The sequence below is a fragment of the Malus domestica genome, chromosome 15, assembly GCF_042453785.1.
Source record: "Malus domestica chromosome 15, GDT2T_hap1".
NCBI lineage: Eukaryota > Viridiplantae > Streptophyta > Magnoliopsida > Rosales > Rosaceae > Malus > Malus domestica.
The window spans coordinates 52,357,461-52,500,675 of record NC_091675.1 but is presented as its reverse complement, the minus strand read 5'-3'; the positions used below and the strand labels follow the sequence as shown (position 1 = coordinate 52,500,675).

Below are 143,215 nucleotides of genomic sequence, written 5' to 3'. Positions count from 1 at the left end.
AAAATTTCTCAAAATCCCAATTAAAATTGTATTTATCAGAAATGTATTTGTCATGAATTGTATTTATCAGTAGTGTACTTGATAATATTTTCTAGCAACTCTGAACTAAAATTGTTTCGACACTCGAATTTACACAGTTCAAATAAAACCCAAAATTTCAGTCAGAAAACCAGAATCCCAATTCGTTAAAGACACATATAATTCCAATCAGAAGGTCTAAATCCACACTAATTAATCGTATAATTTAATAAATTAGAAAGTAATTAAGTAGGTGGAAAACATACTGTCTCTTTGGACACAGCCAGTGCTGCAAGCATCATAGCAGTCAACTGCAGCAGAGTCTACGACGGCGTTCTCCATACCAGAGAAGATGACGCACAAAACCAACACTACGACGACGTTCTTCATCTTCATCATCTTCCTCCTTCTTTGCTTGCTGCGACTGAACGGTGATCTAGTTCTGGACTTCTTCTGTTCGTTTGGTTGGTTTCCAAATTTAATAGAAGACACTAACGGTTTCAAACTGCCCATGAATGGCAATGGAACTACGAAAAAGCCGTTGGACCCATATTCTTCTTCACTGCGGCGGTCGCCCATTTTTGACCGTCATGAATTGTAGCTAGGAAAACGCCACCTCTACACGTGCGCTAGAAGCCGACACACGTTACTTACGGATATGGTCCACGATTACTACAGAGGGAAAATCGTATGCAATCACTAGGATGGAAAGTCCACATCTGATTGTTTGATATGTATATATTTAACTGTTTCAACTTGGCAAAACTAGCAACACCACTAAGATGCTGGCTGAATTATTTGTTGGTTTTGGATCAATGATCGACAATGACATGATTAGGATGGGCAACGGTTATGGCGGACGGGTAACTGTGGTTATTTACCCATAACTGTTTATGTTCATATCCGCATAACTGTTTACCCGTTGGGTAATTGCATAAACGGTTATATTCATACCCATAACCGTTTATAAACGGTTAACCATATCCATAACCGTGTACCCATTTAACTATAACCGTTTACCCGTTTACCATTTTTTGAACCCGTTTATCATTTTTTTACCCATTTACCCTTTTTTTCACTTGTCTACATGTTTTTTTTTTTAACAACTTGAAAATTACAAAAGAAAAATTTGTCATAATTTTCGTTTTCTGACAATTAAACACTGTTATATGTACATTTTAGCATGCATTTCCCTATTTTAATCATTTAAGTCCTCATATAATTCCAATAATTGAAATAATAGTTTACGAACAATATTTTTCTGCTACACCCAAAGTAAAAAACAAAAATGGAGCACTGACTTTCAAGTTTAGCAGCAAATCTTTGTTGTCTGAGCCACACCCCAACTCACTAACCCCTACCATCCAGCAAGCAAGCAAATAAATTAAAGAAAAAGGTATGCTAGTAGTACCGCGGGTTGAGACTCTGAGTTTGACAGAGAAATTGAAAATTTAGGGTGTTTAATTATTTTTAATTTTACATATATTAAATTAAATGGGTAAATGGATACCCGTTATAACTGCGGGTAATACCCATAACTGATGAATACCCGTTATAACAGCGGGTAATACCCATAACCGCCCATTTAAATTTCACAGGTAAACGGTTATACCAATAACCGTTTGTTCATCTAAACGGTTACCCATAACCGTAATTGTGAACTTTAAATGAGCGGGTAACCGCGGTTACCCAAACCCATGGATATTTTGCCCATCCCTTGACATGACCTTATGACTAATTTTGTAGCTTCTATCTATACTCGTCAATTGTCACGTCTCGTCTCGAATTATTTATTTTTTACGGTGTGAAATTACTTATTTACCCTTGGACGTTTTGTGTGGTTATGTGGGTTAAGTTTTATTTGGACCAATTCAAAGATTTTCCTAAGTTTTGGAACACTTAGGATTTAAAGTGTTTGTTTTGTGTATTGGAAGACCAAGTAGGACCACCACACACCCAACCTTTTCCCCGTGCACTCTCTCTCCCCTCTCTTTCAATTTTTCTGCAACGTCCGTACAAGTGTACGGACAAATCTTGAACCCTCTCATTCAGACACGGATCGACATCAAGAAGGTGAGATTCAAACTCCTTATAAGCTTCTGAGTTCGTATATGCTATTTTTAGAACTTGAAAGCTTCAAAAACCCTAAGAACTCTAACCCTAGATTTCATGCACTGTTCATGCACTAATTAATGTGAGATTTTTAGGAGTTTTTAAGGACATTGGGAGCTTTGAATCATCCTCATGAAGCTTGGAGAAGAAAAACCAAGCGATTTGGACGTCGGGAAATTGAGTTCGACGAGTTTTAAGTTTTTGCCAGATTATCGAGCTTTCTCCGGTAAGTTTTCGTGGATTTCAAGCCTTGAAATTGGTAAGGATGTGTTCTTCTAGTTATAAGCTTTAAATTGAGACCTATTTCATGAGTTTTGGGTAAGAAATGACTGAGATACAAGGATTTTAAGATTTTCCAGTTTCCGGCAACGGCGACAGTCGTCGAAGTTCGAAGGTAGGAGATGACGGAATATTCCGTCAATTTTGACTGAATATTCCTAATGGCGACTAACGACGTTAGTTAATTTAACGGAATATTCCTAACGGCCGTTAGGCCTCAATTAAGGTTTGGCCGTGCATGGGGGCCCGTAGGGCCGTGCCTCCGCCGGCGCGTGGGACGTCGAAATTTTTTTCTAAAAATATGGGGATGTTCGTGAGGTTGTGTAGGTCAAGTTGGTATATTCAAACATCCCATTTGAGCAATGTATGAGAAGTTATTAACTAGTTTTGTTTATGTGCTTTACATTAAAGTTTTTATAGTTGTTTCGCATATAGGGAGACTTATCCTAAGGACGAGCGCAGTCAAGGGCGACTCGGGGGCTACGACCCTTCGACATACCAATGAATGGGCTTTTGGTTTTCAGTATATACTTATATACTTGATATTTTCCCATAAAAAGCGTTTAAATGAAAGTATGCTTTGAAATGCCATGCATATAAATTTATATTTAGCATAAGAATTAGTATATGATGTATAATATGAATTGGTGCTGTGGACGCTCAGGTAAGTATCAAGTGAGTTATGTTTTATTATATGAGATATTTATAATATGAGATGTGATTGAAAGCTCATAAACCTGCACCCTGGGTGATTGTGATTTAGCCAGAGATATGGTACATGCCTGTTTATAATGTCACCTCCCGCACCTTATGCTTACATTAGATCCAATTTAGGTACATAGTCTTGTCGTACAGACCATCATAGGTGGTTCCGACTCGTAGGTGACTAGCGATTTATCGCATAGCTATCATGAGTGCGTAGCATTGAGCATAACTATATTAGACCCAGTCTTGTCATATAGACCCTTACAGTGTTTTTGACTCGTGTGCAGCGTAGTGCCGTATAGGTCACTTGTAGTGACTCCGGCTAGATTGATTAATAAGCTATGAATTTAACCGTATAGACTTCTGCAAGGGGTTCCGGCTAATATGTTATTTTCTATGAATTTATTTTCACCAAAGTTACTTATTCTGTTTTATATTATTTTCTATGAATTTATTTTCACCAAAGTTACTTATTCTGTTTTATATTTTGGCATGGCATACTTATGATTTTGGATATGTGAAGCATGATTTGATATATATATATATATATATATTTATATTCCATTTATGGGAAAATTATACATGTTTTACGGTGAGGAGTTAGAGCATTTGATAAATGAAATGATTTTTGAAAAGCTTTGTTTTTGCCCACTCACACTTTCTGTTTTGCGCCCCTCCAGGTTTTAGGTAGACTTACTGTTGGTGACATTTATGGATCTCGGCGGTTCTGACAAAGTATATTATTCGTAGGACTTCTTCTGGTACTGTATAACTAGTACTTGTCCTACTGGATTGCACCTAGACTTCTATGCTCTGATTAGGTGTATTTACACTTGTATCTCATTCCTAGCACTTTCTACTTATTAGTGCACATTAATTGGCTTTCGGTTCTTATTTATTTGTATATTTCATATCCTTATTGCTTCTGCACTGTGCACATGGCTACGTCACCCTCACGTGACGGCCAGCATGCCTTGATTTTAGGTCGGGGTGTGTCATCAATGGTATGAAATGTGAAAAATACGTCCAAGTATGTAGCTGTTGGAATAGAAATTTTATTTGAAATGTCATATGAACTTATACCGATTGTTAAATTTATCATGTGAACTTAGCAATTTACCATATGGCCCATATCAAGTTTCAAAATATATTAATTTGTCATCTAACTCTAATTCCGTTTGAGTTTTTCATCCAAAATAAGCTGTGTGCAAGGCAAATGACTTGTTTTCAAGGTTGCTTGGGATATTTCAACTCCCTACTATGATCCCTTCAAGATTATTTTGCACATTTCAAGGTTATTTTGGACATTTTAACTCCCATTTCTGAAATGAATATGATTGACCACATTGAACTTGTAATTAGTTAAACTCCATGTTAGTGAGTGTAACGTACTTTTTAGCATTTCACCATAAGCTTATAAAACGAACATGAGATGTTTTTTCGTACCAAAAGATAAGTAGAAAACTTGTAAAATGAAAGTCAAAAGTTGAAAATCATCTCCCATTCCTAGTGTATGTACGTCTTTGTAGAAAATAATAAATAAATAAATAAATAAACTTGTGAAAAATGAGGTCAAAAGTTTAAAACTTAACGAAGTTAGAGTGAGATGATAAATTAATGATTTTAGAAAATTTGTATGACAGGTTGCTTACAATTTTAGTTCATATGACAAATTAAAAATATATATAAGTTCATATAACATTTCAAAATTTTTCCCTGATGATTATAACCGAAGTAAGCAATCCGATGACTAGGAAAATAATCCAAGTAAAAGCGTCTTTAATGGTGCATATAATTATGTAGCTAGGCACAAACTCATTTTGATGAGCCCTATGGGAAAAAAATTAGCTTCAAACGGAGGCCAAGTGTGAGATTTAAACATAGGCCCTTATAAGGTCTAAATTTTGGTTGTTATATATATTTGATTTTTTTATTATGTATAAATTAATATTAAGCAAAAAAAAAAAAAAATAATAAAAGAATGGTGTGGCAGCTGAGTACCTATCTGCATCTTTATGTTTTGAGTTGGAAACTCCTTTCTTTTAAATACAAGAATATTAAAATAAAACGTAAAAGGATATGTCATAAGAGGTATTCGAACTTTTTGTTAATTAAAAGTGGGTGAAAATACTAAATTAACATTATAAACAAAACTAAAGAAAAATAACCAAAATAAAAGTTATGGGCAATATAATAAATTAAATACAAAATAATTTTACTTTTTTTTTTCAAAACCTCATAGCCAGATGCCATATCAGTTGCCCCAATTTTCTCTTCCATGCATTTCTCAAAAAAAAAAAAAAAACCTCTTTAGCGACGAAAAATTGTTTGAAGGTCATCACCAAAAAAATTTAGTCACCATTTTATATTATCTCTCTTTGTAAATTTTGTTTTTTTTCAAAATTTTAATATGCACACGCATAGCATGTGTATGATTGCTAGTTACGAATAAATAACATGTTCCTTTGGCATAAATAAGAATAAATAACATGTTCCCAAAATAAGATATCTTAGTCTTTTTAATAGTAAGTGATACGAACCTTATATTTCTAAGTTTTTTTAGGTATTGTGTAGGTGAAATATTTTTAAATTTCAAGGAGTTTAGACAAAGTGATAAAAAAATGAATCACAAAAAGTTAGATAGGAGGGATTAAAAATGTATTACAAAGGCATGTGAGACAAATTTGCAAATAACTACTTGGAAGGTGTCATTACAAATTCCGTTTGCATACCATTGTAATGTTCACCTGTGGTGCATTTCTAATTCATTCGATTTAACTTTTTGTGATTTATTTCTTCATCACTTGTGGACATGTGGCTTGATAGAAATCTTGGTCAATTACTTAGGATTTATTTCTTCATCACTTGTGGACATGTGGCTTGATAGAAATCTTGGTCAATTACTTAGGATTTATTATCTTTGTTTTTCTCTCCATCATAAACTAAATTGATGGCTTTATTTATTAGAAGGGAAACAATTTGTCTTGTAACAAAAGGACCTCACGTAGAAATAAATTTTGTGAGCCAATTTGTGAGAAACTCATGTTCTCTTTTTACGTTTGTTACCTCAATTAGTTAATAAATTGTGATATTTTTTTTTTCAAAATTTATTTGTTCTATTTGGTGCTCTAGCACAACAATTGGTACCAGAGCCACAAGGCACGTTCATATCAAAGTTTTTATTTGAAACTTGTTTGACGAAGAGATGATCAATCAGAATAAAAAGGCGCACATCCTTTGCTGGAGTCACACGATTCGCGTTTGGCAAAAATGACAACTCAAAATGCAAAGTTTGAAGTTGAAAAGTTCGATGGAACAAATAGCTATGGTTTGTGGCAATGTAAGGTCAAAGATGTGTTGGCTCAACGAGATATGGACATAATGCTAGAAGACAAGCCGAAGGCTATGGAAGGAGCTGAATGGAATAAGTTGAATCGGATGGTCTGCTCTACCATTCATTTATGTCTTGCAAAGCCTCGAAAGTACTTTGTCATGTGAGAAACGTTAACTAAGTTGTTATGCACAAATTGGAGAACAAGTACATGACGAATAGCACCAAGAATCACCTTTATTTGAAAAAAAAAAAACAATTGTACTGATTCTAGTACAAAGAAGGTACGAAAATGATTAAAAACCTCGTTTCATTTCATACCTTCTTTGTACCGGAACCGATACAACTTCTTTTTTTTTTTTTTTTTTTTTTCATATGGAGGCGATTTTCGATGCTCTTCGTCATGTACTTGTTCTCCAATTTCTGCATAATGACTTAGCTGACGTTTCTCACATGACAAAATACTTGAGGTTTTGCAAGGCATAAACAAATGGTAGAGTAGGTTATCCAATTAAACTTATTCCATTCAGCTTCTTCCATAGCCTTCGACTTGTCTTGTAATGTCATGTCTAAATCTTGTTTAGCCAAGACATCTTTGACCTTACACTGTCACTTACCATAGTTATTCGTTCCATCGAACTTTTCGACTCCAAACTTTGCATTTTGAACTGTTGTTTTTACTAAATGCAAAGTGTGACTCCAGCAAAAGATGTGCACCTTCTGATTTCGATTGATGACCCATCTTCGTCAAACATGTTTCAAATAAAAACTTTGATACGAATGAGCATTGTGGCTCTGATAGCAATTGTTGTGCTAAGCACCAAATGGAACAGATAAATAAAGAAAATTCACAATTTATTAATTGATTGAAGTAACAAACGTACAAAGAGAAAATGAGTTTCTCACAACTTGGCTTACAAAAATTTATTTCTATGTGAGCTCATTTTATTACAAAACAAATGATTTCCCTTCTAATACGTAGAGCCATCAATTTAAATTATGATGGAGAGAAAAAAAAGGATAGGCAATACAAAGTAATTGACCGAGGTAATTTCTATCGAGCCACATGTCAACATCACTATGCAAAAGCCCAAAAATGGAGATTTTTCAGTGTGATCGTTACATAGGGTGGTACACCACGTGTTGCTATATAAATGGTAGGATATGTGTGTTAAAAAGTTAATAACTTAAAAAATAAAATTTCTCACCACTTACATAAAAACACGTGGTTACCACTCGTGTTCCAATCACAACTAAAAATTTCTCCAAAAAATGGGTATTTTTGTGACAAACTTTGAAATTCCAAGGATTTAGGATAGTGATGAAGAAATCGATTACAAAAAGTTAGATAAAAGAAATTAGAAATGCACCACTTAAGCATTACACAAAAGCATGTGAGAGGATACGGGCAAATTGTCCACTTGTAAAGAGTTATTCTAAATCTTTCTTTAGATGGACTTGGCTTCTCTGCCCTCCCACTTCCCATACATTTTCATCCCCTCCTATTTTGTGCGGTCACGGTTAAACCACGTTAACATTTTATATTAATATTGTTTTTTATCTTATTATCTCTATAAAAAAATCAATATAAAATATTGACGTAACTTAACCGTGACTGCAGAAAATAGGAGGGGATAAGAGTGTATGGGAAGTGGGAGGGCAGAGAACCGGGGTCCTCTTTAGATACCTTTGTAATATTCATGTGGTCCATTTTCTATTTCCTCTCATTTAACATTTTGTGATCCATTTCTTCTCCATTTTGCCAAAATGCTTTGAAATTTGAAAGTCCTCCAAACATACTTGGGAAAGACTTATTTGCTGGGTAAAAAATTTGTACGAGTTCTCGTTACCATCCTTAGACTGATGGTTAAACCGAGGTATTCAATAGGGGTTTGGAAACTTATTTGAGGTTTTTTTGCATTCATCAACCAAAACGTTGGGTTCAATGGTTAGCCATGGCTTGGACTATATTACATCAATTTACACTTTCTAAGCTCAATCATTTTGAGGTTGTCTTTGGTCAATCACCTCTTGTCTCTTCTTATGAATCTGGAACTGCAAAGTTAGATTTGGTTGGCAGAAGTTTTCCGGCCAGGGCTCGAGTTTTATCTCAACGTAGATCAAATTTGGAGGCTGCTCAGGTGCGAATGCAGTTTTGATTAGTTCAGTACGTTGCATATAAGAAAGCATTTGGGTTCTGGTATCTCTCCTTCCTCTCCTCTTCCAGTAATCATGGATGATGGACTGATACATGACACTCCCATTGCAATTCTGCGACCCCAGTTGATTTAACATGGTCATACGTACTTCTGTTACTGAATTCTTAGTTCAATGGAAACATCACCCTAATGAGGATGCAAGCTGGGAGAGTGATGTAGAATTCAAGCTAAGCTTTCAAAATTCCAACCTTGTATATGGACAAGGTTTTTTTTCATGGGCGGAGTACTGATAGCATACTACTATGGTTCTTCTAATTGATTGTATAATTGGCTCGAGTGGTTAATAAGCTCTACCAAATGTCACCAATGGAAGCTGCATGTGAGAAGATCAAATTGTTTTCTTTCGGTTAACTGGAAATTAAGAGTGTTTTACACATTGGTTGAGAATGGATCATGATAGTTATTTTAATTATCACATAACATCATATAATAGGAATATATACATATAACATCATGATAAGGAAATCACAAATCAGAAAGAAAATAATATAAAAAGGAATCATCACGTGTATTATCAAAAGTTTTGTTTTTAGTTTTGGGAAAGAGTACATGATATGTAATAAAAATAGCTGTGGCCTTCCTCGAACGTTCGTCCACTGCAATTTCGGTTTATAGTCTATATCCTGCATAAGAATAACTGCACATAGTTTAATAAAACGCTAAGGAAGAAAGAACAGTATATCAAGATTCAAGAGCGATGTTTTTCTTGTAGTCAATGAGAGGGTAAAACAGATAAAACATACCTTAGGTTTAGTTTCCAAATTTACCAAACAGAATACATGAATCCATAAGTAGTTGAGGAGTGTTGAAGTAGGTACTTTTAACCTCTGCTGCTATTACTTGTGATGTTGTTGTCATTACTCCCGGTGGTAATGGCCGGAGCAGATGTTGATGTTGTAACGATTTCAATAGACTGAAATTCTGAAGGTCGGGGGGTTTCGAGTGGTTCTACCCGATTCATCCTCTTTATTTCGATGCTCTTACCCCACAAATATAGGTATAACCCACCTATGATGAACACTGCTCCTAGTAAGCTGTCATTCATTTCCACGACAAAACCCATAAATTTAATTTAACAAATTTATGTAAGGATATAAAGTGCACTGGTGACCATTGGGTCTAGTAGTTTACTTTTCATTTGTTGGATGAGTCTGAATTCAAATTTCATGTACGACAATAATTGAATTACCTAAATACAAAAAGAACAGGAATTACGTGAATATATATATACACGTACGTACCTTCCCAGGTACAAGTTCTCTTCCAGCAACAATGAGGCAAGTATGGCAACCAGTACAAGTAGGACAGGAAAGAAACTCGCTGCATACAATGGCCCTCGCATGTTTATACACCATGCCATCAAGGTCACCGCAATTCCTGAAATCACTATTCCCTACACCGCACAAACACACACAACCAGTACCAATCATCTGCTAATATAATTAAAATAATGATTCAGTAAACGTAATCTTAACTACTTGAGATACAGGCCCCTTACCGAATAAACAACTCCAAGTAGTCTAATATTCCAGCCCAAATGCCATTGCTTCCAATCCCTCTCCGCGCAAAGGGCATAAATCACAGATTGAATTGTTGCCATTAGCGATGTCAAAGCTGTGGCCGACATGGGGCACGGGAATGTTCTAGTCATTTTTCCCTGCATTTTATTTTCATGAACACACACACATGTCAAAACAGGAAAAGAAAATGAAGAAAAGCAACGGAATCATCAACACTCAAATTAACCTGAATTATGAGCCATAGTGAACTGCACGTACAGCCCAGGAAAGCTAACACTGCACCCAAGGCATAATTGGTGGGGTGGTGCGACGACGATGAAGTGGTTTTGTTCTTCGTGTCTATGAGGTTACCATGAACTGACCAAATTTTTATAGTGATGCCTTTGTAGAATACGAAGACCATTGCCCCTCCCAACCCAACCGCTGTTCCGGCAAGTTTTGCCATTCCTGGAATACTTGTTAACGAAAGCTTCTCCTGCCGAAAGCATACCGCCAGTAGGAACGTTATTGCCGGAATCAGATTAGTTATCGCCACACAATATGTTGCTGACGCAAACGCAATGCTCTCCATGAACAAATTTTGAGCTAGTGATAGGCTGCCATATTTGTAATCATAAAACGACAATCAAACTAGAAAAACTTCAACTTATATATGAATTAGGAATGAAGAGAGAATCTGAAAACAATGTGTATAAAAATTAAGGAGGGTGTAGTCAAACTCGGATTTGAGATGATTTTAAAAGATTTTAAAATTCTAGTGTAGTCAATTAAAAGATTTTAAAGGATTTTAGAATCCATTCGAATCTAGGTATAGTCAATTAAAAGATTTTAGAGGATTTCAATAAGTTGTGGATTTTATAGGATTTGAGAGCAAAAATTAAATATAACTAAGACTAAAAAGAATCCAACCTCACCCCTTAGGATTTCAAATCCTTTCAGCACAATCCATTCAAATTCTTTAAAATCCATATGAATTTTGTAGGAGTATTTATCCTTTTAAACCTTTTAAAATCTATCACTTTTAAAATCCTTTAAAATCTTAAATTGATTACACCCAAAATGCAATTGGAGGTTCACTTTTTGTTTATCGTATCAATCTAAATTAGGTATTAAAAAAATCATATTTGTCAACCAAAAAAAGTGAAAAGACAATTTTATTTTCTGTCACAAAATAAAATTATGCATTTGCACAAAAGAAATTTTTTTTAAGCCTCACCCACATGTCATTATCTTTCTAATTTAAAAATAAAAAACTCACATTCTCTCTCTTACATTTCTCTCTTGCACATATTATTTTCTTTTTAAAATTTTTATATTTACACCCACGTATTGACATAGTGTGTGAGCTTCATAGTAACATTTCATATACAAAAACTAGATTAACATCCTTCCACAAGATTTAATTTTCAAAAAAACCGAGTGTAAGATCTAATATTTAATTTTGATCCCTTGACTTTATATTCAACTCAGCAACAACTTTCCATATAGGAGTTGAAGAGTCAATTAATTAAATGAATTATTTTTGTTTGTTCCTAAATCGCCCTTTTCCTATGATTTAGCTAATAAATATTGACTATTAGGCCTTTGAGCTTTCTATGTTTATTTTGAAATCAATAAAAACAATATTTTTGCTAAATGTCTATACGAGCTGCACAATCAGGTCTCATTTATGAAGAGCAACATGTCCAACTCACATACACTTCTCCTTTATATTATCTCTTATCTCTCTCAATTGTATATTCTCATGATTCATATATTTCTTGCATTACGGAACATCTAAGGTTTGCAAATCTATTTTTTACTTATGAATTGCGTTTATTCGTGTATACCTATGGATTGTGTTTATTCGTGTATGATAATTTTTTGTCTATGGAGATTGACAAGTACGTATTTTTTGAATCTATGATTTGTGTACTTATATGAAGATACATGGACTAAAGTTTGCATACCGAAATTACGTACCTCTGTTTATGCCCTTATACTTCCGTACCTATGCCTATGCATTTATACTTCCGTACCTATGCTTATGCCCTTATACTTCCGTACCTATGCCTATGCACTTATACTTCCGTACCTACGGTTATGCACTTATACTTCCGTACCCATGTATATCACTTTGTTAATGTACTTATAATTTTTATGAGTGTTCCTCTTTTTTCTTATGGAGATGGGAATTGTGTTAGTGATGATATTTCTTTCACGTTTATATTCACAATTAATCAATATAAAAAATTTCATTTATTTTCTTGTACCTATTATTAGTACTTTCCAAAAATTTTAAAATTTTAGAATTTTGATTTAAGTGTATTAATGGGTGATTTGAGTGTGAAAGTCAATTTCCAATTTTTAGTATTAATTATGAATTGAAAAGGAAAATGTGGATGGCAAGTTTGTAAATAGTATATGTGATAGAGGCAATTAAATATGACATGGTGTTAAGATTTTAAAATAGGGACTTAAATTGGATAGAGAAACCCATGCAGGTTAATCTAAAAGTAATCTTATTTAGGTCCTAAAATCTAAAAGCCCGTTTAATGTATTACCCAAACAATCCGCAGAGAAAAGCTTGCCCTAGTATGGTCCATGTTATTTTTGATCTTCCGTTCCTGCGCTTATATAGACAATTAAAATCAACAAAAAATATTGTAGTAGCAGTAGAAGATTAATAAGACTTTTTATTAGTACCCCTGCATTAGGAATGAAAAACGAATTCACTCATTGACATTTAACCATGCATCTTGGAGAAATGGAAAGATTAAAAAGGTATATATGGTAGAGGCAACACTTAACCTTTCAAGTACAAGAGCAAGAGGTATCATAAAGACAGAGGCAAAAAGGACACGATAGGCAGTGAAGACCTTTAAACTCATCCCATCGTTTGCTACCAGTTTGAAAATTATATTCAGTGCTGCACTTAAAATTTGAACCAACACCATTACCAACATTGGTTTCAACCCATGTAACATATTACAAATGCGCATGCACCCCATCCTTCTTGTGTATGATTCAAAGGTATAATATCGTTGTTGGTGGTGGTGGTGAGAGAGAGAGAGAGAGAGAGAGAGAGAGAGAGAGAGAGAGAGAGAGAGAGAGAGAGAGAGAGAGAGAGAGGACTTCGAACACTACAAATCTGTATGAAATTTTCTGAGGCATGCATCCAACTCGGCTGCAATATATCATAAATCTTACTGTGAAATCAGGTGTGATGGATCGTCCTAAATCTGAATGGGATTTTATTCTTAATTTGAGCCTATTCAGATTTTTCCCTATGTTTATTTTTTGAAGAAAATCTCTCGTTTTATCATTATGAATAACATGTTCCAAAAAAAAAGAGAGATCATAGTCTCCCTATGTTCATAGGTGTATCCATGAAAGATTATAAGCAATCTGAAGGGTTTTAATCATTCAGATTGTTTATAATCTGGACATCATTATAGAAGATGTTTTTAAGGGAACTTCGACGATATGAGGGATATTTTTATCGAATTGAAAAGAAAAGGTCATATTTGGGTAAGGATATAAATCTTATAAGGGAAGTACTCTCCTCCTTTCCGTCTATATCACTCCTACACCAGCCATGACGTCACCATCTCCTCCAGATATCAAGCCTCCAATCATCTCTATCAGGCTACCAGCTAGGCAAATCAATCGTTCGCTTGTGCATCTTAATCTCTAATTGTTGTCTATACATAGTTGCTGCTAATTACACATTTCAATTAATTACTTCCCACATGTAAAGTCACTCCTAGACTAGTATATTATGTATTATTCTTGGTAAAATCAATCAATGAAAACTATTATTTGTCTCAAAATATTATATGGTATTCGAGCCCTAAGCTCTAACGAGCATTTTTCAATTTTTTTCCTGTGCGCTCACAATGTCAGACGAGCAATCAACCAACTCTGGTTCTGTTGTCCACTCATCCAACACTTTGCTTTCCGCTGACAACTCCGAATCATTGATTACGATCAGTGCTGATGTCTAATTGCCTGTCAAAGTCACACCCAATAATTATCCCTCTTGGCGTGCTCAATTTATTGCCCTTCTTATAGAGTATGATCTCATGAGGTATGTCGATGGAACATATCCCTGCCCAAACAAATTGGACACCCCAACGTCCACACTGTTCTATAATCTTTGGCTACGCCAAGATTAACTGCTGCTCCATGCCATACTTGCGCCCGTTTCAGAACAAGTTGTGTCTCTTATTGTTTATGCCCCAACCGCCAAGGTTGCATGATACAAACTCAAACAACTCTATGCTAATCGTGCCTGTTCTCGTATCATGGATCTCAAAGAGCGCCATACTCTTATGCGTCGTGACTCCAAGCCTGTTTCTGAATATCTTCAAACCGTCAAAGCTATTGCAGGTGAACTCGCTCTTATTGATACTCTCATCAATGATGATTACCTACAAACTCAAACAACTCTATGCTAATCGCGCTCGTTCTCGTATCATGGATCTCAAAGAGCGCCATACTCTTATGTATCGTGACTCCAAGCCTGTTGAATATCTTCAAACTGTCAAAGCTATTGCAGGTGAACTCGCTCTTATTGATACTCTCATCAATGATGATTACCTCATCTTACACATCTTAAACAGCGTTGGTGTTGGAAACCTAGGTTGAACCCTCACAAATGATCACGTAAGTATGTGTTTGTTTCGGTACTCAAATGCTGGGAGAATATGCCTTATTCAATTAAAGAGCAAGCATGGCCTTAAATAGCCTTACAAAGAAAGATGAATCCTGAAAATAAGCAGCCCACGTTTTACAACCCTAGAACGTGGTATTGGACTAAGTCAAGCAAACAACAGAAACAAATAACTTATCCCTAAAGACTAGGGCTTATTAACCATAACTGAAATAAACCCTACAAACTAGGAACTAGGAGACCTAACCCTAACGGCTAGGAAACCCTAACAGCTTCAACATCCTCCCTTAAACTGAATGCGGTCAGCAATCAGTTTATATCCATGAATGATTGAACACCCAATAGCCCTCGCAGTTTTTGAAACACGTCCAGCTTCAGAGGCTTGGTCATGATATATGCAACCTGCTCCTGTGAAGAACAATGAACCAATCCTACAACTTCATCCTTGGTGAGCTCTCGAAGGAAATGGAATCGAATATCTATGTGTTTACTCCGCCCATGCATTACTGGATTTTTCGATAGCTTAATAGTAGAACTATTATCACACAAAATTGTTATGGACTTGCACGGTTCATGATCGAGATACTATAAGATCCTTCTTAACCAAACTGCTTGACATGCACTTGAAGCTGCAGCTACGAATTCAGCTTCAGTGGTAGATAACGTAACCACAGGTTGTTTCTTTGAGGACCATGAGATTGCCCTTAAACTCAACATAAAAACGTATCCAGAAGTTCTTTTTCTATCATCCAAATCTCCGGCATAATCACTGTCATTGTACTCGAGAAGTTCTTCTCTTCCTCCCTTCTTGTAGAATAGTCCAAAATTCACCGTGCCCTTTAAGTACCTCAATACTCTTTTTGTTGCTTTAAGATGTAGTTCAGTAGGTCGTTCCATGAACCTACTAATTAAGCTGATGACATACATCATATTGGGTCGCGTTGCAGTTAATTACATAAGACTGTCTACAACTCGTTTATACAGAGTGCTATCAACTTCTATTCCTTCTTCATCCTTCATTATTTTGAACCCAGGGACAATTGGGTTATGAACTGCATTGCATTGATCCATGTTAAACCTTTCTAACACTTCTTGAGCATATTTCCGCTGACTAACATAAATACCTTCTGACTTTTGGAGCACTTCTAAGCCAAGAAAGTAGCTCATTTTCCCAAGGTCGGTCATGTCAAACTCAGTCATCATTGAATGCTTGAAATCTCTAAACATGGACTCATCGTTCCCAGTGAATATAAGATCATCAACATAAAGGCAAACAATTAGCATTTTACCTTTAATCAGCCTTTTGACAAACAAGGTGTGTTCATGTGAACACTTCTCGAAGCCTTCATTCATGAAGTAGGACTCAATGCGGCTGTACCAGGCTCTAGGAGCCTGTTTCAGACCGTATAGAGCCTTTTTGAGCTTATAAACCTTGTGCTCCTGCCCCTTTTGTTCATAACCTGGAGGTTGTGCAATGAATACCTCTTCATTAATTTCACCATGGAGGAACGCTGACTTCACATCCAACTGATACACATTCCAGTCATTTTGAGCTGCGAGTGAGAGAATAACACGAATTGTATCCAAACGAGCTACTGGCGCAAACACTTCTGCATAATCAATCCCATATTGCTGGCTATACCCCTTTGCAACCAGACAAGCCTTGTACTTGTCCACTTCTCTTTTCTCATTGAGCTTCGTTTTGTAGATCCATTTGACCTCAACTACTCTCCCTTCTGCTGGCATGTCGACTAGCTCCCATGTATTATTTCTTTCTATTGCTTCAATTTCTGACTCCATCGCTTTTCTCCATTTGTCACTTTTCATAGCTTCCTCATAAGTGATCGGGTCTGATTCGGCAAATAAAGCTAGATGAGCCATGTCTTCCTCCTCGGAGAGACCTTCTCCATTTACATAATCTCTCATCCACACTGGTTGTCTTCTATCTCATCCCGCTCGGCCGGCTATGTCTGTATGATCATTGTGATCAGAATCCTCGCTGTCTGGTGCTGTTTCTTCTATCGTCGATTCTGCTGCATTGTTTTCATTTATTGGGTTGCCTCATTCATTTGATTCCCATTCAAGATCAGCTATGGTTGTCTCCTGATAAGTGTCATCCCAGTCCTAAGCTTTGTCTTCTTCAAAGACCACATCTCGACTTATCACGATCTTCTTAGTGATTGGATCATATAGCCGATAAGCTTTGGATTCCTTGCTGACTCCAAGTAGAATGCATTTCTTACTCTTATCATCAAGCTTGATTCTCTTACTGTCAGGAACATGCACGTGTGCTACACATCCGAATACCCTAAAGTGCTTCACTGATGGTTTGGAGCCACTCCAGGCTTCTTCTGGCGTCATATTTCTCACTGCTAGGGTTGGACTTCTATTGAGCACGTGAATGGCCCAATTCACTGCTTCTGGCCATAAAGTTCGTGGCATTTTCTTCTATGTAATCATACTTCGAACCATGTTCATAATAGTTCGATTCTTCCTTTCCGCGACACTATTCTGTTGAGGAGTGTAGGCAGCTGTTAATTGCCTTTGAATCCCATGCATGTTGCAAAACTCAATAAACTCATGTGAAATGAACTCGCCTCCACGATCTGTACGCAGAGTTCTTATGCTTAAACTGCTTTCCTTTTCAACCCTAGCCTTAAAAGTTTTAAACACACTGAGGGCTTCTGACTTTTCAACCAAATGATACACCCAAGTTTTCCTACTGTAATCATCAGTGAAAGTAATGAGATACCTCTTTTGACTGTTGGAGATTGGATTAATAGGCCCACATATGTCTGCATGCACGAGTTGAAGGCTCTGAGTTGCTCTCCACGTACTTTGTTTTGGGAAGGAATCTTGTTGTTGCTTTCCCACCAAACACTCTTCACAGACTTCCTTGTGTGCTTTGAACTTTGGTAAACCTTTCACCATATTCTTTTGCTGGAGAACCCTTAGACTGCTCCAACCCAAATGTCCATATCTGCGATGCCATAGTTGAGGTTGATTATCCATCATAGTGTTCAAACATTGATGTCCTTGGGGTTGTATGTGGGCTAGTAAGATGAACATGCAGTTTTCTGCCATCATGGTCTCCCAAATTAATCCTCTCTCTGGATGATAAATCCTGCATCTTCCACTTTTGATAAAAATGGCGAGACTCTTCTCTTGCAGTTGTCCAATACTTAGCAAATTGTGTTTTAACCCTGGCACATAAAATACTTCAGTGATAACTTGCATAATTCCGTTGACTTCCATACAGACATTTCCTTTTCCTAGCACATCCAAGCTTGAATTATTCCCCAACTTTACAGACTTTCTGAATGTATTATCCAAGGCTGTAAAAAACTCATTCTTACCACACATATGATTGTTGCATCCCGAGTCCAGGAACCACAATTCTTCTCTGTTGGCCTCCTTGATATCCACGTAGGCCATCAATAGCATTTCTTCACTAGTTTCTGCATAGAAGCCTTTTGAGTCCTTCCCCTTCTTAGGACACTCCCACTGAAAGTGCCCAAGTTCATGACAGTTGTAGCACTCAAGGGTAGTTCTATCTAGATTGTTTCTACCCCTTCCTCGTCCTCTTCTTCTAGAACTGCTACGACCACCTCTCCCACCTTGTTTGAGATCATAAGTCACCTGTAAGACTTGCTCATCCATTGAGTGTCGCCCCATTCTTTGCTCATGCATAAGCAAACTGCTTTGTAGCTCATCTATGGACAAGATATCTAGATCATTCGATTCTTCAATAGAGCATACAACATAATCATATTTGGCAGTCATTGATCTCAGGATCTTTTCGATGACTACCACGTCTTCCATCTTTTCCCCATGAATCCTCATCTTGTTGGCTATAGTGAGAGTACGTGCAAAATACTCGTTCACTGATTCCCCTTCCTTTATGTGCATAATTTCAAACTCTTTGTGAAGAGCTTGTAACTGTGCCCATTTAACTCTTGATGTGCCTTGGTATTTCTGCTTCAAGGAGTCCCAGATGTCCTTCGGGGTCTCCTTCTTCAATATCGTCTCCAAGATTGATCGGTCAATGGCCTGGAACATGTAATTCTTGGTCTTCAAGTCTTTGAGTCTCAAATCTTCAATGGTCTTCTTCTGTCCATCTGTGAGATCATCTGCTGCTGCAGGGATTCCGGTCTCCACCAAGCTCCAATACTCCTTGGAGCGTAGGAAATTCTCCATAAGCATGCTCCAATGATCATAATGTCTGTCAAACCTCGGAATTGCAGGCTATACAAAGCTGCTTTCAGTCGTCATGGCGTCGTTGTTGAGCGATGAAACTAGCTTCAATCAGGCCCTGTGGTGGGACTCTGATACCAGATGTTGGAAACCTAGGTTGAACCCTCACAAATGATCACGTAAGTATGTGTTTGTTTCAGTACTCAAATGCTGGGAGAATATGCCTTATTCAATTAAAGTGTAAGCATGGCCTTAAATAGCCTTACAAAGAAAGATGAATCCTGAAAATAAGCAGCCCACGTTTTACAACCCTAGAACGTGGTATTGGACTAAGTCAAGCAAACAGCAGAAACAAATAACTTATCCCTAAAGACTAGGGCTTATTAACCATAACTGAAATAAACCCTACAAACTAGGAACTAGGAGACCTAACCCTAACGGCTAGGAAACCCTAACAGCTTCAACAGTTTGACTTGAGTTCAAAGAACTTGCACCTGTTATTTGTGCCCGTGACAACCCTATTTCCTATGAGGACCTACATGATAAACTTATTGAGTGTGAAATTGCCCTTAAACGCGAAGACCATACTAGCTCATCCAGTCCCCTCACCGCAAACACTGCTCAATACTCTGCCACTCCTCGTTCTTCCTATCGTGGCTTTTGCTATGGCAACAACTATCAACCCAGTTCGTCCTCAGTTCCACGCAAGAACTTCTTCCAAGAATTTTCTGGTCCTAGCTACTCAAGTCGAGGATCTTCAAGCTGTAATAAATCTCACCGCCCCAATCCTCCTGCTACAGGGTATTATGGAGCTTGTTAATGGTGTGGCTAGCAAGGTCATAGCGCCAAATTCTGCCTTTAATTGAATCCACAACAAAAACTGGTTGTCAACTATACTCGTTACCTTAATTAGATTCTTGACTCAGAGGGCTCACTGTTTGGGTTAATATTTGAACTTTGGGCCGAAGGAACAGAAGCCCAACAAGAACCAAGAAGGCATGACTTTGCCCGAAGGCCCAACATCAAACCCATTCGCCCAGCCCAAGGCAAAATGATGATTCCACATTTAATACAAATGCTAGTGGCTTGAAAGAAGTGACGCTTGATGGAAATCAACATACTCTCAGCCCAAAAGCACTTTCTGGATGGTAGAGTACGTAAATTACTAATGAGTCACTACCCCTCAGTTGCTTTCGGGTAGGAACCAAGCTGTAAGCAGTTAGGTTATTGCACCTATAAAATGAGGAAGAGGGCCCATAAACAAGGAGTAGTCAGCCCCTAACCTCAATCCTTTTCAGGATCAGCTCTCACAAAAGGTATATTTTGTCTAGTTTAATAGCTCTGCTGCTCAATAAGTAGTATTGATTTCTCTTTAACCTTATTTGTCATCCATTCTCCCTTGAAACCCTCAGACCCCTGTAGTGGCAAAGAAAAGAAACTGCGAAAGGTCCAGCCTTGCTCGACAAGGTTCAATCTTGCCCGATCCCCTTTATTTTGTTTTCTACTTAATAGATCTAGTGTTGTAATGAATTCCCTAGTATGTATTCAAATCAATTTAGGTCTTTTAATGATACAAAGTTCAGCTTACTCTAGGATCTGGTTTTAATTAAAGGGTTTCACTATCTTAAGAGGCGATCCAATTAATGCTGTGATTAGGCTTAGACCTCTGCCCTTTTACTATACAAGGTATACAAAAGTGCTTGATCTCAAGGCATAGAAAAGAATTTAATGTGGACTTAACCTATCCACGACAATCCTTTGAGAATGAGAAGTTAGAGTAACTTGGGGCACAAGTAACCAACTTAAATCCACTCATTTCACATCTACCATATTGAGATGGTAGTGGCACGCCTCAACACTTAAAGTTAGTTTTGATTGCGAGCCTCATGACCTATACTTAAGGCCCGACAAATGCACCTTTAATAATTAACCTTGTCCTCTTCTTGCAGCCTGACAAACAAAGTAAGAACCCGACAGTCAACCAAAGTGCCAACTCTGCGGGGAGCTGTGTGCTCGAGCCAGGAACGCCCACAGAAGATATTCCTGCCCGAACACTCACATCATGTTACTTCAGACGTTGATAACCTCTCTTCTCATTCACGCTAAGATGACCTTGTTGAAAATATAATTGGTAATGGTATAGGTTTACATATTACCTTATGTTACTCGCAATTCCAATGAAGCTGAGAACCACACCATTACTTGCACGCCACTGAACTTGCATGGATTCAATCCTTACTCCGCGAGCTTGAAACACATCGATATTGATTTTCAGTTTGTTCGTGATCGTGCAATTCTTGGCCGCCTTCAAGTATCCCACATTTCTACCACTGATCAACTTGCAGACGCCTTGACCAAGTCGTTTTCTCGTCCTTGATTTCAACTTCTTCGGTCCAAGATCCGTGTAGTCAACGGATCCATCGTCTTGCCGCGGGGGGGGGGGGGGGTGGGGGGGGGGGGGTAAGGGAAGTCTCATCCTCTCCTTCTATCAATTCCTACACCAACCATAACTCCACCATCTCCTCAAGTTATCAAGCCTCTAATCATCCCCACCATCTAGGTAAATCATCGTTGACTTGTGCATCATAATCTCTCATTGCTGCTTTATATCTATAACTGCTGCTAATTACACGTTTCATTAATTACTTCTCATTTAAAGTCACTCCTAGACTAGTATATATTATTGTATTATTCTTTGTAAGGTTAATCAATGAAAGCTATTCTTCCAGTCTCAAAATATTATAAATCTTAGCCACTCAATACTAAGGTTTAGTGATATTTCTCTTCACTTGTAAATGAGAGGTCTTAGATTCAATTTTCACCAAAGATGAATGTGAATCATATTATTGCTAGCCCATTGTGAGGCTTTGCCAACTCTCCTATCTTATTATTGTAGATAATATCGTTTGTTAAAAAAAAATATATAAATCTTACCCTCATAAAGCAGGAAAAAGAAACTACAAGAAAAAAAGTGAGGATTTATTTTTTAAAAAATACTCTAAGAAGTAACTGACTTTATTTGTGATCGGTATGTTTAAGGGTTCGTAACATAATTATGTGATTTAATATCTTTGTAAATATTGTAGTTAAAAATATTTTCGTAAATGGAGTGTTGTGCTATCCATGCGTCCCAGATTTCTGGAAGAATGGACCTGGATAATGACCTAGTCGAAACATTCGAAAGGTAGGACGTCGATATTAGGGTCGAGATCGTCGCGAGTCCGATGAGGGAGAATGTCACATCCCGCCTATTTGAGACTTAATTCCTCAAGTACGAAAGACCCATGTCAACAAAGCCCACTCATTGATGGCCGGACATGGAGCTTTTAGAGAGTTCACTTTTAGTTAAAAATATATATATATATTCTTCCATTGTGATGGCCATATTAAATGTGCATATCTTAGATGCGTTGTGTGTTTTAGGTTCTTCCTTTGTAATATGCTGGACCGTTAGATTGCTCCGACTTAGCCATCCATCTAGGGAGGGATGGAGATAGAAGTTGTATATAAGGAGGGAGGCCACATTTGTGCCAAACCAACTTAGAGTGGTGTAATTCTCTAATGAGCAATATAATATTCTTTCTCCCAGTCTCTCTTGTGTGTTCTTCATGTTCTTATCGTATTCTTGCATAGTTCTTATGTTTTTTGACCTTTGATCCATTTGTTAGGTGTGAAAGCTTACTTAGCTTGTTCGTGGGAGCATCTGAGTTTAAGGCTGCACAATCGAGTCTAAGGCCACACAGAGTGTTTGAACCTTAGAATCTCATCCCGTGACACTAGTAATACTTCTTTTATCAATATTAAATGTTCCATTTCAAATTCTCTCTTTAAAGATGATAAGATGCAAGTGAACTTCAAGCCCATTCACCATGGCAATATTAAACAGTTTGATAACGTTCCTCTTCACTTGTAATAATAATAAAAAAAAAATATTAGATTTGACTCTTATAGATGATGAATTTGAAACTAGTTTAACCCTCCCTCCTTGTGCAAATACATATCATTTTATTAAAAAAGACATATTTGTATGTTTGCCCTCTAAACTTGTATAGAGCTGTCAATTTTCCCCTGAGCCGATTACCCCCCTAAACTTTTATAATTAGCTAAGTTCCCCCTTGAACTTTAATTTTAACTGGTTACCCCCTGAACTTCTATAAATAACCAATTTCTCCTCTAACAATATATTTTTAAAAATTTCATCCAATTTTTTATCTATTTTGATCATGCGGACAATGCATGACAATTGTATGAGGGCAAAAAGAATGGAAAATTGGATGAAAAATTTAAAGTCTAACGCTGGGCGGGAGAGGGGGTGGGAATTGGCTATTTATAAAATTTTAGGGGGTAATCAGCTAAAGTTAAAGTTCAGGGAGGAAATTGGCTAATTATAAAAGTTCAAGGAGGTAATCAGTTAAAATTAAAATTCAGAAGGAAAATTGGCACCTCTGTACAAATTCAGGGGGCAAACCGATATTGGTAGTTTAGGAATCTATATATCATCTTAAGACTGGTAGCTCATATCTTAATATTGGTTTAAAAAGTGAAATTTGACTAAGCCTTCAAGTCCTCCTTTCTGATAACAATCAAGGAATCTGGGGTTTTGTAAATCAAAGGAACTGCAAGAAATGAAGAAGCAGTAGAAAGAAGAAGCAGCATGAACGAAGTAGAAGAAAGTTTCTAATTCTCATTAGCTATTTATAGTGGCTACATCACCATCCTTATCTCGTAACTACCCTGCTTATCTTGTAAGTAACCTTTACACTAATGACATTTGGCAGCTTGTCAATTTGACACTTGGCAATTCTGCTAGCCTCTGTTTCTACTTTCTACTATGTTCTATTTCCTTGTCTGAAATCACATCTTCCCCATTACAAGCATTGGCATCATTGAAGATGGTCATGTCCACAATGGTCACTCTAGTTGTAACAGCTTCGGTGGATACAGGGTTGGATTCACACTTGAAACTTTTTGAGGATGCTAACTGAGTCTTCTGTTCCTTGTTTTTGCCCCACAGTACTGCGTATATTCCAATTACAATCAGCAATCCTCCTAGTATGCTGCAGACATTTGCACATGCATGTATAAATAGTTAGTTCAACTTTGGCCATATTTTGGCTTCCAACCAACCATTTCTGTTGTTGGAAGTTCAAATAAAAACATGATTTCAATGTTTGTGTGCTGCCAGCTGTTTTTTCTCTCATGCATCCTGCAGCTACCAAAATTAAGTGCCTCTTCTGTGCTGGCCGAAATTGTGATTGCAACCAGTGGAATATGCAGAGTGTGTGTGTGCGCAAAAGTCTAAATCTACATGTGTTTTAAAGGATGTTAAGACTTTGAACAACTTCATTTATTTTGCATGTGTTAGTCTTTGTTTGATTTTAACCAATAGTTGTTGAATATGACTTTTACATGGGACTATCTTCTTCTCGTACTTACATTGCCAAAAGAATATTTGCATCACGAAACTCTGATTTTGAACTATATATGCATGCAATGGTTGACTGAGATAAGAGGTAAAGTTTTAGGTGATTACACTATCGTGACCACATGAGATGAGATGATAGGAAGCTGATGAGTTCAATTTTAAAATTTCGTCTCTTTTTTACCCCTTCATCCTTTTTGCCTCTTTGGTCACCATTACTAAGCGCTTGATCTTTGACCAAAAAAAGTTTTGGTATGCTCGATCAATCCATAGAAACACAACGCAAGACAAATGTCTTCAATCAAAAAGCAAAAGTAATATTGGATAAGTGGATCTAATTACCTTCCGACGTGCAACTATCACAAGCAAGAGAGGCTGAAAAACTGCGACAAACAATGGTCCTCCCCTTCCTTCTTTACACACCATGAAATCAGGGTCACTGTAGGTCCTGAGATGAGAACTCCCTAAAACACAAATTCAAGTTAAAATACAATCACACACATATATTAGCTTGCAATTATTGGAAAAAAAAAGAAGAAAGATTCGAACTGAAATTCATTCTCTTTTTGAAAAAATAGTGGCAAACCAATTGGTATCCAATATGTAATAAGTTATTCTTTCAAATATTTAGTGTGCTAGTATGTTTGGATGGTTCAAAGAAAATGTGAAATCGATCACTATTCAATATAAAGGATGTTCAAAATTAGGGTCTAGTGGTAAATACATGTGATCAATGTCAAAATGTGTTACAAGTCTACTCCAACCATCCAAGTAATTTTTGCTCTGCACACCCAGTAAATTGAAAATAACGATATATTATTACAATCTATACAATAAGATCAGCAATGAACTCTATTATTATTGAAGTATTGATATATTATAACTCTTACTCAACCTAAAAGTTATGTCCTGATTTAAAGGGAATTCGAAATCATTTCTTACATTAGTACTCAACCTAAAACTACCCCCTGTAGTAAGGAAACATAAATAAATAAAAATAAAAAAAGGCCCTGAAGCTACTATATTGCTTTTGAAGAAACAATCTTGGATTAAACGAAAAGAATTTCACATTTTAAAGCCGAAAACGAATTAAAACATTAAAACAATGCAGAAATGACATATGAAAGCAGAAACAGCATTATTTGCCTTTCAAATATGAAAGCGAGAGGAAGCATAAAAGCAACAGCAAACATCATACGGTAGGCAATCAGAATGGTCAAATTCATGCCATCTTCAGCCCCTAGTTTGTACAATATAGTCATCCCTGCATATAAAATCTGAACAACCACCATTCCCATCACTGGCTTCACCCCTTCTGCCACTTTAAGATTACTTTTGGAATAAAACCTTGTCTATGATTAAAAACTAATTCTACTCCTTGGCATTTAATTGTAATTTTTTAATATTAAATAGGTTGTAATAATTATTGAGTTTTTTTTTTTTTTGGGAGCATTTTTGCTCACCACCATAAACTATGGTGTATGCTCACCATACACTTAATCAATTGACACATGTCATTTCACTTGACTCTAGTTAACTTTCACATTAAATGTTAGTTTTTCAATTTTGAAAAAATTAACCAAGATTAAGTGAAATGACACGTGTCAATTGATTAGGTGTATGGTGAGCATACACCATAGTTTATGGTGGTGAGCAAATATTGGATTAAGTTCCCATAAATAATAAATATTATTTATTAAGTTCCCATAATAAGAAAAGTCATATATTTTTCATTGTGCGTGAATTTCTCTATATATATGTATATGCGTGTTACATACATATGTATGTTTAGATACTATAGTTACGTATTGATACATTTGTACCGATATATTCGTACCGAAAGTTATGTACCGATATATGCGTACCGAAACTTACGAACCGATACTTCTGTGCCTATAAGTAACATAAGGTACCTAAAATTATGTACACATACATTTGTATCGATACTTCCGTCCCTACGGATAAAATAATGTACCGAAAGTTATGTATAAATTGTTTTTGTTTTGTTGTTGAATTTTTTTAAGAATAAGAATTTGAATTTTGAATAAATCTTTATCTATAAATATGATTGGAGACCAAAAAAACATTAACTATGGATGGGTAAATAATTTCAAATGGTAAGTTTATAAAGAATAAATGTGCTATAATTACTTAAATATGGTAAATTTTAAAAATAGGGACTTATATTAGAATCAATCAAGTTAAAATCTAAAAACAATCTTGTTGAAGTCTTAAAATCTAAAAGCCCCTTTAAAGAAATTTTTCTTTTTTAATACTACCATATATTTGAATTATTATGAGGAGGAGAATTTGGGCTTAGAACATCTTCAAATGAAGAGTAAAAAACTCTAGATTAATAATAATAGTAAAAAAGACATTATTAGTAAAAAAGACTTTATTAGTGTTTTCAATCAAAATGTCAATTCATATGTGACAGAATGTGTATTGACATCAACGATGGTTGCAGTCAGATTTAACAACAATTTCAAATCTATTTTTAGAGAATAAAGAAAGACTAAATACGTAGCTATTTACTTATCTTTCTTTTTCATAAACTAATTGAGATTCGCGCATCACAAGAATGCGATTTTAAGCCATTCAATATTTGCTCTTTTTTAGGACATAATTAACTCTCTAAATGTGTGAACACTCATATGTATTCGGCAAGATTCTCACCTACAGGCTACACCAATTAAACAAATCATTACAGGAAGCCCTTAAATGCTCATAAGGTTCATTATCTACACTTGCTTCGCATTTGGTAAGTTCTCTAAAAAGAGTTTCTTCTTTAATGCAGAGGCAGACATATATAAGCTACACATTTGGAAACACCTTTCTTCTTTTCCAATCCCTTCATTTCTTTCCTTTTATTTTATTTTATCTTTTTGAAAACATTCTAATACTTATTAATTAAGGAAAACTAATGAAAAGAGCTTGAAAACTTTGAGTTTTAACGATAAGAACAAAATAAAGGGTAAAATGAATGGTACCATAATTGATTTTTTAGCGTAAAAATGTGGTTTTTCATTAAAGTGAATAATACCGGAAGTTTTTCGTCAGAGTTCCCTATTAATTATTTCTTTGTGTATACATAGCAGCATGTGAGATTGAAAGCTCACTAGGATTAGCTAGCATCTCTATTGTTTTGACGGCTGGATTTGACTGGAGATGTTGAAACAACGGTGATGGATTGGCTAGTACGGAATGGATCTTGGAACCCTCTTGATGGTGATTGTGGCAATTGGGTGATCATCTTCTTCATCTCCTTACTTTTACCCCACAACACCATGTATAATCCGGTTACAATTAGGATTCCATCTAAGATACTGTGGTGCATAAGCAAACACATAAATAAGTTAAGTAGAACCTTTCATTCGTGCATTTTTCTTATAAGATAACCACAAAAGACATGCAAATCATAATTCCGGAAAATATAATTATACATGCAAGTAAAATCGATGTTTAGTTACTAGATAGTCAGTTGGTGACGTAAGGATTCTATATTACCATGCAGATTATTGATATGGGCCATTGATAAAATTGACTCTTAGCTCGTTTTGTTTTGCATATTGGAAGTCTATTCATATAAGCATCTTGTGTCGTAAATTTTTTTACCCTACACTAATACACAAAATATAAACGTAGAAACAAGAGAGATATAATCAAGATATGATACACTCATTAACAATTATACTCTTCATCATCCAATAGTACTGTTTGGGTTAATATTTGAACATTGGGCTGCAAGTATGAGAAAGCCCAGAGGTGCCAATTAAGAGAAGACTTGCCCGAAGCCCAACATCAACCCCAAAGACAAATTGGCGCATTCCTATTAATGCATAGGCCATGTGCCTATGATTTAAATGTCAAGTGATGGGGACTAACTCACAATCAGGCAAAAAGCCATTTTCAGTGGCAATACAAGTAAAAAGCTGATGACTCACTACCCTTCAAGTGCTTTCGGGCAAGAGTAAAGTCATTGCAATCGGGCTAACTTGTCTATAAAAGGAGGAAGAGGCACCAAAGATAATGACACTCAACCAATCAAACAAACAAACAAACATACAAACTCTGCTCTCAAGCCAGATTTGCATCTAAAAGTTGTAATCAGCCTAGATCTCAATCCTTTTCAGGATATCTCCCTCACAAAAGCTATCTTTTATCTTGTTTAAAAGCTATGTTATCACCCCTAGTGGTGTAGTATCAATTTCCTTGTGTAAACTGGTTTACCATCCATTCATTTCTAGCATACAAACCCCTATAATCACAAAGAGAAGTGACTGCAAGAGGTTTAACCTTGACAGACAAGGTCAAATCTTGCCCGAAGCTCTTTGTTTGTTCTCTAAACTTGTAGATTTATTACGTAATGCATTCTTCAGTATGTATTCAAGTCATATTAACCTGTTTTTCTACTTTAAGAGTCTAATTTGTGTTTGGATCTGGTCAGTTTAATGGATATGCTTTCCTTTAAAACCAATCAAGAACTAAACAAATGACTTAAGGGATATAGACTCCCTTCATTCGAATATACAAGACTATGAACTGAAAGTCCTTGTTCGCAAGGCAAGAAAAAGAACTTAATGTGGACTTAACCCATTCACGACAATCCTTTGATAACAAGAAGTCCGAGTAACTTGGGGCGCAAGTAATTGACTAAACACAATCTTGTTCTACATCTGCTATACTGAGATAGCAGTTGCACACCTAGCACTTGGTTAGTTTTGATTGTGGGCCTCAAGGCCTACACCTAAGGCCCGACAAAGGCACCTTTCAAAACTAACTATGTCCTCTTCTTGTAGCATATTAGTAGGTAAGAGCCCAACTACACATCCAAAGTGCCAATCCCTTGAGAAGCTGTGCTGAGAGCCGATGAGCCCTATCTGGAGAAATATTCGCCCGAACAAAGTTTTGGCACGCCCAGTGAGACATCATTAGTCATGTATGCCAAGAAGAAGAAGGAAGGAAAAAACTTTCAGGTGAAACACAGAGTACAGGCTACCCTAGTGTTTACCAAGATCAAACATGACAGATCGCCTAGAGAATGTTCCCTCTTTATAAGGACCAGCTAAGCCCGACCTCATCTGAGAAGTCGGAGGGAATGGTAACCAATGAAGACTTGCAAGTCACCATGGTGCAAGTGTTAAGAAGTATGGAGAAGATTTCCCTGGAAACCAGGGGAGAAGTAAGTAGACTCTGTTCTTTAATAGGGAGTTTGCAAAGAAGACTAGATCTGGAGTACTATACTTCAAAGAATGGTTATGTGAGGGGAGCAAACCCTGAGAAAGAAACAGTTATTCCATTCCTTCCTTTGCTCAAGGAAAAAATGGTAAAGATAAAAATAAGGAGGTTCTGTAATTGATCAGCCAGTGTTGGAGGAAATCCTAGAAGCAAAGTTGCCCGACCCCCTATATTTTCACTTAATAGTAGGGGGCAGAACAAGCAAGCAAGAACGAAATATGGGATGCCCTAGTTGATCGGGGAATCTAGTGGAAAAGGCGAGCGTACCAAGGCAGACAAGGCTTCTCCTTATAAGCCACCACCATTGGCTAGTAAGGGAGGAGATGTCAGATGGAGACAGCACGACCCAAAGAAGGAAACCTTCTCGGGCAATAGCTCAAAGAAGGAAACCACATACTCCACATAACAATGCAGCTAACCAATAGCTCAGAGATGAGTTAGCCGAGTTGAGGAGGATTGTGGTATATAATGTTCAGCCACAAGCTCACCCGCTGTTTAGGATCACCTATCAGAAGCCCTATCCTGAGTATGTTGATGAGCAGAACCCTTTTCCAGTCAACTTCAAGATGCATGCGTTCCCAACATTCAGTGGAGATGACGACAATGTGTCTTCCAGAGATCACATTTTCAAGTTCTCTAATCACTGTATGGCATTTGAAGACAATCCTATATACAAGTTGAGATTGTTTGGAAACTCCTTGGTGGGCTTAGCATCTCAGTGGTACTCTTTGTTGCCCCCCAATTCTATTGCTAACTGGGGGAAAATGGAGATGGCCTTCCATGAGCAGTTTTACAGGGTCGAGCCCGAGATGAATATTAATAATCTTGTGGAAGTCAAGCAATATGAGCATGAGTCAACTAAAAACTTCATGATGAGGTTCAGGAGGACAATGATGAGGTGCCAATTGCCTATAAATCATGCACAGCTCATATCCATCGCCTATAAGGAGTTAAGATTTCCTTTGAGGAAAAAGTTCTATGACGTGCAATTTAATGAGTTGCAAGAGTATGAGAAACTCTTGCTTGAAGAACAACAAGTGAAGCACTCATCTAAGACTCCTTATTTCTACAAAATTAAAGCGGCCATTCACTAAGTAAATTTTGAAGAGGCAGAACCAGAAGAGAGTAATGGCCATAGAGGAGAGATAATAGACATGTGCGCAGCGGAGATGACTACCCCCTTTAAGCCTTTAATAGTAAAGGGGTTAGTTCAGCCAGTGAACTATCAGAAGGTGATAATGAATGATGGTGGTTTTGTCTTTATGAAACCCCCTAAAAACCAGAGTTACTTTTTCGATTTGACCAAGGCCGATGAGATTTATGAGGAGTTGGTTCGGGCGAAAGTGATTATGCCCGACAACTCTAAGAAACTACCCAAGCCCGAGGAATTGAGAGGAAAAAAGTATTGCAAGCTGCATTATACTTTCAATCACTCCATAACCAATTATGTCCAGTTCAGGGATTGGATACAAGACCTTATAGTAAAGGGAAAGTTGTTGGAGAAACCGCAGGCCAATATGATGATTGACACAGATCATTCTCGAAAGCCCTAATAAACATGATCAACCTGACTTGGGCTGAGAAAGGGAAAATGAAGGCCATTTGGGAAGTCAAGGCAGAAATGAGGCAAGTTGATAGGCCGATTGAAGGAGCTATCAAGTTGCCTAATAAGCCCAAAACAGCCATAATCAAAGGAGTCATGTTGTGTAGTAAATGCCAATGTGAGTGTGAGTTGGAAGTCCCAGCATTAGGAGCCCTTATCGACCAGGAGCTGATCAGAAGAAGAGAGAAAGAAAACCAAGAAGCTTGTAGAAATGTCTTGTGAACAGCTGAGAGAGAAACCTCAAGAAATGTTTTCCAAAGGTTGGGATGAGATTCTAAACCAAATGGCTTGTCAGAAGTATTCAGAAATTATGAAGCCTTTGAAAAAGTGGAAGACAGAAAAGCTAAAACACCAAGATGGGTGGATGTGAGGCCACCCCAACCAAACTATGTCGATGTAGTTGTCAGAAAAAGGGAAAATATAGTGAACCCAGTCATGAAGAAGAATTATGCCTGACTCGGGCATAAATGGTATGTAGTTGGAAATGATGGGAAACCCGTCAAAGAAATGGAAGCTTTTATGATTAGGAGAGTTCAGAGGCAGTATAAAGCCCACATGAACTCATTAAAAGTCCTCACTGCCTCAAAAACCTCTAAGAATGTGAAGTTTGAGAAAGTACCTTATGGGGGAAGAAATCAACTTCAATGGAAAAGCAAGAGGTAGAGAAAGCTAATAGCAAGATTGAAGGGGAAGGAGATCATGTGCCGTAAAGCCCTCTTCCTGGAAGGTACAAAATCTTGAAGAGATCTAGAGAGAATATGCTGATGATGCCAACACCAAGATGGAGCCCGGAGCCAATTTGTTTTGGAACTATCTCACATGAAAGGGGGATACCCTCACCTTTGTTAATCGATACTCTTTGTGAAGTTCTAGGACCAGTACCAAACTTTGGCATAACTTAAAAGGAAACGCTGCCCGAGCTGATGTTGCCCAAAGAAGCACATGCCTGGTTAGATGAGTTAATGGGTCACATTAGGAGCAAGAATGAGGACTTACCTGGACCTAGCAACTTCCACATAAACATGACCTATGTTTTATCTTCCATGTTTTGTCCCAAGCATGATTAACCTGCCACAATGGAGGGTGATTACTTGGCAACAGAACCTATGATGGCACATGTTAGTGTTGAAGAGGTAGGAAAAGAAGAGTTGGACATAATAGGTTTGCCCGAACTCATGAAGAAAGAACCCGAGAGGGTGTACACAGATAAAATGGTCTTCAGCCGCCCGAACTTGACTCTGGCTAACCATCTCAAGCCTATATATGTAACTGCTCATTTGGAAGGAATACCTTTAAAGAGGGTTTTGATTGATGGAAGAGCTGCGATCAATGTGATGCCGTATAAGCAAATGAAGAGGATGTGTAGAAGGGATGAAGATCTCATCCCGACAAATCTAACAGTTTCCAGGATTTCCGGGGCCATCACTAGAACTCATGGGATATTGCCCTTAGAGGTTGACTTGGGTTCCAAGCAAATCATGCTAGCTTTCTTCGTGGTAGATAATACTTCTACTTATGGAGCTTTACTTGGTCAAGATTGGATTCATTAGAGTCTATCTGTGCCTTTCACCCTACATCAACAAGTAGCAGTTTACTATGAGGAATGAGTCATGAGACCAGGATTTTGGAAGATGGTGGAGGCTGAATCACGGCCATTTCTCCCCACTGCTAATGTTGCAGAAGCCAAATTTTAGAATCCTAGTATTGGGATTCTCTAATGCTTAGGAGCTGATGAGAACGACCACTCGACTAAAGTGACGGCCCAAAAGCTTTTGAAGCAAGGATTGTTAATCACCAAGGAAGAATGGGATAAACCCCATATTATCCCAACTCCCTAACACTAGTAATGTCAGAACAAAGAAGGAAGGACCAAGTAATTAAAGTCAGATCCTTAATCGAAAGACTGTTTGTGTATGGAAGAGAGAAAAAGCCAGAAAAAGAGTTAACATGGAAAGTAATTCTGCCTTTGGGAGCTCAAGTTGGAGGCTTTAAGAAAGAGTCCTACTTTATGAGAACTTTTTATCATTCATCAAGCACTAGATAAGGGAGAATATCATTTGACTGATTTGGAGGAAAACTTGCAAACACATCTAGTTAATACTAAGTTTTTAAAGTGATATCATCCAATTCTCGGGGATGCTAGAAATTGTTGTATTAAAGAGAGTTAGTGATTTAAAAAAGAAGTGAAGTTAGATGGTGCAGTGAGAGGTTCAATATAATGCAAGAAGTAAAGACAAGGAAAAATTTTATTTCATAAAAAGAAAGTTACAGTGGCCCTAGCTTAACAAATGTACATCTTCACCCAAAGTAATTATTCTGGAATAGTAAGTCTGCATAAGCGTGAAAATTCTGGTAGGCTCGGCCAATACAGTACTACTATTGATAAGTTGAGACTCAACATCCTCCAACTCCCTATTTGCCTTCTTCACTTCTTTAATTTGCTGCTGGAGTTTGCCAAGAAGAGTTTCTTGCTAAACCTTCAGCATAGCAAGCTGCTCCTCTAACTTCTGGATATCAGATGTCACCACCTTGATCATCTCCTTGGTTGCTAATCCTTCATCTATCAGCTGTTGAATATGAGTAGAAGTACTAGATTGTTTCTCCTTGAAGCACATCACTCTATTGACTTGCCTCTCAGCCCTCAGATGCTGATCCCTAAAAGCCCTCAAATTCTCAAAATATGAGAGGAATGACTTATGCTGGACTCTTGATAATTGATCGGCCTTGAACAAATCTATAATGGCCTTCTCTACGTCATGAAGGGCCTTGAGACTAAAGGAAGCTGAAATATCCCTCTTCACCTATTCTTGAAAGACTTGGCGTTGTTCTTGAAAACTAGAAGATTTAAAGGAATGCTTAGAGGATTTCAGCTTATTTTGAGTTACCCGAACTCTTTAAAAAGATCAGGCAAAAATGTTGTTGTAGAGGTAGGTACATAAGAAGACAATAGTGTTCCAACTCCTTCAGAGGGCACAACAATAGAGGAAGTCTCGACAGAAGAAGGTTCCCAAGAAATAGGGGCAGTTGAGGGTCTTAATCTTCTTCTTAGGCCTAGGGATGGGAGTCATTATGACCCCAGAAGCTAGAGGGCCGAGGAAGTTATGTTTTGCGCACCAGGTGTGGATGAGACTTGCCTGAACCTTCCTCAGAACCCTGTTGCGACCAAGGGAGATGAGTTAAGAAAAGAGTTTATAATTCAGAGTAGAGGAATGAGAGACAAGAGATGTTAATATACCTGAGTTGAGCTCGAAACCTTGGAAGGAGATGGATGAGGAATTGTTTCTTTTAGTTGCTGAGAATGATCATCCTTGCTTGCTGAAGGAAAATAGATGGTGCCTGAGCTTTTACTAGAGGTCTGTGAAATTGAAAAAGGTAATTATCAGTAGACTAACTGGTGCAGAAAAAGGAAAACCTCTATACCTTAGTAAAACCTTGAGAATGAGCAGGTGAGCTAACCCGATCTGCAGCTTAAGATGTCTGTGGGTTAGTGATCTCTGAAACCACAGGGATCTCAGGGACTATAGGCTCCCCAAATGCAGATGTTACTGATTGATAAAAGGTTGATGCAAGGGAATACTGAAAAGAGTAAAAAGAAAATAAGTATAAAAGGAGGAAGGAGGCTACAAGCATAAAAGTGCTAAAATAACAAAGACCCATCAAGTTAGTATCCTCATCTACAAAATGCAGTATTTCCTTTTTCATTGGATTAAATTGGGAGGTTGAAGTCACTGCCAACACAGGTTACCCAACCTTAACCTAAAAATATAAAAGACAAGTGCTAAAGCTCTATGATTGGTAAAGATACAAGTCAAAAGAAGGAAAACAAGATGTACTTTTGGAGACTTAGCTTGTGGAGGGGAAGTTTGTACCATTTGGGCTGAAGGAGAAAGGCCTCGGGCGGGGATATCCTTTAATCATGACCTGTTTCAGAAATCAGGCAGAAATTCAAGAAGAAAATAGAAAATGAGAAAAGGGAAGAACTGAAAGGAATGAAACTTAAAATGCAAGTTATACCTCCAATTCTTCCAGGGTAGAATCTTGTAGATTTTTGGCCTATTGATACATCTTAGCCCCCAGTGGGTTCTTCCTTGAAGCAATAGTAGGCTTCATGGTTACAAGGGGCCTTAGAGTCGAAGAAAATAGGGGTTGTCAAATCTCATTACAAAATTGCTATCTAAGAATGAAAAGAATAAAAATAAGGTTTACTCACTGGAGGCTTTCTTTTTCTTCCTACCTACGCCTACCATAGCTACTGAAGTAGAAGACTTAGAGGCTTTGGAGGTCTATGCCCTCATCATTTTCTTTATTGGAACCAGCCGCTCTTCGGGCTCAGACTCTAAAGTCTCTACCACAGTTGCCCGAGTCCGGCGTGTAGCCTGAGACTCAACTACAGGTTCTGCCTCGCCTTCAGAATCTCTAAGTAACTCGGAGACATCTCTGCCTTTTCCAACACATTACCCTTTTGCTTCAGCTGTAGTTTCTTAGAGGATAAAGGCGTTTGCAACATCTTCATCTTGCCCAATGACCACCTTTGCGGGGTTGCCTTGTGCTGCAAGTACAAAGAAACCAAGGAAAGGGTTAGAAGGCAGATTCATGAAAATTTCAAGTTAAATGAGTAAGAAATACCTATCAAAATGAGTTAATTCTTTTGATGAATCATTTCCTTCTAATTTTCAAGCTTAATTGGCTTTAGATAGGACTTGATGGATACTTGCTTGAAGATGCAATCATGAGCTTTGTGCAGGTTTCCTCCATATTTCTTAGTCCATTTTGCTTCCCACAAAGATGAGAAGCTTGAAGTGCATTCGAAGTTCAGAGCCATGGGCTTTTGGGTGATCTTGCTCATGACCTCAAGACTATATCGGACAGCTTGAAAAGTGACTTCGAGTGGAGAACGACGATGGTAAGAGGTGTCACATTGAACAGAGTCAAAGAAGGGGATTGGAATGGCTTGTCTGAAGCCCAATTGTCTAGCACAGAAGTTTGGGTGGTAAACCTCCAGCCCGCGCTCATAGCGGTCACTCCTTACTTCCCAAGCTAGGTCACTTGGTTGAATACAACTGATAAATTTCTCTTTACAGAAAGGACTAACATCTTCTCCAAAAGCGTCTTGGAAGGCTTGGTCAGAGAACCAAGGGTATCTCCTTAGAACTGAAGCACCCAATTCCAGATTTGCCCAAGTCCTGCAGATTTTGAAGAAATAAAGACAAGCAAAGGTAGAGTGATTAGTTGGAGATGCTTCAGCGATGATTTGGGTAGGGGCTACTCCTTCTGGGAATTCTAGTTTAGGAGCCCGAAACTCAGGTAAATACCATTGAAGCCAAAGCTGGATTATCCAAGTTAGACCATTAAGGTTGGTTTCAAATGGTTCACCATTTGTAATTCCGTACAGGAGATGATAGAGATGAGCAAGGAGAAAGAGGCCCGTGGCTACATCATCAAAGTTGTGAAGAGCTTCCACCAGAGGAATTCATTCGACTTTCACTCATTTGGATTTATTGAGGAAGACATGTTTGTTGAGCCAGTAAAGGAGGAAATATATGTGCTCCTGTTCTCTGTTGGCTTTGGAAGAAGAAGGGCCAAATTCATTCTTTGCAAATGGGATAAAACCTGTGAATAAGGTCTCATAGCTTTTAAAGGTTGATGAGTTATATTCCATTTTGAGAAAGGGGGCAGAGCTACCCGAGCTTTCAGCAGTTGGGCAAAAGGTAGGAGTCCAATCATGGGTAACATCTATAATCCTGCTTGAATACCTCAGCCCGAAGACTTGCACCATATCCAGGATGGTCGGGGACATGAGGCCCATCTTAAAGTCAAAGGTATTAGTGCCCAAGTTCCAGAAGAGAAGAGCCGTTGTGAGAAGTTCGGGCTTAGCAATAACCGTAGTCTTGGAGAGCATTATTAGCTCATAAATTCCGTTATTCATCCACTTCTGCTTAAAGATGAGCTCAAGCTCATTAATCCATTGTGTCCATGCCTCATCCTTTAACAGAGGAAACCCACGGTGGTGGTTCGACTATTTGGAAGATGAAATGCCTGATTTGGCCTGGAATGGGTTTGGGGTAAACCATTTCTCCTTAGGCATGTTATTTTCAATAGCAATTGGCACATGAGAAGCCCATGTAGGTCCCAAAGAGTGCACTTCTCCCTCATCAAAGAAGAGTTCAGTGTGCAGGCCTGCTCGAGGGCGATGAAGACTGTTGAAAATACAGCGCATGGTGGAAATCCCTTCACCAGTCTCACATGAAGATTGAATTCGCGCAACTTTCGGTGCCGTTGGATGATCTTGAGGAGAAGATAGGAAGAAAATCGGAGCTAAGAGGCAAGAGTTGAAGAACAAGAAGAGTTTCTGAAAGTGTGAATTCTGGAAATTCTGGGGAGTTTTGAAAATTCAAAGGCTCGAAATGGTTAAAGGTGCTTTGCTGAAGAGGATTATTTAATAAGTGGTGATTTAATGGTGGAATTTGTGGGTTAGTGCAAAGGTCTTAGTTAACAAATGGTTGCTTTAAATGGTGCAAGTCCCGAGAGAAGGCGTGCGATGACTTTTTAATCATTATTAGTGCTTGGGATTGCAGCCTCAACAATGATTAAAGGGGACACTGTTTGGGTTAATATTTGAACATTGGCTGCAAGTATGAGAAAGCCAGAGGTGCCAATTAAGAGAAGACTTACCTAAAGCCCAGAGATAAATTGGCGCTTTTCTTTAGTGATTTGGTTGGATTATGAAATAGTGATTTGGTTAGATGATGAGATTTCAAGAAAGTGTCATTCTTTCTTGATGGTTAAGAAAGTATCATTCTTTCTTTGATTCCATAGAATTTGCCAAGAGTATCATTCTCTTGTTGCCTTAGAATTTGTCAAGAGTCTCATTCTCTTGTTGCCTTAGTATTTGTGTCAAAAGTGTCATTCTCTTGCTGCCTAGAAGAATTCATTTGTTTTGATTTCTGGATTGTATTTGTGTTTTTCATCATGGCTTCACCAATGGCTAAATTGTCTTGTGTGATGATAATGGAGTGAGCAGAGGTTTTGGTTTGTGTCTCAACTCTTCAAGAAGCTGCAAAAGCTCTCAATAATCTTTTGGTCAGCATTTACAAAGGTATCATAGGGTACACTTGTTTGATTCAGGGTTTTGGGAAAGCTAGAAGATTTGGTGATAGGTTTTGTGGGTGCTTTCTTGTTTGCAGCATCAACATCCATGTCTTTTCCACCAGGATCAATGATAATTGTCAGCAGCGCCTTTAGTTAGTTCAAGATATTTTTGCTTAAACTCCTATGTAGATGACAAAGACTTCAACAGATTAGGATTAGAAACTATATTGTGCAGAGCATATTCAACAACAACATAAATTTCAGCAAGCCTCACGGGTTGATCAATTGAGCTCTTAGAAATTCATGGTGAAGAGTTAGTACGTGACATAACACTTGCTTGCACTTTTTGTAATGGTGGCATCTTATATGATGCATCTGAACCTGAACCATCACTAAAATTTTGGCGGCCATCAAACATTTCAACCATATTCCCAGCAGAAAGGGAAACTCTCCTCCGATTAGCCTCGCGTAATAGTAGAGAAGCACCTCAGATGAAGCATCTGGTGGAATTGAGGGCCAAACTGCAGGCTTCGGCCAGGGAAGCTTGCTGAGTGAAGCACTATTTCCTGCTCATTAATGTCAACAACTCCAGACTATTATACACTACTCCAAGCTACAAGAGACAGGGGTTTGGGGTTTTCTGCAGTGTTCAGCTTCATAACAGTAACTGCAAATGTATATACAAAAGGATTGCACAGTCCAATGTTCTTGAAGCATTGCAGACATCTTAGTCTCGTAGTTCCATATCAGTCTCAAATACTTGGCTAATTCAAACTTCACTTGGATACTCCAAGTTTAGTCTGAGAGGGAGTAATAACTGATATAATAGAAATATAGTTAGAAGGGTACTATTGTAATTGGGTTATATGGTTTTTTTTTTTTTTTTTTTGGGAGGGGGTGTTGGTTGTGGTGGGGCGCTTTGGTTTGATTTCTTTTAAGCTTCGTATTATATTTAGGATGTGAATTTGTAATGTAGCTCATGTTTAGGTGTTGAGCAATTCACGTGGTGGTGGTGTTGTTTGTCGACCCACTAGTACGCTTGGGACAAAAACCATGTATGTAAACTTCCTCTCTTAAATAACACGTGTAGGACCATGGATGGTCATAACTATAGTTCCATTTGTCCCAGTCCCATTATTCTTCCCCATTCGTTATATTAAGAGTCCAAAAAATAAAAATAAAAAGCATCAAGTGTGGGCCTCAATAAAATTGGGCACTCATTAAGCCATTATAAGGCCCAAGCTATAATGGGGGCTTGGTGCGAAAATGCGGATGCCAAGTAAGAAAGAAAATCGGATAATAAACCATGATTAAAAGGTGATTTATCTATTTATTTTTACTTGGTGAGATTCGAACTTTGGACCTTGCCTAAGATTGTGATTGTTGAAATTCAATGGTAAAGGATACAACAACTGGTTAATTGTCTTGATAAATGGAGCCTTCCTCTTTAATTCATTGTGTCTCCTCCCTTTTACAGCTTATAGTAGAAACGACTTTTGCCTTTTAATTTGAAGAGGAGCAATTGTTGACTATTCTGTTGTTTGTGTTAACGCAATAAACAGTAGGGTTAACAAAAGTGGTATTTTAAGGGTGGTATATTTTTGGGTAAGGAAATGAAATAGTTTTAGGGTTTTCCCCTAGTTTCATAAGTGCCTAGGGTCTAGGGTTTCGTAGCTCCTACACCTGAAGACAAGGATAAAATAAAGTTCAATGGGTACCAGTGTGATATCCACATAGACACTCCGATGTCTTTTTTTACTTGGTATTTACGTTTCTTGTGTCTTCCCGTCTCCTTTATATAGGCCTCGGTATGATCGTTCTGAAATATCTTTCCGTTTCCTAGTCTTTGTTCTGTCAAAGTGTCTAAGGCCTTGGGTCCCATTCTCGACTCTCCTCCATATGGATGATTGACGAGTGGCACCTAAGATTGGACAGCTGGGGCCCAATGTGCTATGGTATAAAAGAATTCTAAGAATCCGTGAATCGTGTTCGTTCATAATACATCGTGCAGTCAGTTTTCGTCAGGTTCTGTTTGTGTTCAATTTTAAATGATTTATGACTGCATGATGTATGATGAAATGATATGATTCACGGATTCCTAGAATTCTCACACAGAGAATCTAGATTCATGGGATAAGGGTCGTTGGGTCTTGGAGAAACGCTCTAACCAAGTGCTCAAATGAAGTGCTATGTCCTGCCTTTGAAGGAGAGATTTTTTAGTGTGTCGGTAACACGACCCTACACCAAGTGTATTAGTACAACTAATTAGAACTTGAAAGAAAAAATTTCAATCAATTATAGTATGACACTTGATATATCGAGTCGTGTTTTCGAGACTGACTGCTTTTTCCTTAAGTCACAAGCCTATGTTGGGCTGGGTCTTGCTTTCTCTCTTGGGCCTTGCTAGGTCATCCTTTTCTGGGACTAATGGTTCTTAATGAGGCCCTTATTGATTTATAATGGACTTAAAAAGGATCCAGTATTAACATTTGGATAAGGAATTGTCAAGTTTCCAGATAATGAGATTAAGAGTTGCAAGTGGCCCTTTACCATAATTGTGGAAAGATGTTGAGCTTTTGTATGATGTCGTGGGTTTGAATCCCGTCCGTGATTAATCTAATATCTAATCTAACAAAATCTATCGTTTGACAAAAAAAAAAAAAAAGACTAAGAGTTTGTTTGGAACTGTTTTTAAAATAACTGAAAGTGTTTTTAGAGAAAATATTTTTTGAGTTCCAAAAACACTTGAAGTGCTTCTTCTAGGAAGCAGTTCAAGTGTTTTTCTAGGATTCACTTCCGTTTTATTAAGAATTGGTTTCAAAAATATTTTCACCAAAAACACTTTCAAAATACTTCCAAACAAGTCTGAAGTTAAGAAGTGACCTACAATAAGTTAGATAAGGGCTATTATGAATACCCTCCATGACCATTACAAAAGCATGTAAGAGAAATTCGCAAATCCCTAGAAGGTGTCATCTGCAAATCTCTCACATGTGCCTTTTTAATGGTCATTGCGAGCATTCCTAATCCCCCTAACATTATATAGTCCAATCCTTAATAATTGTGTCTCAATCTTAGAACTTGGAAACCTCTTATCCAAACCTAGTGTTTAGGCTTGTTTAACGTAAAGGGAAGTTACTTAGTACTACAGTCTAGTGATATTCTTCTTCTCCTGCGAGTGACAGGTCTTGGGTTCGATTTTCGTTAAAGGCAAATTTGAAACAAATTATTATGACTAACTCATTATGAGGTTTAACCCACCGCCGTTCCCTTAGTGTAAATAATATCGTATGTATTAAAAAAACATAAAGAGAACCCAACACAAATTATTTATGCTTAATTTAAATTTTAAATGGCTAAAATATTTACTTGAAGGTGGCAGAATCAATAATGTAGGATATCTATATGTTCAAAAATAATCTAATAATTACTAATACTCGATCACTCGTTTTGGCTAGGTCGATTTAAAAATCTTTTAAATTCCTCTCTTTGAATTAGTGCCGACTGCAGAACTAGTAGCTTTTGGAGCATTGTTATTTGTTAGGCTCTCAATGTTGTTGCTGTTGCCTTTATTGTTATCTGGAGGCATTGTCACAATATCAATTGAGCCAGAATCCTGATGATGAAAGGTTGTTGATGGTACAGAATTACTCATCTTCTCTATTTCTTTGCCCTTACCCCACAGCACCCCATATAAACCGCACACTATCAATACTGCTCCCAAAACGCTGTTGTAATTTTCCAAGTAAACAAACAACACGAAAATAATTAAATTTATATACACATTTTAGAGTAAATAATTATCATGATAAAGTAAAACCATATCAATTAACGAAACCGTTATTATTCAAAAACAAAAATTCAAGATGACTGTTTTAGAGTGCGAAAATCAAATTTTCAGCTGAAAGTACTACATACATACCTTCCTAGATGCAGCTTTTCTTCCAATACCAAAGACGCAAGGATGGCAACGAGTACCAACATGAGAGGGTTGAAAACAGATACAAACAAAGGGCCTCTCATGCGAATGCACAAAGCAATAATTGTCACACTTAGCCCAGTGGCCATAATTCCCTACAGCATAAAGTCACCAACTTATCCATAGCCAGATTCAATTATTAATAATTGACTATCAAATTCAAAGTGAATATAGATAAGGGTGATGAAAATCTAAAACAAGCACTAGCAGAAGGGTGAAACGTACCGAGTATGCCACTGTTAGAAGCCTGATATTCCAACCCAACTTCCATTGGCTCCACTCCCTCTCCTTGCAGAGGGCATAACCAACGGCCTGGATTGACCCCATTGCTGACATTAGAGCCGTGCTTGAATAATAGCAAGGGTATGTCACACCCATTTTAGTCTATGAATTGCACAAGACAAATAATTAACAAAATATATACCCAAAATATATATGTACCATTATGTGAAAAGATGAAGTGGAAAATCTACAGGAATCTGCGGCAATTTATTCTGGAATCAGCTGGCCTTGAAGTCATTTATTTATAAATATAATTTTCTCCTTCATTAATTTATTCTATTTCCACATTAATTATTCTTTCTCAAAAAAAAAAAATTCCACATTAATTATTTTCAACCTTAACAAAATGTACGGAGATTATGGTTATTTTTGTTTTCACAAGCGATACTAAAAAAGGAAAAATTCAAACAAAAGCCTTAAGTTAATGACGAATACTTTTAACCACCTGAAATGCAAGTTTCTATTATGAGCATTAGTTTTGACTTTATCAATTTTCCTCGTTATTGATATCGAGAGCCAATAATGGTTTTATTAAATCTGAGACTGATATCTCATATTTATTTTCTACTCTACTATGTGGCGTTCAGAGTGGCCGACAAGCTCCGTAGTGGGTTGCTAAAAGCGGATCACGCTTTTGGATTGGACCCCTTCCAATTTCCTCAAATTGGTATGTGAGATCTGTCTCGTCGGGAGAAACCTACTTGTTCATCAAGAAAGCAAAATCTAGTTGGATCCCAATTAGGATGTCTCGTATATCTAAGTATATCTAAGAAAATCCCTATATCACGAGAAATTTTTCAATGTGACCAGTACACGGGATGGTACACTACGTGTCATTAAGGCTGGAAAAAAAATACCAAAAATTCCCAACCGAACCAAAACAATCCTGAAATTGAACCGAAAAAATCCCAAACCGAAAATCCCGAAAATTTCGGTACAGGAATCGGTCTCAACTTTTCGGGATTTCGGTAATCCCGAACCGAACAGAAAAAAAAATATATATATATTATTTAATTTTTAAATATATATTTAGAATTTTAATAGCCGTCGGATTCGGTTGAGATTTAATCTCAACCATTGAATACAAATCAAAGTTAAAACCCTCAGACTTCGACTCGACCTCACTCTCTCACTTCGTCTCTCGACTTTGAGTGGACCTCGCCTCGGAGTCTTCGACAACCTCACCACCACCCTCCTTGACCTCACTTTAGATAACCTCACCAGTCACCTCAGAATCCTGTTGAATTATGGCCAATACTTTCGGCTATTAAAAAAAGCAAAAGAAAGAAAAAAACAAATGATTATGTTTGTTAAAAAGAAAAAGTGAGGAGACATTATAATTATGTTTCTTGTTGTTTTGTGGAATTTAAAATGGCTAGCTTCGGATGGAGCATTGTTTTTGGTGAAAAGATATAGTTGTTGGTTCTTGTGTGGATGGAAGTTTGGTTTTGAAAAGAGAGTGAAAACCCCATTCTTAGTGCAGAGAGAAGAAAAAAGAGAGCAAAGAGCAGCAGAGCAACTGAGAAAGGGTGCTGTAGCTCCTCAGAGAAAAGAAAGTGCTCATCTCTTTGGTTAGTAATCATCCACTAAAGTAGTTGTTGTAATAGCTTTGAGCTATATGTATAGAGAAGAAATTATTCATTATATTTCTTTCTCTATTTGTTTATGTGGTGTGTGAGAGCTATTGGGTGTATTGGGTTATTTGGGTTGTGAGATTGCCAACACTTTGTAAACTCCCATTTGGTTGATAGTGGATTATTGGGTGAGCTCCTACTGCTCCGAGGACGTACTCCAGTTACACTGACTGTTGAGGAACCTCGTTAAAATCTTGGTGTCTTTAATATTTTGTTCTTGCATTTCATTTGATATATTTCCTGTGGGTTATCAAGAGTTGGTTCCATAAGGTTTGGTGCTATCCTAGCACAACAATTGGTATCAGAGCACTAGTTGCTCTTGGGTACTGTCTAGTTGCCAAAGATCTCAGACGGGCAAGATGAGAATCCTTTTGGAAGCACCTCCGGGTTTGCAAGAACGACGGTGCAAAATGCAAAGTTCGAAGTGGAAAAGTTTGATGGCACAAACAACTTCGGGATGTGGCAATGTGAGGTCAAAGATGTGTTGGCTCAACAAGATCTACTTGTCGCTTTGGGAGAGAAGCCGGAAGCTATGTCGAAGCCGGAATGGGAGAAATTAAATTTGTGGGCTTGCTCTTCAATTCGGTTATGCCTTGCAAAAACTCAGAAGTATTTTGTGATGCGGGAGACGGTAGCAAGTGTGTTGTGGCAAAAATTGGAAGACAAGTATATGACGAAGAGTGCAGAGAACCGGCTACACTTGAAGAAAAAGCTCTACCGCTTTCAATACAAAGAAGGTACAAAAATGATTAGACACCTTGATGCTTTTAATAAGTTGATTGCCGACTTGTTAAATTTAGATGAGGATATTAAGGATGAAGATAAGGCCTTAATATTGTTGAATTCCTTGCCGGACTCTTATGAGCATTTTGTTACCACTATTATGCATGGTAAAGAAACTGTGAAATTTGAAGATGTGTCAAATGCCTTGATGAATTATGAAATGAGGCATAGAGATAAAAATCATGATAGTACCTCTGAAGCTTTATTTGTTAGAGGTAGATCATCGGAGATGAGGTCATCTTCTAGCAGGAAAAAATCACAGTCTCGACCTAGAGGAAACTCTAAAGGTAGAAAACCTTTGGAAAGGGATGAATGTGCCTTTTGTCGTAATAAGGGCCATTGGAAGAAAGATTGTCCCAAATTGAAGACCAAAGGAAAAGAAAGTTCTGAAGCTAATGTTGCTGAGGTTGAAATAGATTTTTCTGATTTTGCTTTAACCACTTCCTCATCATTTGATTGTGCTACTAAGTGGGTGTTGGATACGGGTTGTACTCATCATATGACTCCTCACAAGGATTGGTTTTCAAGCTTGAAAGAGTTTGATGGTGGTGTTGTGTTCATGGGAGATGACAATCCTTGCACAACAAAAGGGATTGGTACAGTTCGTTTGAAGTTGCATGATGGCATGGTTAAAGAGTTGACAGGTGTTCGGTATGTACCGAATTTGAAGAAAAATCTTATTTCTTTGGGTACTTTGGAATCCAAGGGTTTCAGGTTTCATTCAGATGGACAGACATTGAAAGTTACTTATGGTGCACTTGTTGTGATGAAAGCTCCTAGATGTGGCCATTTGTATTTATTGCAGGGAAGCACTGTGATAGGTGAAGCATCTGTAGTCTCTGAAAATATGGGCACATCTGATTCAGATACTACTAGATTGTGGCATATGAGATTAGGCCATGCTGGTGAGAAAGCTCTACAAGGGCTTGTGAAACAAGGTCTTCTAAAAGGTGCCACGACTTGTAAGCTTGATTTCTATGAGCATTGTGTCTTGGGGAAGCAAACTAGAGTGAAGTTTGGTACTGCTGTACATCAGACGAAGGGCATTCTTGATTATGTGCATTCGGATGTTTGGGGTCCTACAAAGACTCCCTCTTTGAGTGGTAGACATTGGTTCGTGACCTTTGTTGATGATTATTCAAGAAGGTCTTGGGTCTACACTATGAAGCACAAGAGTGAGGTGTTAAGCATTTTCTTGGGTTGGAAGAAAATGGTTGAGAACCAGACTGGGAGAAAGATTAAGATTTTGAGATCGGATAATGGTGGTGAATACACATCCGATCATTTCTTTAAAGTTTGCAAAGAAGAAGGAATTGTGAGACATTTCAGTGTTCGGGGAACTCCACAACAAAATGGAGTTGCAGAAAGATTGAATCGAACCTTGCTTGAGAAGGTTAGATGTATGTTGTCTCAGTCGCGTTTGAGCAAATCGTTTTGGGCAGAGGCAGTTACTTATGCATGTCACATCATCAACCGGTTACCCTTAGCTGCTATTCAGGGTAAGACACCAATGAAGGTATGGACTGGAAAACCTTCTTCTGATTATGACTATATCCGTATTTTTGGTTCACCTGCTTATTTTCATGTGACTGAAAATAAACTTGATCCTAGAGCCAAAAAGGCTATCTTTCTTGGTTTTAGTAGTGGTGTCAAAGGTTACAGGTTGTGGTGCCCAGAGATGAAGAAACTTGTAATCAGTAGAGATGTGACATTTGATGAAGAAAGTATGTACAAAGTCTCTGAGAAGAATGTGAAAGATGTCCAACAGGTGGAGCTTGAGAAAGTTGCCTCTGGTACTTCAAATCCTATTTCCGCTGATGTCGATGCCACTACAAGTGAAGAAGTTGGAGACCATGAGGATGTTGAAGAAGTTGAACTTGAAGATTCTATTCAAGTTGAAGAGCAAGTTTCACCTTAAGAGTCTATTGCCAAGAATAGAGGAAAGAGACAAATTACCAAGCCAGCTCGGTATAGTGACTATGTTTCTTTTGCTCTTCCTATTATCACTGATGAGATTCCATCTAATTTCGAGGAAGCCATTGAGAGTGAGGAGAAGAAGAGGTGGTGCAATGCCATGGGTGATGAGATGAATTCTCTCTTGAAGAACAAGACTTGGGAGTTAGCTAAATTGCCTAAGGGCAAGAAAGCTATCGGTTGCAAATGGGTGTATGCCAAGAAGGAAGATGCTGATGAGAAAAGCAATGTGAGATTTAAAGCAAGATTAGTTGCTAAAGGGTATGCACAAAAGGAGGGCATTGACTACAATGAAATATTTTCTCCGGTTGTGAAGCACTCCTCAATTCGTATTATGTTAGCTCTTGTTGCACAATATGATCTTGAGCTTGTGCAACTCGATGTGAAGACGGCTTTCCTACATGGTGATTTGAATGAAGAGATCTATATGTGTCAACCGGATGGGTATATAGTGAAAGGGAAGGAAAATTTGTTTTGCAAATTGAAGAAATCACTTTATGGCTTGAAGCAATCTCCAAGGCAATGGTATTTGAGGTTTGATAAATTTATGAGAGGCCAAAATTATTCTAGAAGTCAATATGATCATTGTGTGTACTTCAAGAAGTTGCAAGATGGGTCTTTCATTTATTTGTTGATATATGTTGATGATATGTTGATTGTCTCAAAGAATGTTGAAGAGATTGAAAAATTGAAGAAGCAAATGAAGAATGAGTTTGAGATGAAGGATCTTGGTGAAGCGAAGAAGATCCTTGGCATGGAGATCACTAGAGATAGAGAGAAGGGTTTGGTCAGTTTGAATCAAAGACAATACCTTGAGAAATTGATTCGGAAGTTTGGAGTTCATGATTCAACCAAACCGGTTAGTACCCCTTTGGCTCCTCATTTTAAATTGAGTTCTCTACAATGTCCTAAAAATGATAAAGAGAAGCTGCAAATGAAAAATGTACCATATGCAAATTTGGTTGGTAGTTTGATGTATGCAATGGTATGCTCTAGATCGGATATTGCTCATGCAGTTGGCATGGTGAGTCGATATATGCATAATCCAGGTAAAGAGCATTGGCAAGCAGCTAAGTGGATATTGAGATATCTCCATGGTACTCGAGATGTTGGTTTATGCTTTGAGATGGATGACTCTGGTATTGGTCATTTTGCAGTTGGTTATGTTGATTCAGATTATGCAGGTGATCTGGATGGAAGGAAATCTACTACAGGCTATGTGTTTACTATGGCTAAAGGACCAGTTTGTTGGAGGTCCATTTTGCAGTCGTCTGTTGCCTTGTCTACTACAGAGGCTGAATATATGGCAGTTGCTGAAGCTATAAAGGAGGTCATTTGGATACATGGGCTGATTAGAGATTTGGGGGTTGATCAGAAGCAGGTGGAGGTACATTGTGATAGTCAGAGTGCCATTTATTTGGCTAAGTATCAGGTTCATCATGCGAGGACCAAGCACATAGATGTGCGCTATCACTTTGTTCGTGAAGTCGTTGGTGAAGGAGAAATCATTCTCCAGAAGATTCCAACTAAAGACAACCCCGCTGATATGTTGACTAAGGTTGTTGGTGTAGCCAAGTTTGTTCATTGCTTGAACTTGGCTCACATTATGCCTATATAAAGAAGGCATTGAGCAGTAGGAGTTTTGGAGCATTTGGCTCGGCATGAGTTGTTCTCTTGCTAGTGTTTGGGAATGATTTTTTGTGTTGATTGTGTTGGTGGCTTATCATGGTGTTTTCGAAATTTGGCCAAGGTGGAGATTGTTGAATTATGGCCAATACTTTTGGCTATTAAAAAAAGCAAAAGAAAGAAAAAGACAAATGATTATGTTTGTTAAAAAGAAAAAGTGAGGAGACATTATAATTATGTTTCTTGTTGTTTTGTGGAATTTAAAATGGCTAGCTTCGGATGGAGCATTGTTTTTGGTGAAAAGATATAGTTGTTGGTTCTTATGTGGATGGAAGTTTGGTTTTGAAAAGAGAGTGAAAACCCCATTCTTAGTGCAGAGAGAAGAAAAAAGAGAGCAGAGAGCAGCAGAGCAACTGAGAAAGGGTGCTATAGCTCCTCAGAGAAAAGAAAGTGCTCATCTCTTTGTTAGTAATCATCCACCAAAGTAGTTGTTGTAATAGCTTTGAGCTATATGTATAGAGAAGAAATTATTCATTATATTTCTTTCTCTATTTGTTTATGTGGTGTGTGAGAGCTATTGGGTGTATTGGGTTATTTGGGTTGTGAGATTGCCAATACTTTGTAAACTCCCATTTGGTTGATAGTGGATTATTGGGTGAGCTCCTACTGCTCCGAGGACGTACTCCAGTTACACTGACTGTTGAGGAACCTCGTTAAAATCTTGGTGTCTTTAATATTTTGTTCTTGCATTTCATTTGATATATTTCCTGTGGGTTATCAAGAGTTGGTTCCATAAGGTTTGGTGCTATCCTAGCACAACAAATCCGGCCACACCCTTAGACCTTTTGATCTCTCTCTCAACTTATCATCCCTCAGAGCTTCATTATGGATGACCCTTCCTTCACGACACAGAGGTAGAGCTATATAAACTAGCGCTGCTCACCTTTTTTTTATCTCTCTCTCGACTTTTTCATCCAGATTCTAGTACTGTGCACCGATTCTCCCCCAAATCAGGTAATTTGGAATTAATTTAGGGTTTGTGAAATTTAGATTAGGGTTTGTGAAATCTAGATTAGGATTTGTGAAATTTAGCACTTAAAGCATTTTGTTTGAATATTGAGATTCTTGAGACGAAATTATTGGGAAGAGTAGGAATGAGATTCTAGGGTCTCGTTAGCATAAATTCAAGTTCGCAATTTCGATTGACTTTAATTTTTGATGGCCACCACTTTGATCAAGAACATAAAGACCAGGTTTTTTCACGTATGTCTTTCAAAAACCTCTTTTTTAGTTTGATTTTTTGCTTAATTTTGTGATTCTGAATTAATGAAAGACTGGTTGTATTAGGTTGAGGACATCCAAAATAAAGTTTAAGGAGCTAATAAAGTGCCATAAAGACAGGGTTTCCATTCGGTAGTTTGCATCAGCTGTGTCTTCACTTTACATTATAGCAATCACTTCCCGTTTGTGACTTGGTCTGCACTAGCAGTTTAGAGTACATATTTCCAGATTATCCTTTCATTTGCTATATACCTGCTTGATTCTTTAGTTAACCTCTGGGAATCCCAGCTCGTATTCCTAGGAAGTCCCTGGTTTGCTTGTGACTTGGGTTCAATTACTTGCTAATTACTTAATTGGGTATATGAAGAAACAGTTGTTAATTACTTACTTGGTAATTTTAATTCTTAAAGATGGTCTTGGGGCATCAATTTGTTCAGTTTGGATTGCTGCTCAAGGGAATTACTGTTTTTGTACTCTGTTTTTAGGGTATTTTGTATAAGAAATGGTAGTTGTGATGAAGCCAATTGAACTACAACTTTCTTGTGATGAACATATTTTAGTGGATGTTTTTTTCAGAGAAACTGATGTGAAATTACGTGGTTTGTGGCTTAATTTCATTTACATGGATGTTAGGATGGTCTATATTTTTATTCTCAAAGAAGTTAGCATCTTCGTTGGTTGCAATGTTTTATGATGATTTGTTGTGTGATGGTTGCAAGTTTCATGCTTTAGTTTCTTTTGAGATGATTGAATTCTGGAGATGCAATTAGTTTTTGCATATTGAATTGGATTGGGAATTTGTGTGTCTTAAGTTCTGCAGATGCGTATCAGATACAATTGTAGTAGTCTACCTGTAATTTTGTGTGAATTTTATTTCGGGATTCCTGATTTGTCCCAAAATCCCGAAACTATTTCGAGATTCTCGAAAATTTAGTTTGAGATCAGTCTTGAAATTGGGATTCTCGAAAACTTTTGTTTGGGAATTGGGACAAGGGTTTCGGTTTGGTATCCCATACCTAACCAGCCCTACGTATCACTATACAAATGGTGGGATACGTGTGTTAAAAAGTTAATAACTTAAAAAATAAAATTTCTCACCACATATATAAAAACACGTGGTATACCCTCTTCCGTGTTCCGGTCACAATGAAAAATTTCTCCTATATCAACGGGAATAGTGTGCGTCGCAAGCATAGCATGCATATCTAACAAACCTTTTTAATAACATTGTGTCTTACTCATTACACCCAAATTCAATTTCCTTATATCTTTAGGTATTATTTAAAAGTGTTTTTAAATAACTAAAAGCGCTTTTGATGAGAGTACTTTTGGAATCAATCCATATTAAAATGCAAATAATCATGGAAAATCACTTGAAATGCTTCCTGCAAGAAGCACGTAACTGGTGCATCTTGCAGAAAACACGTAACTGGTGCTTCTTGCAGAAAGCACTTCAAGTGTTTTTGGGAACTAAAACATTTTCTCTAAAAGCATTTCCAGTCATTTAAAAACACTTCCAAAAGAGTCCTTATACTTTCTACTAGAAATAATTCTACCCCTTGAAACTTAATTTTGTTAGCCTAAAACTTGCATAAAATAGCAATTTAGTACTATAGTCTAGTGATATTTCTCTTCATTTGTAAGTGAGAGAGACAGTAGTGGTATTCCTCTTCACTTGTAAGTGAGAAGTCTTAGGTTCGATTCTCACCAAAGGCCCACAGTATTGCTAGCATATTGTAAGGTTTAGCCCACTCCCTCACTTCTTAATATAGATAATACTGTTTGTTGGAAAAAAAAAAACTCGCATAATATATTTGCCTAACAAAACACTAATGACTAGGCTCCAACTAAGCAAATGCATTAATTAAGTTTGACTTCTTCGAGTTTGTATATTCAAATGAGGATCCTCTTCTGACCCTCTTTGTGAGGATCCAGAGGCTTCTTCAATCACGTCCGTTCATCGTATATCATGCGATAAGAAATCATTGTAAATTTTTTATTTATTTAGAATTGAATATAAACAGTACTTGACGAAAATTGACTGCACAATATATGATGAAAAGACGTGATTGGAGGATCTCTGGGATCCTCACAAAGAGGATCCGCGGAGGATCTTCATTCTGTATATTCGGTGCCTACGCCCATTGGGTTTGTAACTTATTATATTTATTTTACAGCTTATTTCAGACAATCAAATGTATATTATATAGGTTATGCATATTGAGAAAATATATATATTCAATGTCATGATTTATTTTTTGGGTTCGGACCCTTTTAACTTAATGCCTATTATTGAGCAGGTACAGAAGGGAAGGAGGAAGAAACATAGAAGGGTGAATCCGTTTGGTGGTGGTAATTCTAAAGTAAGCACCGTGCATGCCAAGGTCCATAATGGGAGTGGTGCCATGTTACCTGAGCTTGGTAAAAGAATGGTGTGAGAGGAGGACGATACGGAGTCAAGGCTAGGGGGTCGTAGGAAAGTGTTTGCTAGTTCCGAATTATTTAGTTCATTGGCTGAGGTTGATGGAGTTCAACCCTGCCGTCAACAATGAGTTGTTCAGCAATGAGTTGTTTAAGTTGGAACTGCCAGGGGCTTGGGAACCTTCGAGCAGTTCATGCGCTTCAACGCTTAATTTCTAGTCAAGATCCCACTATAGTGTTCTTGTGTGAGACCAAAAGTAATTCTCGTCACATGGACCATTTATGATTCAAGTTGAATTTTGATTATTGTTTTTCAGTTGACAGTAGAGGTAGTTCATGGGGTCTTTGAGTCTTTTGGAATGATGAAATAAAGTTCTGTTTACGTTCTTACTCTCACAACCATATTGATTTTGATGTGGGCAATTCGGGAGATGCATGCCATTGGAGACTTATAGCTATTTATAGCTTTCCATCCATTTCCGATAAACATAAGTCTTGGAGGCCGTTGGAGACTCTTGCCGGCAATGAGTCTAAGCCTTGGTTATGCATTGGTGATTTTAATGAAACTGTCCAAGCCCATGAGCAAGAAGGGGGAAATGTGAGATATGAGAGACAAATGGAGGGATTCAGGGATGCAGTGGCGCAGTGTCGGTTACTCGATTTGGGTTTCTCAAGGAATAAATTTATGTGGTTCACGATGAAAGGGGGAGGAATCAAGGTTCGGTTGGATAGAGCTTTCGGCAATCTGGAATGGATGGAGTTATTCCCTTGTGCTAAAGTGTACCATTTAAACAAGACATCATCAAATCATGTGCCGATTTTACTTAATTGGATGGGACGCAATCCAATTTGAGGTAAGAAGCAATTTAGATATGAGGAAAGTTGGCATATGCAGCAAGGTTGTGTTGAAGCATTACAAGAGGGGTGGAACCACTATGTGGAAGGCTCACCAATGTTCCAGGTTACCAAGAAAATTAAGATGACTCGAATGAAGCTCAACAACTGGGTCCGTAATAATGCAAGGTCAGGTCCACCCGAAATTAGGGAGGTGGAGGATAAGCTTACGTGTTTGTTGGGTCAACCTTTTACCGATGAGTCTATTAAGTAGAAAAAAAAAAGCTTATTGGGAAGTTGAACGGACTGCTTGAATAGGAGGAACAGTTTTGGAGACAACGATCGAAGGAAAATTGGGTTAAACTTGGTGATCGAAATACCAAATATTTTCATCATAAGGCGAATAGAATATGGGTTGATGGATGAGAATGGGCACTGGCACGAGGACCGGAAGGGGATGAAGGACACTCTAGTGTCGTACTTCACGAAACTTTTTAGTTCGACTGGTGTGGATAATTTTGATGCTATTTTGTGCCATATCATGCCCAAGGTGACTGAGGAGATGAATAATGTTCTAGAGTGCCCGTTCACGGACGAGAAGATAAAGTGTGCGGTATTTCAAATGCATCATATGAAAGCTTCAGGACTTGATAGTATGTCTTCAGGTTTCTATCAAAAGTATTGGGATGTGGTAGGTGCCTATGTTTGTGAGGGGGTTTGGTCTATGCTTATTTCTGGTCAAATTCTCCGAAAAAATCAACTATACCCATGTTACGTTAATTCCAAAAGTTAAGGATGTTACGTTGATGACACAACTTCGGCTTATTAGTATGTGCAATGTGTTGTACAAAATAGTGGCGAAAGTATTGACGAACAGGTTGAAGTTTATTCTTCCACAGGTTATTTCTCCTACACAAAGTGCTTTTGTTCCAGAAAGTTTGATTTCTGATAATTATTTGGTAGCTGCTGAAGTTGCTCACTATATGCACAAACGGGATTCGGGGTCGAACGGTTTAATGGCGGTGAAATTGGATATTAGTAAAGTGTATGATCATGTGGAGTGGAAGTTTCTTGAGGCTGTGATGCACCACCTATGGTTTTCTGATCGGTGGATTAGTATGGTCATGTTGTGTGTTACAACAATATCTTACTCCTTTAAGTTGAATGGTGATCCTATGGGTTATGTTCATCCGAAAAGAGGAATACGGCAAGGTGATCCTTTATCCCCATATTTATTTGTTATGTGTGCAGAAAGACTTTCAGCATTATTGAGAAGGGCTGAGCTATGGAGATTTACAGAGGATTAAGGTATGTTGTGCTGAGCCTAGTTTTCATCATCTGTTTTTCATTGATGATAGTTTTTCTATTCGCCCGAGGCATAATTAGTGAGTGCTAGAATATCAAGCAGGTGTTGAGTATGTATGAATTGGTGTCTGGACAAGCAGTAAATTTTGATAAGAGTTGTGTCTCTTTCAGTTCCAATCTCATTGATTATGATAAACAGTTATTAGCAGATTGTCTTGGTACGCAGAGAGTGGATTTTCATGATAAATACTTGAGGCTTTTGATGTTAATTCGAAAGTCGAAGAATGAAAAGTTTGCGTATGTGAAAGATATGGTGTGGAAAAAGCTGCAGAGTTGGCGATGAGGCTTTTGAGTAATGTGGGCCATGAGTTACTAGTGAAGACAGTAGCTCAGGTGTTACTGATGTATTCCATGAAATGCTTTCTGCTTTCTAAAACGTTTTGTGAGGAATTGAATATGATGATAGCTAAGTTTTGGTGGAGTGGAGATCTGGGCAATAGGAAAATACACTGGCTCAATTGGAGGACTTTGTGTAAACATAAACATGAGGGAGGCCTTGGTTTTCGAGATCTTTATGCGTTTAACCAGGCTCTACTGGCTAAACAAGCTTGGCGTTTCCTTCAAGATCCTGAGATTCTTGTGTATTGGGTATTCAAGGCCCGTTATTTCCCTACGACAAATTTTCTGGATGCTCGGGTGACTTCGAATAGTTCACATGTTTAGAGAAGTATTGCAGCTTCACTTCCGGTACTACAAAAAGGCATTCGCTGGCAGGTGGGTAACAGGAGGAAAGTCAGAATATGGAAGGATAATTGGCTGCTGATGGACTATTGTCTCAGGATTTTGACTCCGACACCGGTCCATTAGGATGAGGAGGCCAAGGTAGAAAACTTATTTTGGTTGGAATCGAAATAGTGGAACGTTCAATTGATGAATGAGTTATTTTCCCAGGAGGAGGTGGATCTAATTTGGCATTCCTCTAAGTTTACGGGATAATGAGAACCGTAGGGTTTGGCACTACGAACGAAATGGGAAATTCACTGTCTGGAATGCATATCATGTTGCACGAGGGATGAGTGTAGCAAATGGCGAAGGGGCAATTAGCTCATCATCTTCTTCTAGTATTGTTGGCGAGCAGTTTTGGAAGAAGTTGTGGTGTGCTTGTGTTTTGGGGAGGGTCAAGATTTGTGTATGACGTGCATATGTTGACGCTTTGCCCACGCGATTGAATCTTTGTAAACAACGAGTGATGACATAGGAGGTGCGTGTAGTTTGCGGAGGTCTGGTGGAATCAACGGAGCATGTTTTCAGAGATTGTCATGTGGCTAGAGTGGTGTGGTTTCGAGGCCTGGGCGTACGGGTGGATGGTGTGCAGGGATAGTGTTTCATGAATTGGTTAGCTAATTTACAGCTTAATAGGCCTGCTTCGGGGTTTGATTTAGGTTTAATGTTGAGTTTTGGGTTTGTGGAAGCATATAAATGAGATTCTTTGGACTGGCAATGTACTATAGTTGCTTGACATTGTACTTCAGACGGAGGGTTGGATGAAGGAATTCCATAAGTGGCATTAGCCAGCAGCATAGAAGAAAAATTGAGAGGTTTAGAGATGGGGAAGACCTGCGGAGGGGTGGATTAAGAGCAACTTTGATAGACCTTGGAATAAGAGAAGTAACCGGGGAGGCTTTGGGGTGGTGATTCGAAATCATTTGGGGGAGTGTCTTGCTGCTGCTGCTGGCCATGTTGAAGGGGTTTCTTATGCGGTGCATGCTGAGCTCCTTGTAGCTCAGAGAGTTGTAATATTGGTTGGCTTTATTGGTACGGTGGAGAGGAAGATTCAGTTTGAAGGTGACTCGGTAGTGGTGTTGGCTGCCATGCGGGGGAGTGGGGACGACCACTCTACCCTTGGTCTTATAATTAATGATCTCCAGTATCTTTGCATGGAGTGAGTGGAGTCAGAAGTTAGTCATATTTAGCGGGAAGGGAACTCGGCAACCCATCGACTTGCTCAGATGGGAATTAATAGTGTTCAGGAGGTAGTGTGGTTTGAGGAACCCCCCGATTTGATCCAAGATATACTTCTACAAGAGAGGGTGTAATTCTTTTCAATTGTTCATTTGAGGATAGTTCTCTTTTGTGCGGGACGCTCTTTTCCTTCGACCGGGTTGAAATCCCCTTTTATCGAGGCCCATTATGCACACTATCCTCAGTTTGTACGAATTCGGTCTTACTTAATGAATATCGTACTTTTGATAAAAATAATGTCATGATTTATTTTACAAACTTTTTTCAATTTCTTAGTTGTTTTTCTAATTTGCATAAAATTTGGCATTTTTATACACTTTTTTCCTTTTCAATATGCCAACCGTATTTACATATAAATATAGGTAAATTATTGCACATATATTTAGAGCAAAATGTGCTTAAAATATGTAATCACACATGCTAAATAATTTACTTACAAAATTGTGGTAAATTAGTTTGTCAGAAAACTTTGTATATAGGTATATTATTTTAGCATAAATTTTTTTGTATGTGGGTAAGTTACACATATATTTATAATAAGATGTGATCAAAATAAATGACCTACAAAATAAAGAAATGTTATTTGATTCAAACATAATTTATTTTGTTTTACATATAAGTATAGATAGTTTATTAATTTATACATATATTTATAATAAAATGTACACAAAATAATTTACCTACAAAATAAAGGAATGTTATTTGATTGAAACATAATTTACCTACACTGTACAGATAAATATAGGTAAATTATCTGCACCATATATTTATAACAAAATGTATTCAATGTGATTACTGTACAGATTAATATAGATAAATTATATGCACCATATATTTATAATAAACTGTATTCAATATATGTAATCATACGCAAGTGGCCCTCTATCAACCGGCCATCTATCACATTTATAACAAAATGTATTTAATTATTTTATATAAAAATATTTATATATAGGTAAATTAAATTACATATATATAAATTAGTATATAGAAACAACTTCGATATAGATAAATTAGTATAATGTTTTATATTAGTAAGTTATGAACTTATTGTTAATAATCTTTAGGCCTTTGAGCTGCAAACTGAATGTATGATTTTGGCGAGGAAATATATGTTAGACATGCATAAAACAAAATCGTGAGGAAAACCATGAGTGAATACTCTAGTAATATTATGCCAGTTATTTTAACAATTAAGGTGGGTAATACATTTATTTGACATAACTAGGGGATTTTATGGCATAATTTGTGAATATTTTGTAATAACAGGTCACTTATTTGTTTACATGGCATTTCATTTGAATTTTGGGTTTATTAGGATGTTTTAAAAATGAAAATAAGTGGGGTTTATGTCAAAGAAATAAGAGTGACAAAGGTCTATCTTATTTACTGCATCATTTACTTTTCATAATTGTGTTAAGTATTTTTAGAATTTTTTTTATTATCAATAAAAATAGATCAATCTATATCATGCCACATCTTATGTAATATTTTAGTTAGAAAACACTAATGCTGTCTTTTTATTTTTCTGTTATTGTTGAGGTAGACTTTTTTATGCTCTAAAGAATCCTAATTTCTAAAACTAGAGAACATGATTGAAAAAAAAAAAAAAACTTTATATCTCCCAGTCTTCATTAGTTAAATTAGGTTACCTAAAACTAAAGCTAACATAAAATGGTGGGTTTATAAGTACTTTGGTAATTAAGAGAATCACCTGGATAATGAGCCATATAGCGTAGCACAAACAGCTTGCGAAGGCCAGTAGACAACCCAATATTTGATTACCAGTGTCTGTATGCGGTGTTGATGCCAAGTGGCTGTGTTGTTGCCGATTAGCATGTATAAGGTCAACATGCGTGGACCATATGTTGATTTCCATACCTTTATAAAAGGTCATAAGCATTGCTCCACCTATTCCCATTAATGTTCCCATCACCTTTGCCTTCCCTGCTAGGTTTTTCAAATTCAACTTCTCCAGCCTAACGAAAATCATCATATTATTAATAATATTTAAATATCATTAATTTTGCCTTCAATTTCTCATTGATTGTATATTTTACTTTTCTTAGTTCAATTGTTCATTCTCCTCAATCGATTTAAGCCGAAGTATCTGTTAATCAACTCTCATGCGTGCACACGCACATATATAATGACTGATGATCATTTTCGGTAGCTCCGTTAGAACTTCATCTCTTATTGCCCTTTAATATTTTATATGAAAATTTTAACGGTGTTACTCAAATGAATCACTGCTCCACATTGAGACGAGTACAAGAACTATACCCACGTTTTTAAATTGAGGACTAATGCTTCTCCAATTACGCTCAACGCTAATGCTCTAATTTTTCTTAAATATTGTTGAAAATTTTCAAAATAATAATAAAGCTAGAAAACACGTAATTTACCTGAAGATGACGGCCAAGATGAAAGTAATGGCTGGGATGAGCTGGGCTATGGCAGAACCAAATATTGCCGATGTTAAGGCTAAGCTTTCAATGTACAAATTTTGTGCTAACGATCCACTGCAATATTTTTTTATGTTAATTAATAAATAGTCATTTAAATACTTGAATATGTATATATACACACATTAAAGACATGATTTTAGCATCTGTTTTTTATCTTTCCTTCCCCATATTTTACAAAACCAATTTACATGATATTGGTACACCGTTACGTGGCGCCCCGTGCTAATTAAAACAACAATATGTGAACAAAAATTTACGCATATCTTTATTTTATTGGCATGAGATATCACTATGATGATGTACACATGTCTTAAGTCTTTCTCTTTTTCTGTTTTTTTGAAAATGGAAAAACTGTACATGCTGCTTTGTGAAGCCTAGAAAGATATACTGGTGCAAGATGCAGAATTTGTGGACATGCATATTCATAGAGATATTACAGTTGGCTTTCCATTACTAGTGGACCACCAACGTAAGCACTAATATCTACAGCATGCACAACCAAGATAAACCATTACTATTACTTACTCCCCAAACAAATAATATTTCCAAATATAATCCATAGGAGGAGGAGACCATGATTTTGAAGAAAGACATTGCATATGGATACGCTGCTCACCCGAACAAGCCAGACAAAAATCCTTGCAAAAGTACCATCCAGGTGAGCTTTGGCCTGCTCTTCCTGCATAAAAACACCAACCAATTGTTTTAAAAACAGTAGCAGATAGGGTTTGCTTGCTAGCTCTCTTTTTCTTCTTCCTTTTGTTTTGGAGTTTGCACAGGGTTTAAGTCAATGAAACTTCTCGTGCGCATATGATTAACTCATTGAATGTTCTCATACATTACTGTAAAAACAGATCATGCAGCTACTTTTCAAAAAGAGAGAGAACGCAAATCTAGAGAGCACTAGCTAGACAATAGTATTATTTTTTTCTGTAAAAAAACTAACAATTGAATAACAGAGTGCGCATACCACAATAACGATCAACGGATTACAAAACTAGAAATATTATTGATATCAAACAGAGAATGCCGAAACAGTTACAAAATCCTAAAGGCTACATTGTGAATAGCTTGACTTCTTCTCTAATGAATAACAAAGCACCATATTTATAATAAACTAACCCTAATTTCTAACAAAACCTAATTCTAACGGGCTAAGCCCAGAAAACCAAACATTCAAATAAACCAAAATACTAATATTTTCTAACACCCCTAGTCAAACTCATGGCGGTACACGAAATGAGTTTGCCAACAAGCAGATGTGGATGCAAGCCTTCAAATTCCGATGCCGATGTCGATGCCAATGCCAATGCCGATGCTGATACCAATGCCAATTGAGAACTTCCGAACAAACTTGAACAAACTGATACGCAGCGGACAAACGGATGAACAAATTGATACCCATCTAGAACAAATTAAATTCCGAAGAATTGAACCTGCTCTGATACCAAGTTGAATATCAGAGTGCGCATACCACAATGAACGATCAAATGGATTACAAAACTAGAAATATACTTGATATCAAACAGAGAATGCCGAAACAGCTACAAAACCCTAAAGGCTACATTGTGAATAGCTTGACTTCTTCTCTAATGAATAACAAAGCACCCTATTTATAATAAACTAACCCTAATTTATAACAAAACCTAATTCTAACGGGCTAAGCCCAGAAAACCAAACATTCAAATGCACCAAAATACTAATATTTTCCAATACTAACAAAATAACAACAACAATTAGCTTTTATATGGCACAGATTTGAAGAATGCGATTAACATTGAAAACTTAGTGTAGATGGTTAAGTTGAGACAACACAGTATTAGTTGTGGACGACTGCTTGACTCAGAAATCTTAACTTCTATGGAAAAACAACAAGAAATAAGTTCTATATAAGAAGAAAAGTGAGAAGTGCAAAATTGCAAAGTATCACCTTTCGATGAAAAGAGCAATAGGAAGAAGGAAAGCGGTTCCAAAAATGAAGCGATATGCAACAAGAATCCTTAAATTCATTCCATCGTGAGCGGCCAGTTTATAGAGAATATTAACTCCTGCAAGTGCAAATTGAATCACCACCATTAACAACACTGGCTTCAACCCATGAAAAACATTACATATCTGGCCAGTGCCCATCGTCATCGATAACCAAACACACAAACTCGACGAGAGAGAGAGAGAGAGAGAGAGAGAGAGAGAGAGAGAGAGAGAGAGAGGGTTTGAGTGGTAAAAGAAAGAAATTAAGGAGTGAATTGGGTATTGACTGAATTGACAGTTTTAAAGCTCTAGGCGCGCCTCTGCCTTCTTTGGTAGTTCCTGATTGAAATTGATAGTTTAATGCTAAAGAGATTAAATTTGTAAACAAAGTTTTGAAAACCAAAGGACATGAAAGTTGATGATTGATTTATTACGTACACGTTGATAAACATGCTTATTCTTATTGGTGACATATCATTTAGTTTGCAAATTTAATCTCCAAATTCGATCTCCTTAGCATTACCCTTTAAAGCTATAGCCAGGTGCGCTTCCGACTACTTTGGTAGTTCCCCACGTCACAATACCACATGGACGCTAAAAGCTTTATACAAAATCGGTGCGGTACTGTCTCTCTTTTTTCTTTTCTTTTTTCGTTTTAATTACAACAATAAAAATAGTGCACATATTTTTGCAAATTTTATCAAGTAGTGTTAAGGTAAACAATTGTCGGTCTAAAGCCTGGATAAATAAGGAGGAGGAAAAAGATGTCTGATAGTTGATAGCCAACACTTTGCTTTCACGTCATGGTGCTGGTCGTGGGTACAATGTTTTCATGTGTACAAGATAAATTTTGTATCAATGAAGTTTAGGGCTACAATCTTTGATGCAAAATGTTAATCCTCTAATTCGATCTTCGGGGCTATAAATTGCAAAGTGTATGTGTAGGGGTGTTGATCCAAGGGTCATAGTGATTTGTTTTCAAACTAATGAAGGCCACAAGAGTTTGACTTGTGGTGATGGAGGAACCGGCACGTGTGGTGGTGCTTGATGTTCTTCACGAGTGTGGTGAAGAATGCATAGAGCTTACTAAGTCTTCTTAGTGTGTAGAGTGTTTGAGCGTCTAGGAGATGGGAAGATGTTTGAGTGTAGGATATGTCTGAGGATCTCGTCTTTGTCTTGGAGCCTCGTATTTATAGGCTCTCCAAGTCTTTGATTGAGGCTTGATTTGGTCTTGATTTTGGATTTGGTTAATTGACGAAAGAACTCAAGCTTGATTTGTGTCACATCCCAGCCCGAGTCCACCACATCTCGGGCCAGTTCCACCATTGTAGCACGATATTGTCCGCTTTGGGCTTACCATTTCCTCACGGTTTTATTTTTGGGAACTCACGAGCAACTTCCCAGTGGGTCACCCATCTTGGGAGTGCTCTGACCTCCTTCTCGCTTAACTTCGGAGTTCATCCCGGGCCCGTTCCACCACCGTAGCACGATATTGTCCGTTTTGGGCTTACCATTCCCTCACGGTTTTGTTTTTGGGAACTCACAAGCAATTTCCCAGTGGGTCATCCATCCTGGGAATGCTCTGGCCTCCTTCTCGCTTAACTTCGGAGTTTCTACGGAACCCGAAGCCAGTGAGCTCCCAAAATGCATCATGCTAGGTAGGGATGAGAATATACATTGAAGGATCACTCCCCTAGGCGATGTGAGATGTCACAATCCACCTCCCTTAGGGGTCCGATGTCCTCGTCAGCACACTTCCGGCCAGAGATTGGCTCTGATACCATTTTGTCATATCCCGGCCTGGGGCGGACCACTTCCTGGGCCCGTTCCACCACCGTAGCACGATATTGTCCGCTTTGGGCCCCGACCACACCCTCACGGTTTTATTTTTAGGAACTCACGAGCAACTTCCCAGTGGGTCACCCATCATAGGAGTGCTCTGGCCTCCTTCTTGGTTAACTTCGGAGTTCCTACGGAACCCAAAGCCAATGAGCTCCAAAAAAGCCTCGTGCTAGGTAGGGACGAGAATATACATTTAAGGATCACTCCCCTAGGCGATGTGAGATGTCACAATTTGGACTTGATTAGTAATTTGACTTCATCAAATAATCTCGATTTAATCAAATACTTTTTTATTTAATCAAATGAATTAATCACATTTCATCATTAATTTGTCCATCCTTGATTTAGCCAATCTCCCTCGATTTGGTATTTAATTTGTTTTAAACTTAATCAATTAATTTGTTTGAATTATATTAAAATTGATTAAAGGATTAATAAAGAAATTTATTAATTATTTCCACCAAATGTCGACGCGTCACTCTTGATGACTCTTCCAGTTTTGACAAGTCACGTGTCATGTGTACAATTTGTGAGACACATGACGCATGCCACGAAGCCCTCGCATGTCAAAATTTTAATGTGTTGATGAGTATTTATTTCATCGCAATTTATATGTCTACGAAAATATTGATGTACTTTTTTTGTTTGAATCAAAGTCAGACAATTAAAATGCCACCAAGGCACAAGAGAGAAACAAAGATACACTTATAAGCTGAAACCAATCGACAAAGTTTCACTTATAAGTAGAAACTAGAAACACTAATCCAAATGCATAAACAACAATTATGAGACAACCCTTAATTTTTTAGCAACAAAATAATAATATTAAGGCTTAAATCCCTCTATCCCTCTTCATTCTCTCTGCCCAAACAACAAACAAAATAATGAAATTGGAGAACTGATTATGTAATCATATATTAGCCAAATTTTGGGGCCTTGTGCTATTGCAAAAATTGCTCCCCTCAAATTCGGCACTAAGCAGATGCAAGAATCTATCCTCGTTGTATCCCAACAATGACGGGTGCAGCGCCAAAATTATTTTTCAAATTTTGGTGTGGCAGCTCATCGAGCACTTGGCTAACCTCATACAACTGTGTGTTTAACATATATCTCCGCCCTTTAGTGCTCTTTTAGTTGTCTTTAGGTCAATATTGTTTTTTTTAGTACATCAATATTTTTACACTAGGGGAAGGAGAGTTCGGTTAAGCCACACAATGGGCAACCTAATTTAGTATCGAATTCGCCCTCCACAAGATTCAAATCGAAGACCTCTCACTTCCAAGTGAAGAGGAATACCACAAGACTGTAGTACTGAGTGGCAATATGATCAGAACTAAACCCACAACGGGTTCATAAAGACAACTAAAATAACCCGTTGTGGGTCTAGTTTTGATCATAGTGCCACTCAATACTACGGTCTGGTGGTATTCCTCTTCACTTGGAAGTGAGAGGTCTTAGGTTCGAATCTCGTGGATGGCGAATTCGATACCAAATTAGGTTGCCCATTGTGTGGCTTAGCCGAACTCTCCCTTCCCCTAGTGTAAAAATGTTATAGTATAGAGTTAAATCATATATGTATAAAACAATGACCTCCACTTTACAAGATGATTGGGAGGAGAGGATTAATAGGCCTTTTAATTTACAATAAAAATTACTTATTTTAAACTCTTCTAAAAGACAGTTACGCTAAAAGATATAGATTTTCCCCTGTACTTCTTCTTGAGCTTCCATAACCAACTATGATATCCGCTTCCCAGCGTTCTTGGACAAGAATTAAGTGATAGAGTTGCATTGGATAGATGCTGGTATTGTTTAGCTTTTGTTGGACTCGCCTGTTTCACGAAGAAAGATTGAAGAAACATTTTGAAGATAGTTTTGTAAATTATTATGAAACTATGTACAATGATTTTTTTATTTTTTATTTTTTTGTATGTGGACAAATATCCTAGGAAATAGAATGTTGGCTTACCACCCATGCGTTTTTTATTCGAAACCTTTTTGTTTTTTTTTTTTTGTCAAACGATCCATTTGTTAAATTAGATGTTAGATTAGGGAACCAACGAGGCTCGGACCCACGCATGATGTAAGGGAAACACTCTTCTCTACTACTGTGGTAGAGGGCCACTTGCCTGGATCCAAACTTACCGATCAACTAAATTATTGTAACCAAGGTTCTAAATAACGCTAGGAGCTAGTTGGCCGGCAGGCTGGGGCCTAGCGCCTAGACGACTAGGCATGGGATAGGCAGATTCAATTAAATTTATTATATAACATATAATAAGTGTCTAATTACACTCTAAAAAATAAAAATAAAATACTTGTATTAAGAATTTAGAAAACTTAAAACTTAAAACTTAAGTCATATTACCATCATTACTGAAAAATGCAGTAAAAAATAAGAAAAACCAAAAACGAAAATTGAAAATTCATTAACTAAGTGGGTTATTCAAAAAAATCCTTTAACTTAATTAAAAAATTAAAAATAATGGAACCGCCTAGTCACCACCTAGTTATCGCCTAGCCCGCTTAACCTGTCTAGTCCACCTAACCCGTCTAGCCCCTACCTAATTTTTCTCCACGTTTCGGCCTAAATAGTATCGGTCCTCCACTATCTAGACCAATTTTAGAACACTGATTGTAACCCCTTCCATAATAATAAGAGATAAGAAAAAAAAAGTTTTTTTGCCTCAAAAATTGAGAGGCCCCCTACCCCCCAACCCCTTCCATAATAATACGAGACAAGAAATTTTCTTTTGCCCCAAAAATTGAGCGGCCCCCCCTTCCCCCCCCCCCCCAAAAAAAAATCTACTTCGCCACTGGTACGGTAAAAGGGGGTTGTGAGACTGGGTGGGATATTTGGTAGGATGTGATGTTTTTTTTTTTACTATTTGATTAAATTTCATCCAAGAAAATGCTAGAGAAGATTCTCTAAACACTAGGTTCGGGCTCTCAGCCACTTTATTTTTTAGGCACAATTTTTTTGTCAACATTATAAAATATTGTGTAAAAAAAATAAAGTGACGGAGAATTCATGGAGAGTTCCACTTTAAAAGAGAAAAAATTATATTCTTCATCATTTGTATTATCTCTCTAATAGAATTGAGACATACATGTGTTGGAGGACGTTATCTCTATTAGAAAGATGATATAAATGATGGTAGGAGTAGATTGTAAGTGTAGCACTACTCTTAAGAGAGTCTCCTTAGCAACTTTTTATTAGAATTGTGGGATGTGGCAGCTGTAGTTTAGAAGGTTAATTTCAAGATAAGTCATAATTCACATGGAAAAATGGCAGTGTACTCTTAAGTCAATTTCATGTAGTAATCATATTATTTTAGCGTGACTGTCATATAATTAAACCATTTATGTCAATTTTGTTGTTTACCCCTATATTAAACTTGAATTAATAACACCTCATAATAATATAATTGTCTCGAAACTCCTTCCTTCCTATAATGTTCCAATTAATAGTTACATTCACAAGCAAGATCCAATCACATCCAAAATATAAAATAGTCATTCAGTTCAACCAACAATAAGTAAAAATGTTACTTCTTAGTTCTTCACAACCACTTGATCTTCCTCGAGCAAAATCTTATCTCCACCATCAACTGGCTCAATCTCCTTTATCGGCGATGCTTTTTGAGGCCCATTAGTCGCATCAGACTTTCCAGATCCTTCTGATATCGTATCCAGCACCCTTGTACAACCATCTAGGGTTATGTTATGTGCTGCAAATTCACCATCCTGCCAATTCACAAATTATACCCCAGTTTTCAATTTCTGGAAGGTCCTAGTTTAATTTGAAATGTACAAAGCAGATAAATATATATGAACTAAGATTATGAAATGAATATATGTAATGTTTTCAAATCAGTGCTAATTAATGTACATTATATCTGTCTGAATCTGAAATAAACACATAAAATTAATACAAAAATGTCATCATTTCATCCACGTACGTCAATTCATTCGAGACATGCTTAGTGAAGATATTAAATCATGTGAATACAAAATAGCTAAATATGTTGATTTATCTGTTTGACACAAAATCCTTGTTTTTTTTTTTTTTTTTGTCAATGACACATAATCCTGGTTAAAGCCTTACTTTTGCATTAGGATGCACAAGGAATCAATAAAAATATTAATGAAAAACAGTAAACATGGTTGAAACATCTCGACATGTTTTTCCTATTAATTCTGGAAATATTGAAGCAATAACCAAAAGAAAATGAAACATCGAATTGAAGTTCAAATTGAGTAACTCATTTTTTATAAGAAGCTTTATTTAGTCGATCGATCGATGCGAAGAGGGTGAGATAGCTTTGTGTATAGTATAAAATAAGTACTAAATAATGTGTAAGGTTATATAATATACCTTCTCCTCAAGCAAACCTGTCTGAGACAGGGGCAGAGAGCCATTTTCATCCATAGCATCATGCTGATCCTTAAGGCCTCCATTTTCTTCAAAATCTCCTTTTCCCACCTCATTCCTGCTGTGTTCATCAATTTCGGGAATATCCACCGTTTTACCAGTTGATTTCTGCTTCGATGATTTTCTAGTTTTTCCCTTTGCCCATGCCGGCACAGAGCTACTCATACAACCCCCCATTTATGGTAATCCTTAAGCTTTGCTTTCAACAAGGACGAAGTCGATGACGACCAATATTCCTAGGCTTTGAGAATATGATTTTAGAGAGCCTTATATAATATGCTACGTTTAGGGTTTTATTTGAATCCAACTTTCTTCTAAGATTTTTTTGGAGAGCTACTTTGATGAAAATCAACTCGCCATTTTTGTTTATTTTATTGAATCTTGCATTGATTGGTCAAGTATCTTCTTTTCAATTATTATTAGAAGATCAGTAGTATTGATTTTGAGCAGACTTTTAGTGATTATGTAGCTACCATGCAGGATAAAACCCATGGGACAGTTTTAAGCAGACTGTCAAATCTTCTAATATGATACGAAACTTAATGTTTTATTGATTGAAATTTTCTATTAAAACACCTTTTATTTATCGAAGTACACCCTTTATTTAATTTTTAAAAATAAATAAATATTGTTATGGTTAAAAGACTATAAAGGACAAATTCTACTACAACGTCTGGCAAACTCAGTGGTAGACAACATGAGTTTGCCAACTGACACAGATGCAGATGCCGAAGCCAGATATTCCATAGAGATTTGATGCACAGACAGGTTCATATGCAGATGCATATTCTGGATGCCAAAGCCATGTAGATTTGGGATGAACTCAAACTTAGAACAAGTAGATGCAGATGCTGATGCAAGATTATATGAAAAGAAAGTACATGAATGCTCCCCGTTTGTGAAGAAATGGAGAAAAGGTCTTCAAAAAACGAACGAATAAACATGATCAAACTACCTTTTTTTTGGCAAAACAAAACCCAACTGACTGACTAGAACGAAACCCTAATCAAGATAGAAAACGAGCACGGATTGACTAGAACGAAAGTGGACCGTAGGACCCAAGGCTCCTCCTTTACCCGGCCGATGTGAGATTCATACTCTAATCACGCTCCCTAATGTGTGGCGAATTTTCAAGCTTAGCTAACACGTAGACAACACAAATCGGGTGATGTAGAGCATGTGTGGTCTTTGGGCTTCACATATGGTACAACCTATTAACATAAATGCAGAAAAACACATAAATGCAGAAAGAGCATGTATCGAAGAAGAAGAGAGAGAAAGGAATAAGAGAAAGGGAAAAAGTAATTGATTACATTGATACTGAATTTATCTTTACAACTATGAGAATACAATTTATATAGCCATCATGACTAGCTTGCAGCCTAAGCTATTTAACTAACTAATTCGATAACGGCTATAACAACACAGCCACATTCTCAACTGTCTAACTAACTATTGTTGAGCTGGAAAGATATATTCAACATCCCCCCTCAATCTCAACTGGGTTTCCCAGTTTGAGATTGAATGAGTGCTTGAGAAAAGCAGTACAACCTGGCAGCCCCGTCATGAGAGTTCCAACTCTAGAGACCAAGTCTACTTATTCATCTTTAGCTTCGATGTGGAAGAAGACAAATGTTTCCACGAGCATGCCAATGACCAATCCAAAAATGCCTCTAGCAGTGGTTTCTTTCTGTAATATCCTTCACATGTTCTGCATATGCATTCCTCTCCCAAACTTCAGCCAGCTTCTTAAGTCTAACCTTCAACTCCTTACTCTTTTTTTTTATGGCTAGTGAGGACAAACTTGCATCCGGAGAAGAGTTGGGCCAAGTGCAGTCGGGTCGAGGCATCGGATGCAATACGGTACAGTGGTTTTGGAGGAGAGATTGGAAGCAATTTGCTGGAGTTTAAGAGAGAGGTGTGGGCTTGTGGAAGCTTGAGGTGAGGAATGCGAGGATGAGTTCCGTGGTTGATACGACCAGTCCAGGTGGGTTCGTCAGATCACTGCTCATTTTCGAACTTGCTGTACAATCACAGAAATCAAGAAACACACCCCTCTTCGGCAATCGAGCTTCAATGAAGAAAGGGAACAAGAACTGCACTCCGGCAATCGGCCTATCGGCCTTTAAGGAGTAACATACAATATCTGAGACAAAACTTTTCACTCTGGCTATCGGCCTTATCGAGGAAACAAATTGCATTTAACACACTCTTGGCAATCGGCCTTTTTCGAGGGCACAAATCTCAAACAACCAAACAATACCCAACAATGAATCAAAGAATCAATCTTTCAGAAATGGCAATCGGCCTTCAAATCCTACTAAACAATCTTTCTCTTAGAAGAAATGGCAATCGACCTTTATATTCTTCTAAAACAGTAAATGGCAATCGGCCTTAATACATGAATTAACACATAATTCATCCTAAAACTGAAACTGAAAACTCCATTTGACGAAATTATCATCCTGAAGCTTCACAGTGAGCGTACCAAGCAACCCTTCAATCTTAACACTAGATTCCATCATTAGAACCAGAACACATATAATATTGATACAGAAAATGATACCACAGACAAACAAGACTTGTTCTTGAAAACCAAATATATTACCCGTCTTATCTTTTGGCTATTGACACTTGTCAATGAAACAACTTATGAAAAATCACCAAATCTTAATCAAATAATGGCTATCGGCCTTAGATGTGCTCAACAATGGCTATTGGCCTTTTCAATCATCTAACAATGGCTATTGGCCTTCAATCTTTCAGAAAAATAGCAAACATTTTTTGACTAGAACATAACTCAAATGATGGTGTGCACTGTGAAATCAAAAAGAAAGAACCTGATACGAATGGAAATCTGGACCTTTGAGCAGAAAAAAAAAACCCCAAGAAACTTCAACCACCATCAAACTTCAACCGATCGCAAGGAGTATCACATCGAAACCCAGATGAAGAAACACAAATCGAAGCTTCCCAACAAGATCACTAGTTTGTAACCTTCAGTGGAAGATGATGGTACCAAGGATTGTCTGGGCGAATGATACCATATTAACAGAAATGCAGAAAAACACATAAATGCAGAAAGAGCATGTATCAAAAAAGAAGAGAGAGAAGGGAATAAGAGAAAGGGAGAAAGTAATTGATTACATTGATACTGAATTTATCTTTACAACTACGAGAAACAGTTTATATAGCCATCATGACTAGCTTGCAGCCTAACCTATTTAACTAACTAATTCAATAACGACTATAACAACACAGCCACATTCTCAACTGTCTAACTAACTATTGTTGAGTTGGAATGATATATTCAACACAACCTACTCTAATGCTATGTAAAAATATGACTCCTTATATTGATGTGTATGAAGTTTATCAATCCTTATTTAGGTAGGAATCCTACACTAATTACTAGTGAAAATTACATTTGTGTAATACATGTAATAATTATGAAGAAGATTTTGAATTAATTAACTCAAATCTAACAAACGTTAAATGAAACCAAAAACAAACAACTTACATGAATTTAAAATTGAAGAAAACAAACAATGGAGAAGCATAAACATTGTTCTAAAAATCAGCTTAGGCGCTGGGACCAATACGATTTAGGCCGTGGAGGAAAATCGGGTAGGGGCTAGGCAGGACAAGTGGTGGTAGGCAGTAGCTAGGTGGTGGTAGGCAGTAGCTATAGGCAATTTCGTTGTTTTTCATTTTTTTTTGAATTAAATTAAAAGGTTTTTTTGGTTACCTACCCAAAAAGAACCCAAATTATTTTTCTCCTCTTTGTCTCTTCGCATAGATGCATTCTCTCTCTCTCTTTTGCCTCCTCTCGTGCCAACTTTGACTGTGCCAATGGCGCTGACTCGTGGATGTGCAATTGAATGATGTTGAATTTTAGATGCACAATCACATTTACATATATTTATTCATTGCATCATTAATAATTGATTAATCTATGATGAAAGATAATGCCAATTTCTTATTGAATTTTCAAATTTGGTTTTGGGTTTTGAGTTTTTCTTATTTTTACTGTGTTAATGTGATGATCCAATGCCATGATGGCTTAAGTTAATTTTAAGTTTTTTCTTAGTTATATGTTATTTAATAAATTTAATTAAATCCACCTAGCCCGCTTAGTCTCAGCCTACCGCCCGACTAGCGTCTTACGTCTTTTAAAACCTCGAGCAGAAGAGACAAAGAACAATGGACAAACTAATCAATTCAAGCCCTTAAAGATTAAACCTGCTCTGATGCCCAGTTAAAAATTAGAGTGTAATAAACAAAAGAATAAGAAACTTAAAGAAATTGAATTTGTACAATTCGTAGCATTCCTTTGTTTTTAGTAAAATTCATAGTTTTGTATTATGTTTCTTCAACTGTTCTATGTACGTACTCTAATTTTCAGCCCTATTAATTAAATTCATAATGCACCTTGCATACCGTTTGGACCCAATTTTGCACCCTTCGTCGGCCGATTGTACGCCGTTAGATGTATGGAAAATGAGGTGGAATGTGACAATTATCTTAACGATTTTATAACTTGGGGACTTTTTGGATATTAGTGGATATATACACTTTACAACCAAGATCAGATTGAGTTTTGTGAACAAAATTAACAACGCATGGATTGCATATGCATGGAAAAACCAAGGGGAGTTGCAACGGATAAAGCTTGGGAAGATATTATTGCCACGTGGTTTATCTGGTCTTGGGAGGCTTTTCGTTGATTAGTTTCTGAAGTGAAGATAATTTTCAAACATGTCAGGATTAGGATTATCTCTTCTTCTCTTTCCATCCCTTTTTATCCCATCCTCTTACATTCTCTATTTTATTTTTCTCTTTCTATAAAAAATTAATATAAAATGTTGACGTGGCTTAACTGTGACCGTTCAAATAGGAGGGAAGGAAAAGAAAGGGAAAAAAAAAAGAGAGAGAATCCTACTCCGTTAAGATGATATTTCACGATTTAGGATTGCTGGACTCTACAAAATGATCACGCCATCAAGTAACATGGTGCTCTAATAAGGAAAGGGATCCGGAGACCCTTCCTCCTAATCCACCAAATCAGGGAATCTGCGCCGTTAAAATTTGATCCAACGACTACAAACAGGGGCCCACTTTAAAAGTTATAATAATTTTAGTCGTTTGATCAAATTTTAACAGCACGGATTCCTCTGATTTGATGGATTAGGAGGAAATCCCTTTCCCTCTAATAATTCAAGATATTGTGCAACGAGAAAAGGGTATCAAACCAACCAATCAATCAAATCACTCTCACACTCTATGTGTATGTCAATCATTTGCCCCATAATAACAGTTTAGATCACAGATATCTAATTCCAAAATCAAGTCGACACATCTTCTGTCTTTCTGAGAGTCTTTCTCTCTTCTAAGAGCATTTCTCACCTCTCTGTGTGAGTTTTTCATTGTCAGTTTTTCTCCCTAGCCACTAGCCCGAGCTCTTGCAAGGGTCGATGGCAGTCCTCTATTTCCTTCCTTGTTCTTCTTCCTTCTTCCTCCCTTCTTCCACTTCTCTCTTCCCTCCCTTCAGATTTCCTTCCACTTCCATGTTTCTCATCTCTCCCCCTTCCTCTATTTTCCCAATTACTTCCAGTCTCATTTCGGGTTGGATTCTTCCTTCCTTGTTGCTTCCTCTTTCCCGATCTGTAACCTTTTCTCTTCACAGCACTCGGCTGTGTTTTCTTTGGAAGGTGTGTAGAGTTTTTACTCGGGTGTACACACCACTTGTAACATCCCACATCACCCAGATGAATGGATCCTATAAGCCTTGTAAGTATATTCTCATCTTTACCTAGCACGAGGTCTTTTGAAAACTCATTGGCTTCGAGTTCCATCGGAACTCCGAAGTTAAGTAAGTTTGGACGAGAGCATTCCTATAATGGATGACCCACTGGGAAGTTCTCATGTGAATTCCCAGAAACAAAACCGTGAGGGCGTGGTCGGGGCCCAAAGTAGACAATATCGTACTACGGCGGAGTCGAGCCCGGGATGTGGTGGGGGCCCAGTCTGGGATGTGACAAAATGGTATCAGAGCCACTCTGCCGTGTGGTGAGAGTGTGCTGACGAGGACGTCGAGCTCCTAAGGGGGATGGATTGTAACATTTCACATTGTCTAGGGGAGTGGATCTTGTAAGCATTATATGTATATTCCCATCTTTACCTAGCATGAGGCCTTTTGGGAACTCATTGGCTTCGGGTTCCATCGAAACTCCAAAGTTAAGCGAGTTTGGGCGAGAACATTCCTAGGATGGGTGACCCACTGGGAAGTTCTCGTGTGAGTTCCTAGAAACAAAACCATGAAGGCTTGGTTGGGGCCCAAAGCGGGCAATATCATGCTACGGCAGAATCGAGCCTGGGATGTGATGGGGGCCCGGGTTGGGATGTGACACCACCACCTTCTGTTTACTTGCCTTTATTAGCACTATTGTTGGTGGATTTTCCACTGGTTTCTTTCTTTGATTGGTTGTGATCGACATGTGGGTTGTTGCAAGTTGGAGGAGTTTGGCTGCTTGTTGCCGGTTCAGGGCGTTGGTTTATATTGGTGTGGATGCTTTGCATTGTTGGATCACTGGTTTTTTTCATGCCTGGGGTTTTGGTTGGTCGGCGTGCTGGACGGCTTGCGTTGGTGGCTTTCGACATTACCGACAACGGAGGGGACTGCAAGGTTCTAGGAAGTTTTGTGGCTTTGTCTGTCTGTGTCCGGGGGCCCAAAATTTGTTTTGGGCTCTTTTGTGTGTATTGTTCAGGTCCACTGTTTTGTTTTGTACTTAAGTAGTTTGTGGACCTCTTTGTATGTTTGTTTGGCCTTGGGCCCTATAATATAATGTCCAGTTTTCCCAATAAAATAAAATAAATAAATAAATCATTTACCCCATTTGTGGTATTAATAAACTACCTAACTCGACAACCGACATCTCCGACTAAGGTGAAGCTGAAGGGTACGTTGTACTCATCAGAGTCTACAATCGACGATGAAATTCCCTACAAAGAAGTTCAGACCGTGGTGCTTCGTTATATTAGAGGGTCATTTGCTTGCTTTCTAAGGCAAGTTGGTGTTCTATATATCTAAACTACATATTAATAAAATTCTGTTTGTCACCAAAATTCTAGTAAATTACCACTCTAACCCTCTCATCATAACTGAACAAAAATAAAAAGCGCGGACAATTTAGCAATTACACCTAACACAAATATTATTGTTTTTTATACTATCGCCATGTAAATATAGCATATCCTATTTAAAAATTCAAAACTAAATAAATAAACCTCACTTTTCACTTCCTCTTCCTCTCCCTACATTCCCCACGTTCTACTACCTTTTCATTTCCCTTTTTTTATTTGTCTTTTTCTTTTTTGAGTGATCATCCATGCTCATTAATGATAAGTTGTAGTAAAATAATAAAAATAAATTTAGTTGCACATGTGGAGTGTGTGTGCCGATTGCTAGTTTTTATGAGAACAACTTTGTTTTCAAGGCCGAGAGGTTCCTTCCTTCGCTGTGATCGTTTGTACTAGAATTTCAGTTTGTGCACACCCATAAAGAAGTACGCGTTTGGCCATCCAGCCGCGTATTGACACGTCCACATTCAACACCAAGTAGGTCTTGTAATTTTGTAGGATTTACATTTTAGCACACCTGGTGAGATCCATAGTGCCAATCATTCATGATGATTAATCAAAATTTTAATCAGTTGTCTCAATTCGGCATATTCAACGACCAAGTTGAAGAACAATAATCTTATCGAAATTACATTTAGTTCACGCACACTCAGAACAAAGTATATGCTGACCACTCGGCCGCGTATTGGCACGCCCACATTTAAAATCAGATTCTTGAAGGACGCAGTTAGGTCCTATATTTACAGCGTGTGGGCCACGCAGGTCTTGTAATTTTTAGAGCTAATAGAATTTGGAGCTTGATTATGTAAGTTGTAGGAAAAAAGAACTAAAGATAACGTAGTTAAAACTAGTGATAGGAACTGATGATAGAATGTGTGATGCAATTTATGAAGAAGCTTACCTTAGGGTTGCTTCGATGCCTGATCAAATGGCGTTTAAATTTGGGGTTGTGGATAATAAATTGAAGGCATATATGAGGTGGCTCGTTAAAGATGTGGCACTATTATTGTCATTGAAAAGATGAAAGTGATTTGATTGTCATCTGAAGAGGATAGTGAAATTTGTTCTTGCGGGAATATGAATTTTTTTTGGATTTGTATAAATAATAAATTGCATACGGTTTGTGAAGAAGGATGTTATTGAATTGTTTGACATTGTTGCTTATAGCTCTGATAACTTTGATCTTGTGATCGGTAAAGTTTGTTGAAGGGGGTAGCATTCCATTTCCATCTTGCAAATAAGGCATATATATTGTCAAGGTAAATTTTAGAAACAATATATTTCCTTATTAGTTTCATTCTTCGTCTACTAATCACTTTATCAACTACGTCCTTTTTTTTATACAATTAAGGGGTGGATGAATAAATTAATATCGAACTCGTCGTGCAAAACATCGAATCTAAAACTTCTCACTTACAAACACAAAATAATACTACTCAAATCATAGTATCAACTACTCCTTTTGATTTCACATTTTTGTGAAATATATGCATGCATTATCTACATAAAACTAGAATGTAGAACCTCCTTTTTTTTTAATCTGTCTTACATCAATAACTTTTTCTTTTCTTTAAAAGGGGACTTTTTTTTTCTTTAAAAGGGGGACAACTGGTGGTAAGTTACGGTAATCCGCCCATTTCATGAGCCGGGAAGACTCACATAGGCATTTCAGCCTCCCCTAGCCACAAGTTTGGTTTCCACACCAACAACAAGTTTTGAACCCGAGACCTCTAGGAAAGTGCTATTAACACACCTATTTTTAATCCGTCTCACATCAATAACTTGACTTTTATCATTAGGAAAGTGCTATTAACACACCTATTTTTACTTCCAATACACCCACTTTACCTCACACATCCTTGTTAAGTTTGATCATTGATCTTCTTCAATTCATTTAATCCGATAGTCAAATCGTATATCACTATTATAAAAAAAAGTGTGTAAGAAGTAAAAATGGGTGTGTGGATATCACTATTTTTACCATCCACCTATATATAGTTTAATATCAGACTAAAAGGGTATATCCGCACTCTGAGCAGTGGATTTTCTCTCCATTTTCCTTTTTTTGGTAGGAGGGGATCATCGGTAGCATATACCTCCAAATATGTAAATAGACATATTTAGTAAAATTCTATAATTAATACATATAGAAAAAAAAATCTTTTCTTTCATAATTTCTTCTCGATGAAATTTAGGTGAACATGATTGATGAATACATTTTACAGCATGTCATTTATAATCATCCAGCTGTTAAAGAGCTAAGTTTGATATTGCATGCTAAATATGGATAAAAACTCAAAAATGTTCCGTACCATCGAAAGAATGGCTGGCGTTGAGATTTTGATGCTATCCCACACGCTAATCGACCCCAGCTATAAAGCGTCAAACACAATGTTGTATCTCTCGCAACTACTCTAATATATTCTCGGTCTTCAACCTTTCTCTCACTAAACCGTAGAGAGGGAAAGAAGACATTTTTCGATCGAGACCAAAGAAATTAACATGGGTAATTGTGCTAGTGAACCAAAGACCAAGGGTGATGATGCTGCCGCAGTCCCAGCACCGGAGCCCAGGAAGGGGTCGGTTCAGGCCGAGGAGGTGAACGCTGAGCAGCTGCAGGAAGAAAACAAGGCTGAACAAAATACCGATGATGGTCATAACAAACAACCCTCTCTCGGGGCCTTGCTCAAGGAGGTATACAATAATAATTCTTTTAATTATTTACTATGATTGTAGACCAATTAAGTTCAGTTTCCTATACAGTGATATGGAATATAGACGCATAAATACTGTTGACAATGAGTATCACATTGATGGGAGAAATGATATTGCATGAACTTATAAGAGGTTGGGCTACACCTCGTATAGCCATTTGGTTTTATGGTGGAATCTCAACTTTTTTCATGGTATTAGAGCAAGTTGTCTCATGTGTGAAGCCAAACGGCCACATGTGCTCCACGTCACCCCGTTGTGCTATTCACGTGTTAGGCTTGAAAATTCGCCACACGTGAGGGGGCGTGTTGAGAATGAGTCACACATTGATAGAAGGAAGAATCTTGTATGGACTTATAAAAGGTTGGACTACTCCTCGTATTCCAATTGGCTTTGTAGTGAACCTTAACTTTCTTCAAATACATGCATGCGTGTATTCGACGTATCACCATCTGATTTTAGCGGCTTGCGTAGGACATTGAATCAAACATAACAAAACTTGCTTATGTTTTGGACATATTAGAGACATTATTACATAATTGCCTACGTTGGGTTATAAGATTTGTATGCTTACAATTACAACCTAAGTTAAGTTTCCCACGCAGGTATTTCAATCATTCAAAATTTCGTACTCGCGCATATCTTTTGGTAATTTTATGAATGTACTTAATATTGATACATCCCTTAATCTATGAACTCAGGAAGAAGAGAAGAGAGCCGAAGTTGCGGCAAAGCTAGAAGAAGAGAAGATAGCTGAAGTTGCGGAAAGGCCAGAAGAAGAGAAGATAGCTGAAGTTGCGGCAAAGATAGAAGAAGCAGAAGAAAAGCCAAAGACCACTGAGAAGAATGAGGAGACAGCGGTTGAGCTCGAGAAATCACCTGAAGCAGCAGCACCAGCTGCAGTTACCCAAGAAGACAAGAAATGTGATATTGAGGAGAAGAGAGAGGAGATAGCGGTTGAGCTCGAGAAATCACCTGAAGTAGCAGCACCAGCTGCAGTTACCCAAGAAGACAAGAAATCTGATATTGAGGAGAAGAAAGCCGAAGAGGTAAAGGAGACAAAACCAGAAGAGACCACGACGACAAAAACAGAAGAGACCAAGGAGACAAAACCTGAAGTGAAAGACCAAATATGAATTAAACCTGCTTATAAGGGACTGACTGTGGGCTTGTAACTAATAACAAATAGATTGCCACTTGTCATGTGTCTGTTTGTTCCATTTGTATGTTGGTTCCTTAATATGTAAGCTGTATGTCAAGCTATAAATAGTTTTGGTGTTACAGTTTGGGCGGTTAAATGAAAGGTTGATTTCTGCAAATCCCCTTTCTTCTTCTTCAAGAACTTTAGCCGTGTTCTTTCAATTCTTGCTTCAACAAACCTTAGCTTTCACTATAGTTCTTATGGTATCGAAAGCCAGTGATTCTTCTGTGGAATTACTGATTTCTTGATTACTTTTCTCTTCGGTCCGCTGCTTGAATCGCTGCGATTCTTCAAGAAATTTCAAGATTTTTGGGGTGGGGGGACGTGCGTTCTTTCCTTCGATTCTCAGCAAGATCTTTTCTTCAGGTCCTTATGTATTTCTGTCGAATTGGAAAGGCCGATGCCATAGATCGCGTTTGATCCGATTTTATTTTGATTTGATGAATTGATAAACAGCGACGTAATATGTGTATGTTGGATTGGTGAAGACCGAATCAGTACCAATTAATTGATCAAAAGGCCTAAAGTCAGCTCAGTGTGTTTCTCTTTTTGTTCCTGATCTGTGGTTCCAGTATCTCTTTGATTCAATTTGATTGCTATACTTTTATTGCTTGAATTACATGATGGCTTCTTCGTCTCTCAAAATTAAGAGCATTCGAGGCATGCTAACAATTCGCCTCAATGATACCAATAACTCCAAATGGGCCCTTCAATCTAAGGCTGTGCATAGAGGGTATAAATTGTTTGATCAATTTGATGGCACTTGTGTTAGTCCACTTAAGTTTGTCAATAACACTGAGACGGAGGTTACTAAGGAAATTTCCTCTGCTTTTCAAGTACGAGACTGTTGATTTGGCATTCTTAAGTTTGTTAATTGCCACTCTATCTGACGTTGCTATTGAGCATGTCCTTGGATGCAAACTGCCAGTTAAGCTAGGCCTATCCTTAAAGACAGTGTCCAAATCTAAGATTAATATGCTTAAAACTGAACATTTTGCCCGACTTTACATACATATTTCTCCTTCGTTATAGAGGTCCTAATGACCATTTTGCCCGACTTTACATACATATTTTTCCTTCGTTACGCAAACACTTTTTGCCTACATGTTCATGAAATCGAGCTCTATTCAAAAGTACTTAGATTGACCACAAAAGGTCTTTGGATTTTTAATGACTAATACGAAAAACTAACCATAATTCTAAAATTAACGAAAAATAGCCAAGAGTAGTAGAGAGATCTTGAGCAAAGTTTCGGGGATTAGCATAGGGATTTCAATAAGTTCTAGTCAATTCTTTTTTTCTCCATAGTCTAGTGATTCTCTCAAGAGAGATCACAGGAGGACGCGTGCAAATTTAGCCGAACCTCACTAAATTTTTGTGTTTGTGTAGGGCGTGTTTACTTTATCGTTCATTTATTATTCAGTACTTTCACTTATCAATATCTTAACTGTTTGCATAACACCAGAGTATATAGAAAAACAAGAGCAGCAAGGGGGTTTAAAAACTACACCGATTAGACCCATCATCTGTTCTTCCCTGAAAACTTCTTTTCATTCTCTTCATCTTTAATCTTGTTACTCCAAGAGTGTTCAGATTTCTTCCAACCAAACATCTTCAATCTGTCATCGAATGGGAATTCTTACTAAACACCTTCAATCTGTCAAACTCATCTACCACTCCAATATTTGTGGATTCTTTTAGTCTTTGTTTGCATCACAGGGACCAAACTTCATACCTTGGGTAGTACGTCTGCACAGGTCAGAATCCATATACCGTTGATTAATAGCTTATTTGGTAGCTTTGTTTTTCGGTCAGTTTTTGTCTAACAAAGTACATTTACTTTAATTACATTGATTTGATCCTTTAACTTTTAGTTCTGCCAGATTGGTTCAATGGCATTCTATCTTTCGGTGTTTTGAAAACGAACCATGTTGTTCGAGAATAAAGACAGAATCTGTTAGATTCGTTCTGTTTTGAAATCTTTAAGTGAGAATTTAAGCAGAGTACTCTTGTATTGTGGTACTGCAGACTCTTGTATATCTTGGGATCACACATAAATTATCTTGTCTCTACGTAAAACTAGCTATTTGCTAGTAAAACATCATGGGATTTGCGTTTCAAACAATTTACACCATTTAAATGTTGCACTACATGCATGTTTTTAATTGAATGCGAACGTTGCCAATGATTCTGGTTTACTTGAGATTTGTAGATAATTACTTTCTTTATCCGTACCCAGTCACCTAAGTTAAAGAGGAGCAAAATCTCTGTTGTTCATGATTTTCCCCCGGGGTGTGGACTATTTGGTCAGTTGAGCAATTTGGGACCTGATAAGCAGGCCTCTTCTGTGGGTACCATAGTGACTGCACCGGCAAAGAGTTTGGTTAGTGGCGATAAAAATGGTGGTGGACATGGCGCTGAAAATCCGATGCTCTCAACTGGTCAGGTTGATGATACTGTTTTGATTAGTGGTAACGGTGTTAGTATTGGGGATACAGTTGAATCTTTAACAGCCTTTGAGCATGAAATATCTGATTGGTTGAAGATCCAACATCAGCTTGGTGCTGCTGCTTCCAGAGGAGATGGTTGCTGGTCTGCCAGATAGAAATATTTGTTCACCACCTGACGGATCCATCTCCGTTCCTATTGGCTTAAGTAGTCCATTGGAAGTTTGAAACTTAAATCAAATAGACCAGTAAAACCAATTTACATTCTAACGGCATCTGTCACCTTCTCGATGTTGAGAGTTTGTTACTAAGCCTCCTTCAGTTTAGACATGCACACGATGATGCTTGCGAGTGCAAGAGACGAGAGTGAATTATTGTATTATGCTTGATTATGTAAAACACACTGCAATTTGAGTTTACATTACCGTGCTTAACAAGCTAACTTATCGGCAATCGCCCTGACATGAAAGTAAAGTGCTAGCAGCAACTACTCTAGTAGTGAAATCAGCTAACTAAAGATTACAAGTAATATCTGAATAAGCTTAATTTCAGTGAGTGAATCGATAATTCTCAAATCATCCATATCACCCTATGACGGACAGACGGACAGACCATCAAATCTTATTTGAATAACTGCATATTATTCTACTCCGTCCTAACCTACAAATTATGTCAAGATAAGATGAATGACCAGATCTTAATCAACCCAACGAAAATGACAACGGAGTGATGAGCAAGTGAGCGAATCAGTCCACAACATCGAGAGCTTGAAACCGTTTGCCCGAGATGGCTGCTTCCATGACATGGTGAGGGCCAATATCCCCACCATTCTCTAAGAAGGACTTGGCCAAATTGTCAGACCAGCCACGCAACAGCGTGACCCCTGGATGAGGCAATGCAATTGAGGGCAAATTCCAGTACCAAATATCCCAAATAGAATGTGAGGCACCGCATCATCCCCATACCCTTTGTCCTTAAACATGGTCCTTATGACCTCGTACCGAGTCTCCCAGGCGGCAACAACAACAACAACAACAAAGCCTTTTCTCACTAAGTGGGGTCGGTTATATGAATCCTAGAACGCCATTGCGTTCGGTTTTGTGTCACCGTTAGATCCAAGTACTCAAGTATTTTCTTAGGGTCTCTTCCAAAGTTTTCCTAGGTCTTCCTCTACCCCTTCGGCCCTGAACCTCTGTCCCGTAGTCACATTTTCGAACCGGAGCGTCAGTAGACCTTCTTTGCACATATCCAAACCACCGGAACCGATTTTCTCTCATATTTCCTTCAATTTCGACTACTCCTACTTCACCTCGGATATCCTCATTCCCAATCTTATCCTATCTCGTGTGCCCACACATCCCACGAAGCATCCTCATCTCCGCTACACCTATTTTGTGTACGTGTTGATGCTTCACCGCCCAACATTCTGTGCCATACAACATCGTTGGCCTTATTGACATCCTATAAAAATTTCCCTTGAGCTTCAGTGGCCTACGACGGTCACACAACACGCCGGATGCACTCTTACACTTCATCCATCCAGCTTGTATTCTATAGTTGAGATCTCCATCTAATTCTCCGTTCTCTTGCAAGATAGATCCTAGGTAGCGAAAACGGTCGCTTTTTGTGATCTTCGCTAGATTGCTCCGGTCATTAGTGTGGATAAGTATATAAATGGATAGAGATAGGAAAGCAAACACAAGATGTACGTGGTTCACCTAGATTGGCTACGTCCACGGAATAAAGGAGTTTCTCATTAATTGTGAAGGGTTTACACAAGTACATAGGTTCAAGCTCTCCTTTAGTGAGTACAAGTGAATGATTTAGTACAAATGACATTAGGAAATATTGTGGGAGAATGATCTCGTAACCACGAAACTTCTAAGTACTGGAGTGTGGTATCGTCTTGACTTTCCTTATCTGTCTCATAGGTAGATGTGGCATCTTCTCTGGAAGTACTATTCCTCCATCCAGGGGTGATATCTTTAACTGGTGGAGATGCACAAGGTAATGTATCAATTTCACTTGAAGCTTACTTGTAGTTTCAGGCTTGGTCAAGTGCGATACAAACCATGTAGTAGGAGTCCCCCAAGTCGCCGAGCTAGGGATCTGCTGAAAGAGGTGACAGACAAGGTAAGCAATCAGAGCTCCGGCTGATTGTTCACATTCTCCCTATCTTGCAGGCAGCATGAAGGATAAAGAGAAGAAAAATGAGAAGAGATGATATGGGATACTTTTGCTTTTGAAGAAGTAACTTTCCACAGGCTTATTCTTGAACTGGGCTGGAGGGTTTTTTGGTTTCCTCCAGAGTATAAGGCCGACTGAAGAATTTGAGGGTCAAAACAAGTCCATCAAATCTAGAGTACGTTCGACCCTGCTGATATGGGATACTTTTGCTTTTGACAGAGTAGTGAATGTATCGGCACGTGTGCTGTTACGCTTGTCTCCACATGCTTCTTTGTATCCTTCTCACTTGCCCTATCTGTTCCTCAGGCAGATGCGGTATCTTCCCTGGAAGCATAAGATGTTGAAGATGAGTACTCGAGAACAATGCCAGGTAAGTACTCAGTTAAGGGGTTCCAGGCAGTCAGTTCCTGGCTGGAAGCTTGATTCCAAGTGCTGACTGATTGCTTTCTTTCTCCTTGTCTTGCAGGAAAGAACAAGGCCAAAGGAAAAGACAGGGAAAAAGCATGATATGGGATACTCTTGCTTTTAACCCTGATGATATGAGATATTCTTGCTCTAGTATAGCTTGTTTGCAGAGGTATTATCGGGGGGAAAGAAAGCTGAATATTTCGAAAGACTTCATTGGGAGTGCCCTCTCAGATAAGAGGAAGGGTTGAGCATTTTTGCAGGTCTGCCTGTCCGTTGGGGATGGAGGTCGACATATATAGGAGTCTCCCTAACATCAAGTAATAATGCTATTCCTTTACCCTGCTTGGTCATAGCACGGTAGTGGGAGCTGCCAGCTTCACATGTTTTAACTCTGTCAGAGCACTTTGAAAAAGTGGTCTGTGGTATCTGGAAAGCTGATGTTGCGTGTGAAGATTACAGACAAGCTTTATCCAAGGAGATCCAGCTCTTGAAGTTGGGAAAGTGGTGCCTCTTCGGTTTTCGAACAAGCAATCCTGTCAGGGATTTGGCTCTCGAGATTCGGAGAACGATGCCTCTTCGATTTTTGAGAAAGCAATCCTACTGGGGGTCTGGCTCTCGAGATTCAGAGAGTGGTGTCTCTTCGATTTTTGAGAAAGTAATCATGTTGGGAGTCTGGCTCTCGAGATTCGGAGGGCGGTGCCTCTTCGATTTTGGAGCAAGCAATCTTGTTGGGAGTGTTTTCTCGAATGTGAGTAAAGGTTGGGCATGTTTGCTAGTCTACATTGCCACGAAGCACAGATGTTGACACACAGGGACTTTCCAATTATCCAGCAGTGGTACTGTTCCTTTACCCTTTCTTCGATTTTTGAGAAAGTAATCATGTTGGGAGTCTGGCTCTCGAGATTCGGAGGGCGGTGCCTCTTCGATTTTGGAGCAAACAATCTTGTTGGGAGTGTTTTCTCGAATGTGAGTAAAGGTTGGGCATGTTTGCTAGTCTACCTTGCCACGAAGCACAGAGGTTGACACACAGGGACTTTCCAATTATCCAGCAGTGGTACTGTTCCTTTACCCTCTCTTCGATTTTTGAAAAAGTAATCATGTTGGGAGTCTGGCTCTCGAGATTAAGAAGGCGGTGCCTCTTCGATTTTGGAGCAAGCAATCTTGTTGGGAGTGTTTTCTCGAATGTGAGTAAAGGTTGGGCATGTTTGCTAGTCTACCGTGCCACGAAGTACAGAGGTTGACACACCGGGACCTTCCAATTATCCAGCAGTGGTACTGTTCCTTTACCCTTGTGGGTAATAATATGGTAGCTAGACCTTCAAAATTTATGTGTCTAAACTTTGTTAGTGTTGTTTCTTTGCTATTCTTTTACCCTTCTTGGTCAGAGCGATGTAGTGGGAGCTGCAAGCTTCACGTGTCTCAACTTTGTCAGATAACTTTGGCAAAGTTATCTGTGGTACCCATGAGCTACTGTTGCGTGTGGGAAGTGGGTGATTGAACAGTACGATTCATGTGCTTTCTACTTCACCAGAAATCTTCGACAGAATGCCCATAATTTCTGCAAAGCTGAGTGCGTGTGACAGGTGCTGACAAGGCTGGAAAAGTATGTGCCTCTTCGATTTCTGAGATCGGCCCTCGTAGTCTCTGAGCAGCCCAGCTTTTGAGAAAGCAAGCCTCTTCGATTTCTGAGATCGGCCTTCGTGGTCTTTGAGCAGCCCAGCTTTTGAGAAAGCAAACGCCTCTTCGATTTCTGAGATCGACCCTCGTGGTCTCTGAACAGCCCAGCTTTTGAGAAAGCAAACGCCTCTTCGATTTCTGAGCAGGCGCCTCTTCGATTTTTGAAGCTTCGTCGAGTTCAGATTTTTATAGGGGCTGGCATTAAGTTCCAAAGCACACTTGAATCTCCACCAGTAGAAGCTCCATTCTTGCACTTCTAAGATCTTGATTTGTCCGATCTCTTCTCTCTTCAACACCTTTGAAAATGTCTGGCCCCTCCGACCGTCGTTTTGACTTGAACCTTGTTGAAGAGGCAGCCCCGCCTTCTCCAGACAACATATGGCGCCCATCCTTCGTCTCCCCTACTGGTCCTCTTGCCGTTGGGGATTCCGTGATGAAAAATGATATGACCGCTGCGGTAGTGGCCAGGAACCTTCTCACTCCCAAAGATAACAGACTACTTTCCAAACGGTCTGATGAGTTGGATGTTAAGGATTCTCTGACTCTTAGTGTTCAGTGTGCAGGTTCTGTGTTTAATATGGCCCAACGCCTATTTGCTCGAACCCGCCAAGTGGAATCATTGGCGGCTGAAGTGATGAGTCTCAAACAGGAGATTAGAGGGCTCAAGCATGAGAATAAACAGTTGCACCGGCTCGCACATGACTATGCTACAAACATAAAGAGGAAGCTTGACCAGATGAAGGAATCTGATGGTCAGGTTTTACTTGATCATCAGAGATTTGTGGGTTTGTTCCAAAGGCATTTATTGTCTTCGTATTCTGGGGCTGTACCGCGTAATGAAGCTCCAAATGATCAACCTTTGATGCCTCCTCCTTCTAGGGTTCTATCCAGTACTGAGGCTCCGAATGATCCCCTTCCGGTGCCTTCTCTTTCTGGGGCTCTACCGACTGCTGAGACTTCTCCTAAACAACCTTTGTGAAGGCTCCCTCTTGTTTGTTTATTTTGACTCATGTATATGTACATATTTGTAACTTATCAAGGCTATCAATAAATAAGTTTTCCTTCATTTCAACGTATTGTGTTAAATACACTAAAGCCTTCTTCGCTAAGTTCTTTGAATTTTCTTTTGTTGAAGCTTGTATGTTGAAGCTTTGTGAGTGGAGCATGTAGGTTGAGGTAGTGTTCCCTTAATTTCCCGAGTGAGGAAAACTTCTCGGTTGGAGACTTGGAAAATCCAAGTCACTGAGTGGGATCGGCTATATGAATCTTAGAACGCCATTGTGTTCTGTCCTGTGTCATGTCCTCCGTTAGATTCAAGTACTCTAAGTCTTTTCTTAGGGTTTCTTCCAAAGTTTTCCTAGGTCTTCCTCTACCCCTTCGACCCTGAACCTCTGTCCCATAGTCGCATTTTCTAATCGGAACGTCAGTAGGCCTTCTTTGCACATGTCCAAACCATCATAACCGATTTTCTCTCATCTTTCCTTCAATTTCGGCTACTCCTTCTTTACCCCGGATATCCTCATTCCTAATCTTATCCTTTCTCGTGTACCCACACATCCAACGAAGCATCCTCATCTCCGCTACACCCATTTTGTGTACGTGTTGATGTTTCACCGCTCAACATTCTGTGCCATACAACATCGCCGGCCTTATTGCCGTCCTATAAAATTTTCCCTTGAGCTTCAGTGGCATACGGCGGTCACACAACACGCCGGATGCACTCTTCCACTTCATCCATCCAGCTTGTATTCTATGGTTGAGATCTCCATCTAATTCTCCGTTCTTTTGCAAGATAGATCCTAGGTAACGAAAATGGTCGCTCTTTGGTATTTCTTGATCTCCGATCCTCACCCCTAACTCGTTTTGGCCTCCATTTGCACTGAACTTGCACTCCATATATTCTGTCTTTGATCGGCTTAGGCGAAGACCTTTAGATTCCAACACTTCTATCCAAAGGTTAAGCTTTGCATTTACCCCTTCCTGAGTTTCATCTATCAACATTATATCGTCTGCGAAAAGCATACACCAAGGAATATCATCTTGAATATGTCATGTTAACTCATCCATTACCAACGCATAAAGGAAAGGACTTAAGGATGAGCCTTGATGTAATCCTACAGTTATGGGAAAGCTTTCGGTTTGTCCTTCATGAGTTCTTACGGCAGTCTTTGCTCCTTCATACATATCCTTTATAGCTTGGATATATGCTACTCGTACTCATTTCTTCTCTAAAATCCTCCAAAGAATGTCTCTTGGGACCCTATCATACGTTTTTTCCAAATCTATAAAGACCATGTGTAAATCCTTTTTCCCATCTCTATATCTTTCCATCAATCTTCGTAAGAGATAGATTGCCTCCATGGTTGAGCGCCCTGGCATGAACCCGAATTGATTGTCCGAAACCCGTGTCTCTTGCCTCAATCTATGCTCAATGACTCTCTCCCAGAGCTTCATTGTATGACTCATTAGCTTAATACCCCTATAGTTCATGCAATTTTGTACGTTGCCCTTATTCTTGTAGATAGGCACCAAAGTGCTCGTTCGCCACTCATTTGGCATCTTCTTCGTTTTCAAAATCCTATTGAAAAGGTCAGTGAGCCATGTTATACCTGTCTCTCCCAAAACTTTCCACACTTCGATTGGTATATCGTCTGGGCCTACTGCTTTTCTATGCTTCATCTTCTTCAAAGCTACAACCACTTCTTCCTTCCGGATTCTACGATAAAAAGAGTAATTTCTACACTCTTCTGAGTTACTCAACTCCCCTAAAGAAGCACTCATTTCATGTCCTTCATTGAAAAGATTATGAAAATAACCTTTCCATCTGTCTTTAACCGCGTTCTCTGTAGCAAGAACTTTTCCATCCTCATCCTTGATGCACCTCACTTGGTTTAGGTCCCTTGTCTTTTTTTCCCGTGCTCTAACTAGTTTATAGATATCCAACTCTCCTTCTTTGGTATCTAGTCGATTATACATATCGTCATAAGCCGCTAACTTAGCTTCTCTCACAGCTTTCTTCGCCTCTTGCTTCGCTTTTCTATACCTTTCACCATTTTCATCGGTCCTATCCTTGTATAAGGCTTTACAACATTCCTTCTTAGCCTTCACCTTTGTTTGTACCTCCTCATTCCACCACCAAGATTCCTTTTGGTGTGGGACAAAGCCCTTGGACTCTCCTAATACCTCTTTTGCTACTTTTCGGATACAATTAGCCATGGAATCCCACATTTGGTTAGCTTCCCCCTCTCTATCCCACATACACTGGGTGATTACTGTCTCTTTGAAAATGGCTTGTTTTTCTTCTTTTAGATTCCACCATCTAGTCCTTGGGCACTTCCAAGTCTTGTTCTTTTTTCTCACTCTTTTGATATGTACATCCACCACCAACAAGCGATGTTGATTAGCCACGCTCTCTCCTGGTATAACTTTGCAATCCTTACAAGTTATACGATCCCCTTTCCTCATTAGAAAAAAATCTATTTGTGTTTTTGACGACCCACTCTTGTAGGTGATCACATGTTCTTCTCTCTTCTTAAAGAAGGTGTTGGCTAAGAAGAGATCATATGCCATTGCAAAATCCAAGATAGCTTCCCCATCCTCGTTTCTCTCCCCAAAACCATGGTCACCATGAAAACCTCCATAGTTGCCTGTCTCCCTGCCCACGTGTCCATTTAAATCTCCTCCTATAAATAACTTCTCCGTCTGAGCAATTCCTTGCACCAAGTCTCCAAGGTCTTCCCAAAATTTCTCCTTCGAACTCGTATCCAACCCTACTTGAGGTGCGTACGCACTAATCACATTGATAAGTTCTTGTCCTATTACAATCTTGATTGCCATGATTCTATCTCCTACCCTCTTGACATCTACAACATCTTGTGTCAAGGTCTTGTCCACGATGATGCCAACACCGTTTCTCGTTCTATTTGTGCCCGAATACCATAGTTTAAACCCTGAGTTTTCTAGATCTTTTGCCTTACGACCAACCCACTTAGTTTCTTGTAGGCACATAATATTTATCCTTCTCCTCACCATAACTTCCACTACTTCCATAGATTTTCCCGTCAAGGTTCCTATATTCCACGTTCCTAAACGCATTTTGCTCTCTTGAACTCTACCCTTCTGTCCTAGCTTCTTCACCCTCCCGCGTCTAATAGGATCAAAATACTTCTTTTGTGTGTCCCGTGTAAAGTTGATAGGAGCATATGCTCCCGAACAACTTTGAGTGGAGTCGTTCGAAAAGAAGTTTTTATGGGCCCCTTGCTCATTTAACACTGCATCCGGGTGCCGATGGAGATACAACGACCCTTACTCACTTATCACTGTGCTCGGGCCACACAGCACGCCACTTACGGGTGACGCCCTAGCTTTAGCGCGATTTCGTTCTAGATTCATTTTCATAAGGATTCGACGTTATCATGGAGTGCCGGCTGTCGACTACCTGACGCCCTCCCCCTCCTCCTTTATCCGGACTTGGGACCGGCAATGTAAGATAAACTTACATAGGCGGAGTTCGAGTCTCCCAGGCGGCATCATCATAAAAATCGGGGTGTATGTCGTGGTTGAAGATAAAGAGCTTCTGGATCATCTGATCTGGCTTCAAATTCTCATTGACAGTCACTTGGAGAATCAAATCAAACACCTTTTGCAAATGCACTACCATGCAGCAGTCCATTCCCATCAAACCGGACAATTTGGACTTTAGGCCATCGTTGAGGGTACCGAATACAGATGAGGAAAACGAGGCAACATAGCATGATCGTCTCCAGCAGCAGCCGAAAGAGGAGCGCAACTGATCAGCTTTCCTTTCCAGGCCGCCTCTTCATTCATTTCACTCACAAAAAGTCCCAAACTGGCCGGCAATTCCATTCCAGCGCCCATAAATCTGTCCATGTCACATACAGCAAAGCAGTTTCTGAATTTGCCACCCTCCATGTGCTTGCGCAGCAATGCATCCCACTGAAGCTCAGCCGCCTCCCCAACATTCGCATCTTGCAGATATCGTATGATTAAATGTTGAAGCAAAGCATCGGGCTTTATGATGCAGCTTAAATTTCCGTTGCTTGCTGTTGCTGCTGCGGCTTTCACCTCCTCCAAATATTTAATATCCACACCGCAACTTCGCGGGTTGAGCTGTTGCGGTTGTGACACAAAAGGGAAAAGCCGTCTGGCAGTGCTTTCGAGCAGAGCAATGGCGTGGATGGCGTGGGCATCGGAGGGGAATGTGTTTAGTAAACAATCTGCGGCCTCGGAGACGTAGAGGTCAGCAAAAGCATCAACATCAATAGGACGTATAACAGAATCATCCTCCATAGAATCATCTTCGTCATCGTCGTCATCAGTTAAATAATCAGACGGCTTGAGTTCCAGCTTCTTGTTCTTCATCTTTTCAATATCGGACTTGAGCCGCTCCACAAAAACATCCATAGCTCGGTCGTGCAACAACCTGTAATGCGGATCGCAGTTGTATCTCTCGCGGTGTTTATCCTCCATCTCCTCCACCTCCGTCTTCTGCTAACCCTCCGGAAGGAGAAGGCTGTAGAGAATCTGGACAAGGGTGTACAATCCCTCGAAAGAGTCGAGGTTGCGCGCGAGAGTCTTCGGGTGGTTTTGGTGGAGCCAAGATGTGGCCGCGGACAAGGCTTCAAGATAGAAGTGACTTCCAGTAGAGAGGTTGAAGATAATCTTGAGGGAGGTGAGGGGATTGTGAGACCAGGCGACTGGGAGCTGCTGCTTGAGGGAGTTGATGAGGGCAGTGTCAGTGTGGGAATTATGCCCGGCGGATGCTGGTGGTGGTGGTGGTGGTCGCACGTTGAAAAAGAGATCAAGGCATGGATCACTGTAGGAGGAGGAGGAAGCCATGATATGAGGCTCAGCAGCAGCGTTGGCAGCCTTGGACGCCATTAATCTTCTTGTGAGGTGGAATTGCGGAGGATGACCGACACCAACCACCCTTGTCGGTGAACAAGCTGACGGAGAAGGAACAATGTTGGCTGTTGCCGCTTTCAGAACCCTCGCCAGATTCATCTCTAATTCTCAAATTCAAATTCTGTCTGTCTGTCTCTCTCTCTCTCTCTCTCTCTCTGATGGGTGGGAGTGGGGTTGTGGATTGGTTTAGGGTTGGAGAAGAAGAAGAAGATATGAGAACATAAATTGGGTTTGGAAACTTGGCCAGCAAGGACTTTCCATCCTCATATTCACAGGGAAAATAAATGAAAAAGTTGCTGCCTTCCTTGTTCTTGTTCGGCTAACCTACTATTGTGTTCCAGCTCCACCACCACGTTAGATCATTATCACTCTCCTCGAACAAGAACGCAGGCAGGCAATTTTAATTTAGGATTCTTTTTATTTACTTTTATTTATTCGGACCTAAAGAAGCAGGAAATTTACTCGTATTTTTAATCTTAGGTTGGATATTTAATATTTGTTCATTTATTTATACAGGCATTAAACAGGCAGGCAATTTTCATTTGAATTTATTTATTAATGGTTAAAATAAGAGATGAACTTATATAAAACGGATTCGTCGTTAGATGAGGTCTATGTCCAATGCGTTATTGAACCCGGACAGTACAATAACTTGGATTCGTTTGTAAAAAGATTCAACTTGGGAGAATTTTATTTCCTGGATAATGAAAACACTCGTATCTGTGCTGTAAATTTTACAAACGCATGCATGCTAGAAATTTTACAACACATATATATAGGACAATTATTGCATGTATCTCTGCTAGAAATTTTACAAATGGGATGTATGTTTATGACACCCAACTTGCTTAGAAGATGATCAAATTGCAAAGTACTTAAGGCTTTAGTGAACACGCCCACTAACTGTTGAATTGTTTTCACATGCGCAGTGTGGACCATGTTAGTATTTGAGCTACTTTTGAGCTAGATTTCACTATGTAATTGTAATCAATTCAACAAGAAATTGAAAATGAATTTGCAAAGGAAATGACAAGGATGAACTTTCAAGAAGGAGAGTGACACGCCTTGATCTCGATATTCCCCGAATACTAGGATAAGCACGTGCTGACCAACACCCGAGGATGACGAAAGTCATTTATTGAATGTAAATACTGAAAACAAGGAATAGATAAGACTTATAAATATAAATATAATGAATATGCATTTAAAGAACGTGTCCAGAGTATACAACTAACTAGAATACTAAAAGAAATAATATAAAATTGAATGAATAAAAGAATGGGTCCTATACCGAGAGGACTCGAAGATGCCGATGCGGAAGTGCCTTGACACCGGGATTGTATGCCTCGATTCTAAGTCCTGAAGGGGGTGCAAAACAAACATGAGTGGACCAAGTTGATATATATATATATATGTAATAAAACAGTTATCAATATACTAACCCCCATGTTTTATGAAAACACATATATCACGATAAAAATAGGTTTTTTGAAACCTAGCATGCCGTGCAATGTCTCAAATCATAACTCATATATATCGTAATCACTAGTGAATGTCTAATATCCCTCTAGGCCTTATGCCAGCTCCCCGTCTCTATGCCAATTGCCAGAGGAAAATCACCCCAGGCCCTGTACCAGCTCCCTATCCCTGTGCTAATTACCAGAGGAAAAACCCTTCAGGCCCTATGCCAACATCATAATTGTCGTCCGGGACGGAATCCATCCCTCGCCCCGTAGCAGAATTGGGACCACTAGGTAAGTACAAAACCATTGAACATATATATTTGAAAAGCATCTTCATAGTATAAAGTCATCCATCATCTATACTATAAAGAAGTGTTTGAAAGATGTTCTAAATATTATATCGTCATCCATCAGATATTCTATAAAGAACACGAGTTATAGGAAAAATAGTAGTAATTCAATTTAGCCTCAGTAAGCATGTTATCTCAAAGTGTTTCATAGAACATAATTGTTAAATCATGCTTTTCCATGTATACATTTCTACTATTAAAGCATGCATTTTTAGAAGGGGTTCACTCACAGATGCTTAGCCGCCGAAGAGCCACGCAAACTAGCGAACATGGAATCGTCACAAATAATTGCCCCTAAGCACATAAAGGATCCAATTAATAAAAATCTATTATAACAATTGAATTTGGGAAAACGGACGTCGGAAACGGATTCAGGATGTCGAATTACCCTAAGAAGGGTCTCGGGTAAATTTCGTAAAAGTCAATAGAATATTCCCTAATGGAATATTTCCCATAAAGGGTTTGGACCGGTTAGGGTTTAGCGTTTAGGGTTTAGTAAGGACTTGGGCTAGGGTTAAAGGTTCGGTTAATGGGTTAGGGCTTAAAGGGGTTTTGGATCAAAGGGTTTAAAGGGTTTGGGCTTGGTTTAGGTTTAGGTTTGGGTAAGTTGGGCTTAGAATAATGGGTTAATGGGTTAAGGGTTTCTAATTTAAAATGGGTTTTAGGGCTGGTTATATTACGTTTGGGCTTGAAAGCCCGTGGGTCTTGGGCTGTTTCAATGGCCCAAAGGCCTGTCTTACTTGGGTTCTCGGCTTAAGGTTTACATGGGCTTGGGCTTAAAGGCCCGGCCCAAAGACCTTTAGATTTAGGAAAATAAATAACTAAATCAATAATTAAAAGAATGGGTTGGGCTCGAGGGTTTAGAGGGCCAAAGGCCCGAGGTTTGGTTACGACCCGAATGGCCTGGGTTTCTAGGTTGTGAGTCGCCAGATTCGAGGGAAGAAGAAAGCCAGATTTTGGCTGGAATTTTAGACAAAATTTAAACGTTCATAACTTTGTCAATACTCAACGAAATTGAGTGATTCAAAAACAGAAATCATAATTCTCGACGAGAGGAAAAATTAGTACCTCGTACATGTCTAACTCACCGGAAACTAGGTAAGATTCAAATGAACATAACTTCTTCAATACTCAACAAAATTGGGTGAAACAAAAAGGAAAGTTGTAGTACTCAGCGAGACGAAAAGATTGATACCTTGCACGCTGGCCAACTCGTTGTGGTTTGGCCGAAAATTGCCTCAAAAGTGACAGGTTCCAAGTCGAAAATCTAGGGAAGTCTCATCCACGTGTTTCTTCGTAGTTTCGACAGCCAAAACACACAGATACGATTAGAAATCAATTATGAGGATAAAAAGGGAAAGTTTTAGAGTGGTTTTGAAGCTCACCTATGTCAGGGTTCGCCGAAGCACACTTTGAACAGTGACAGTGTCACTGTTCCGTGAGAGGGGAAAGAGGAGGACAACCTTGGTGGTCCGAGGTCACACCGAGGAGGTCCAAGTGGTGGTTGATGATGCTCGCCGAAGGGAATGGGTACTTGCGTATGTGTGTGAGGTACTCGGGGGAGGAGGTTGTAGAGAGAGTCGAGAGGGAGAGATAAGGGAGAGTGAGAGCTGTAGGAGAGAGAGTTATAAAAATCAGAAAAAGAAAGAAAAGGGGAAGGGAACCGGGGGACAAATTAGGGGGTGGGCCCCTTGGGCACACCTATTAAAGCCCTAAAAACAATTTCTAAATAAAAACCCAAAACTACCTTTAAAATCACGGATAGGGTGTAACAATCTAGCCCCCTTAAAATAATTTCGTCCACGAAATTTAAAATCACTTACTAACGAAATTGCTCAAAAATAGGAAGAAGAATATATGTATAAAGAGTAATCAAGTCAGTGGTTGCATCAAAGAAAATATGCCATACCGTCACGAGTAGGTTGCAAAATCCTCTATCATGCCTCCAAGCTCTTACTTTCTTCCCCATCAGTGTAAAAGTAGAAACATACTTTGTAAAGGTGTAAAGTTGAAAACATAAAATAGCTTAAGGTCAAAAGTAAGTACATAAAATACGATAACGTCAAAATAGATATTTATTAACATATAGGTCAAAATTTTGTGCTAAACTTAAAACTGAAAACGAAAATACTTCCCCCAAAACATTTTAACGACAAAAACAAATAACTAAAGTAAAGGAAGTTAAAATACTTATACTGAAAATCAAAACTGAAAAATAAGAGTGGGTCTTGTCTAAGCATACGAACGTCACGTACTTCGAGAACAGATGTGTCATTGGGTCGAGTAACAATTCCGTGACAGCTGTTGTAGACAGATCTTCCTACCCACTTGCTTAACAAACCCAACGAATAAGTTATCGATACCATAATCGGCCACCCGTAAAATCGATCACACATTTGTTGTCTCGGTAAGCAAGCAGTAATTTCCTGAGGTTACACAAATTCATATGTCGTAAATTCGATCATCCGAATACCAGTTCATAATACTCATCTGCCAATTAGTGTTGCCTGTAAAAAACTCTCGTACCATGTTGCAAAGAGCGTTGTACTCAAACTGAACAAAATAGAAATTGTAGCCATAAAACTCTAACCAGCACCAAGCATCTTATCCTCTTCTGTTCTTCCAAATGTGACCAACTACTCCAGTGCTTTGCCAACAAAGAACACATTTGAAAACTGTACTTTGGGATTCAAGAGAAGTGGCTACCATGTTAATAGTAGACCCAAAAGCTAGAGCCAAGCAAGCAGAAAACGAGAAGTCACTTTTCCCAAAAAGCAGTATCTCTTAGGAATTGTTGTAGTGCTCAATCCACCTCTCCATTTTTGCTTAGTTGCATATTTCTAGTCAAACAAGGTCAACGTTGGTGGAAACACGGACTCTCAAGTGATCAACCTAAAGACCCGGTGAGAGTACACACCTTTCAAGAGAAGTGCAACTTCTAAATGTGTTAAAACCATAATACAAGTGAACACAACACATCTTCCAAAAGTCTAGATAGTTCGTTCAGATACCAGACTCGAAACTCAAGATGGAATTTAATCTCAAAATATGCCTATCAAAGGTGTGTTGGGGTTGGGTAGAAGATACCCTTAAAATATTTGGGCAAATGAACTTATTTACTTATCATTGGAAAAAAAAACTACTAGAGTATGATATGATGTTGATGAATTGCAACAGGATAATGAGTGGTGACCATGTAATTCAGCGTGAAGTTAGTGATGCAATCTGCTGATCACCTGCACTACAATCTTCACCAGTCTCTTACCAAAAGACGATTCAAACCTCACACCCATGTGGAACTTTTTCTGGTAAGTCTGGTAAGCTTGTGAAAAGGTTATGCTCCTAGCGTTCATGTCCGAATCGACATAAACTGAGTGCAATGATGAATATGGTCGAGTTTCAAGCCATTACATTGAAATTTACAAGGCTGAATAGTTAGTGGACAAGAGCACTGGTCAGTTGGGCTACAAGCAAAAGGCTAAGTTCACCTCTACCTAAAAGTACATGGATAAGGAATTAGGGTTTACCGCCGAGTACCAAACCCATGTGAAGTTCAAAGAGTCTGTTTATCCAAACAAGACTAGATCTTCACCATCCAAGTCTAACTACAACAACAACAATAATTGCAACTCCTTTTGGAAATTGGGGGGAATAGCGTTTGCTATCGAGGAGTTTCCCAAGAAAGTATATAAACCAAATGAAGTCAACGCTCAAAGAATTTGATGTGAAGCTGATGGTTAATGGTTAGGGAACTTGACTTTGCTGTTGGAGTAAGCAAGAAAGTTAACGATAGAACAATCGCCGAAGACTGATTCTAGAGATCCATATGAATTTCTTCAGTGGAAACGAGTTCGAGAACATTGATTTTCTCCCACCAACTACCACTTACTAACCGTCGTCACAACTAGCACTTACTCATTTTCCATAACATGCACTTCGAAAGTTTTGAGTAGTTGTCACTAAGATATGACTCGACCTGCCATTCCTGGGGAACATATGTTGCAGAGTGATATCACCGTTTCAGATTTCTAGTTGGTCTTAACCAACTCGTACCATTACAATTTTTTCGCTTCCCAATACTTTTAAGTAGATCTGACTCTACCCGCAATTCCTAGAGAACGCATGTTGTGGAGTATCGATCTGATGTTGAAAGTCGTCCAACAATCCACTTCATCACTGTTGAGGCACAATCCCGACACGAATTCTTGTATTTCAACCAGAATGTGACAATTCAAACAGAGAAAGGTTTGTATAATTGCGTTGAATGACACCAAATTTGAAAGTCATGAACACATACGAGTCCAACAGATCATACAAAAGGGCAGGTTGACACCTAACTCTGGATCCAAAACGAATGTAAATAGTGCATATGAACTACACGTGAAGTTGGTTCTTGGCCCAAGACAGTACAAATAACTAAGATTCACCGTGCAAACATGTAATAATGAGCAGATAAAATCCAATGATGTCATACCATAAGTTTATGCTCACAAATAATATTAAAAGCATGAAGTGTACGAAAAGTCTATTTGTAAAGCTAAACATGGAGACTTTGGAGATAAGTAGAGAGTGGGAGTCTGATTCTTCCCTTGAGCTACGCTTTTTGATGATTTTCATCAACGGTAAGTAAACTACTTAGTCTCTAGGCTACTTTGTACTTTTGCTGAGTTGCTCTCTGATTTATTCATTGTCCTCTTCTGTCTATGTAGAATCAAAATTTGGCTCGACTCCCAAGACTTCTCCAGATATGAAGAAAGTGCACATTGTTTTAGGTATCCTTGTTGAGTATCGTGAATGGCGTTGGTTGTTTAGTCATCTTCGCAGGGAACAAGGTGGGCTACCCCAAAAGATGAGATAAAGTAGATCAAGGCTAAGGCATTGGCTCGCCCGATCACTGTTGTGGAGCTTATTATGAATGAAGGTGGAAAGAAGAAACCTTCCCTTCTTGCTTAAGAGATACTGGTTTAGAAAATCGAAGACTTTCTCTGCTGTTCGTGATGGTCTGCCTGCTGTTATGAAACTTGTGATTGACTTGACTTCTCCCATGGGGAAGAAAGATGAGGTTGCTATATCTGAGCCTGTGACACCTGCCATGCCGAAGACGGCTAGTACGATTGCTGATCGGATTGCTCAATGTAGAGGTTCTATCATGTCCCCAGTTTCGAAGTCTATACAAAAACGTCAGTTAGGAGCTAAGTCCGTTTCACTTTTGAATAAGCTTGCTACTATAAAAAGCGACAAGGTGGACTCTGTTACTAAAGTGATGCCAAGGAAAATTCCTCTTACTGCTAAGACTGGTTCATCGTTGAGAAAGAAGAGACTGCTCGTGCAGTTATGAGAAATCCAACAAGCCTGTTTCTGGAAAGTCTGCTGAGATGTGTGTTTTTGAAGCCCAATCTGCTTGAAAACATGAACGCGTGTGCCAAACTTGTTGATAGCGTCATAAAGGTTGTTTGCCCAAGTTCCTTTGCAAAGCATACAACCTAGTATAGGAAGGCTGCTCTACTTGCCATGATGCAGAAAATGGCGATTTTGTCAGTCAAGTCTATGCTCCTTGACCAAGAAAATACTAAGGCTGCCAACTAGATGGGAATGACTATGGCAGTTCAGGCTTGTTCTTCTTCTGAGAAGATTAAAAAGTTGGAGTCTAAGCTCGTCGATTTGAAGGGGTCCCATATCTCTGCAGCTTGAGACCACTCACCAGGAGATCATTGACTTGAAGGCAAGGCTTGACACGATCCAAGTTAAGTATGAAAATGTTGAGAAAAAGATTGGTCATTACATACCTTAGATTCAAGATCTTGAGCTTGCTGTTTCGGGGCTTCGTTATGTTGCCTTCGCAAAAGATGAAGAGTTGATTGCTGCTTATAATCAAGTAATCCACTTTCAGACTATTGCTGATACGCCTGAACCCCAAGTGTTGGAACTCCAAGGTGTCGTGAAGATCAACGAAAGTCTGGAGAAGGAAGTGGATAAGTTGCAGGCGTCCTTATTGGTTTGCTTGATAAGAATGAGATGTTGAAGAGTGAGAAGGTTGAACTCGAGGCTTTGCTTGTTCAGGGTCAGGCTGATTTTAGTCTAAGTTTGTCTCTCGTTCTCTCAATCACAAAAATGCCAAGCATTTCAGAGACGTCCACTTATGTATGTTCGACAATGCATATGCATTAGCATATCACTGAGTGCATTAGAATATGGTTTTCAGTTTTGGGTGCTACATGTGTTAAAGTAGTTTGTGTGGTTTTGGTTATTGTTGCCGCTGAGCATGAGTGGTTTTCTGTAGTTACTGAGATTTATATTGTGAGCAAAATTCATGCAGATATCTTCATATACCGCACATGGTAGTCAGCAACACTGCATTTAGAAAGAGAAAGTTATATTTGTTGGATATATGTCAACAATCCGTAATAAAATAAATATGCTAATAATAAATACGAATAAATATATTCCAGAGACTCAACAAGATGAAATATTAATTAAGCAGAGTAATAAAAGATCGAGGCTTGCGTACCGCAATGTCCTTGAAACAGAAATTTCGCCCCTACTTAGTGCTTGTAGTTCTACGGACGTTTGCTTCACTAGGATTCAACGATCTAAGTCAGAAATTCCAGCACCGAAAAATTAACTTCTGGCGAATATTAATGTGGTTCTCTCAAAAAGGATGTTTATGATTGCAGGAGAAGATTTATGATTTTTTCTGTGTTCTAAATACCATGCAGATGGATGTATATATAATATGATTATACTTGTTCGCAACAGGTATGAGAAAGGGATGCATCTGTTAGGAGACATCTGCTGAAAAGGGTGTTTTTGTTTCTGCGTTCTCACACTTCAGACTTCATCTAAAAAGATGAGTCTGTTGGTAAAAACAATTAATTAATTTAAATTCGAAATTAAAAATAATTAATTAATTCTGAAAAATTAATTTAATTATTAGAGCCCAAGAGCCCCAAGGCCCAATGCACATCTTTTGACAATTAAATATATATTAATTATAATTAATTATATATTAATTATCAATTAATTAGTACACCCCAAAGCCCAACCCTAAGGGTAAGCCCAATTTTAGTCTCCAGGTCTATTACTCCAATCACTTTTTATAAAGGACAAAGCCTTATAAAGTGATAAAATCTTTTGGGAATGGCCAATGTAGGACAAAGAAATTTCTACTCAAACTACTCAAATGTCCAACAATATTTTCTTCACTGTTTATTCAAAACTTATATGTTGCATGTTTTGGGTTTTAAAGTGAGACGGCATCAAAGTTTTTATTTGAGAAAAATCGATTTTGTGTCCATGTGTTTTCAAAAAGAATATTTTAGTTTTTAATCACTGATTAGAAATTAATTATGAAAATATGCCTTGTGATTTTCGTAGTTCATTGATTTTAAAAAATCATTACATTTTATACATTCTACATGATCACATTAATATCTTACAAAGTTCGAGGAGACAGTGATTGACGATCACATTAGTGTTGTGCCACTTCCACTTAAAGGTTGAAGAGAGATCGAGTAGCAAAGTGCAGTGAAAAAATTGCCTACTAGTATGTGGGTCTAGTTGATTAGTTTTGTAAGTCTTTATTTACTCATTTCTCTTCCTATTTTGGCTTAAGAGTTCGAAGATTTTTTCAATTGTGAGTTTTACCTCGTTAAATCCTACATCATGTGTACACATGTTATGTATCTTTTTAATTGCAAATGTGTAGAATAAACTTTCACTTATTTTTTTGTAGTGACCTCTTAGACATTCATCAACATATAGGGTGCGTTTGTTACACCGGACTGTCTTGGACTGGACTAACTTCAGGGACTAAGCTGGACTGGCTTAGACTAGGCTAAGCTGGACTAACTTAGTGAAGCGTTTGGTGCAATGTCGGATTAAAAAGCAGGATTATAATATTATATTATTTAATCTATATTTATTAATATTTTATTTTTAATTTAATATATCAATTAATATTTTGTATTACTTTATCTTATTTTTCTAGAGCCATCTTGCTCTCCAATCACTTCGTTCATCTTTTTCTCTGCGTCTCCCTCCCCATTCCCCTTTTCTCCCATTTTTGTCCCTCCTTTTCTTTGTACCAGTCTCCTTCCCCTCAAATTTTTTTTTTCCGATTTTACTTCTGTACCCTCTCTCCCCTCCCTCCCTTTGTATTTATTTTCTATTTTCTTCAGATTTGGTACATGTATTTTCTGGACAAATCATAGTTTAGCAAGAGCCTGAAACACGCAATCCAGGATTTCTTTGATTGATTTGGCTTTGGCGGAGAATTTGGAGAAGGGTTCAACGGCGACGATCTGATCGAGGCTGTTGTTGTCCAGCCACCATGGCTGATGTCGGTGGTGGAAGAATCTGGGTCATCACCTCTGATCAACGATGCCAAGCAGCCCAGCCACCATGAACGTCTGAAGCTTCAAGCAGAGAGAGGAAATACAGAAAGAAAGAGAGACGCGGGGACTGGGTAGGGGCGAAGTGAAGAGGAGAGGGTCTTAGCAGTCCGCTCCTTCTCGAGGGGTCTCGCTAAGACCACCTAGCGAGTGTTTTAGTCGGAGCGAATCGCACCTAGTCCCATTAAACTTAGTCCCTCTTGCAAACAAACACTGGACTACACTAGCTTTTAGTCTAGTCCAGTCCAGTGATGTTTAGTGAAGCTAAACAAACATGCCCATAGAGTTTACGGCAAAGGACTTTGCAACTATATTATTCAGTGCATTGATTAATTTGTAAAGCTCTCATTTATCCTAATTATAAAATATAATATGTACAAGACATTGAAAAAATGGAAGTGTCTTCAACAGTTTGGATATCATGTATGGCCATATCCTTTATTTTCACCATTCTTATCAACCGGATGGGGAGAGATTTATCTCACAAATCCATAACGTGGCAATCGTCTATTAGAAAGGTAACGTATGCTTTGAAAATCGTGGCAAATATTGATTGAGTAATGACGCCTAAAGGAAAATTTTGGTTATCTGAAAGAATTTCTCATAAAACAAAGTAACTAATAATCACCAAAAATAATAGTCCACCAAGTTAAACCTTTTCCAACGTCGAAACTAGACCAAGTTGATATTATATCCATTTTTTTAACAAATGATATTGTTTACACTAAGAAGAGGGAGTGGGCTAAGCCTCACATGGCTAGTAATAATATAATTCAAATTCGCATTTGGCAAGAATCAAACATAAGACTTCTCATTTACAAATAAAGAGGAATACATTTAGATATAATTCAAATTCGCATTTGGCAAGAATCAAACATAAGACTTCTCATTTACAAATAAAGAGGAATACATTTAGATCGTAGTACTAAATGACACTATCCATCCACTTTTAAATAATGAATAGTCAAGAAAAACATCGCACGGGTCCCCTGAGCAAAAGACATCTTTCCAATTGCTTGACCAAAACAAGCATTGACTAATGGAGCAATATTAACAAATATGAAAATAAAACTAGAATTTCAATAATAATAATCATAGAGAAATTCACAACATTAATATATATGAGATTATTATAAACAACTAAAGAGAAAGTTAGAAAAATTGACAAACTTAGAGATTGAGGCTTGTATAAATGCAATGTTCTAAAGGCAGAATTATACCCCTACTCTTGTGCTTGTAGTTCAGTAGGTGTCCATCTCATAGGATTCAACAATCTATAATCCAAAGTTGAAGCACTTCAATCTTCGGACTCTAAGAAACTTTATATATTTTGTGCTCTCAAAACACGACTTAGAATATGACAAACGAAAAATGAAAGAAATAGAGTGGAGAAATCCTATTTCTCAAGAGTAAACATTAGCTCTAATTTTGTATCTTTAATGATAATGATTTTATGGGTTTATATAGAACCATTGTGTTGTTTGGTGTAAAGATGCAACTTCATCTATGTAACCTAGATTAATTTTGAACACTTAAGAATAAACTAGATTAATTTTTTCATTCAATATTTTTGTTGTAAATAGTGGGTATGTATGTATGCTCACATGCATATAGTAAACCTTTTACAAGTTTAATAGTGTTTTGTTTGCTTTTCAAAATGTTTGCTTTATAAATAGAGCATTACAAATGTTCAAAAGGTGGTGATAAAAAGAAGAAGAGAAGATGAAAGTGAGAGACTCACGAAAGAGGAAGAGAGAAGAGAGGAAGAGAGAAAAGAGAGAAAGAGGAGAAGAGATAATAGAGAAAAAAGAGGAAGAGGAAGAGAGAAAAGAGAGAAAGATGAGAAGAGATAATAGAGATAGTTATCTTTATACTCTTATTATTATTATTTCAGATTATAACGAAGGTATTACTGCTGTCCCGAGAAACACTGTTCCTTCTACAGTTTTTTTTCGTTTTTACCCTTTTATTGTTTGTTGGCCACTGTTCATTCTATAGTGTGATTCCTTTTTTACCCCACTTTAGTTCTTTGGTAATCCTGGAAAGGGAAAAGGATGGAAAAGCCGGGATTTCCATTTGCTTCCGGAAACCACAAGCTCTCTTCCGCAGAAACTCAAAACGCAGCTCGAGCTCGACTTCTGTCTCAGAATCCAGCTCGACCTTCTCTCAGAACTCAGCTCGAGTAGTCCTTGGGTAAAACTCATCTTTTTCCCTAATTCTTCTCAGCATCTTACAATACTCCTTTCTTCATATGCTCTTTTATGTTTGGCTGAAATTCTGAGTTGCCGACTCTCTGAACACTATTTTTATATTCGAAATGCCAAATTGGGTTCTAGGTTTTGATGGGTTTTCGTTTTGCATCAAATTTTGATAAAAAGAAATTGTGAAATTTGGGATGGGGAGTTTGATGGGGTCGATTTTTATGCCAACAGATCAGTCGGAGAACTCGCTGAAACCGAAGGTCGCCGTCGCTCAGAGCTGCGTTTCTTTTGCAAAAACGATGGTGAATTTAGGGGTGCTATGTATTTGGGGTATTTTAAAGTTTGTTATTTTTAGGTAATTAAGTTGAAAAGAATTGTAATATTGGGGGTTATGTTTGGATATTGCAGTTTTGGATGGATTGAAGTATGCATCTTCACATGAGTGGGCGAAGCATGAAGGTTCAGTGGTAACAATTGGTATCGCTGATCATTCTCAAGTTAATATTAATATACAGAACTCCATTTCTTTATTTTCGACGTCTCTTGCAACTGGGTTAAAGAAATATTTGTCTTTTTGAATTGTATTTTACAATTATTTTCGTTTCCATAATAGTGTATCAACATACTAAATATATAATAATCAAATCGAAAGTTGCATGTAAGTGTATAGACCATGAAGTGAGTGATGCAGGTGAAGCTTTGTTTCAGGACCATCTTGGAGAAGTAGTGTTTGTTGAGCTACCAGAAGATGGTCACTCAGTCTCTCAAAGAGGCAGCTTTGGAGCTGTGGAAGGTGTCAAAGTAACCAGAGATGTAAATTCTCCAATCTCCGGCGAAGTCGTCGAGGTTAACTCAAAACTTACTGAATCACCTGGTTTGGTAATTCATCTTCCTTTCCGCCTATACTTATTACTTTTATCTTTCCTAAAGCAATGCTTACCCTTCATTAAGTTAATATTTTTCAAATATTCTTGGCATGCACGTTTTGACAAAGTACTGTACTTTTGTTTAAACAGTTTGACATGTATGTTGCGAAACCATTAATCTATTTTGGGTTTATTCAGATCAATTCGAGCCCATATGAAGATGGATGGATGATCAAGACCAAGCCCAGAAGTCCATCGGAGCTAGAATCCCTGGTCGATTTCTTCGTATATTCAACGACTCACAATCATGGATCCTGATTAGTAAGCCTCTGATCTCCTTTCCCTTCATCTAGCTATCTTTTGTTTCCAATTGTGCAATCTATTGGCCCTCTTTGCATCGCAGTATATGTGTACAGTGGGATAATTTTAATTGTAATATGATTATATGAATATCGATTTTGTGGGAATTTTTTGTCAATAGTGTTTGAATTAACTGCACGGGCTATCTTTGCTTTGGGTTGTATCTGTCTCCAATGTCAGTTGCTCATCAAAATTGTCAAATAATGGAAATTTATGAAATTTTTTGTTCCTGCAATGAATTAATATTCAACATTTTGCACTTCCCTACTGATTGTTGAATCTTTGATGTGGTTTTGTATATACCTTTTTTTCAAAATTTGGTGATCAAAACAAAAAGCACTGTTTTCATGCTATTTAATATTTCTTTCGCAACTTTTTTAGTGAGTTTCTCATTCACTGCCTATGGTGCGTTCATAGTGGACCCTTTTCCTTATACAAGCACTATGTTTCCTTCAATCCAAAATTTCAGCAGTTATGTAATCTCGCTCATCACAGTCATAGTTTCAAATTATCGTTTAGAGTAAAATTGAGATTTTTGCTGCTATAGTTTTTACCTGCTATATATACATCCCATCATCCAACTTCGGTTTTTGTTTGTAGAAAGAGTGGGTCAAAGTGGATAGCTGGGATAACCTCACAATAAGTATGTATTTCTTCTTCTATATAATCAATTTTATAGCTGTTGTTTCTTCCTGATTCATATTTGCATTCTACATGTTATCTTTGTGACTCCAGATCGTTCTTGAAATCAACGGCAAACACAAAAGCAGATTCCTAAACTCACTCGATAGCATGTGAAAGGCTGGGTATTCAGTTCTCTAACGTGGCTCCCGTTGATTCAGTTTGCTTTTACTGCTGCCAATCTACAGGTAAAGCTCAAACTTCCATACAAACTTTGTATTTTTCTTGATTGGAATTTGGACTATTTATTTTTTGTTCAAATCTCCCACAGAGAGAATAAACATTTTACTCTTATAGTTTTCAGGATCATCCCTATTCCGCTTTCTAAAGTTTTTTCACAAATAGTATATGTACCTAAATTTTTTGTTTAGTTATATTTTATTCAAATATTCATATATTTTTTTTGGTAGAGATTAAGTTATGGTACATAACATTCTTATAATTTTTTTATGTTAAAGAAATTAGCATATGGTGCGGGTTATATTACAATATAAGGTAATCCCAATTGGAATCACTATTGTATAAGAATTTGATGCTGATTTGCTTTGAGAATATAGATGTAAAACTGCAGATCTCTCTTAATAATACTGGACAACGAAACTAAAGTTAATATTTAATAACAAGAAAACAATTGACAAGAATGTGTGAAATTAGTGAATAAATTACTATTAATGCTAAGATCAATAGTAAAAAGTTCTATTGGTTTTATAATCAAAGATACATATATTATATAAACAGAGGATATATCATTAATGTCTTATATAAGCAATGATAATTTGAAGAACCAAATGTGATATATCCGTTTAGTATCTTTCTCTATAGTGATAACACTTGAGTATAATTTACATAATAGATCTTTTGAAGTACATGAAACTATGAAGAAAAAACACTATTAATCTGATTATGGGGGTTTTGTTTTATATCAAGATATTGAAGCAAAAGCCACACTTTGAAGAATTCATGCCGCACAGAAAGATGATGAAATGCCACCAATTGAATCCATCATTGCTCCACTGGAGGCAGAGCTTAAGCTTGCTGCAGGAGGTATACTTTTGTTCTGCAATATGACCCCTTTAATTTTGTTTAAAGACATATAGGCTTGAAAAAACTTCATATAGTATTTTGTATCAGTTTTGAGTGTCTATTTTGGCTTCCATATTTGGTTTGTACCTGTGAGGTATAGAGTGTTCAATATGTATTTGGTTTATATATTGTTAATGGATCTATCGACTCATTTATTTACATGAATTAATAATTATAACGAGTTCAATTTTTTTTATACTTCTGGATGTATTGGTTTTTTAGGTAACCAAGTTGTAGGCTGACAACAAAACACTTGATCGGCTTACTAAATCCAAGGAGGCTGCTCTGCTTGGGGCCGAGAGAAATGATCAGATTGCTTGGGCAAAAGCATCATTGGTTGATGATCTACAGATAAACCTTCAATCTCATCATGAAGTTTGTGCATTCGTTATTTCAGGAATTTGAGTTTTTTTTTTTATTTCTCAAGTCTTATCACATAGATTACGATTTCACATATGTATATTAATGGCAATTATATGATAGAAGAATTGGGAGTGATGCTGCTAAACCTCATTATATGTATTATTAATGGCAATTATAAGATTTCACATACATATGTATTATTTCTCAATTCTCATAACCTCCTGCTCTGTAAAACGATCTGTGTAAGTTTTGGAAGTGATGTTGCTAAACCTCATTTACCCTATATCGTGAGCCCAATCAAGTTGTTTACACCTGAACTCATGATAAAATTTATGGATCCACCATGTATGGATATGTATGTATCTGCTGATAGTGTTCAGATTTTCACTTGGCTTTTCTTTTTATTAATTTGTGGACCAATTTTAGTTGCTAATCATTGTTGGAAAGGTTACTTAGTCCCATTACTTGAGATGGGTGTGTTAAATTGTGGTTATGGTTTTAAACCCGCAGCGGAGCGTGGGCATCTTTGCTAGTTATACATGCTAAGACCTGGTTGGGATGGCACTGTTCAGCAATAGTGAAAGGGCGGAAATGCCCTTTTTATCAGCATTTTTTCCACTTTGGGTACAGTGGAATTACTACCTTGCCCCTGATGACCATGTGTTTGTGTGATATGTGAATTCTCGAGGTTTCAATTTGGTCCATGCGTCGATCATCGTTGGATGCCCTTTTTGACTGTGGTTGCTTTACCTTTTGTTTTCCTTTTCTTTTTCGCAAATTTGCTCAGTTGCTTTCCCCTCTGTGTTTCCCTCGCTCTCAAAGGTTTTCCACTGCATCTTCCTTCGATTTAACTTTCGTTTTCGTTTTCGTTTTGCTTTGTGCTCTGCTCTGTCGCTGTCAAACGATGTTCTCTTTTAGTGAGAGTCTTCATCCCAAAACGTTGTTGTCTTTCTGTGAGAGAGTTGTATACAAAATTTCCAAATCTTTGTCTCTCTTTGAGTCTGGAAGGCTTCTTCGCGTCTATGAAGCTGAAGCCCGGATAAAGGAGGAGGGGGAGGGCGTCAGGTAGTCGACAGCCGGCACTCCATGATCACGTCGAATCCTTATGAAAATGAATCCAGAACAAAATCGCGCTAAAGCTAGGGCGTCACCCGTAAGTGGCGCGCTGTGTGGCCCGAGCACAGTGATAAATGAGCAAGGGTCGCTGTATCTCCATCGGCACCCGGATGCAGTGTTAAATGAGCAAGGGGGCCATAGAAACTTCTTTTCGAACGACTCCACTCAAAGTTGTTTGGGAGCATATGCTCCTATCAACTTTACACGGGACACACAAAAGAAGTACTTTGATCCTATTAGACGGGGAAGGGTGAAGAAGCTAGGACAGAAGGGTAGAGTTCAAGAGAGCAAAATGCGTTTAGGAACGTGGAATATAGGAACCTTAACGGGAAAATCTATGGAAGTAGTGGAAGTTATGGTGAGGAGAAGGATAAATATTATGTGCCTACAAGAAACTAAGTGGGTTGGTAGTAAGGCAAAGGATCTAGAAAACTCAGGGTTTAAACTTTGGTATTCGGGCACAAATAGAACGAGAAACGGTGTTGGCATCATCGTGGACAAGACCTTGACACAAGATGTTGTAGATGTCAAGAGGGTAGGAGATAGAATCATGGCAATCAAGATTGTAATAGGACAAGAACTTATCAATGTGATTAGTGCGTACGCACCTCAAGTAGGGTTGGATAAGAGTTCGAAGGAGAAATTTTGGGAAGACCTTGGAGACTTGGTGCAAGGAATTGCTCAGACGGAGAAGTTATTTATAGGAGGAGATTTAAATGGACACGTGGGCAGGGAGACAGGCAACTATGGAGGTTTCCATGGTGGCCATGGTTTTGGGGAGAGAAACGAGGATGGGGAAGCTATCTTGGATTTTGCAATGGCATATGATCTCTTCTTAGCCAACACCTTCTTTAAGAAGAGAGAAGAACATGTGATCACCTACAAGAGTGGGTCGTCAAAAACACAAATAGATTTTCTCCTAATGAGGAAAGGAGATCGTATAACTTGTAAGGATTGCAAAGTTATACCAGGAGAGAGCGTGGCTAATTAACATCGCTTGTTGGTGATGGATGTACATATCAAAAGAGTGAGACAAAAGAACAAGACTTGGAAGTGCCCAAGGACTAGATGGTGGAATCTAAAAGAAGAAAAACAAGTCATTTTCAAAGAGAAAGTAATCACCCAGTGTGTGTGGGATAGAGAGAGGGAAGCTAGCCAAATGTGGGATTCCATGGCTAGTTGTATTCGAAAAGTAGCAAAAGAGGTATTAGGAGAGTCCAAAGGTTTTGCCCCACACCAAAAGGAATCTTGGTGGTGGAATGAGGAGGTACAAACAAAGGTGAAGGCTAAGAAGGAATGTTGTAAAGCCTTATACAAGGATAGGACCGATGAAAATGGTGAAAGGTATAGAAAAGCGAAGCAAGAAGCGAAGAAAGCTGTGAGAGAAGCTAAGTTAGCGGCTTATGACGATATGTATAAGCGACTAGATACCAAAGAAGGAGAGTTGGATATCTATAAATTAGCTAGAGCAAGGGAAAAGAAGATAAAGGACCTAAACCAAGTGAGGTGCATCAAGGATGAGGATGGAAAGGTTCTTGCTACAGAGAACGCGGTTAAAGACAGATGGAAAGGTTATTTTCATAATCTTTTCAATGAAGGACATGAAAGGAGTGCTTCTTTAGGGGAGTTGAGTAACTCAGAAGAGTGTAGAAACTACTCTTTTTATCGTAGAATCCGGAAGGAAGAAGTGGTTGTAGCTTTGAAGAAGATGAAGCATAGAAAAGCAGTAGGCCCAGACGATATACCAATCGAAGTGTGGAAAATTTTGGGAGAGACAGGTATAACATGGCTCACTGACCTTTTCAATAGGATTTTGAAAACGAAGAAGATGCCAAATGAGTGGCGAACGAGCACTTTGGTGCCTATCTACAAGAATAAGGGTGACGTACAAAATTGCATGAACTATAGGGGTATTAAGCTAATGAGTCATACAATGAAGCTCTGGGAGAGAGTCATTGAGCATAGATTGAGGCAAGAGACACGGGTTTCGGACAACCAATTCGGGTTCATGCCAGGGCGCTCAACCATGGAGGCAATCTATCTCTTACGAAGATTGATGGAAAGATATAGAGATGGGAAAAAGGATTTACACATGGTCTTTATAGATTTGGAAAAAGCGTATGATAGGGTCCCAAGAGACATTCTTTGGAGGATTTTAGAGAAGAAAGGAGTACGAGTAGCATATATCCAAGCTATAAAGGATATGTATGAAGGAGCAAAGACTGCCGTAAGAACTCATGAAGGACAAACCGAAAGCTTTCCCATAACTGTAGGATTACATCAAGGCTCATCCTTAAGTCCTTACCTTTTTGCGTTGGTAATGGATGAGTTAACAGGACATATTCAAGATGATATTCCTTGGTGTATGCTTTTCGCAGACGATATAGTGTTGATAGATGAAACTCAGGAAGGGGTAAATGCAAAGCTTAACCTTTGGAGAGAAGTGTTGGAATCTAAAGGTCTTCGCCTAAGCCGATCAAAGACAGAATATATGGAGTGCAAGTTCAGTGCAAATGGAGGCCAAAACGAGTTAGGGGTGAGGATCGGAGATCAAGAAATACCAAAGAGCGACCGTTTTCGTTACCTAGGATCTATCTTGCAAAAGAACGGAGAATTAGATGGAGATCTCAACCATAGAATACAAGCTGGATGGATGAAGTGGAAGAGTGCATCCGGCGTGTTGTGTGACCGCCGTATGCCACTGAAGCTCAAGGGAAAATTTTATAGGACGGCAATAAGGCCAGCGATGCTGTATGGCACAGAATGTTGGGCGGTGAAGCATCAACACATACACAAAATGGGTGTAGCGGAGATGAGGATGCTTCGTTGGATGTGTGGGCACACGAGAAAGGATAAGATTAAGAATGAGGATATCCGGGGTAAAGTAGGAGTAGCCGAAATTGAAGGCAAGATGAGAGAAAATCGGTTACGGTGGTTTGGACATGTGCAACGAAGGCCTACTGACGCTCCGATTAGAAGATGCGACTATGGGACAGAGGTTCAGGGCCGAAGGGGTAGAGGAAGACCTAGGAAAACTTTGGAAGAGACTCTAAGAAAAGACTTAGAGTACTTGGATCTAACGAAGGACATGACACAGGACCGAGCACAATGGCGTTCTAAGATTCATATAGCCGATCCCACTCAGTGACTTGGATTTTCCAAGTCTCCAATCGAGAAGTTTTCCTCACTCTGGAAATTAAGGGAACACTACCCCAACCTACATGCTCCACTCAGAAAGCTTCAACATACAAGCTTCAACAAAAGAAAATTCAAAGAACTTAGCGAAGAAGGTTTTGGTGTATTTAACACAATACGTTGAAATGAAGGAAAACTTATTTATTGATATCCCCGATAAGCTACAAATGTGTACATATACATGAGTCAAAATAAACAAACAAGAGGGAGCCTTCACAAGGGTTGCTTAGGAGAAGTCTCAGCAGTCGGTAGAGCCCCAGAAAGAGAAGGCACCGGAGGGGGATCATTCGGAACCTCAGTACTGGACAGAACCCTAGAAAGAGGAGGCATCAGAGGTTGATTATTTGGAGCTTCATTACGCGGTACAGCCCCAGAAGACGAAGGCAATAAATGCCTTTGGAACAAACCCACAAATCTCTGATGATCAAGTAAAACCTGACCATCAGTTTCCTTCATCTGGTCAAGCTTCCTCTTCATGTTTGTAGCATAGTCATGTGCGAGCCGGTGCAACTGTTTATTCTCATGCTTGAGCCCTCTAATCTCCTGTTTGAGACTCATCACCTCAGCCGCCAATGATTCAACTTGGCGGGTTCGAGCAAATAGGCGTTGGGCCATATTAGACACAGAACCTGCACACTGAACACTGAGAGCCAGCGAATCCTTAACAGCTAACTCATCAGACCGTTTGGAAAGTAGTCTGTTATCTTTGGGAGTGAGAAGGTTCCTGGCCACCACCGCAGCAGTCATATCATTCTTCATCACGGAATCCCCAACGGTAAGAGGACCAGTAGGGGAGACAAAGGATGGGCGCCATATGTTGTCTGGAGAAGGCGGGGCTGCCTCTTCAACAAGGTTCAAGTCAAAACGACGGTCGGAGGGGCCAGACATTTTCAAAGGTGTTGAAGAGAGAAGAGGTTGGACAAATCAAGATCTTAGAAGTGCAAGAATGGAGCTTCTACTGGTGGAGATTTCAAGTGTGCTTTGGAACTTAATGCCAGCCCCTATAAAAATCTGCACTCGACGGATCTTCAGAAATCGAAGAGGCGCCTGCTCAGAAATCGAAGAGGCGTTTGCTTTCTCAAAAGCTGGGCTGCTTAGAGACCACGAGGGTTGATCTCAGAAATCGAAGAGGCGTTTGCTTTCTCAAAAGTTAGGCTGCTCAAAGACCACGAAGGCCGATCTCAGAAATCGAAGAGGCGCTCGCTTTCTCAAAAGCTGGGCTCCTCAGAGACCACGAGGGCCGATCTCAGAAATCGAAGAGGCACCTACTTTTCCAGCCTTGTCAGCACCTGTCACACGCACACTCAGCTTTGCGGAAATTATGGGCATTCTGTCGAAGACTTCTGAGGAAGTAGAAAACACATGAATCTTACTGTTCAATCACCCACTTCCCGCACGCAACACTAGCTCATGGGTACCACAGATAACTTTGCCAAAGTTCTCTGCCAAAATTGAGCACGTAAAGCTTGCAGCTCCCACTACATCGCTCTGACCAAGAAAGGTAAAAGAATAGCAAAGAAACAGCACTAACAAAGTTTAGACCCATAAATTTTGAAGGTCTAGCTACCATATTATTACCCACAAGGGTAAAGGAATAGTACCACTGCTGGATAATTGGAAAGTCCCTGTGTGTCAACCTCTGTGCTTCGTGGCAAGGTAGACTAGTAAACATGCCCAACCTTTACTCACACTCGAGAAAACACTACCAATAAGATTGCTTGCTCCAAAATCGAAGAGGCACCGTCCTCCGAATCTCGAGAGCCAGACTCCTAACATGACTACTTTCTCAAAAATCGAAGAGAGGGTAAAGGAACAGTACCATTGCTGGATAATTGGAAAATCCCTGTGTGTCAACCTCTGTGCTTCGTGGCAAGGTAGACTAGCAAACATGCCCAACCTTTACTCACATTCGAGAAAACACTCCCAACAAGATTGCTTGCTCCAAAATCGAAGAGGCACCGCCCTCCGAATCTCGAGAGCCAGACTCCCAACATGATTACTTTCTCAAAAATCGAAGTGACACTGCTCCCCGAATCTCGAGAGCCAGACCCCCATCATGATTGCTTTCTTAAAAATCGAAGATGCATCGTTCTCCGAATCAATCGAAGAGACGCTCGCTTTCTCAAAAGCTGGGCTGCTCAGAGACCACGAGGGCCGATCTCAGAAATCGAAGAGGCACCTACTTTTCTAGCCTTGTCAGCACCTGTCACACGCACACTCAGCTTTGCGGAAATTATGGGCATTCTGTCGAAGACTTCTCGAGAGCACAGACCACTTTTTCAAAGTGCTCTGACAGAGTTAAAACATGTGAAGCTGGCAGCTCCCACTACCGTGCTATGACCAAGCAGGGTAAAGGAATAGCATTACTACTTGTTGTTAGGGAGACTCCTATATATGTCGACCTCCATCCCCAACGGACAGGCAGACCTGCAAAAATGTTCAACCCTTCCTCATATTTGAGAGGGCACTCCCAACGAAGCCTTTCGAAATATTCAGCTTTCTTTCCCCCCGATAATACCTTTGCAAACAAGCTATACTAGAGCAAGAATATCTCATATCATCAGGGTTAAAAGCAAGAGTATCCCATATCATGCTTTTTCCCTGTCTTTTCCTTTGGCCTTGTTGTTACCTGCAAGACAAGGAGAAAGAGAGCAATCAGTCAGCACTTGGAATCAAGCTTCCAGCCAGGAACTGACTGCCTGGAACCCCTTACCTGATTACTTACCTGGCATTGCTCTCGAGTACTCATCTTCAACATCTTATGTTTCCAGGGAAGATACCGCATCTGCTTGAGGAACAGATAGGGCAAGTGCGAAGGATACAAGGAAGCATGTGGAGACAAGCGTAACAGCACACGTGCCGATACATCCATTACTCTGTCAAAAGCAAAAGTATCCCATATCAGCAGGGTCGAACGTACTCTAGATTTGATGGACTTGTTTTGACCCTCAAATTCTTCAGTCGGCTCTGGAGGAAACCAGAAAACCCTCCAGCTCAGTTCAAGAATAAGCCTGTGGAAAGTTACTTCTTCAAAAGCAAAAGTATCCTATATCATCTCTTCTCATCTTTCTTCTCTTTATCCTTCATGCTGCTACAAGATGGGGAGAAGGTGAACAATCAGCCGGAGCTCTGATTGCTTACCTTGTCTGTCACCTCTTTCAGCAGATCCCCTAGCTCGGCGACTTGGGAGACTCCTACTACATGGTTTGTATCGCGCTTGACCAAGCCTGAAACTACAAGTAAGCTTCAAGTGAAATTGATACATTACCTTGTGCATCTCCACCAGTTAAAGATACCACCCCTGGATGGAGGAAGAGTACTTCCAGAGAAGATGCCACATCTACCTATGAGACAGATAAGGCAAGTCAAGACGATACCACACTCCGATACTTAGAAGTTTCGTGATTACGAGATCATTCTCTCACAATATTTCCTAATGTCATTTGTACTAAATCATTCACTTGTACTCACTAAAGGAGAGCTTGAACCTATGTACTTGTGTAAACCCTTCACAATTAATGAGAACTCTTCTATTCCGTGGACGTAGCCAATCTGGGTGAACCACGTACATCTTGTGTTTGCTTTCCTATCTCTATTCATTTATATACTTATCCACACTAATGACCGGAGCAATCTAGCGAAGATCACAAAAAGCGACCGTTTTTGCTGCCTAGGATCTATCTTGCAAGAGAACGGAGAATTAGATGGAGATCTCAACCATAGAATACGACCTGGACGGATGAAGTGTAAGAGTGCATCCGGCGTGTTATGTGACCGTCGTAGGCCACTGAAGCTCAAGGGAAAATTTTATAGGACGACAATAAGGCCAACGATGTTGTATGGCACAGAATGTTGGACGGTGAAGCATCAACACGTACACAAAATGGGTGTAGCGGAGATGAGGATGCTTCGTGGGATGTGTGGGCACACGAGAAAGGATAAGATTGGGCATGAGGATATCCGAGGTAAAGTAGGAGTAGCCGAAATTGAAGGAAAGATGAGAGAAAATCGGTTCCGGTGATTTGGACATGGGCAAAGAAGGCCGACTGACGCTCCGGTTCGAAGATGTGACTACGGGACAGAGGTTCAGGGCCGAAGGGGTAGAGGAAGACCTAGGAAAACTTTAGAAGAGACTCTAAGAAAAGACTTAGAGTACTTGGATCGAACGGAGGACATGACACAAAACCGAGCGCAATGGCGTTCTAGGATTCATATAGCCGACCCCACTTAGTGGGAAAAGGCTTTGTTGTTGTTGTTGTTGTTGTTGTTGTTGGTTCATAATCCAATGTTATTGAGATTTGTCTGTGTTTCAGCAGTGCCAAAAACCGAGGGGCTTGCACTTCAATAAGATGAGATTTGAACACACTTATGCTTGAGATTGTTGTGTTGAGTCCTGTTGATTTTGAAATTTCTTTGTTATTCTCTTGCAAATCGTTTTTTGCATTCTTTTTTCCTGAAAGAATAACATGCAAGGTATGCATGTCTCTCATATTTGAGATCCTTTCTTTTGCTTTAGTTTTTTTTTTCATTAAATTTTATAGAAGCCTTTTTTTGTTTTAGTGTTTTTGTCTACTTCATTTTTGGTTTATTGTTTATGGGCTGAATTGCTCTGACTAAATGAAGAATGTAAATTTGGATTTTCAAATGGGTGACAGAAATTTGGCCCCTGATTTCTCTTCGACGATTCCTATAAAGGTGAACTGTAATCCTATAGTTTCAAAGGTGCTGTCATTGTTTTTTAATCTGTGTTTTTATATTTTTACTTTACTTTTTGCCTTTTTAGTCTTTGATTGAGAAATTGAGATTTTCCCATTTAAAATTTTCTAGTAAAAAATGAAAAGAAAAGAGATCAAATTGTAGGATGTAAAGTTTGTGTAGTTGGTATTGACGGGTGGAATAAGGTGGTGAAAGGTGGCTGTAAGTATTTCAAAATGAAAAGAAAATAGATCACATGGATTGTGTGAGGGTATCCAATTATTTGGTGATCTTAGGTTCTCCAATTATTTGAATCGAACCATAAAGTAATTGTGTTGTAATTAGTGACTCAAGTTGTTTTGCTTCTTTCATCGAATTATGTAGCAGTAGCCAAATATAAACATTTGAAATAGCATTGGCTAAAAGAGCGGGTTTAGCTCTGGTTTAGTACTGAGGTGATTTTAAAAAAAGTGGGTATCATAAAAAGTTTGGAGAGTTTTTGGTGTTTGGTAAATATCCCAAACTGTTATCTGTGAAGGAAATATTTGTGAAAACAAGTTCATTTGAACAATATCTACAACATGCAATTAACAATTAAAGGCAGAATCATGTTTGTATGCACTCAAAAATAAAACTTTACCCATGAAATTCAAGGCCTAGTGAGTGTCAGTCACACCAATGACTCGAGACCAATCACTCTCCCTAAAAGAAGACATAGCATGTACTGACAATAACGAACTATCAATGCCCAATTGACAATCTTATGATCATGAACGTTTAGGATATGTATACGAAAGAGAATGGTCTCATGAATTTAACTTCTTTAGATCACATTCTCCCAATTACATATTCCTTGGATTTATCGTTTAAGCATATAACATTTATATGAGATGGCTTCAAATAATAATCTTTACCCTTTATAGTAAACTAGATTAGTTTAACATATGAAATGTCCGTAAAGTATCATCGTATGATTGGTTTTAGGGCATATTTCTAACAATCTCCCACTTGCACTAGAGTCAATCAACTTGGTCATCAGTGATGATACCTCTTCCGAATTCATTTCAAAAATTGCTGAGTAGTAAGCCTAGACAATGGATATCTATATGTTATCCATAGAAACAACCTTAAGAATATCGACGTCACCATTATACATGATTCTCAATCATGTGGTTCAATCTCTCATTTGAGTTCGAATCTTGATGAGACCTTGATTCCTTAGCTTGAGCTATCACCCCATTAGTGTCGTAGTGTCGATACAGTAGAGACACTTTCTAGTTGGAACCGAATGGAGAGTTCATAAGTGAACTTTCACATCCAAACAACATTATTTGTAAGCTTCTATATGGCGATATATATTTTGCATGATGGAACACACTAAAGTCAATGCTTATAATGCTTCCATCCAAATATCTGTTTAGTCATAATAAAGAGATATCCAATTATCTCTTCATTCATAATGAAGAGACATCCAATGATAGATACGATATTAGATTTATAATTTAATACATTTACGCTTTCATTGCGTTACTGTAATTCTTCCTCATTCTTGAGGAATCTATCCTTTAGTATTTCTTAAATACTTAAGGGCTCACTTGACAGTTGCCATGGTTCTTATCCTGGGCTTACACTGATATCGTCTTGTACTGTTCTTGGTACAACTCATATCAACGTTTTTCATACAATATGAAATACGTAAATCACTTTTCTACGTAAGGATAAAAGATTCTATTTACGCATTATGATTATTTGGGAGTCAAAAGGGTACATTCCTTTTTAGAAGAGCAATTTCCCAGTCTAACTGGAATTGTCCTTTCATTTGAAGTTTATTATTCGAGAAACTTCCTACATATGTCATCCATCAATAGGGATTGAGATAATTCAATTATATCTTGAAATCTATCATTATAGATTTCCATCACATGTATATAGACTATGTCTTCCATATACACTTTATCGTTATAGAATGTTTAAGGTCATAACTTTAACGAAGAAGAATTCCCTTCATTTTCAAAATTAATATATCATATATATGTTTAAATTTAGGAATATGATTAACTCCCACTAATCTTTTGTAAACCTAGTAAACAAAAGATTCATTTACATCTTTATGAGAAATCAAACGATTTGATCTTTCTCTAATAAGACGCTTATAGCTCCCGCTAGCTTGCAAAGATTCATGATGGATGGATCTTTACAACTTACACGTCTTGTGATTCCTAGTCTTAGAGACATATATTATCAAGACTATCTTGATAATGATTTCAAAAACCCCTATTATGTCCAAACATTGAATCACCGTTTAGTTGTAGTTAACAATCTTCGAATTACTAGAAACCAAGACTACATCAAAGATGGTTTCTTCCAAGTCAACCAATCTCGTTGATTGTAGTCACCTTAAGCTACCATTTAGCTATGAAGGTTTCATTATTTCAGGTCAAATGGTACTATACCATTTCTTTGAGTATACACTCAATGTAGTCATAAGGATTTTCATTCTTATTTCTTTCGAATTAAGAGGTGTAACTCTATGACATAGTCATAAAGTTCAAACCATTCAACTGAAACGGTTTATAGATCCTTCTCGACTACCTTGGAGCGTAAGAACTAGGTTGTTATATTTGTTGATTATCATCTTGTCTCTCAAAGAACCCATTCTTTGAGTTCTATCTCTCGTTCATTTGCTCTATCTTAGGCAAATCCTAGTGTAGGATTACAATGAACTACCCAACAAACAACATTTGTTAATTGGTTTATAGAAGTGATATCCAAAGGTTAATTTAAGGATATCCCGCAAGATTGTTCTCAAACAAATATTACTTATCAGCACACAACCCTAAATCTTAACACGATTAAAACTTGTCTTTCTTTCCCACTACATCCTATGGAATCATGAAAATTTTAGAATATCTTCTAATTGACAATCATATTGTTTTAGAAGTATATATATCTTATATATGGGTAATTGATAACATCCAACGAACTATATCTTATTTGAGTTTGTTCTTCTCCTAATGGAGAAATCTATTATCTTATGATGCTATTTTCCTTGATATCTTTCAAGGAAACTCTTCTAAAGTGTTATTTTTCCTTAGATCAAATCTAAGGAGGTATATACTTTAGACGTCTTACTCATCAACTTACATTCTTGAATTCTTTGAAACCTTTTGCAGAGTATTCGGACTTGTGTTTATTCAAAATAAACGATAGTCCAACCGAGAGCGATCTTCAGTGAATGTCATACAACATGAGTAGTATTATGTTGTGGACAAGTGCCACTAACATGTAAGTGAATTAACCTCAACAACTTTATGATTCTTTCTTCTTTCCAAAAGAATAAAGATTCGAACATTTCATCTCTATATAGTTTTAACAAGAAGGCATTGGATCCGGATATAACAATCCAAAGCATCCATCTATGACCGACTTGTAATTTATGTTTTAGAGATGTCACAACTCAGTGGGATTAGTTACTACCTTGCAACTTTTTGGGTTTTAAGCATTGTTATATTCTAAACAGTTAACACTACCACATCATCTCTACTATAGAGATAATCAATTAGATTGTAATAATCCAATCATTCATTAATAAAGAACAATATTTTGTCAAACAAAACATTCTTCCATCTCTTGTAGTGACAGAATTAAGTTCCTTATTCAAATTGGAATGTAAATATAATCTTTGTTTTTCCAATTTCTTTGGTAGTTCATATGAGGAAGTAAGTACTATCTGCTTTCGCAGATATCTATATTTTATTCACGTTCCAAATATGAAGTACCTTTTCTTCCCTTATTAATCTTCTAATTCTTATTAGCCACATTTTTACAACGATTATAAAACATAGTTACTAATACCGAATCATGCATTCAAGTAGAAGAACCAACTATTTTAAACTATTTAAGAACAATTTACAACACATTCGAAATGTGTGTTCTTGACACTTGCAAGATATTTCTTGCAAATACCCCTATACCCCTTCCAATGTCCATCACTTCATAAAGAAAGTTTGTTCCCTTGGAGTTATTTTGCCTTCTTCATTTGACTTTTCCATTGACTACAATAGTCATGATTCCTTAACCTCTCACTATCTCTCTTAAAACTTATTTCAATTGTGTTATACACATCAAACGATTTGGAGAGTGCGGTTATTGTTCACTATATAATTTACAATAAACTTATTGAACCATTTGGATAGGAACACAAAGGTGAAGTCTTTGCCTAGTTTCCGTCTTCTGAAGTGGTTTGACACTTCAACACTTAATGATTCAAAATCATCATAAGTCTATGTTGATCGACTATTTTTGTCAATCAACCATTCATTATGTTCTAAACATAATTACAAACTTTCAAGAGTTGTTCAAGGTAACTCTCATTTCTTCATACAACAATTTGTAAGTGAAGAATCATGGTACATAAAATGTCCATGTTCTTGTGCTTACTTCTTAAGTTCCTTGTTCATTTAACAAAGAAACAAGCACTAGTGTTTGCGTTAACTAAGGGTTGTTTAAAGCAACTCTTATTTCTTCATACAATGATTTGTAATGGAAGAATTATGACACTAAAAGTGTTGTCTTCTTTATGATAGACTTATTTAACATGTTCTTCCAATAATACATTATCAATAGGAAAATTGTGAGGATGAGACTACTTAGGTATATATACAATCCATTCAAGACAATCTATGGGATTTTGGTACCAAGTCCGGAAACTAAAGCCTTTAGCTTTTCTTTGTCAAGTTTTGGATAGCGTTTGCAAATATATCGGTAATTAAATACATAACAAATATAAATTGATTGATTTTAAGCCATTTGATCCGGGGTCTTTAAATCAAATAACATCATTCACTATTTTTGGCAAATTTCATATCCCTCATCGGAATTCGAGTCTTGAATAAAACTCTTAGTAGGGTATGAGAGACTTATTATTACCAAGCCCATCTCACAATGATATGATGTTGGCTCCATTGCATTTAGTTAAGTTATTCCCACCATGCAAATTCAGGTAGAGGTTTAAGAACAACCTCATAATGATATGATGTTGATCATTTTCATTGCCTACCTTCACAACATCATGTATGCGTATAGAACTCCTCATAAGTATAAGCATATACTTTGTACTCCCCAATGATAGGGTGAAGTCGGTGTATGAGTCACAAACGATTGGAGCTTACCACGGTGGAAAGCCACGAAAGAGTGTTCAAAGCACTTTCATGCTTATCAATTTAACAATGGTTTGGTTGAGGGTTTTTAGGTCTCATCACATATTATCATGCATTTTAATCTCATTAAAAACAATTTGGTCATATTACAACTATTGGTCCATGTGATTGATTTAGTAGTATATGATACTCCCACTATGCTTGTAAAACTGTTTTTAAAGCAAGAGTATATGGTATTACTAACATAAGCTTTACATTCATTGATGGACTATATAGTTGCTTTAGAGCCTTAGGACGAACCTTTAGTTCGATCCAACACGAGCCTAGTGTTGGATCTCGGTCTAGGGATGGTGATTGATTTTAGTTACGCGTTTAATCACATTAAGGTATGTTTTCCTATTGAGTGTTGGACCCTATGACTCCAATTTCATGCATATCAAATAAACAAGAAATGAGTACTTCAAAGTAAAGAAAAGCTTATACTCTTTTACAACATTTGATCAAAACAAATTACTTTAAAGAAAAGAAGAGCTTATGCTCTTTTACAACATTTGATCATATCAAATTACAACCAAAATCTAATTTACACATTCTCATAGTTCAAACAAATTTGAGAGACGGTCTTTAACATAACTCAGTTATTGTAGGCTTAGGTTCATGATCACCCTTTCTTTAATTAATTAACGTTTTAACTAATTAAACTTGAATGCAATATTGTCATTTGGTTTTTGTATCCATAGAATTGATTTAGATGGAGTTAAATGAAATAAAAATCCAATTCTCATTTAAATATACAAAATTATTTTGTTCTCTACTAATTTGGGCCAAAAAGCAATAACCTGAACTATTGGGCTATATTGCAAAACACAAACTTTTGAGATCACTTTGTAAAAGTACAAAAGTCCACTACTTCATGTAATTACAACTAGAACTCAAAAATTTCAACAAATGCAAAAACTTCATTAAAGGAGCAAAACAATTTGTCCTTTAATGATTTTGGACCTTTACGTAAAAACGTAAACTTTCAGGTCAAAGTCCAAATACACAAAAGTATCAAAACTTTATATAATTGCATAAAAGCCTCAAAAGTACCCATCTTATAGGGTTGGCCGGTTATGGTGAGTAGTAAGTGGTTGGATGGTTTTTGATGAAAAGCAAAGTCTTAAAGTCAAGTATATTGAAAATGTGATGGGTATGGTGTTGAAAAATAGATATGAATGTGTAAGAGAAATACTAATCATGTACAAAAATTCAAACACATTTTTAACTTTCAATCACTTTTTGAAAATTATCTTGTTGATTGAAAAGTCACACGATCCATCATAAAACAAAACTTTATGTATATAACCTAAAACTTTGAATCAAAATACCAAACATTTTGTTATTGGTATGAACAAAGCAAGAACATTGAAGAACATTCATGAAACCCATAAGCGCTCCATGAATATTTTCACTCAATAAAACTCAAATTTTCACTACTCAAAAGTGGGTTAACATTCTAGAGTACTTAGGGATTCCAAAAATTACTTTAAAACACTTTTAACAAGACAAACATGAACCAAGAATCAACCATTTGTATTTGGCCGAATTTTCCCCTAAATATGACACCAAATTGGTGATTTTGGGGATTTTGGTGAGACACAGTTAAATGGAAAGAAGAGTTCACGAATTTAACTGTGTCTCACGAAATCCTTTAAATTTTTTGGTTGTGATTTTGGGGATTTTGTTTATGGCTTCGGCTTCTGGGTGATGGTAGTTAATTTGGTTTTGTTTTTGGTTTCAGGAGATCCCATTTTTCGGGTTTCTGATGTTTCTTTGCAGCTTGCAAATGCCTCTATTTTTTAGGTGAGTAGTTTTGAAATTCTACGTTTTTGATTCGATTTGCAGCCTGAGATGTGATTTTAAAGCTGAAATTTCCAAGCTTTTTGATTAATCTTAAGTCAGATTAGTTAATTATAGTTTTTTTTTTTCTTAATGCGATGTAGCTGAAATAGCTAAAGTTGAGAAAGAACAATTGGAGCTTTGAGTCTTGCACTTGGGAGTGTAAATTTGGATTTACAAATGGGTTTTTTGTTTAAATTTTTTGGTTGTGATTTTGGGGATTTTGTTTATGGCCTCGAATTCTGGGTGATGGTGGTTAATTTGGTTTTGTTTTTGGTTTTAGGGGATCCGGTTTTTCGAGTTTCTGACGTTTCTTTGCAGCCTGAGAAGGCCTCTCTGTATTTAAAGTGAGTAGTTATAAAATTCTAGGCTTTTTATTCGATTTGCAGCATGAGATGTTATTTTAAAGCTGAAATTTCCAAGCTTTTTGATTAATCTTAAATCAGATTAGTTAATTATAGTTAAATTAAAAATAAAAAAAAATTTCCGTTATGTAGCTGAAATAGCTAAAGTTGAGAATGTTAGGGAAGAAATTTTAAACCTACAAAAGCTTGATTTTCAGGAAATCGCCAATCCTGCAGAAACTTTGGGTTTTTCTGGTGAGTTCTCCGACTTATTTGTTTCGGGTTTGGTTTTTGAGTTCTCTTTTCTTTATTCAAATTTTTGTTGACTTTAATTTTAAAAATCGGGATTTTTTTTTGTTCAATGATTTCGTCCACCTTATTGGCTTTCTCACCAGAGATCTCCGCCATCACTGCTCCACCAAACTCGCCGTTAGCTTCCGCTCTCTCAACCCAGGTACAACTTCTTTCACTTTCTTTTGTTTCGGGGAAAATTTAGGGTTCGAAAGTGTGTACACAAAGAAATTGAATTTTGATTTGTGTTTCGGCATACCCTTACTGGAATTTTTTGATTTGGGAATTGTAGAAGTTAGTGGCCATTCGTTAACCGGAATGAGAATTCGACGGCACCTTATTCGTTTCTGCCACGAAACTGTCAACTACTCTCTCCGTGGAAAAATAAATTAGGGTTCTTCTTCGATTATCTCAGTTATCCAACTTGTTTTTCTCTTTTGCCTTATGTTTCCTCAACTACTTCTTATCAAGAACTAAAAAAGTTTGTTCCTGTATTGCACTTTTTTCAATAAGTTTTTATCCTTAGTTGCTTAAATTGATCTTCTGATTTAGAAGCAGTGGAAGAAATTAATTTTGGTGGTTGTCCATTAGGCTCTCCACAAGGCACTCCAGTCAAGACAAAAGGATAACGAGGATGCACTCCAGTTGAGACAAAAGGATAACAAGGATGAGGCTCTTCCAAAACCAATTTCATCGATACAGAAGGAAAAACAAAGGGATGAGAAGAGGCTGTTACTTTTGATAAGTCTGGTAATTATTAAATTGTAATTTCATTTTATGGTTCCATTAATTTTGTTAGAATTGTGATTTGCAAGTTACAAAGAGAATTTCAGTTACTTTGTTTTCTCGATGAAGATTTAGGGTAAAGGTATGGGTTTTAATCAACCAAACATGAATAGAGATGTTCATTATCTATTTCGTAATATGAGTTTAGAAGATAATTGCAATTAAACTTATCTGACTTATTTGTGTTTCATGATGAGGATGTGAAGGTTTTGTTGTGCGGAAGCGTCAAATATGAAACCAATAAGCTACAACGGCAAAATATGACAAGACAAATAATCCAAAAGACACAAGGATTTATACTGGTTCGGCGTAAGCCTACATCCAGTTCCAAGACGGCGAGGAAATTCCACTAATATCAAAAGGAGATTACAAATAGAGTTTTAACTCTCAAACCCAAATCCCACATACAACCAATAGCTCTCACTCAAACTAAGAAACAAATGGAGAAGAAGAAACACATATCAAAATCCTTCTCTCCCAAAAGCTACACAAGTAGCACCAACATCTTTGATTGAGTGATTACTAACAAAATGGGATTATTACAAATGGTGGGAAGGAGCAGCTCATATTCAAATGGGAGAGCCGAATGCTCTCCCTGGTTTCTCTCATCTGCCGCTCCCCCACAACCAAAGGCATAACCAAATGCCTTAATATAAACAAAAGGCCCCGCCTTCTCTCTCTCCTTTTCTCTCTTTCGGCTGCACTCATCACACAAGGCCACATATTCTTTGCCTTTGTAAAAGCCACAAATCAAGGGCTAGACATCATAATGATGTCCCCCTTTTCCTTATTCTATTTTATTAGCCGAAAGGTATTTTGGCTTGTTGTCCACTTGGTCACAAATCCAACAGGTTTTTGGCCGGGGATGGATCAGGTATGATATATATATTTTTTCTGGTCAGGTCTGATTTAACTTTACCAATATTTCATGCTATTTAATTCTGTGAGATATATTTTCTTTAGTGTTGTTTTTTAGTATGTCAATGTGTGAGTGTCTTTTTTCTTTTTTTTTTCAAAAACATATTGAATAATGTTTTGTTTCAACAAATGACTTAAGCCCTTAATGTGTTAGTTATCATATCATGTTCCAAAGAACTTGAATGGCAGGTTAAAATATACTGTAGCTTATCAACAAATTCGCTACCATTAGTGAACAACGAAAAAAGAGTGAAAGATTGTATACATTTCAGAACTCCTTTTTAATACAACTTCATTAAATTTCTCTAAACCGTGGGGGGATGTTGAACAGAATGAATCTTATGGCGTTAAAGGTTGACAATAGTAGCTCATGCTGATGGATTTTTAGAAAAAAAGAAGAAAAAGAAGAAGAAAAAAGGGGTATTTTCCTTTTGTCTTATGGTTTATGTTTCAATTATATAATGGATGCAACCTAAATGTTTCTTATATTTTATTTGATTTGACTCAACCTTTTGCCTACTAGGAATTCTCCACCAAAAGGCAAATTGGTTTCTGTTTTCTTTCTATCTTTAGGAAAATTTGGGGTAGTTAAAAGAGAAAAATAAAATTAAAAAAAGGAGGGTTCCAAGTTACATATGAATATGATCATTAACTTCATGGTTATAGGTGGGAACTGGAATAGTAAAGGAGCTAATATTTGTGCAGGTTATCCAGTCATGGTATGTCATGGGACGTACTCTTGGGTGCTCTTAATTCTAACAATATGCATGTTGGCTAATTCCATTGTTATATATCACTACAGACTTACATTCTTACAACTTTAGTACATTTAAAAAATGCTATATTATTAGTCCTGAGTCACTTTGTCGAATTGTTGACCTTAAATACATATGAGGGCAGTAATTGGGTAATTGTCGTATACAAAAGAATTTCATAGAAAGTCAGCCTCCTCAATTGTATTTCAGCTATGAAGGTATGATAGGAGTGGTGAGTAGCAATTATTCAATTCAATATGTGAGACAATGTTTGAACTATAGAGTTAAACTTCCTAATGAAAAAGGCAATCTTTTTGTGTTATAAAACATACGCAGAGTATTTTTGCTTCTTCATATTCTCATTGAGCTTTATTCAATCTTCTTAGTAAATGTTGTTATGGGTAAAAAGATTGAAATATGCTAATAAATATGGTATTAATGGCAGCTCGCAAGTTCTTCTATGGAGTCCATTCCCCTCTATGGTGTGGATAAGGGTTTCAAAGTGATGCCATCTTCATTTCATGATATCAGCAACGTTGTGTTTCAAGGTACTTGGGATTGGTTTGGTATGCTTTGCAAAACTTAGTTGAATTTTCATATTACAATTCTTTGCTATTTTTTTCCACATGAGAGTTTGAACTTGAATTATGCATACATGTACAACTGGGTAGACCTTGGTACAGTTTCTATTTTGGTGTTGATGTACACCTCAATTGCTTAATAGTCTTGAGTACAGAGTAAGTTTGAATAAACTAAACTAAATAGAAACTATTCCAGTTTGGGTTGAAGTTTGGTGGAATTGTTCAGTTTATATCTTTTAGTGAAATTCATATATGTTATTTGCGTTTAATTTAATAAACGATGGATGCTTATGTAAGTGCACACATCTAGATGGCTTACTTTACTTTCATAGAATGTTTTTGGTTTCTGTTTGTCTTGGGGGAAAATTTATATTTTTGGAGAAGTTTTTGGTGAAATATGATCAAGTATAAAGCTTTGCAGGTTGTTTTTGGTGAAATTTATATTTTTGTGTGGCATAAATGAGTTCAAATTTTTCATAAATAGAATTATTTGTTTTGAAAATTGGGTTTGAAGGTACTCAACTGTGGTGAAACCGTTGTTCAAAAGGGTTGGTGTGGAGCTTATCGCAATTGAAGGATGAACTAGGTACAAATTTTTCTACCCATTACATGGCAATGCTGCAGTTTGCAATTCAATCCTTAGATTAATGTAATTGAATTTTGTCGTATTTCTGAGCCTGTTCTTTAACCGTTGTTTTATCTTTGTTGGGATTGTGATTGAAAAGAAATTAGACTACATTGTCTCTTTGAATGGGGGTTTTCAAGTCTTGGACCTCTCAGTTCTGGTCCATGGGAGAGCTAAAAATGTTTTTATCATCATTGTTATGCCGTTTTGCACTCAACATGCGTGTAAGAGGAAGCAGTAACATCTTCTGTATAACATTCTAATTAACGTTGTCAAGTAGATTGGTATATACCTTGGACAAGGATTGTTTGCCCTCCCACTTCCGGTGCCCTCCTGTTTTGTGTGGTCACGGTTAAGTCACGTCAATATTTTATATTGTTTTTTTTTATAGAGATAATGAGACAAAAATGAATAGGAATATAAAATATTGACGTGGTTTAACCGTTACCACACAAACAAGAGGACATGAGAGGGCACCGGAAGTGGGAGGGCATACAATCTTTTGTATATAGCATTAACGTTTTGCAATCCAATCTTTTATATCATTCAAACATAATGTTTTATACAATTTTTAATCCTGCAGTGTGAGGGCATAAATTTCTAGTTAAATACTATAATATCAAATAAATATAATAATATAAATTTCCAACATTGACTTGGCTGTCCGTCCATCAATAAAAGGTTCACATCTCAACCCAAATATAATGACTTCAAAGGAGAGGGGAAAATGAGAAGGAAACTCTGGAGGGTAGAGGGAAGGGAGAAGGGGAGAAGGACTAGGATTCTCTCTCCTTCTCCTTCCATTCCCTTCTCTCACATTTTTTATTTTGTTATTTTTTTTTTATAAAAAATTAATATAAGATATTGAAGTGGTTTAACTGTGATCTTTTAAATAGGAGGGGAGGGAAAAAAAAAAAAAAAAAAAAAGAGGGAGAGAATCCTACTCCAAGGGAGAAAAGGAGAAAAGGAAATGGAAAAAGTATAAAAGGAAGGAGGAAAATGAGAGGAAATTTCGGAGAATAAAGAAAAGGAGAAGGGAAAAGAAGAAAAACAGAAAAGAAGGGAAAGGGGAAGGAAGCTTAGGAGAGTAGAAGAGACAAATGCATAAAAATAAAAAATAATAAAGGAAAGTCGCCTTCATCATTATGTCTGCTAATGGAAAAGAGCAAAATGCCCCCAACTTCCCTTGTTTCTTACATTGTAAATATAATATTTTAGAAACCAGTATTCCTATGTAGACACAATTTGCCGAATCTCGTTACTATACAGCAAGCTTATAACTACACAACAATTCGATCAACCATTTTAAGTTCAACCATACATGTACCAAGATTCAAGTTTTTCCAAACTTTCCTTATGAAACTAATTGAACATTACAAGTGCCACATTATTATGCGGTTTTATGAAGTTTTAATTTTTGTCTCATAATCACATCATTTTTAAGACAATCAGTCTTGCAGCTGAATACATAAACCTTCAAGATTGTGATATTGGAAACACTAGTTGGTAGGTTGATTAGTAGAAATGGTTCCAAAAATTCAAGGGGGAGAAATGAGTATTTAGCACCGATCAAAGTGTGTTATATTTTATCACAAAAGATTTTTGTACATATTAGAAGTGCATTTCATTACAAAAAGGTGAGCAACGATCAGTATAATTGTAATTTATAAAATCACACATAAAACAAAGAGTAATCTTTTCTCTCTTTTTTAATTTCTGCCACTAGCGACCGACCATGACTTAAAGAAACCCTTTTTTGGGTCAATGGATGGGAACGACCCATTTTATAATTGTTTGTAAATTTTTCTGGAAGTAGATGGGAATGGAAAAGGATCCTTAGCCGGATTCTTTTTTTAGGGATTCTAGATATCCCTCGATCTCATCCGTTCATTGTATATCGTGCGATCAATTTTCGTTAGATACTATTTACACTTAATTTTAAATTTTAAATTGTAAAATGATTTCTGACCGCACGATAGACAATGAACAGGTGAGATCACGGGATCCCAGGATCCTAGGAAAAGATCCGGCGAGGATGCTTTCCCGATGGGAATGACCCAAGTACATATTTCCCTGCTCACACACATTTGCATTGCACCTAACAAACACCAGTTTTTTTGTTTGAACATCGATACACAGCAATGGCTCTTGTGAGAACATCTCCAGGAACCTCCTCTGATTCCAACACTTTTCGGCGTTATCGCTACGACGTGTTCCTGAGCTTTAGAGGCGAAGAAACTCGCAAGAAGTTTACCGACCACCTCTACACAGCCTTGAACAACGCAGGATTTCTCACGTTCCGAGACGACGATGAACTTGAGAGAGGAGAAGATATAAAGCCAGGACTGCAGAAAGCGATCCAGCTGTCACGAACTTGTATTGTCGTGTTTTCGAAAGATTACGCGTCATCCAGGTGGTGTCTTGACGAGCTTGTGGTCATCCTTGAACGCAAGAGGACCACCTCGGACCATTTAGTTTTACCAGTCTTCTACGATGTTGATCCGTCCCACGTGAGGAAGCAGACAGGTAGTGTTGGAAAAGCATTTGCTAGAAGCCAGAAAAATCAGTCGCCGGAAAAGGTGGAGGGATGGAGGAAGGCACTTGCAGAGATTGCAGACCTAGCAGGCATGGTCTTACAAAACCAAGCTGATGGGTAACTTTGATTATCTCCATTTCTCTTCTCTTTCTTGGGTCAATTTGATGTATGATACGTAGTGTCCTAGATTTTTATATATTTATGAATTCAATCTCAGTAGTGAATAATAATCTCAATTTAGGTCAACTTAAAGAAATCACACTTGGACTCAACTTAAGGATTAGTCATTTTCCATGTTAATCTACATTTGTTTGATTTATTAATTATCATTCTAAATTCCCTAATTCATTATTCATTCATCCAATACTTCTGTGAGACATAACATGTTTGATTTATTTTTCATTTTGTTTGTAAATTCTTAGGTATGAGTCAAGGTTTATCGAAAAAATTGTTAAAGTGGTTGGAGACAAGTTAAGTCGCACACCATTGATTGTTGAACCAAAATTGATTGGAATCGAATCTCAAGTCGAAGACATCAATTTGTGGTTACAAGATGGATCAACCGATGTCGGGATACTGGTTGTTTGTGGCATGTCTGGAATAGGGAAGACAACCATTGCAAAACATGTTTACAATTCAAACTTTAGAAGCTTTAAAGGAAGTAGTTTCATTGAAAATATCAGTGAAACAGCAGATCGACCAAATGGCTTAGGTCAAATACAAAAGCAACTTCTTTCTGATATTTTGAACGGCAGAGAAGTGAAAATACATGGTGTTAGTGAGGGACTAAGAAAGATTGAAAGAGCCATAAGCTCTAGAAGAGTGCTTCTTGTTCTTGATGATGTGGACCATTTGGACCAATTAGATGCAGTACTAAAGATGAAAGATCGGTTTTATCCGGGAAGTAAGATACTTATAACCACTAGGCGTGAAAGGTTGCTAAAGGCACATCAAGTTACAAAGGTGCACAAAGTTGGAACTTTGTATTTCAATGAGTCATTAGAGCTTTTCAGTTGGCATGCTTTTCGCCAGTATCATCCCCCTAGTGGTTACGTGGAATATTCAAAAAAGGTTGTACACTACTGCGACGGACTTCCATTAGCTCTAAAAGTTTTGGGCTCTTCTTTATCAGGGGAACGTATAGATGTATGGGAAAGTGCATTGGAGAAGCTAAAAGTGATCCCTAATGGTGAAATCATGTATAAACTAAGAATGAGCTATGATAGTTTACAAGATGACCATGACCGGAAATTATTCCTCCACATTGCTTGTTTTCTAATTGGAAGGAACAAAAGCTACATTGTTAAAATACTCGATGGATGTGATTTCTATACAATTGTTGGTATTCAAAATCTCATTGATAGATGCTTGGTGACAATTGATGGATGCAACAACGTGCAAATGCATGACATGATCCGTGACATGGGAAGAGAAATTGTTCGCCATGAATCAGAAGAGCTTGGAAAACGTAGTAGATTATGGCGCCATAAGGATTCTTTCGAAGTACTGAGGGAAAAGAAGGTAAGAAACATGCCTTTTAGTCTATATATGTATTTCTTCTTGTGAAAATTATCCATATTAATGTTTTAAACTTTTTTTTTCTGTTAGGGTACACAAACAATTCAAGGTCTTGCCCTGGATATGCGTATGCATCTTCCAAATAGACCAATAAACACAAATGAGACAGTTTTGGAAACCAATGCATTTGAAAGGATGTGCAATTTACAACTACTCAATCTTAGTCATGTACGACTGGATGGATGTTATGCAAATTTCCCTACAAGATTAAGATGGTTGTGTTGGCTTGAATTTCCATTGGATTCTATACCTGTTGATCTTCCTTTGGAGTGTCTAATTGTTCTTGAAATGCAACATAGTAGCTTAAGACAAGTCTGGAAAGGAACAAAAGTATGTTACTCTACGCATTTCAATTCAGTTTTTTATTTTTTGACCAATTGCATATGTTAAAATTAACTCTCCCACATTTTTTTCTTTGTTTGTTTTTATTTTACACAGTTTCTTCCATCGTTGAAGATCCTTGACGTCAGCCATTCCCATGCTCTCATTGAAATCATGGACTTCTCACTATGCCCCAATCTAGAAGAATTGATTCTTGTTGATTGCACCAGCCTGATTGATGTTCATGAATCCATTGGAAACCTGGAGAGACTCGTGTACTTGAATGTGAAGGATTGCAAGAATCTTAAGTTGCTTCCGAAGAACATGTGTTTGCTTAATTCACTTGAAACACTCATTTTATCTGGTTGCTCAAATCTTGATGAGTTTCCAGTGGAGATGATGAAGATGGAGTCTCTGAAAGTTCTTGAAATAGATGGAATTCCAATAGGTGAATTATGGCCAAAAAGAAGTTCAACTATCTTGAGTTCTTTTCCATGCTCCTTAGTAAAGTTGATTCTCAGTAGGTGCAATCTTTCTGAAGATGCCTTTCCTACGGATTTAAGTAATCTATCTTCATTGCGAAAACTAAAGATAGATGAGAATCCAATTTGCAGTCTGCCAGGTTTCATCAAAGGTTTGAGGAGGCTTGATAAACTCTCTTTTTGTAATTGTAAGAAGCTCGAATCGCTTGTGGGGTTGCCGAGAGTACACAAAAAGATGTATGTAACCGATTGCATATCATTGAAAAAAGTAACATATCAATCGTTTGAGGGGCTCCAACTAGAGGCCTTTGTGAGAAACAACAAAAACACAGTTGAGTGGGAGTACCTTTTCAAGTTAGAGTCTATTGATAGAGTTGATGTGGAGATGATCAAACTTTTGGGCTTGTGCAACTTGGGATCCATGCCACCCATTACAATGAACGCATTTCCATTCTCAAGCTATGGTTCAAAAGTGAGTCCTATCCAGGTGCGCCTCTCTCTCTCTCTCTCACTCACTCTCTCATAAGTCATATATATATAATGGGAAATAAATGACTTAGTAATGTTGTGATGATCATGGAAAATGCATAGGGACTGTATGAATGTGGTATATTCAGCACAAGTTTTGTTGGGAATGAGGTTCCAGGCCGGTTCAGCTATAAAAGTACCAAGTCCTCCATATCTTTTAGTGTCCCTTTACTCCCTTCTAGTCACACAATCCGAGGCTTGAACATCTTTGCTACCTATGCAAACAAGGAGAATTCTAAATATAATGATGATGGTAGTTATAAACGTCCAATGATAATCAAAGTGAGTAACAAGAGCAAGGGTCTGAAGTGGATCTATTGGCCATTATACTTTGGTATCCCAGGTGACGGAGAAGATATGATATGGTTGAGTCATTGGAAGATGGAGAACGAAACAATATTACAATGTGGAGATCAAGTGGTGGTTTCAGTAGTGGCCGCACCATATGAGTTGTTTCGGATAAAGGAGTTTGGTGTCGAGCTTATGCAAGAGCACCAGAATAATATGATGATAAGTACCCAACACAACACCAAATCAGATCCTAATTATCCATGTGTCATCGGTGGAGATTTGTCCATGTGGGAGCATATACCCGGAACATACTTACTTGGTATCCGTAAAGAATCATTTGAAGATGCTGATGACCATGAGCAGAGATGGTTGAATCGCCTCATCATGGACAATAATGAAGAAGACACAGGTATGCTGTGATGTTGTATTGCATGAATTATACTTCATCCAAACACTTCCAAGTCCGTCTCTGTTCAATTCAAAAACATAAATTTAATGTTATTTGTATGTTCTTCAGACAAAGAAGAAGGCCAAGAGGATGAACCTGATTACACAATTGGAAGGACGAGGGATGCCAGTAACAATTGCGGCCTCAGAGGCTGGAAGGTGCTCATCACAGCTGCCGGCTTATTTTTCTCGCTTGCTCTAGTAGTTCGGTCCTCCATCTCCCGGAAAAAGAAGCGACAGTAGTCCACATGCCATCCATGAGTTTGTAATTTTACTTGATACAGACATCTTTGGATTCCCTCCTTGTTTTCAATATGTTTTCTTCCTTCAAAATATCGAAGTTCAGATGTGTTCAACATCATCAAATACTGCATAAAGATAGCATAAAATACATCCAACATTAACGATATTTAAGAATTTTTCTTCCCTGCCACTGATTGCATACAATCCCGTATCAGAGAAGAAAAACAGATGGTTGTATACTAGCAGTAAATAATTAAAAAAAAATATGATTCTAAACAAACAAGGGAAGGACATTGACATAGGTATCTTTAGCAATACCAGGCAAAAATCAATTCTTTGAACTAGGGGAAAATATTTTCGCACCGAGGAAAGCAAAAACATCCTATCTGCTTATAAATGTCAAATTTAAATAGTAATTGTCATTTACAACAAAATCATGCTTCTTAAAGACTCGGCTCCGATTGAAAAATTGTGTAAATTACATAAGTATCAGTTACAACAGATATTAGATTGACTAATATATCAAATAAATTAACAGCATACAACTTCTTAGCCTGAGATCTAAGGACTATACAGCTGACTTGCATTGCTACTACACTACAAAAGTTGGTTTCTGCTGCTTCAACTCGAACAAATTATTGAGGTCGGGAAGCATAAGAGAAACGGCCATGGTCTCTGGAGCCATGAAATTTACTATCTTCTCATAAACATTTTACCTGCAAAAGCATAATGCAATAAGCCTTCAACAATCTTATAAGCTGAGACGATACAGTGCCATTGACTTGAGTGGCTGCAGATACAGATTGTTTGAATGAAACTCTCCTTATGACTCAGACTTAGTTACTTAAAGTTGGTTAGATGAGTCCAAATTGTTTGAAAATCATGTTCATCAACTCCACATATCCAAAGCAGCAAATTAACGATGATACCGGACATCACTTAGGACGATACAATCCTTAACAATTTCCAAAAGCCACAGTTTTTATATGCAATCTGATTACATGTGTTTTGAACGACAGGAAATCTTATAGATTCAGTAACCCGTTTATCAAATTCAAATGCAATCATTCATATATGAAGTATGAGATGCCCAATAGTTTTACTAAAGCCAATTTTTTCGCTAAATCAGGCTGAGGTTTATATGAGATCAAGCAGGAAAGATTTGAGCCGACATCCTAGGGCAATTTGAAATCTGGCTTCATCTTGGCTTATGCTCAGATCAACAAAACAAGGCCCAACTGATTTACCTTCCATGTCAACATTATGCTTTTGACAACTGCAACAAATACTTACCTCTAGAGTGTGATTTAATTGATGTTTCTGTAATCAAAATCCCAAGGTGTCTTATGTTTGTCGAAAATAACTGTATTTCTGACCAATTAGACTACTTTGAACTTCCCACCTCTTACACTCTTAATGATAACTTAGTACCAGCACAATCTGACTAATTATAGCTACCGTTGTAGTGGAACTTCTGAAATTTGGGGAACCCTCACAATCATATGAAAACTTAAGCATTTCCTTAAAGTTTGATTTGACAAAATTGAACTCTCTCTTAACTAATAGTATAGTTATAAGCCAAACACACTTTATGAGAATGTAAACGGTTATTAAAAATTTCAAACACAAAATGTAAATCACCAAGATAGTTGCAAACCTTTCACATATTGGCAATTCTTATCAAGCCGAAAATGATAGATTATGCACAAGAACGGAAAGCCAAATTGTATTACAAGATAAATATAATAGTTTGATAAATGTACTTTGCACATACTATGTGTTGCTTGAACAATGGACGGGTTCTTCTCAAGTAAAGCTGCAACAAGAAAAAATAGCCCGATGTGATTAATGTTAGCATATACAAATGGCAATATTAACAAATCATAACAATGTATAAAGCACTTATCATATTACAACAAGGTATGAAGCTAAACCGCAAACCAAGTAGTACGAGGTAGACAAAAAAACCTTTTGACAGCCATACTTCTTGTAGTTCCGCTAGTTAGTCCAAAGTTCTCTTGATGAGTCCACTAGATCAGAATACGCTGCACTGACACCCTCATGTGAATCGCAAAAAAAGAAGCTTTAAACAAGGAGCAATAATTTCATATTGACAAACAAAACCTATTTCATGGATATTACAAGAGCTATTATTTTGAACAACACACCTTTTGGTTATTCACTGCTTGACCTTTAAGAAGATCTTCGTCCTTATGACCCCTTAGATTCTTTAAAATATATTTGCATGGGAACAGGGAATAAACGAAGAACAAAATTAACTTCATATTTCAGCCTATATAGCTCCATTTTGTGCTTTCGTAGCAACTAAATTAAATATATACTGAAAATTAGCCTTGAGCTAAGATGAAAATGGCACTAGTAATAGTATTCAATTCCTATAGCTACACTCGCGGACTATTTACATTATTCAATGACTTCTGTAACCTAATATCAAATTTCGTCACCAACCTCCAACTGCTATGCATATTATCTCTTATATTCACATTATTTAGCTCTATGTCTTCATTCTAATTAAGCATCACACGTTTATAATTAAAAATAAAAGGACTGTGAATGTAAGTCTCTTACTGCTCCTGGTGACGAAGATTCATGTATTCTTTCTCGAGTTCTTCCATCTCGGCGCCTTTATTATCGTTTTGCCCATCACCATTTTCCTCTTCCCCAACTTCTCCTCCATCTTCTTCCTAATTTTCTGATTCTTCTTCCTCCTCCTCGCCATCGTGCTCATCATCAAATTCATCCTCTTCCTGCTTCATCTACATCACAAATCATCAATTAACAATAAAATAACCAAAACAAAACCGAATGATTACCAAAACCCAATAACAGAATTTACAAATCAAACTAACATTCAGCTCATTGCTGTTGAATCACCATCGTCCTCGAACTCACTGTTACTTTCACGAGCCTTCCTCTCCATTGTGACGTCTGAGCCCCTACAAATTCAAACACCCACATATTTACAGAATTTAATAACACAAGGATTTAAGCTTTGATGGTACATACAACTTCATTTCAAATATCCAAACCAATTTATGAATCTCAGATTCTAAAATTGATGATTTTTCCTTGTTTTCTTTCAAGCGAAACAAATTAAATATACATATATATATATATATATATATATTATTTATATATAGAGAGACCCTTGAGAGAGGCACAGACAAGCCTCAGAAGAAGCTGCAGAGTTTGGGTTTTGGGGGTTTAAGCTAGGGATGACAATTCAAAACGTTAAATCCAACAACCGTGGACAACTGTCCGAACGAACGGACTTGGGTATGAAATTTTGGGTAACTCCATAAAGTGCTATTCGACTAGCTCGAGAGGGTCGAAGAAGAACAAATCACGCGGATCGGAGGCACTCGAATATTTTGGATATGAAAAAAACCATGAATATTATTCAGTTATGGTTTTGGATACGGTTATAAAGATCCTCATTCCATAATCGTCTCCGAATCCGACCCAAATAATATATATAATATGTAACATAATTTATATATAATATAATATTATCATATAATATATATATATATATATATATATATATGTGTGTGTGTGTGTGTGTGTGTGTCAATATATATATATATATATATATATATATATATATTGATTTGACACACACACATATACCAAAGATGGGGAAAAGGAGGGCAGGAGAACTTTTCTTATAGGAAAAAGGAAGAATAATAAAGATAACTAATGAGAAAAACATCACGAAATCAAAATCACAAACTTAGACGAAAAAATATGTATACCTAACATTTTCTAAAACTTTAGGGTAGAATACTTGTTTATATGACACTGCACCAAAGCCGTACATATAACAAACGCTCTAAAGACAATAATCTGACATCTTGGATAAGAAACGAAATAAGAAGAAACATACAAATGTTTCACATACAGTGATATTCATTTTCTACATTGAAGCCTTTTGATAAATTACTTTCTACACATTCATGGAGCCAATACTTTGATTGCCCGAGAAAGCAACTATTTGTTTCACACTAGACGCCAAACTCAACGTAGTGTGTTAAGTGCCCGGAAAGACCATAAGGATTAGGCCTTGCAAGGATGCAATGTTGTCCCAGACTTACAAGGGAACCTTGTTGCTTGTTCTTTATATTTGCAAAATCCCATTCAATAATCATACAAATTGGATTCCTTCAGGAATATAAGATACTCAACAGCCATATTTGATTCAAACAAATCTCTCTAAAGCCTCAAATGGATAGTGAAGGCCACTGTTTATTTGTACCCTAACAATGCACAAGTCTAAGTAACTTGCCTATAATCAACAACATCTAAAAGGATAAAGATACAGAATGCACGCAAAGAAAGAGCCAGACCTACGTAACCAGTCAAATTCAAGTTCATTTCTATAACTCAAGATACTTCGTTTGGGAAAATCTTCAACTGGTTTAACTGAAAATCTCTAGTATACTCATGTGTATCTATATATGGTTAAAGAACTTCCAACAGTTTTAAGCACATTGAATCATGCAACTATTACCAACTGCTAACGAGATTCGTGTTATATACAGACAACAAATCTATACAAAACCACCTTTTAGCAAAACACAGTTCATTATCTAGTATCTACATAAATTTCAAATTTCAATTCAATAGATAACTTAAAATACTCGAAACCAAAATTGGATAGCATTCATAAGGTATAACTACTTACTTCATGAGAATGTCATAGTACTCGGGATCCAAAGAAGAAAACATTGCAACCACCTCTTTAATAGCCATGATAGCTCTATGCACCATTATCCAATTTGCAGACTGCAAAACTCAAAAAATAAAAAAAGAAAAAATGAATCTCATCACTTTCTTTTCATTCCACACCAAACAGGACACTTGGATTATAATTAAACACAGGGGAACAATTCTGATTGGTACCCAAGAAAAACACTGGAAAAACAAAAGAAAAGAAGAACAAAGTTCTAAACTTGCAATTCAATTTTCTATTCCGTCGATTGATTTTCTCGGCAACCAAACAGAAGATTAGCAAAAGAGAAAAGACAAACCTTGCAACGCTCGTCTTTGGTGTTGAGAGGCGAGCCTTCAAGAGCAGTTTTTAGAGCTTCAACTGTCTTGTACCTAGATGAAAAACGGATCAAACAGTTAAGGATTCTGGGGAATACCAAATCATTAAGGGGTTTTACAGAAAATTGAATGTATTAAGGGGAAAGGATTTGGAGTGACACTGTTTGAGTAAGCTCTCGATCTTTCGAGATTTTTGTTCGATTCTGTTGAATATGGCCTCTGCGTTATCTGCTTCCGCAAATTCCTCTGTTCCTGCCATCTCTCTCCCTCTCTCTTATTTGTTTCACTGTGATTTTCTCATATGGCAATTGGAAATGACTCGAGGAAACATATTCCCGAGAAAGTGAGACGGCAGGTGGACCAAACTGTATATTGGGCATTTTGTCTTCCACTTTGAGGAGAAAAATAACGGGTATGCTTCTCTCCTCCGTGAGAGCTTTTCTCTCCGCCGTGAGAGCCTCCTCTGTGAGCGTGTCCTTCCCTCCTCCGTGTGGGTTTTTAGTGTTATCGTGTTGTCGGTGTTCAGGTCTTTCTTTTTACTCCCTGCCTCAAACTTTCTTCCCTTGGTTGACTTCCAAATGGGTATAATTTAGGGAGTTGTAACGAAAAGCATTCGGTATTGTTCATTTTAACGAAAAATCTCATTTTTATACTACAAAGTCAATCATGGTACTATTCATTTTACCTTTTATTTTGTCCTTATCATTAAAACTCAAAGTTTTCAAGTTATTTTCATTAATTTTCCTTATAATTTAATATATACTGTGTGAGAGTGGGTATGGGTATGGAGGTATGGGTAAAGGAGGTTTTAACTCGCATCAATCTTTTGATCTAATAAGAGGTGTGGGGGTTGGGTGTAGATACCTCACCTTCCAACAAATTAATATTTTAATAAATAATGCAAGGTCATTGTTTATCATCTTCAACCGAGAGTCACATCAATCTTTCGATCTAATCAGAGGTGTGGGACAAATTAATATTTTAATAAATAATGCATGGTCATATTGTTTAAATATGAAAGGGTTTCGAGATGCCCTTCATATACAATTCCTCCGCTTGGCGTACCTAAAAAATATAATTACAAAAATTAAAGGAAATTAATTTATGAAATTAAATGTAATATAATTAAATATAACTACAAAAATTAAAGGAAATTAATTTATGAAATTAAATGTAATATAATTAAATATTTAAAATAAATTGTGAAAACACTTACTTCGTCGTAGTAATTAGCGCCGCTTTCATGTCTACTTACGGCTACTAACAGTGCTTGATGCCATTTATTCAAACTCGGATGAAGATGTTTCTTCCATTTTGAAGAACAACTCTCGTGGTTTCGGATATTCGGTGGAGTGGTGCCTTCGTAGAACTCATAACATTTTTTGGACACACAAGTCCAAACACCTTCACTTGTTTGAGAACTCCCCTTCACACTATCTTCCGAGACCCATCTATAAGTCCTACAAAGAGCTTCATATTCTTTTCGGGTCTAAACCTACCTTTCATTGCAGATAAGGCCATTTGAAAATTATTGAAAAGAATTGAAGGAAAGATTATTGGAAGAGGTAAGAAAATAGAATGTGAAGAATTGAAATAGAATGACGTGAGATAGTATGTAATGGTGAAAATTATGTGATAAATGGTGTAGGAATGGCTTAGGTATTTATAGGAAAAAGTGAGAATTTTAAAAAAATTTAAAAAAAAAATTTGGCCAAAAAAAAATACTCAAATCCAACGGTAACTGACGTCAGCTAGCCGTTGGTTTTGAATTTGTGGCCGGCCTAGGGTTGGCTGGGTTGGGCCAGCCGGTTGGCCCTTTAGCCATTTTTTGGCCCACGAGCCCTTTGGCCTAACTCTCGGTTGGAGATAGTTTTCGGACTATTTTCAGCCTATTTTCAGCCATCTGGACCCTTCGGTTGGAGATGGCCTTAGAGAAGGCAGATGTGGAAATGGTCCTATTTTGGGTTCAAATTATGGGAGTGCCGTTATTTTTTTATATCAGAAGCCAACGTCAGACGCCCGAGCTAAAGAATTTGGGGAGTTCGAAGATCCTTCTATGGCCAGAGGTTTTCTACGTGTAAGGGTCATGGTTAATACTTCTAAACCATTGATCATAGGTTGTTGGCTACCGAGGGAGGGCAATAAGGATACTTGGATTGAGTTTCGGTACTATAGGCTGCAAGATTTCTGTTACAGGTATGGAAGAATATGGCATACAAAGATGAATGCTCTTTTGAACTGAATAAAGGAGGGGCGCCAGTTATGGGGAACGGACAAAAACAAGGCCAGTTTGTGAGGAGGTGGATCTCCCTAAAGCCATATCACTTGGAGTGGAGGAAATGAGGCTTGCTGGTATCGTGAAGCTAGGAACCATGCCCAATTCGCAACGGAATGTTGAAGACCATATCAGAGCATGAAGAGGGAACACCACATTAACCCTTTGGACCCAATGCAAACAGATGAGATTCAGGAGGTAAGAATCCGAAGAAAGAGAATAGACATGTTGGAAAGTCGTGGGATGAATGGGGGGAATATTCATGCGCAGTGGTTTATAACTAAAGTTTCTCCTAGTTCTTCCCACCACGAGTTCTTGGGATTGGTATCATTGAGCTCTTCTTACCCACATATCTTTGGAGTTCAATCCAGGCAGGGAACAAACCCCTCAGTTACAATTCAAGAGCTGGTAGATGAGAGTAATGGTCTAAGGCAGATAGAGGATCCCGGCATGACAACAGATCAATTGCTTCCCCAGTTAAGCATGAGGAGATGCGCTGATGCGGAGCAGGTTACAAACATAGATGTCCTCTTGGTGGCTCGGGTTGAGACACATGAAAGGGTGGTTAGGCATGGCGGCGGCCTTGAAGACTCGGATTGTCACTTAAAAATGACTATTGATCTATAAGACCAAAAGGTCTTCCAATCCCCACAAGAGAAGACTAAGAGTGGTGAAAACAATATGGTTGGTGAAAACAGTACGGTTTGAAAAGGGAAAACGGCTGAGAGGCTCCGGAAAATGAGTATCAAGGAAATATGTTTGATGATGGAAATAGCTATCTACGCAGATGAGCAACTCCAGGAAGTCCCAATTGAATTCCAGGACATATGGAGCTACATGGAGGAGGTTTCAGAGAACGAAAAGAATGCACTATTGGCCAAAAAAGCAGAAAGTCTTCCCGATACGGCGGCGGCTGGCCTTCAACAGCTGCAAGGTTGCCATGACTTGGCTTTTATAAAACTGTCGTGGTCTTGTGTCAAACACAGTAGTTCGAGCCCTACATAGGTTGATAAGAACGCATAGACCCTCTATGATCTTTCTCTCTGAAACTAAGATGAAAGATCATAGAATTGATGGCGTAAGACGTCATATGAGATTCTTGAATGGTTTTAATGTTGCTCCATAAGACGTCATATGAGATTCTTGAATGGCTTTAATGTTGCTCCAATCATAAAAGTTGGTGGGTTAAGCTTATTGTGGTATGATTCTCTAGATGTTCAAATCATTTACTCTTAAAAAAAATATTATTGATGCACGAGCTACTAAATTAGGAGTTCAAAATTGAATGAGGGTGATGGGAGTAAACGGGACTTCGTATTGAGCTGAGAATGAGGAGTTTTGGGGGTGGATGAATTCCTACTTTACCTTGTTCTCTATCCCCTAGCTGTGTGGAGGGGATTTTAACGAATTTATTTGGGATTTTAAGGAGTCAGGAGGGGGTGAGGGGACCTAGATGCTCTATAATCGGCCTAAATACGTAGCTAACTTCATGAACTGCACAGAGCCTTGATTTTAATGGGCCGGCTTTCACATGGCGAATCACTCGTAATGGTGAACTCATTGAGGAAGGTATTGAAAGGGGCCTTCTCAATTGTCATTGGCAGGAGTTGTGGCTGAATACTCTTGTTATCCTTGCTACAGTGATGGGCTTTGACCATTGCCCTATTATCATCCAATGTGAGCCTGGCATTAAAAGGGGAAAAAAATTACATAAATTTCTGGAAAAATCCAACTTTTAGGATTTTGTAAAACAAATCCACACAGATCAACAAAATACAATCCACATATGGATCAAACATCTAGCATAAATTTCAACACCAAATCAATCCCCATGGCTGTGCCTATCAGTTTTAAGCTTCATTTCCCCTGAAGAACGACGAGATCCTGATGCATGACATGACATAACATTGTGATTATGGCATGAGGTGAGGTGAGGCATTGACAAGTCATATATTAGCTTAGGTGTGCTGTGCTGGGACTGGGAGTGGGAGTTATGCATGGCACGTGGAGTCTCTGGCAGTCCTAGAGATGAGAACGACCATGCACCATTACTTGTTATTTTCTTTTCAGTCGAAGTATTTTTTTTTTTATATGTGTTCTTCTTGGTTATGTTCTATGGATTTGGATCCTTTCCTAAGCTTGGGAGGCGGAGCCTCCTGAGCAAATCACACAAACTGTTGGATTTTGATCTAACAACTACAATTATTATCTTAAAAGGGGTTCCTTATTTGTAACCGTTAGATCAAAATTCAATGGCCCATGTGATTTGCTTAGGAGGCTCCGCCTCCCAAGCTCAGGAAAGGATCCAAATCCATGTTCTACATCATCATCATCACCTTTTTATTTCCTTTTTTTTACTCTTCCAAATCTATATACAACCGAATCTTTTCTCTCTCTCTATTA

General features: G+C 37.9%; 10 protein-coding genes and 1 long non-coding RNA gene across 28 annotated transcripts in view; 4 read left to right on the top strand and 7 right to left on the bottom strand.

Annotated features, from left to right (window-relative positions):
• TLP6 (tubby-like F-box protein 8) overlaps nt 1-766 on the bottom strand; it is a 9,347-nt gene extending 8,581 nt beyond the window's left edge. The window contains exon 1 of the mRNA XM_070812599.1: nt 285-766. The gene's annotated coding sequence lies outside the window, so the exon portion shown is untranslated. The remainder of the gene's footprint in view (nt 1-284) is intronic.
• Nucleotides 767-9,412: 8,646 nt separating this feature from the next.
• LOC103402350 (WAT1-related protein At1g68170-like) lies at nt 9,413-10,806 on the bottom strand. The gene is made up of 4 exons (XM_070812846.1): nt 10,411-10,806; nt 10,163-10,321; nt 9,906-10,057; nt 9,413-9,698 (listed from the first exon to the last, which is right to left on the bottom strand). The coding sequence occupies exons 1-4, from the start codon at nt 10,753-10,755 to the stop codon at nt 9,485-9,487; spliced, it is 870 nt and encodes a 289-aa protein (XP_070668947.1). The 5' UTR covers nt 10,756-10,806; the 3' UTR covers nt 9,413-9,484.
• Nucleotides 10,807-15,147: 4,341 nt separating this feature from the next.
• LOC139192005 (secreted RxLR effector protein 161-like) lies at nt 15,148-15,735 on the bottom strand. Its single transcript, XM_070813052.1, has 2 exons — nt 15,462-15,735; nt 15,148-15,344 (listed from the first exon to the last, which is right to left on the bottom strand). Exons 1-2 carry the CDS (start codon nt 15,733-15,735, stop codon nt 15,148-15,150), a joined length of 471 nt encoding a protein of 156 aa, XP_070669153.1.
• Nucleotides 15,736-41,694: 25,959 nt separating this feature from the next.
• LOC103402353 (WAT1-related protein At1g25270) lies at nt 41,695-61,230 on the bottom strand. Its single transcript, XM_029095318.2, has 7 exons — nt 60,924-61,230; nt 59,610-59,672; nt 58,931-59,047; nt 58,240-58,504; nt 42,589-42,747; nt 42,307-42,458; nt 41,695-42,112 (listed from the first exon to the last, which is right to left on the bottom strand). The coding sequence occupies exons 1-7, from the start codon at nt 61,127-61,129 to the stop codon at nt 41,860-41,862; spliced, it is 1,215 nt and encodes a 404-aa protein (XP_028951151.1). The 5' UTR covers nt 61,130-61,230; the 3' UTR covers nt 41,695-41,859.
• A 4,996-nt stretch (nt 61,231-66,226) lies between these two features.
• Nucleotides 66,227-67,454, bottom strand: LOC103402354 (uncharacterized). The gene is made up of 2 exons (XM_008341100.4): nt 67,185-67,454; nt 66,227-66,553 (listed from the first exon to the last, which is right to left on the bottom strand). The coding sequence occupies exons 1-2, from the start codon at nt 67,416-67,418 to the stop codon at nt 66,362-66,364; spliced, it is 426 nt and encodes a 141-aa protein (XP_008339322.1). The 5' UTR covers nt 67,419-67,454; the 3' UTR covers nt 66,227-66,361.
• A 9,320-nt stretch (nt 67,455-76,774) lies between these two features.
• On the top strand, nt 76,775-78,412 carry LOC103416370 (cytosolic calcium-binding protein 2-like). 3 transcript variants are annotated; one of them, XM_070814650.1, is made up of 3 exons: nt 76,775-77,075; nt 77,795-77,827; nt 77,900-78,412. In XM_070814650.1, the coding sequence occupies exons 1-3, from the start codon at nt 76,884-76,886 to the stop codon at nt 78,227-78,229; spliced, it is 555 nt and encodes a 184-aa protein (XP_070670751.1). In that variant the 5' UTR covers nt 76,775-76,883; the 3' UTR covers nt 78,230-78,412. The 3 variants fall into 3 exon arrangements, with proteins under 3 accessions (XP_070670751.1, XP_070670752.1, XP_008352845.2); XM_070814651.1 differs by having other exon boundaries at nt 76,777-77,075; nt 77,795-77,972; nt 78,069-78,412; XM_008354623.4 differs by having other exon boundaries at nt 76,777-77,075; nt 77,795-78,412.
• Nucleotides 78,413-89,508: 11,096 nt separating this feature from the next.
• On the bottom strand, nt 89,509-90,503 carry LOC103402355 (uncharacterized). The gene is made up of 2 exons (XM_008341101.1): nt 89,733-90,503; nt 89,509-89,652 (listed from the first exon to the last, which is right to left on the bottom strand). The coding sequence occupies exons 1-2, from the start codon at nt 90,501-90,503 to the stop codon at nt 89,509-89,511; spliced, it is 915 nt and encodes a 304-aa protein (XP_008339323.1).
• A 12,691-nt stretch (nt 90,504-103,194) lies between these two features.
• LOC103402356 (glycine cleavage system H protein, mitochondrial-like) lies at nt 103,195-106,884 on the top strand. 3 transcript variants are annotated; one of them, XR_011575859.1, is made up of 9 exons: nt 103,195-103,334; nt 103,574-103,644; nt 103,751-103,819; nt 104,051-104,221; nt 104,407-104,529; nt 105,169-105,211; nt 105,304-105,437; nt 106,177-106,293; nt 106,555-106,884. XR_011575859.1 is itself a non-coding variant. In XM_070813275.1 (9 exons), the coding sequence occupies exons 2-5, from the start codon at nt 103,642-103,644 to the stop codon at nt 104,524-104,526; spliced, it is 411 nt and encodes a 136-aa protein (XP_070669376.1). In that variant the 5' UTR covers nt 103,195-103,334; nt 103,574-103,641; the 3' UTR covers nt 104,527-104,529; nt 105,169-105,211; nt 105,304-105,437; nt 106,177-106,293; nt 106,555-106,884. The 3 variants fall into 3 exon arrangements, 2 of the variants coding, with proteins under 2 accessions (XP_070669376.1, XP_070669377.1); XM_070813275.1 differs by having other exon boundaries at nt 103,574-103,672; nt 103,751-103,839; XM_070813276.1 differs by lacking the exon at nt 104,407-104,529 and having other exon boundaries at nt 103,574-103,672; nt 103,751-103,839.
• A 15,690-nt stretch (nt 106,885-122,574) lies between these two features.
• LOC103402340 (uncharacterized) lies at nt 122,575-123,792 on the top strand. 3 transcript variants are annotated; one of them, XR_011575858.1, is made up of 6 exons: nt 122,576-122,705; nt 122,846-122,903; nt 123,025-123,088; nt 123,304-123,340; nt 123,481-123,539; nt 123,669-123,792. It is a non-coding gene; the product is annotated as an uncharacterized lncRNA (long non-coding RNA). The 3 variants fall into 3 exon arrangements; XR_011575857.1 differs by lacking the exon at nt 122,846-122,903 and having other exon boundaries at nt 122,575-122,705; XR_011575856.1 differs by lacking the exons at nt 122,576-122,705; nt 122,846-122,903 and having other exon boundaries at nt 122,952-123,088.
• A 173-nt stretch (nt 123,793-123,965) lies between these two features.
• Nucleotides 123,966-133,633, top strand: LOC108169260 (disease resistance protein RUN1-like). 8 transcript variants are annotated; one of them, XM_070813268.1, is made up of 11 exons: nt 123,969-124,126; nt 125,014-125,036; nt 125,412-125,500; nt 126,281-126,383; nt 126,931-127,002; nt 129,181-129,694; nt 130,000-131,098; nt 131,186-131,485; nt 131,594-132,445; nt 132,550-133,186; nt 133,295-133,633. In XM_070813268.1, exons 6-11 carry the CDS (start codon nt 129,183-129,185, stop codon nt 133,465-133,467), a joined length of 3,573 nt encoding a protein of 1,190 aa, XP_070669369.1. In that variant the 5' UTR covers nt 123,969-124,126; nt 125,014-125,036; nt 125,412-125,500; nt 126,281-126,383; nt 126,931-127,002; nt 129,181-129,182; the 3' UTR covers nt 133,468-133,633. The 8 variants fall into 8 exon arrangements, with proteins under 8 accessions (XP_070669365.1, XP_070669364.1, XP_070669369.1 ...); XM_070813265.1 differs by having other exon boundaries at nt 126,281-126,401; XM_070813267.1 differs by lacking the exon at nt 123,969-124,126 and adding an exon at nt 124,229-124,368 and having other exon boundaries at nt 126,281-126,401.
• Nucleotides 133,634-133,904: 271 nt separating this feature from the next.
• LOC103402341 (actin-related protein 2/3 complex subunit 5A-like) lies at nt 133,905-139,100 on the bottom strand. 5 transcript variants are annotated; one of them, XM_070813271.1, is made up of 8 exons: nt 138,699-139,100; nt 138,519-138,591; nt 138,173-138,273; nt 136,338-136,424; nt 136,057-136,244; nt 135,436-135,525; nt 135,242-135,283; nt 133,905-134,183 (listed from the first exon to the last, which is right to left on the bottom strand). In XM_070813271.1, exons 1-4 carry the CDS (start codon nt 138,794-138,796, stop codon nt 136,340-136,342), a joined length of 357 nt encoding a protein of 118 aa, XP_070669372.1. In that variant the 5' UTR covers nt 138,797-139,100; the 3' UTR covers nt 133,905-134,183; nt 135,242-135,283; nt 135,436-135,525; nt 136,057-136,244; nt 136,338-136,339. The 5 variants fall into 5 exon arrangements, with proteins under 5 accessions (XP_070669372.1, XP_070669371.1, XP_070669374.1 ...); XM_070813270.1 differs by having other exon boundaries at nt 135,436-135,517; XM_070813273.1 differs by having other exon boundaries at nt 135,409-135,512.
• Nucleotides 139,101-143,215: the final 4,115 nt, after the last annotated feature.

Coding starts and splice junctions, on each gene's coding strand:
- LOC103402354 (XM_008341100.4), bottom strand. CDS start 67,418: ATGGGGGGTTGTATGAGTAGCTCTGTGCCGGCATGGGCAAAGGGAAAA. Junction 66,554..67,184: donor CAGGTTTGCTTGAGGAGAAG/GTATATTATATA, acceptor GTGAATTGGCAG/GATGGTGAATTTGCAGCACA.
- LOC108169260 (XM_070813264.1), top strand. CDS start 129,183: ATGGCTCTTGTGAGAACATCTCCAGGAACCTCCTCTGATTCCAACACT. Junction 132,446..132,549: donor CAAAAGTGAGTCCTATCCAG/GTGCGCCTCTCT, acceptor GAAAATGCATAG/GGACTGTATGAATGTGGTAT. Junction 133,187..133,294: donor CAATAATGAAGAAGACACAG/GTATGCTGTGAT, acceptor TATGTTCTTCAG/ACAAAGAAGAAGGCCAAGAG.
- LOC103402355 (XM_008341101.1), bottom strand. CDS start 90,503: ATGGAGGATAAACACCGCGAGAGATACAACTGCGATCCGCATTACAGG. Junction 89,653..89,732: donor GTTTTCCTCATCTGTATTCG/GTACCCTCAACG, acceptor CATTTGCAAAAG/GTGTTTGATTTGATTCTCCA.
- LOC103402353 (XM_029095318.2), bottom strand. CDS start 61,129: ATGACGATGGGCACTGGCCAGATATGTAATGTTTTTCATGGGTTGAAG. Junction 59,673..60,923: donor ATTGCTCTTTTCATCGAAAG/GTGATACTTTGC, acceptor GTTTTTATGCAG/GAAGAGCAGGCCAAAGCTCA. Junction 42,459..42,588: donor TTCTAACAGTGGCATACTCG/GTACGTTTCACC, acceptor TTTATGCTGTAG/GGAATTATGGCCACTGGGCT.
- LOC103402356 (XM_070813275.1), top strand. CDS start 103,642: ATGGTGAATTTAGGGGTGCTATGTATTTGGG. Junction 103,840..104,050: donor GTATCGCTGATCATTCTCAA/GTTAATATTAAT, acceptor GCTTTGTTTCAG/GACCATCTTGGAGAAGTAGT. Junction 104,222..104,406: donor TTACTGAATCACCTGGTTTG/GTAATTCATCTT, acceptor GGGTTTATTCAG/ATCAATTCGAGCCCATATGA.
- LOC139192005 (XM_070813052.1), bottom strand. CDS start 15,735: ATGGAACGACCTACTGAACTACATCTTAAAGCAACAAAAAGAGTATTG. Junction 15,345..15,461: donor ATTCGTAGCTGCAGCTTCAA/GTGCATGTCAAG, acceptor CGAAAAATCCAG/TAATGCATGGGCGGAGTAAA.
- LOC103402341 (XM_070813271.1), bottom strand. CDS start 138,796: ATGGCAGGAACAGAGGAATTTGCGGAAGCAGATAACGCAGAGGCCATA. Junction 138,274..138,518: donor CCAAAGACGAGCGTTGCAAG/GTTTGTCTTTTC, acceptor TGAGTTTTGCAG/TCTGCAAATTGGATAATGGT. Junction 136,425..138,172: donor TACTATGACATTCTCATGAA/GTAAGTAGTTAT, acceptor TTGAATTTGTAG/GGGCTCAGACGTCACAATGG.
- LOC103416370 (XM_008354623.4), top strand. CDS start 76,884: ATGGGTAATTGTGCTAGTGAACCAAAGACCAAGGGTGATGATGCTGCC. Junction 77,076..77,794: donor TCGGGGCCTTGCTCAAGGAG/GTATACAATAAT, acceptor CTATGAACTCAG/GAAGAAGAGAAGAGAGCCGA.
- LOC103402350 (XM_070812846.1), bottom strand. CDS start 10,755: ATGGAGAGCATTGCGTTTGCGTCAGCAACATATTGTGTGGCGATAACT. Junction 10,322..10,410: donor CACTATGGCTCATAATTCAG/GTTAATTTGAGT, acceptor AATAAAATGCAG/GGAAAAATGACTAGAACATT. Junction 9,699..9,905: donor GAGAACTTGTACCTGGGAAG/GTACGTACGTGT, acceptor AATGAATGACAG/CTTACTAGGAGCAGTGTTCA.